The 121,896-nt window shown below is 41.4% G+C and overlaps 6 protein-coding genes across 8 annotated transcripts; 3 read left to right on the top strand and 3 right to left on the bottom strand.

Moving 5' to 3' along the window:
* Positions 1-279: 279 nt before the first annotated feature.
* lonrf4 (LON peptidase N-terminal domain and ring finger 4) lies at positions 280-13,909 on the bottom strand. The gene is made up of 12 exons (XM_020112690.2): positions 13,115-13,909; positions 9,336-9,454; positions 8,340-8,462; positions 6,975-7,163; positions 6,770-6,881; positions 5,862-5,937; positions 5,610-5,724; positions 5,012-5,133; positions 4,744-4,902; positions 4,217-4,379; positions 3,967-4,116; positions 280-2,892 (listed from the first exon to the last, which is right to left on the bottom strand). Exons 1-12 carry the CDS (start codon positions 13,413-13,415, stop codon positions 2,743-2,745), a joined length of 1,779 nt encoding a protein of 592 aa, XP_019968249.2. The 5' UTR covers positions 13,416-13,909; the 3' UTR covers positions 280-2,742.
* A 1,752-nt stretch (positions 13,910-15,661) lies between these two features.
* Positions 15,662-17,723, bottom strand: med7 (mediator complex subunit 7). The gene is made up of 2 exons (XM_020086050.2): positions 17,578-17,723; positions 15,662-16,665 (listed from the first exon to the last, which is right to left on the bottom strand). The coding sequence occupies exon 2, from the start codon at positions 16,654-16,656 to the stop codon at positions 15,892-15,894; it is 765 nt and encodes a 254-aa protein (XP_019941609.1). The 5' UTR covers positions 16,657-16,665; positions 17,578-17,723; the 3' UTR covers positions 15,662-15,891.
* On the top strand, positions 17,431-25,108 carry itk (IL2 inducible T cell kinase). Of its 2 annotated transcripts, XM_069531110.1 has the most exons (18): positions 17,431-17,542; positions 18,754-18,880; positions 19,007-19,111; positions 19,243-19,324; positions 19,426-19,551; positions 19,761-19,798; positions 20,715-20,866; positions 20,942-21,004; positions 21,107-21,161; positions 22,106-22,185; positions 22,354-22,496; positions 22,651-22,725; positions 22,932-23,100; positions 23,198-23,414; positions 23,501-23,565; positions 23,676-23,794; positions 24,476-24,633; positions 24,718-25,108. In XM_069531110.1, exons 2-18 carry the CDS (start codon positions 18,773-18,775, stop codon positions 24,781-24,783), a joined length of 1,821 nt encoding a protein of 606 aa, XP_069387211.1. In that variant the 5' UTR covers positions 17,431-17,542; positions 18,754-18,772; the 3' UTR covers positions 24,784-25,108. The 2 variants fall into 2 exon arrangements, with proteins under 2 accessions (XP_069387211.1, XP_019941595.2); XM_020086036.2 differs by lacking the exon at positions 17,431-17,542 and having other exon boundaries at positions 18,536-18,880.
* A 1,609-nt stretch (positions 25,109-26,717) lies between these two features.
* Positions 26,718-52,383, top strand: cyfip2 (cytoplasmic FMR1 interacting protein 2). 2 transcript variants are annotated; one of them, XM_069531108.1, is made up of 30 exons: positions 26,718-26,960; positions 34,597-34,746; positions 34,848-34,937; positions 35,637-35,714; positions 36,559-36,660; positions 36,789-36,970; positions 37,050-37,146; positions 38,427-38,555; positions 38,662-38,766; positions 38,847-38,935; positions 39,053-39,290; positions 39,447-39,599; positions 40,893-41,032; positions 41,122-41,269; positions 42,548-42,701; positions 42,812-42,968; positions 43,056-43,152; positions 43,239-43,315; positions 43,800-43,908; positions 44,051-44,170; positions 44,294-44,493; positions 44,575-44,662; positions 45,045-45,188; positions 45,303-45,393; positions 46,670-46,800; positions 48,987-49,059; positions 49,165-49,259; positions 49,376-49,614; positions 50,118-50,265; positions 50,369-52,383. In XM_069531108.1, the coding sequence occupies exons 2-30, from the start codon at positions 34,630-34,632 to the stop codon at positions 50,534-50,536; spliced, it is 3,759 nt and encodes a 1,252-aa protein (XP_069387209.1). In that variant the 5' UTR covers positions 26,718-26,960; positions 34,597-34,629; the 3' UTR covers positions 50,537-52,383. The 2 variants fall into 2 exon arrangements, with proteins under 2 accessions (XP_069387209.1, XP_069387210.1); XM_069531109.1 differs by lacking the exons at positions 48,987-49,059; positions 49,165-49,259; positions 49,376-49,614; positions 50,118-50,265; positions 50,369-52,383 and adding an exon at positions 47,422-47,567.
* A 948-nt stretch (positions 52,384-53,331) lies between these two features.
* hmmr (hyaluronan-mediated motility receptor (RHAMM)) lies at positions 53,332-62,149 on the top strand. The gene is made up of 20 exons (XM_020085608.2): positions 53,332-53,489; positions 53,728-53,826; positions 53,937-54,022; positions 54,127-54,204; positions 54,362-54,550; positions 54,664-54,750; positions 54,877-54,988; positions 55,082-55,147; positions 55,937-56,010; positions 56,100-56,170; positions 56,258-56,625; positions 56,729-56,877; positions 56,965-57,221; positions 58,542-58,658; positions 58,775-58,975; positions 59,060-59,773; positions 60,202-60,274; positions 61,034-61,210; positions 61,323-61,485; positions 61,620-62,149. Exons 1-20 carry the CDS (start codon positions 53,444-53,446, stop codon positions 61,634-61,636), a joined length of 3,144 nt encoding a protein of 1,047 aa, XP_019941167.2. The 5' UTR covers positions 53,332-53,443; the 3' UTR covers positions 61,637-62,149.
* A 167-nt stretch (positions 62,150-62,316) lies between these two features.
* Positions 62,317-65,231, bottom strand: insb (preproinsulin b). Its single transcript, XM_020079646.2, has 3 exons — positions 64,787-65,231; positions 63,289-63,491; positions 62,317-62,578 (listed from the first exon to the last, which is right to left on the bottom strand). Exons 2-3 carry the CDS (start codon positions 63,476-63,478, stop codon positions 62,433-62,435), a joined length of 336 nt encoding a protein of 111 aa, XP_019935205.2. The 5' UTR covers positions 63,479-63,491; positions 64,787-65,231; the 3' UTR covers positions 62,317-62,432.
* Between the last annotated feature and the right edge of the window lie 56,665 nt (positions 65,232-121,896).

Here is a 121,896-nt window from a genome sequence, read left to right as displayed (position 1 = left end):
TTAACTGGACATTTTCTGATGGATAATTATGCCACAACTGCGACTACAGTGGAAGCCTGCCAGGGTGTAAGAAGGGGCAAAAGCTGTGGGTCTAAATGAGATGAAGAATCATGAGTGCACTGCATTGGCAACACCAAAGCTGAAGCTATTGAATGATAACAGGCAAGTTCGGCTTAAAAATATGGGAGTGAAATATCTGATTTGCCAAATATACTGGCTGTAGCAGAGATTGAGTTCTGTTGTAGACAGTGTAAACAAAGTAAATCACTACTAGACGGATTGCTGTGATCAATAAACAGTAATCCACCATTTTATTCAATGAAAGGTGGTATCTTCAAGTAATAGAAGTAATACACAGAAATATGCATGACAAAAATGTGTGAGAAACTACTTCTGAGCATCAAAACACAAAATAATGTCACTTCGCAAAAATACGATTTTCTGAGGGTGAAGTTCACCTCAGTGGCCGTGGACTCATGTGTTGCTGTCATGTCATGTGTTCACCACAAAGGCTCACGAGGCTGGACATTCAAACATGTATCCCTTTTTGATTCAAGTGAGCTTTATTCGTATCTGGTTGAAGGAAATTCAGCTTTATGGTGCATCCTTTTTTTTCAGTGAAATCAGCAGCTGTGAAGAAAAGGTGTGGTAACTGGCACATTAAAGTCTCGAGGCTCTGATCTTATTCCCAGATTCAGCTTCAGAAACCTTGACGTCATACAACCCCATGTTAAGAAATAGTAAAAAACAGTGTTTGTTCTCCTCAAGTAAATTGTTAGTGCCCAGGTTGTAGTAATTCAGATGGTCACTGCTGCCCCAGTGTCCGTACAGTCCGTCCATTTGTCCTCTAGTATTCTAAGCTACAATATATATACACATAAGGGAGAATCTTACTGTTTAAGTGTGATTGGTGCACTAAGTCTGATTCTGTTTAAAAGTGATATGTTGGCCACGAAAACACGGTCATTCACTGTCCACCATACAAACGGCATGAGGGCCAGAGCCTAAATCAGGCTGTGATGTAGACATACAAAGATTTAATTCCACAAACTGTCCTTATAAGGCCTCAGTTAAATTCACTTTTGGACACATAGTTTTATGTAAATCTTTTATCGTTTGGCTCGGAGGAGTGCATGCACTGTTGCTTCTCTTGTCAAGTTGCGACACAACAAATCAGAGGGTAAACATTGCAGATGTCCACAAGAAGCCTTGCATGCACACTTTGATGGTGAAATCGATGTCAGTGTCCGTGTACGCACAGAAAGTTACACACTAGCTTTTAAACACATTACACAGAAAAATAGAAAATAAACCACATCAACTCTCGTTTCACCCAGTTACGCCCGTACTTGTTAGTGATTGTGAAATAACTCCACGTAACATTGTAGATTTAACATTCTATGGAATGTAACACTAAAAATATGACAATGACAAAAATCACATGTATGTCCTTATAATGTTATGACTAAGACTTGCAGGTCTCCAGTTTGTCTGGCCCAGGCACTCGGGGGCACCATGGTGGGTTGTTAGAAGGGCCAAGCACACGCTGAGCAAGAGTTAGGGGCCAGAGGTACAGTAGGTGTGGTGGCCCACCCACACAGAGCCACCACAGGGGGGCTCAGTCCAAGTCTGACCACCAGGCAAATCTACACCAGTCCCTGCACAGGAGATGTATCACGCTCTGTCTCTGCATTTAAAGGCAGCGGACGTGACACCAGCTGGTATCAGTGCTCGCACAATATCATGTCGACTGACATTGACACTCAAACATATAGTGCTGCATCCACATCAGCCAAATCAACACACATCATCACACTGGTTCATACGTAAAAAACAAAGCTGGTACGCCTGAATCACCCAAATCAATCTCCTTTTCTTTTTTCACCAGAAGATGACAACAGCAGCAGAGTTCATTCATAAAAAGAAATTCCTCCAGCTGCTGCTATTCCAAGTGACACTTCAAATTATTATTGCAATATTTACTAATAGGAAATAGGGATCTTTTGGGATTACTGAATGGCATTAAAACGAGTCACAGTCAATTGCTGTCAAGGCCAATAGATGCAACTAAAAAGCAAATAAAGCCCTCCAGCAAACGGTAATCACTCAAAACAATCACCTGCAAAGCATGAAGTTTAATCCTCGTATGTGCATATAGTCCTGAAAACCTTTCCACTAATTGTGTTGTGCTATTGATGTTTATTCTCACTTCAAACTTAACTTTACTAATGCAAAGAGTTTAAATTGAACTGAGTCAATGCAGGACACTAATATCACTATACTGTAGTAGCTCAGGTGATGCTGTTTGTAATAACTGGTGAAAAAACAGTGACACCTAGTGTCGACCTTCCATATTATTATTTAGAAAACGACTTATTTTATCCACAAATAATAACACTATAATAATTAACCACTTTTTGATGACCATAAATAAGAAGCATCTTTGGTCAACCCTGCAATTAAGAATTCCCAGGGTAGAAGATGGTGTAAGAAAGAAAACATATGCAATTTCAAACAGCAAAAATCCAACACCTGCACAACTGCTCTGTTTTGTAAGAGAACAACCCTTGCACCTTTAGACTAGGTGATTTGGCCTCAAGCTGCTTTTATAACAGTCCATCTATGATTCAGAGTAGTAAAAAAAAAAAACACAAAATAAAGTCCCAAAACTCTGTGGTGTGAGTGCATTCAACGGTTTCACTCCATTTATCTGTGCGTAAGTAAAACGCTGTGCTGCGGAGTCTAGCTCTGGGAGAAGTACTCAAGAACGAGGCGGAGGTGTCCCAAGCGGTCTTTGAGCGAGGTCAGGGACAGGACAGTGGTCTGATAGGCTGGGTCCAGCTGCAGGACAGACAGCAGCCACCAGCACCAGGCTGGGCCGTTGGATGAGGACTACAAGAGATAGAAAAAAAAAGGATTAGAACAAAAACATGAACCTGATTTATTAGGAAAAAGCTTGGCGCACTATCCAAGCCCATTAGACCTTTTAGCGGAAATCACTTGAACATTAACTTTTTATCTCTTAATTGTTTTTTCCCCCACAACTTCCAACTACTTCATCATTTTTTATTATTTCACTGAAAGCTTGCGGCATGCATAGATCCTATCTCAGTGAACATGGTGTCTGTTTTTATTAGTGTCGTGGGATGTTACCACTGTACCATAATGTAGCTTTGAATGCAGTTTGATCAATCAAAAACAAGTTTGAAGTCTCTGCAAATAAACAAATCAGTGTCTACCAGGAGCATGAGTAAACAAAAAATATAAATACATGAAAAAAACAATGGCAGGCTTTGGTGACATGAATTCTACTAAATGAACTAAACCAATCCGCTACTTTTGTTTGATGACTGTTGAAACCTTTAAATGGAAAACGTCTAGACACATTAGGAAACTATAGACCTGATTTCTGTTGTTTACTCTCATCAGTAAGGAAACAAGGTCCACATCATATCAGCAGTAGACAACATGACTGGCTGTTGACATTCAAAACAGGAGGTAAACTAAGGCCCAATGGCTCAAAGATAAGCCGTTTTCAGACGTGAACTCCAGAAATGGGGAAAATTGGGTCATAACATTTTCCAAACTTTGCCTTTCACATAAGAAGGACGAAGCAGAAGATTGTCAAAGTCAGACGCGTTCACAACAACAAGAAAATGTCTGGAGGCGAGGGGTGGTGTCAGGGCAGAGCAGCAGGAGACACAATATAAATTGTGCTGCAAAAAGCACTGAGTCTGATTTTTCAGTTTTGCGTCTGTGGCGTGTTACCAACATCACTGACACACCCACTCATGCAATTTGGACATTTTCCTGCTATATTCTCACACGGGATCTTTTTGACATTTTTTGGACATTTTACAGAGAATGTCCAGAGTTCAGTGCATGTTTTAAAGCAGCTGCAGTATCATGGACAATGAGATGTTTTAATGGTTACAACTGCTGCCACTATTATGTTAAGGCCCCAACCTGAATGTTTTCCTCCTTTTCTGGCATGGTGCCGTACTGTCTGTCGATCTGCTCACGAATGCGGCTGCCCATGCGCAGGTACCATTCCTGAGCCTGCTGGTACACACTGTCATGGAGATGCTGCAAAAGCTCTAACTCACTATCATCAACCTGAGAGAGGGGGGGGACAGAGACGGGAGAGGAGAGTGATTGTGTTGTCGAGCAGTAACATTTTATAGTATAGTATAGATTGTGATTTTTACGTGCTGACCTTGAGGTCCTCCAGGTACTCTATGTCAGCAGTGTGGTAACCGTCTCTCTGACCTCTCTTAAGCACCCTGAATCTGCTGCCACCCACAGCGTCCACATAAGACCGTCCATCAGGCAGCAACTCAAGACTGTGGATCTCCAGAATACAGCCATAGTCAGCAAACCTGTGGTGCATTAGATAAAACCAGAAATCTCATCAATGTCCAAGCGAAAACTTTCTGAATGCAATATTTGCCACATAAGATACAGAAAAGCATCGTAGGTCACAGAAAGTTCCACAAAATCTGGTTCATTTTGAGCTACAAATATATTCTGTTGTTGTTTTCACCCCTGTTTGTTTGTTGGTTTGAATGTTTGTAAGCAAGATTAGGCAAAAGAAACAGTTTACCATGAAACTTGGTGGAAGGATGTGTTTTGGATCAGGAAGAGCCAATTAAATTTTGGTGCAAATCTGGATTAGGGGTTGGATCCAGGATTTTTTTTTCAATTTCTTTAACGTTGCTGAAAAGGTTTTTGTGTGCTTCATACCCTTTGCCATGCTCATAGCTGCACATGCCAAATCTCTTGGTGCCTGTCTCCATGCAGCGTCGCATCATCAGCCGATACCGAGGCTCGAAAATGTGCAGGGGGCAGGGGACTCCAGGGTAAGCCACCGTGCAAACAAATATAGGGATGTCCTTATTGAGACTGCAAAGACAAGGCGTAGGAGAAATCAGGGAGACAGTCCACAGAGCAGCTACAGTAAATCCTAAATCTAAATTATATTTTATTGTATGTTCCATAGAGAGGTTCCTACTTGGACAGTTCAGCCATCTCAGCATCGTGAACCTGCTTCCTCTCAGCCAACTGTGATGGGAAACGCTGGTTCATGATGTCCTGAAGCAAAATCGTGGGGTTGTACTTCCTGTTTTTTAGGTACTGGGTAGAAAAAATTGAGAGTAGGTTATCAGCAATAGTATAAATACTATTATATTCAAACAGGAACAAACAAAATAAGGGATTAAAACTTGTAGTTAAAACTTTGGTTTATTTTTGAATAACTAATAGTTTTATTGATCTTCTTAAATTCAAATGTAGTGTTGTCCATGGAGATACAAGCATACAGATAACTACAGCAGTATTTTTAACAATAGATGTTTGATTCTGTCACAAGCAATGAAAAACCAGGGGAGTCCTCGTGCAGCTGAGACATTAATGAGAAATCAGTTATAAATCATTTTTACAAAGCTGTCAGCAAAGCAAAGGAGTGAGTTTTGTCTCACCCTGCCAGAGCTAACTTTGGTATCTGAAGACCACAATGTGGTGCCAAGTAAAAAAAAAAGTGGAGCTAAAACAGGTTCTTCTGCCTTCATGTTGAAAACAGATCTATGACTGCATGTGTCTGTGCTGGTCACCTCTTGCAGCGGCTGTTTGCAGAGTGGACAGCGGAGGTTGTGGTCCAGACTCCTCTCTATGCAGTTTTTACAAAAGGTGTGACCACAGGGAGTCGTGACCGGCTCAAAGAACAACCTGCGGAGAGGAGGAATGTTTAGTACAGTGGACGTTAGTGGTGATTATTTGTGAGTAGAGAGAGATTGAGAACAGATTCAGTCTGATTAATGACTCCACAGGAGACAGTGATATACCATTGATTTGAGGACACTGACCTAATGCAGAGAGGGCACTCAAAATCTGACACAGTGAGAACACCCAGAGTTTTCACTCTGCGCTGACTACTTTCACCTGAAACACAGAGAGAGAGGAGATGAAACACAGTCACACTGAAGCTCTGTGATGAGTTTGCTCTGCTGAACAAGAAGAAGAAGAGAACGAAACAATGATTATTATGTCATTTGAGTGTATTAGTAAAACTGTTTATAGTGACAATAACAAATGCCCTGTTCAGACCAGGTACTAACATTCAGCCTAAGAGATCTAACCACAAGAGGGCAGCGTCCTGTTCACACCTGTTAAAAAAATGTCTGTGAACACTTGTGATCAGATTTCACTTCCCTGCTCTATTTACAAATACACATAGAGAGAGAGAGAGTGAGAGAGAGATGCTGTATGCAGCTCTGCCATGGAAAAGATTTTACCCATTTGAAAAAAGAATCAGTCATTATGTGTTGGTCAGGGTTGAGTTGAGAGATGACCTACGAGGATGAAGAGGATTTGGTGTTAAAAGATAATTAAAACGTTGAGTATTTTGCGACAGACAGGTCAGTGTATTAAAGAGAGAGAGCGGCTCAGGCTGCATTTTTCTGTCTGAACCCATCAGAGCCCGAGAGTCAACGAACCGAGGCCAACCGGAACTCGACAGCCATTCTGTGTTCTTTGTCTGAACCTGACCCGAGCCCGATGCTTGTTTTCCCTGATACAGACATATGCGAGAGTGTGTGTCCCAGACCAGCGATCAGATCTCAGGACGGGTGTGTTCAGACCTGAACTTGTGACCACTTGTGATTGGATCACTCAGGACAGATGTTAAAACCAGGTCTTAACGGGGTCAAAGATGATGAAGGTATCAGTCAAATTATATTAAGTATGTATATGGAGTGTTTCTGTGTACACCTGCCATGTTCATCTTCTTTCCTCATCATCATTTCCTCGTCCTCTTCAGCTGCAGGGAGGAAGGACACCGCCTGGCAGAGGCTGAGGCAGCACTCTGTACCTGTGTCGTGTTTCATCTTGAAGCACAAAAGACAAACGATTTGATCAGTTAGGGTGATATTTACATTCACCTTGAAAACCAACCACTCACACATTCCTAACCAGCTTACCTGGTGTGTCTCTCTCCTCCCTTTACCTTCTCCCTCTTCTCCGAGTGGATGTTTGAGGGCCTCAGGATGCACCGGCCCCTGAGAGCCACTGAGGCTGGTGATGGGGCAAGGCTCTTTCAGGTACTCTGATACAATCTGCAGGATGCAGGATACCTCCTCCGGCACCGCCATGCCCTCTGCCTCCAGGATCTGCCGTTTAAATGGAAACAAATGTATTAAAAGAAATGTGTTTGTTTTCACCAGTGCTGTAAACTAAGGTGAAAGGTTGCAAGTAAAATGTGATTGAAAACGAATTATTGTGAAGGGGAATACATTTAAAATGTGTAAACGTAATATTACTGCTGTCATTTTCATGCACCTCTATCTCTAATAAGCCTGGATATAAACCACATGTGGCCTCACAGTTTGTAACTGGTGCAACTGCTCCTTCAAGCCATGGTAAATTATATGAAATGGTTTAAAGGACATCAGTGTTGCCTTGAAGGAAAACTTTTCTGTCTGTCTATTTGTCTGTCTGTCTGCCTGACTGTCTGTCTGTCTGTCTGTCTGTCTGCCTGCCTGCCTGCCTGCCTGCCTGCCTGCCTGCCTGACTGTCTGTCTGTCTGTCTGTCTGCCTGCCTGTCTGCCTGCCTGCCTGCCTGACTGCCTGCCTGCCTGACTGCCTGCCTGCCTGCCTGACTGCCTGCCTGCCTGCCTGCCTGCCTGCCTGCCTGCCTGCCTGCCTGCCTGCCTGCCCGCCTGCCTGCCTGCCTGCCTGCCTGCCTGCCCGCCTGCCCGCCTGCCTGCCTGACTGTCTGTCTGCCTGCCTGCCTGGGACATGGGCCACAAAAGAGCCCATTCAATTTCTGTGCAGATCCATAAAATGGGGCAGAGAATTCCCAGAAAATGTTTCCTGGAACTAAATAAAAAAATCAGGCACATTAAATGAACTGATATCTATGAATGTGTGCAATTTGGTGCAGCTTGATTTGATTTAAAGGGATTGTAGGGCATTGAGGGAGGTACGCTTTCTACTGAGTACCATTCTGTTACTACTGAGTGTTACTTATCTGGTCTGTTAATTCATTACAGCAGCCACAAAATTATCTTTCTGGTCCCAGCTTGTGTTTACATGCACATGCTTGGAATGAGCTGTATGATTTCCCATATGTTAGTGTGTCTGTTCTGTGCTTTAGTCTGATTGCTGTGATTAAGTATGTCTTTATGCTGTCTCTGTCCATTCTTGAACCTTTTTTTTTTATTTGCTGGCCCATCTTGACTGGGACTCCCTGACAAATAGACATATATCTAAATAACATTCCTGGTTAAATAAAGGATAAGTAAAAGATCAATAAAATTAACAGCCCTCCGGTAATGTTAACAAACCTTCTTGATTTGACTCTTTGCAGGAACAAAGTCGGTTTGCAGTTTGAGGCAGTGGTGGAACTGGATGAGAGCGTCTGTCTGCTGACCCATCTCCAGCAGTACATTCCCTTTACGAAAGAAGCCCTGCACACAGAGAGAGAGAAAAGCAACCAGCACATCACTGCCTGTTAAAGTGAATTACACATTCAAACCCGGTCACTGCAGAGAACATCAACCTCACTGAAAGGTTTACACAAATGCATTGATTGTCGTTTGCATCACTTAACTGCTTGAATGTAATGTGACAGTTAAAAGTGATGTAACAGATCTCTGGAAATAAAATGAAATGACTGCATTAGCAGTGGGCCACCCACTGGCACTGAGCGATTATGACATAAGTAGTTGTTTGCATAACTTTGTGAATGACATAACGTCAATAAAAGCAGATAAAATCATCTTTAGTGGGTCAGCTTTCTACAAGTACACTGACACAAATCTAAATAAATGAAAGAGGCAGCACCTTTCTTGGTTACATGTGTGCTATTAAATGCACATTACAAAACCAGATGATTAAGTCCTTCTGCGGTTGAAGTCCGCAGACTTGCAGAGAGATCAACTGAAGTAAAAAGACAGCAGTGAATTTGGTTTAATCTATGGACGTACGGTGAATTTGTTCTGTTCTGCTGTGTAGACACTGCAGTTACTGACTCGTTGAACTCCTTCATCAGTCTGTCAAGTTGCAGTTACATCCATGTCTGTCCAGGCTAATAAAACATTGACTTTAAGGAATTAAAGAAAAGGCATTAAGATAAGATTTTTTGTGCTAATTAGCACATGAAATCTAGAGTAATTGCCAAAAACTTGTTGAGTGAGATAACATTTGACCCTTTGACCACCAAATTCTAATCACGTCATCCTTGAGGCCAAGTGACAAAGACATTTCCTGAAGTTGTCCCTGAGACCCGGACAGACAGACAGAAATGGGATGAAAAGGACATGAGACGTCCCATCACTCACCTCGGTCCAGTTGGGTCGAAGGCAGCAGAGGTAGTCGAGGTCTGTCAGAGCATCAGAGAAACGCATCAGGCCACAGTTAGCTTCTGCTCTGTACAACTTCAAACTCAGGTCATCTGGGGCTGAGGGTGGAAAAACAGAGAGAGGTTAAGTAACTGAGAAAAAGTAGTTACACATGTTCCTAACAACAAACTTAACACATGCAATGACACGTATAAAGCAGCCTGCATAACAAGTTGGTTTAGAACATGACTTAAATAAATAAACTTTTAAACCACACACCTCATGTACCACACATCACTGATGCAGAGCTTATTAAACAGATCATGACTCCACAGGATGGCTCAGATCCCCATTTAAATACCCCTTGAAAGCCTCTGCCATCAGTTTCAATTCATCAGTTACATCACTCATACAGTCGCTTTTGCATAAAGCTGCTGCTCCAGTTAAATAATGTTTGTTTATTGTATGTAAAGGTTATAATCAAAAACACACCCTCTGCACTTGACAATGCCCATACAAAGAAATTATAAAATGAAAAAGACCAAGCCCAACCTTAAATGGCTGAATGACTGAATATTTGTTTAATTGGACTGACAGAGATGGCGACCTTGTTACATCTGTAGATTCACTGTAGCAGTAAACACTCCTGGAAGCCTACACACTTCATAAACTGGGGCAGTAGTTGTCCCTTTTTTTACTTTCTTGCTGCTGAATGGAGAAAATAAGGTCAATTGCAGGAGATAAGTAACTCCACTGATAAAATAGACGAAAATATCTGATTGCTTCTAGGAATCCAGCGCTCTGAGCTATGAAAATATATCACAATGTTCCCTTTGCAACCCATTCTTTTCTGTGCAGGGCTTCTTAACGGCAGACATGTGCTAAAACCGCTCAATAAACAGAAATTGAGTCCAACATTGTTCTCTGACAACAGCTGTTATAGCTTCTATTACTGCTTCTTCTACTGTATGTGATTATAGGACATTTTATATCAAACCGATGCAGGTAAACCTCTGTACCATATTTCTCATTCTTACATATACAATAAACCTGCTACACGATATACTATTTACTGTGAATACCACTATCATTACAGCTGTCATTGGTGCTCACTTCATCTATGTTTCATATTTTCTTTTGTGTAACTACTTTTAAAATGGATTTGCCTCTCCATGTATATTAGGCATTGTCTTTTCATTGTCTATCTATTGCACCTCTCTCTGTCCTGGGAGAAGGATCCCTCACTCCCTCCTTTTTCTCCCCAGTTAAAACCTTTCTTTTGTGGTAGTATTTCCTCACTCTTGGTGATATGTAAATATGGGCTACACAAATGAAGTTTGATTGATTGGTTGATTGATTGATTATTCTGAAACATATTACATATTTGCTGTTTTGCCTAAGTGGATTAACAGAGAGGAAAACAAGACTTCTAATAAACTTACCAAGGAGGAAGCAGCGTCTGGAGACTGATCACTGACCCAGTTATACATTTAGGTCATTCGAACACAATCAATCCAATCTCAATGTGAGTTCCCTGTCATTGCATTATCGTTCTGTGAAATAGATGCACTGCCACTCACAATCACTGGGCAACAGACTGTGCGCACTAAATGAAAAGTGGGACTCTAAACTAGTTCATCTTCTTGTTATCTTGCAATGCAATCCAAGGTATCCATGTTCCTTTTTTCCTATACAAGCAGTCCTTTCATCAACACTGCCTTTTAAAACATTTGGAACACACCCATTTTTAGTATTATTAACAGTTCAGGTTATATAAGGGGGTCAGTTAACTGCTCAAAAAAATAAGGTTGCGGTCAACAAAGACTGATGTTAAAGGTTCAGTGTGTAAGATTTAGGTGAAAGGGAACTATTGGCAAGAATTTAATGTAGAATAATTGAAATAATGATGTTTTCACTCGTTTGTTTCATCTAAATTGTATGAATTGTAGTTTTCTTTACCCCAGTAAAGGTCCTTTATGTTCAAATATTTTATATTTACACCAAGGGGGTCCTCTCTACGGGGACCGCCATGTTTTTTACATTAGACTGGATAAACTAAAAACTTTTGAGTTTTTATGACAACTGAAGCTACCACAGGTTATTTTTCATGTTTGTAAGGAGAGGGTGAGGTGAGGGGTGTTCAGCTGCAGTGTTTATTTTTCTTATATTGCATTTTTTGCATACGCAGTCGCAGCATAGAAAACTGGCTGGAGCATTGTTGTTGTGGAAGGAATATAATGGGGAACCTGGTGATGGGAATCAGGGGTGGGTTTGATTTGGGAGAATCAACAGTTTTTGACCGTGTAGCTATTTCAGTTTTGTTTTGTGCTTTGGAATTCAAAAGGTTAAATTTCTTTCTGCTGATAATCATCTTTTATGGAAAGTGTTAATAAATCTAGTCCATGAATGCAAGACAGGCTGCACACCGGACATATCATTTGTTAGCTGCTGATTCAGAGCATCGTTGGACCGAGATCCCCCCATTCAAACCTTAGTGGCTTATTTGTTAGTTTTTTTTGAAAGTCACTACTACAATGGGCCCTTGGCTAGCTGTGGTTCAGGAAGTAGAGCGAGTGCTCCCTCCAGTCACCATGTCCAAAGTGTCCTTGGGCAGGACACTGGACCCCACTTTGTCCCTGATGGCTTTGTGAATGGTGTGGGATAGAAAAAGTGCAGTATATCGAAGTGCTGGAATAGTGTGAATGGCTGAATGTGACTTGTACTGTAGACCAGAAGGGCGTTATATAAATACAGTCCATTTATGTGTCAGGGATTAAAGGTCCAGTGTGTAAGATTAAGGTGAAAGGGATCTATTGGCAGAAATTAAATATAAAATAATCTAGTGTTGTTTTTACTAGTGTGTTTGATCTAAACTTTGCGAATAGTTGTTTTCTTTACCCTCGAATAGGCGCTTTATATTGAAATGTTTAATATTTACATCGGGAGCGGGTCGTACGATCGCTGCCATGTTATTTACAGTTGTCCAGACTGGAAAAAACACCTTTTGAGTTTTAAGAAAACTGAAGGCTACCATAGGTTCTCTTTCGTGTTTGGAAGGGGAGGGTGAGGTGAGGGGTATTCAGCTGCAACATGAAACAAAAATTAATGTTAATACAAAATTAACAAGTTCTACAAGTGACCTTTGTTTGTTGATGACTCACAAACCCTCTGTCTGCACAGAGAGAGTGTTGGAACAAAGTGTGTTACTATTACACCCTCTTATGCATCATTAGGTCAATGCTGTGCTGCAGGAAGTAGTAGGCGGCTGTGTGTTGTTGTCTGAATGGTGAGAATAAAACAATGTAACAGAGGAAGACAGACCGGATGGTCAGAGATTGATTGTACTGTACAATACAAAACAATACAATAATATACACATTGTCAGACTATAATATATATATATATATATTGGAGTTTGCTTTTGCATATAATTGCCTGTGACACATTAATGGGAACTAATGTAGAGTTTGGACAAACGATATGAACAATATTTAATATCCAGCATTAAAAAAAACATCATGGGTGTGTTCCGCTTCAGAATAAACACATATTCTAGATTCACTTTAATTCAGCATTAAATTCCATGAGTCTTTGTTATCACCATGTAGAGATTATTGTGTGTTTCAAATCAAAAAACACTGACACAGTTGATTGTGTGGATTTAAATGACACTTTGAAAAAACAAATATTGAGGTGTTATAAAACTTTTTACCGGAAGTGCAGGTTTACACGTCAGACAAACATCTGTAAGCAGCTGGAATGGTGCTTGTGTCTCTTACCCGTGTCCAGCCCCTCGCTGGCGATGCGTAAAGCCTCGGGGAATGCGCTGGCTCTCAGCTTCTCCTGGATGTGGCACATGGTCCGGGTCGGGTCCGGGCAGCACTTCTCCGCGACGCCGATGAGCAGGACGTTGTTCTTGGTGGCCCTCACCTCCCTTTGTTTTAGCCTCGCTTTGCACGCCGGGCACTTGGACGGGAGGAATCCTCCGACCGCGCACCTCCGGCAGAACGAGTGGCCGCACGACACGGTCACCGGCTCGGTCATGAGGAAGAGGCACAGGGGACACTCCAGGAGATCCATGGGGAAGGGGCTGGCTGCGGTTATGTCGGTCAGAAGAAGGGAAGAGACGCAGCTTTGGGGAGATGTGGACGGTTTCTAAGAAGTAGTAACAGTGGTGGTCGTGCACGGACCATTTAAATAACACGCTGACAGCCAGACACGGTCAGTGAGTCCCCCTCCTCTGTGATCACCCACCGGCTCGGGTCCAGCTCGATTAATGCTCGCTCCTGCTGTCACACGCTCACCTCAGTAATGTCCTTTACGCATAAAACTGGCATGATCCATTTCCAGCGCTAACGTGGTGGTTTTACCGTGAGACGCACGGCAGCTCCCCTCTCAGAGCAGCTGGAGTAAAACGAGCGAAGAAGCAGAAGTCCGCTGCAGACTCCACACACGACCCGCAGAAGAAGAAGAGGTGCACATGGATATTTCTTATATCCAGGTCCGTGTCCGATCTTAACCCGACGTACACGCTCAGCCTCGGCGCTGTTACTGTGTTACACCATTACATTACATAAATAAAAGACCACGTGACGCAGCGACGCGCCCTCCCATTGGCTGAGCGCACGCCTTTTAGCCCTGTTGTGAAACCAAAGGATGCAGAGTTTCATAACATAAGTCCTGCGACAAAGATGCTCCTCTTTTCTTTTTTTACCCGGTTTAATTTGTACTGAATCAGTGGCTTCGTGCGACAGGTTAGCGTGCTAATGCTGACGCGGTTGCATGGAGACTGAAGGGAATCCCAACTGCAGCAGCAGCAGCAGCAGAGGAGATCAGACAGGGGCGAGGTGGTGATAGTGACATAAGCCCAGTGGTGGTGATCCTCACTTGTTTTGCATTAACATACCCTGACATAGAAACCACGTGCACCTGATGTAAGGCTGTTAATGGGGTTGACATGTTTGTCTGGAGGTGCTGTATCTTGTGCTTTTTAAGGAAGGACAAGACGAACTGCAGAGCCGAGCTGTGTTATAACCATAAACAACCAGTGTTCATGTGTTACACAAGTCAGTGCAAGTCAGGTGGAACCTGTCTCATGGAGTGTCATTGAAATGAGGCCAGAGGCGGCGGCTGGCCAAACACACTTTTAAACATTATTATTGCAGCAAGTTGCTTTAAGAGGACTATTAGGCAACCACACCACCTTTGAGAAATATGTACTTTAAAGATGAGGTAAAGCATTTGCTTTATGCGCACCCCAAACAGCAATTCCTCAGCAGATGCTAGAAAAGGCTGTAGTGAAAAATAGTTGTTAAATTCACAACAAAATGCCGTTTCTACCTCTTTTAATGAAGCTCTGGACTGAAGACCAAAGGTGACAGGGCCTTGGCTGTCAGGCCCCCAACCGTATGGAGTAGTTTACCTGAGAAACTCTTAAAACATGCTTTTACCAAATAGCTTTTACCTTATTATTTTAGCTGCTATTTATTTGTTTATGCATTTATTTTGTCATTACTTTAAAATGATGTATTAATGTATTAATGTATTTGCTTTTAGATTTTGTATTATATGTAATTAGCTGTCTCTGATTTTGAAAGGCTTGTTGTTTTGATTGTATTTTTCATTTTCACAATTTAATTTGTCCCCTTAGTGAGGCATGTTTTAATGGCTGTTGCTACATTGATGGCTGTTTTTTAAAAACTGCAGAAACTTCCTGCTCGAACCAGACTTAGCTTAGTTTCGCCCTAAAATCAATTCAGGTTATTCACTGGACTTTAGCTGCTTCCGTCTTAATAAAAACAGTAAAATGGGGTGTTTCTGAACTTTTCATCGGTAGTCTGAGGTGCTGTGTGTTAAGTTTTCACTATTGTGGTTTCAACTTCTGTAGATGCAGAGAAGGGTCAGAGCAAAACAATGCTTCCCACAGCTTCTGGTGAGTAGAGGAGTGAAGTTTGATGCTGAACTTGCAACATACTAGACTGGTAAATGAACAGCTATTAGCTGTGTTGCAACTACAAAACTTCATAACTCCTTTCAACATTTCATATTAGAGTAAACTTGAAGAAGCTTAACAGGCAGCCTGGGGTGACTTGAATTTCTTTCTGACAATCGTCTACATAGAACCTGGGAAAACACAACACCGGTTATATTGCAACTATAGTACATGCTGACCTCTCTGTGACCACTCTCACGAGATTAGACAGCGTGCAAGTTACATTGACAGCACTTAAAGCACATACAATTTTAAAACATTTGACAAGAGTTCCCCTACAAACACACATTTACTACTACTGTGTGATTGTGAAAACATTGTACCCTTCTGCAAATAGATTTTAATTGTTTTTTATTACAAAAACTGAAAGTTGGCTCCCCAGTTGATCTGAGTGACATCTAAATTCTTTGAAAATGTTCACAGGAAGAGGTAATAATATGCGATTGCTTTTAAATAAAACACCAGTCCAGTCAGGATTTCAGACCCAGCAAACTTCTCTTACACTAATAAGCTCACAAAAACAGTTAAGATGCACAAAAGAAACACAAATACTCAATACAAAACTTAAGCAATTTCATCAATAATACTGCACATAGCAGCATCTTTGTCCCATATTTTCTCTCTCCTTGAAGGAGGGATGCTTTTGTCCTGTTGAGCCACTGCCATACAGCTGGCACCTGCTTCCTCTACATCCATAGGTTCACTTTTCAGCCTGGGAGCCAGGCCAGAAGAACTACCAACACTAGCTGCTGCAGACGCATTTCTTGTCCCATCACCAGCACCATCTGGACCCTCCATCTGTGGTAAGTCATCAGGGAGTGAGGTGAGGCACCCCTGAATCATCTCCACCACTCTCTCCAAGTGTTTCTGGAACCTCTCAGCTGTCTCAAGCCTCTGCCTCTTCTGCACCTCCATCATTACCCTCAGCGTCTCCCTTGCCTGATGTGGCCTGTACTCATTTATCAAGTGGTGCAAGTGAACAAACAGAAGCTTTAGGTCCTCCAGTTTTTCTTCACGCTTTATGCTACCCGGGCTCTTAATGAGGATGTCCAGCAGGTCCAGAAAGTTCACGAGGATGGACATGTTGAGCTTCTTCAGCTCCCGTTTGTGGTCAAACTGCACAGGGTGGAGCCGCTCGATGCCCTGGCTCTCCAGAGGCCGGATGATGAGGTCATCACACTGGAACTGGTTGCCAAACATCATGTAGCTGTCTCTGATGGGTGGAGGTGGCTTGGGAGCCAGACCTTTACGGATGTTTTCATCTGTGTACTCTTTGATGTACTGCATAGGCGGAGGGGGCAGAGCACTGACCTGCTGCGGTTCACCCATGATGTTGAACTGAAACAGAGACACCGTCTGTGAGTTTCACAAGAACACTGAGTTGTTAATTTTTAACTGTTACACACTTGGTGGTATGGTTGTGTATATTAACAGTAAGTAAGTGTTCAATTAATCCTTCAAATAAACCGAGCAGTGCAGCCATACAACAGTACTGTATCGCATATATTGAAGATGTTACATGAGTGTTAAACAAGTGGGTCCTTTAGGTAAGGAAGCAACCGACATCAAAATATAAGTATCAGAAGTACGTGTACTCATTACAAAGAACGGCCACGATCAGATTACAGAAAATGTGTTAATGCAGCATAACTGTTATTTGATTAAATTCATATTCATGTGTTTCACGTGTAAAATAACGTACAGCTGCCACAAACACATGATAGAGTTAAACGCACCATATCTCCACTTGAACGTTGTGGACCTGTAATTTCCTACTGAAGTAACGTGCCTGTAGTAATTATATAAAACTGTAGAAACACCATTATTATATTACTGTGTCCACCTTTATAACAAGTCATAGAATGACTGTGTTGTTTTTGTGAAGGATCAGAGCCACACATGGCTCATCCCCGCACATTACAGCGTTAGTCTGCCAGTTTACTACGTTTGAGACACACAACCAGCGGGTGGTCGGTTGTTTGCGTTAGCTGCTGCTGCCGGATGACCGAGGAGCAGACACTCTCACCCGCACAGCTTGTTTCCATCGTTGGATGTGTTACGTGCTCAGTCTAAAAGCCAGTTACGCGACACTGACAACGTTGTTAATGCAAACACGGAGTTAGCTAACTAGCAATGGCGGCTACTGGGCTAGCGGTATCGATGCTAGCACTTGCTAACTAGTAACCTCGTTGCTCGAAGCACACCAACAGCACAGGTACACACAGAGGAACAGACGAGATTCGTACACACCTGTTACACGACTCCCCGGTGGGAGAATACAGATGTTAGAGGTGAAGTAAACAGAGGTACAACACCGGGCTGTTAGCTCTTAGCTTAGCTGCTTAACTACCCTGAACATTGGTCTCTGTCCCATTCCCATTGGCTGAAATGTGCTCGTGACGAATAAACGAAACGCTGATTGGTCGAGATTTTGAAACCGTGTAGTAATACTTTTCTATATCAAGTATATTTGTGGTATTTGACGAAAAGTTGAATTTCTGTTTGCAGCTTAATTCCTGGTTATGTAATAAAAATATATATTTATGCTCCCGATTATATAAAAATGTGAATTTAAGTGATGATTTTAAAAGGAGCTTCTAATGTTTTACATGTCAACTGGACATCATCGCTTCAACACATGGTTTCACTGTTAGACAATCAGAGAAGGTCAACCTTTTTATTGTGTTAAACTGTCTTTCTGTGACCTAAAACCTGAAGTACTCAAAACCACAACACGAATACTACTACAAGTCTAGTACAACCACCACCACTACTATTATGAGCAACAACAACTTTCGTGTATCTTGAGATAACAATCATAAAATGCTTTCTGCTTATCCTGACAAAGTTAAAGACTGTGTCAGTAACACAACCAATGAGGTTAAACACACGTTACACAACATTTTATGAATTTAAAAGAAGTAAACATTTCAAAAGAAATGTTGGAAAAATCATCAGTCCTGTGTTAGTATGTTAAGATCTGATACTGCTTTAAACTTTTCCCAACACCAAGTAAAACCTTTGGTTTGTTGCCATTATACTTATTTTTTCAGCTTGATTACATTTTTTTTGTGGAAACATCCTTCACCATCAATTCTAGGATACAGTCAGTACCTTCAAGGTGCAGTTTTACATGGAAAATTTTCAAAAATCACTCTTCTGTGATCGCACATGTGGGCTTATCGCAACAACTTCAGTGGAAGTACCTGTCAGTGTATGTCATCAGTGTCGATCATTTGTTGCAGCAAGGATGTGGTTTACAGAATGCCGTATCTCTATTCCGGAAGCTCCAAAGCTTCTGTTACACTGAGCAACCCACTTTGCTCTTACTTTTTTTTCTGTTACATGCAGTGAAGTTCTCAGTCTCTCCTGATAAAATTCAGTGTTTCTCACGGTGTTGTTCATCGCTCTTACCATGTTCCCCAGGGTGATTTTAAAGGGGACTATGATCAAAAAATCTCAACAAAAGAAAAGAACATCACCTTGTAACTACAAGGAGCGATTCTTTGTATTGGATACACAAGACTTGAAGTACTCTGAGCGACGACCGGGGGTAAGTACATGAACATATTCAGTAAACACACTAGTTAATCAAGGCGGCCTCCTTGGAACTTAATGTAGTTTGAATTATATCTACACTGTGCACAGGAAACATAAAGTAAAGATCATGTTGTTTCAGAAAAAGCCGATGATGAAAGGTTGCATCGAGCTCTCCAGTATCAAGTGTGTGGAGATTGTGTGTTGTGATGTTCCTATACCATGCAACTATAAGTACCCTTTTCAGGTGAGGTTCACCAAAATACAAAATACACACTAATTCAATATAATTCAGTGTACAGCAAATATGATGCAGGTTTGGGAATGTAATATTACAAAAACAAAATGAAACTTACTAAAATACAATTATTTACACAGATTTTACATGACAACCATTACCTCTACATTTTCGCCCCAGACAATGATTGTCGGCAGAGATGGGTCAGAGCTCTCAAAGAAGGTGAGAAATATTTAGAGCATCGAAAGCACTGCAATAACTTAAGGTGAATTATGGATTTTAGGTTAATTTCATTCTGTTTTTTTTTATCTTGTCTGAGTTAGAGACAAAACACAACAATTTGGTCACAAAATACCACCCAAACATCTTGATGTATGGAAAATGGAGATGCTGCCAACAAACAGAGAAACTGGCGCCAGGGTGTCAAGTATATGATCCACTGGGTTATGGTTTGTATTATTTCATCACTTGTTTTGTCCAGTTCCTAATTTGTGTATTTTTATATATCTTGACATTGTTAAGTAATGAGAGTAAAGTAATGGGATGTTTTTGTCATGTGAATATGACGACAAAATGTATTAATGTAGAAAACTATTTTGTAAAAAATGTATATTTATAAGAAACATTCTCTAATTTAAATTTTCTGATTTCTCCACAGCTTCCAAAAAACCACTCCCTCAACTCCCGGATCCAGAGGTAGCTCTTTCTAAAGCAAAAATATTACGTGCTGTTGAAATTTTATTCATGTGCATGTCAACACTGATGTAATTCGAGCAGATCCGAAGAAACGGATGGATCCAGGATTGTCTTTTTGTTTCCCATGAATTAATTCAATCAATGCCGGTAGAGTTGAAATGCACGTACAAGATGGTTGCTCTCATGTGCAACATATTCTGAGTGACAGGCACACAGATTAAACAGCTCTAGTTTGAGAGAGAACACTTGTGGATGCCACTTGGATGTGCATTTTCTACTGCAGCTGAAATGATGAGGTCTGACTGTCTGCATGGGCGATAACTTTATGGATGATAGTGCGAGGGAGCATGTGGCAAAAAAACACTGCAAATGTGCTGAACACAGACATGCAATGCAACAGCGCAAAGCACCATGTCAGAGTTTTCTTATGTTACTATGAGTGAAGTTTGAAAAATGTCATAATGAAACTGTGGCAGGACAAATTAGAAATGGAGCGGCACTACATTCTAGGTACTTAATGAGAAACGCTGCTTTCATGAGATAGAGCAGTAGCCTTGGTGGAGGTCAGAGCTTCCTTCTAGTTCGATATTTAATAATTTGCTTCTTTGGATTTTCAAATTGCAAATGCTCCTGTGGTTTGTGGACAGATAAGCAGCTCAGTTTCGTTATCATGTATTTGTCATATCAGATTATAATTTAGCGTCTTCTTCTGCTTACATTTGTTTCTTGCTGTAAACATATCATACTTATTATGAAGTGTGATATAACCCAAATATTGTGATTTTAAGAACTTTTCTATGGGGTGTTGTGACTGAACATGTTAATGTATACTTATTTTCATGTACATTTGAGCTGTTATTGCTATTTTTATCAGGTTCAAATACCTTTTATACATTTTTCTTCTTATCTTTGGTAGATGGAACTGCAAAATGGAGGACAGAGGCTTGTCATCGCTCTGCAAGACTACACACCAGTGGAAGATAAAAACCTGCCTCTTCAGAAAGATCATGAGTATGTCCTGATCAAAAGCTCCCACCCTGACTGGTGGGCTGTGCAGGACAACCAGGGGTAAGGCACCGAAATGTCTGTCCATTCTCGCTTCTGGCTCACACCGCTCACACCTCTTTTCTGAATTGTTTCCAGGAATATAGGATTTGTGCCCAGTGCGTACGTAGCTGAAAAGTCTGACACCTTTGAGAGATTTGAGTGAGTTTTATTTTCTCTTTCTCTTTTCTATTTAACTGTGAACATGTGGATACCTGTCCGCTGCAGGATTGTCTTAATTGTGGTTCATTTGTCATTTCACAGATGGTACAATAAAAACATCACCAGAGGGGAAGCAGAGAGTTTGCTAATGAAAGAGGTAAAAAGAATGCCAATATTTAAGGATCTGATGATTATTACATTTTCATTTGTTTATGTCTCCAGCTGTGTTTTGACTTTTAATCCTAATAATTCTTCTGATAATTATCAGGATGTTGTATGTTGTATGATGCAGGGCAGTTTAAATGCACCTGCAAATTAACAACGTAGAAACAGCTGCGAATGTTTCACAACCACAACGTTTCCTCCAATGTAGAATTTCCTGCTGTGAAGAGCTCTTGCTACGTTTTGCAAGAAGGAGCTAAAACAGCTATCCATCATTGTCTTTTAGTCAAAGTGACCCTCGTGCCTGTGCTAGTTTTAGCTAAAGATTAAAGAAATGATTTGAAAAGCTGTTTGAAGATGTTAACAGTTCTTGTGCCTTTTATAATAAAACAGAAATATTTTTTGGCAACTGTGTTTAGCGATTAAGGAGGTAGAGCAGGTTGTCCACTAACCAGAAGGTTGGTGGTTCAATGCCTCGCTCTTTAGTCTGCGTGCTGAAGTGCATGCCTGAATCGGAAATTGCCCCTCACGGCTCTGCTGGCAGTGTGTGATAGAAAGGTTCATGATAGAAGGGCTCATGATCCCTCCCCTCTTCTCTCCCCTCATTTCCACCCACCTCTCGTCTCTCCCCCATTTATCACCACTCACCCAAAGCAGTCGTGGCAGATGATCGCCCAGATAGATTTTTTTTACTCTCCACAGTCGCCAAGTACTTACTTGTTGGGAACTGTTGAGTTTCTCCATAATTTTGCAAGGGCTCAACCTTACTGTGCAAAGTGCCTTGAGATAATATGTGTTGTGATTTGGTGCTATACAAAAACTACTGAATTAATGTGTATTTCGATGAATGTAGTTACATGGGGCATAATGAAGTGGGACTTTAAAACGAATGTATAATTACATTTTGATGGTTATGTGGTTTCAACACTTTATTTTCAGGGAAAGGAAGGTGCATTCATGGTGCGTGACTCCAGGCAGGCAGGCGTATACACAGTGTCGGTCTTCACAAAAGCACCAGGGTAACTTTACTTATATTATACTTGAAATTGTTAATGTGATTTACTTTCACAGATTATATATAACTAGATGCAATTCTGATATGTGTATCTACATCTGATTTGCCTGATATGTCACTGACTCATGTTTAAATACTTAGATTGCTTATAATGGTGTGATTTGACCTCCAGGTCAAATGGGGAGAAGAATCCGAGAGTGAAACATTACCAGATCAGGCAGACAGAGACAGACGAGAGCGCCTTTTACTTGGCGGAGAAGTACCTGTTCAGCACCATTCCTGAGCTCATCCTTTACCACCAACACAATGCTGCCGGTTGAGTGTGGTTTTCTGCATACAAGTATTAGTAACATGAGCCCGAAAGAAGTTGATAAAACAGCTCATGCTCTACAAAACAAGTGTTCTGCTCTGAGATCATGAATGAATATGTATTAATGTACCTCTGTATGTCTATTTATTTTCTTGTCAGGCTTGATAACGCGTCTGAGACACCCGGTCCCTCAGGATGGAGTCAGCTCCCGGGACGCTGCTGACCCCGCAGAAGGTTAGAGCATGTACAGTTGCATATATGGCTCAGCTGGTTGAACTGGAGCTCAAAACGTTGAGAACCCAATGCTGGAAATCTTGTTCTTGCTGACCTCTAGTGGTTTCCAGTGCACACCCAAAATTCACATTTGTTATCTTTCCTCTGTCGTTATTACATCTTAATTTAACACTGTAATGGGTGTTGCTCACTACATTATTCAACAGGTCAGTGGGAGGTGGACCCAGAGGAGCTGATCTTGGGTCAGGAGCTGGGCAGTGGTCAGTTTGGGCTGGTGCTGGAGGGGAGATGGAGGGAGAGGAGGGTTGCAGTGAAGATGATAAGAGATAAGTCCATGTCAGATGAGGACTTTAAAGAAGAGGCAAGAGTCATGATGTAAGACAAGTGTAATTTATGGTGATGTTTCATATCCAGGACAAAAGAACTGAAAACCAGGGGACCTATGCATGTGTATTTGTGTGTGTTTTAACAGGAGGTTCTCCCACTGTAGGCTGGTGCAGCTCTATGGTGTGTGCACCCAGCATTCTCCCATGTGTCTTGTGTTTGAGTTCATGGAAAACGGCTGCCTGTCAGACTACCTGAGAGACAGAAAGGGAGGTTTGTCTCAGGACTTGTTGCTTGGGATGTGTCTGGATGTCAGTGAGGGGATGGCTTACCTGGAGAGTTCCAATTTCATCCACAGAGATCTGGTAAAATATCAGAAATTTTAAAATCCACTTTTGTGTCTCTGTTGTTTGAGCAGTGAATCCATCGTCTGCTTCTCTTTCTTCCGCAGGCTGCCAGGAACTGTCTTGTGTCAAAGAACAATGAGGTGAAGGTATCAGATTTTGGGATGACCAGGTACGACTTTTACCATCATCATGTTTTTCATCACAGTATTTGTTATGTTTTGACTATAGTTATCAGCTCACATGTACTGCTCTATAATGTTGTATATCTCCGGGCCGTAGATTTGTTCTGGACGATCAGTACACAAGTTCCCAGTGCTCCAAGTTCCCTGTCAAGTGGTCGGCCCCAGAGGTCATCAAATACTGCAAGTTCAGCAGCAAGTCAGACGTCTGGTCATTCGGTGTGTTTACATGTTTCACTTGTATGTATGTCTGTTTCGCTGTCTTTTCAACCCTTTATATTCTGATTTTAAAGTTTCTGAAAGCATGTTCTTTAGTTTGGCAGAGGAGTTGATGTCTGCTCTTGTAATGATGTTGAATAATAAGAAACACTGTTGCACCAAATTAATGTCCTGTTTTTAAATACCATCATATATAGCTTCTTTCTTAACTAAGTGCTTAACATAAGGGAGGAAATGGAAGTTAAATAACAGCAATACAAATTACCAGTTTATAAAACAGAGCAATTAGAAAACAATAATAAAACAACATTCATAGAAACTTAACGATGAAAGATGTTTTACGAGGATATTTGAAATATTTTAAGGATGTTGATTGTCTGAACTCAGAAGGTAAACAGTTCCACAGTTCTTAGTCACCAATCTAGATCTGAGAATAACTCGCAGAGCTCCATTCCCAGATCCAAGTTATCTCACATACAGGGTCAATAGATTCTTGATGTGGTTTGGAGACATTTATTGCTTTAAAAGTGAGAATTTTGAAATCAATGTGAAATGTAACACAATAACCAGTAATATGTTTATGTTGCTTGTTGCCTGTTAGCATCTGAGCAGAAGTATAATACGTTAACTATGTTTACATGTTCTATATAAACTCTGTGTCTCCCTGTTCCCCCCGCTCAGGTGTAATCATGTGGGAGATTTTCAACGAGGGCCGTCTTCCCTATGAGAACCGCTCCAACACTGAGGTGGTGGAGTCCCTGAATGCAGGCCTGAGGCTCCTGAAGCCCCGCCTGGCTCCAGATGCAGTTTACATGCTCATGGAGTGGTGCTGGAAAGAGGTGAGCACAAGACTTTGACATAGTTGAAGCAGAGGAAGTCCCAAATCATAATACTAATGTATTTTTTTCTGTTTTACTATGCAGAAGCCAGACGATCGTCCATCCTTCGCTCATGTCCTTCACGAGCTGGCCACCCTCTCAAACCTGTGAATGGGGATAATATCTGGGAATGATGATTTAAAAAAAACTTAATTTATTTAATTTATATTGATTTAAACACCAATTCCCCTTCAGAAGCAACGTGGGTGAAGTTATTTCATCTGATGATAACAAAACATAAGACAATTTTCAATCCCTGGACATTGCACTTTATCTGTTTTACAGTTTTGAATTTCATACCTGAGAATCCTCATAACGTCCACTCACATAGCTACAGCTGCTCACTGCAGATTTATTCTAAGGGATCCTTGTTTATTTGGTGAGGTGGTTCTGTTATTTGACTGGCTGTCAATTAAAGGAAACCCTGCTCATTAAATGTTCTTTATGTTTTTCAATGTTCTCAGTAGTAAAATTATGGCACTTAGCCATAGCCAGCTTGACTTCAGGTTATTGGCAGTGAATTCAAATGCGGATAATGCTGTTAACCTGCTCATTGTGCCTGTTTCAAATGGTCATAGTTTCGCCAAAGTGAGACCAAATACAGTAACACAAGTGGAAATAGAAAAAAATGTATAATTGCAATTAGCCCTGGGGGCTAATGAGCAAATTAGCCAATGTTTAAAAAAGGAAAAAAAGCTAATTTTACGTTGTCCCTTTCAGACCTTTATGACAAATAAATGTAATTGAGGATTTATATTTTACAAATACAATTTAAATTAAAGGAAGACACTACACATATTTTTAGGGAAATACAAATAAAATGCACATCTTTTCTGCATTGTTTTATTCTGTGTTTTCATATTGGCACATGTTGGCAAGATTAAATGCTGATACTGATATGTCCGTCACAAGTAGACGATAAATCAGTCATAAATCCTGGGACCATGTTGTGAGAATGTGGGATTAAAATGTAACAGGAAATTCATCAGTTTCTGTTTTCAGGCAGTTGCAGGTGACAGGTGATGCTGTAGCCCAAATAAGCCTTTTTGAGAATCTGCATCCTTGTTAATCGCAACACAATGACAAGACACAACGGAAAATAAGAGAACATGGTGACAAATAAGAAAACACAATGGAAAAAAACAAAACACGACAACGAATCACAAAACTTGTGTTGTCAGCTTTTCTGCCTTCCAGTGCATCCGTCCAATCAGCAGTCATCCATGTTGATAGCAGGTACCGAGTTTACCTTTTCTGTTTTAACTTTATGTCATTGTGTTCTCTTATCTGCAGTTGTGTTTAGTGATTAGTTGGGATTTGATGTTGTTATTTGCACTTCAGGGCCACCGTATTTAAATGGCTCTTTATCTTCATCCTAATTGGATGCATTAGGCCCAACAAAAGCCGTGATGGTGCTTTCATGTGGCTCAGCTGTGGTGGGAAAATAGAGAGAGAACTGGGTTAAACACTGCGTGAGCAAATCTTATAGTTTGTGAATTATAAAAGAATGAGCTGAAATACAGGCCTACTATATATGGCTGGTTGATATGGCCAAAAATTATACCAAGATAAATATTTTCAGTCAGTTATCAGTCAGTATCGATAATGATCACAATAAACATCACAATATAATTTCTGTTAGGATTAAATACTGAATTTTGCTGCTGATTGAAGGTGATTTTAAAGGAATAGTTCACCAAAAAAATGTACTCATCTATTCACCACTGTGCCGATGGAGGGGTGGGTGAAGTTAATTCAATTGTGTTGGATTTGGCTGCAAAGCTTTTTATCCCTGAGACTGTTTTGTGGACTCAAACACTTCACCCACACCTCCATCCATATATAGTGAGCAGATAATGAGTGAATTTTCATTTTTCGGTGAAGCTCCCCTTGAAACTGTGCAATATATATATATATATATTTGTTGCATTGCTATCTATTGATGAAAATAAAGAGTGATAATTACATATATACTGCACAGAACTATAAAAGCAGATCACGTCGGGGGCCTAGAATAACCTCCCCTCCCCTGCCTCCATCCCTCCGCTGTGCCTGTGCCTTTAAGAAAATGCACTTGCAGCCATTTTCTGCTCTTTGTGTGGGGTGGATTAGCAGCACTGGGTCGGTCCTGGGCGAAACTGGAGCATCAATCGGCGCAGAAGACGAGCGGAGGAAAGGAGAAAACAGAAAAACGGCTCAAACCCAGGAATCGTCGGACCAGCAGCTCCAGACACCGCGACACCGTCCGGCCGCCCTCGCGTCTCTGCGGACGGACATGAAATTTACAGGTACGTGCTGCATGTAGCGGCGGATGCAGCCGCAGCGCTAAAGATGTGCGCTGGGTAGTGATGATGGCTGGAGACCAGAGCGAGAGAGAAGGAGAGAGATGCCTGTTTCGCCTCCTTTCCACCTCCTCTCTTTCCTTTCTTGTTCCCCTCCTCACATCGTATCACAGCGAACACACAGACACCGGGTCTGGTCGTGCTCTGGCACCCGGCGGCGGATAGAGCGTCTCCCGGAACCCCGTTAGCTTCCAGCGGCAGCGTAGCTTAGATGGGTGGGGTGAGGAGAGGAGAGGGTCTCTGCTGGAGCAAGTGCACCGGGGGATGGATGGATGGATCACCGACAGATGGACGGTGTTTGTAGCCAGGGAGGAGGTGGTGGTGTGTGAGGGGATGAATGTGATGCTGCTGCTGCTGCTTTCACTCCCATTCAGCATTTATTTTACTCCAACGTAACACACACACACACACACACACACACACATACATACATACATACACACACACACACACACAGACACACACACACACACACACACACACACACACACACACACACGGTTTGTGCAGCTATCCTTATTATGACTTTACATTCACCCTAATCACAGTTCACATATTATCACTAACCGTAACGAGGACCTCAGACATGATGTTTTGCCTCATTACGACCAGGACATGAGGTCCACTGGTCCTGACTAGGATAGTGTTGAATGCTGGAAAAGGTCCTTAGAGCCTAAGCCCCTGACCCTAATGATAGGCATCCAAATTAAATTCAAACCGTTACTAAAAGTGAGCACCGATTAAAATGTCCTCACTCCATATGCTATTAATGGTCCTCATAAAGATACAAGTACACACACACACACACTCTTCGACAGGCCTGCGGATGATGCACAGATGACAGGTTCACCTACTTCCGCTTCACACCAGTCTGATCATTGTTGTGTCTCTTTCTGTTTCTGTCGTTAAAGACTCATTATATCTCCACCGTCTCACTCCATCCTGTCACGCAGCAGCACAGACGTGAAGCTGCCACTGTTGCAGACCCACTGGAGTTGTAAATGTGTACGCCAACCCCTCAGCAGCCAGCAGTGACGTAATGATGAGGCTGTAGATGATGCTGCTACTGACCCAGGCACAAAAATTATTTAATAATATATAATAATTTTAATATTCATGTGATATTTTTACTCAAGCACTCAGTCAGGGTTATTGATCAAAATTAGGGCTGGACAATATGTCCAAATATGATTTCAAGATAAAACTGTTCTTACCAGTCGACTATGATGACTATCACAATAAATGTCACTTTATTATTTACTGTAACTGATTTTTGCTATTTGCAATTATGTGTTATATGCCTCCTCACTGCGCTCACCCAATGCATAAGCAATAATATCAGTAAATACTGAAGCTTGGTCAAATTGCTATTGATAAAAATGATATTGCAATAATTATTTGTTATGTTTGTTGTTGCCAAGCCCGAATCAAAAGAATACTTTTAGTTGAAGAAACGTCAAGGAGTGTGGATGTGGTATGGAAGAGATCCTAGATGAGAATATAATTTATTGGTATTGAGTTATCTTGGATTTAAATATACAGTAAGTCAATCAGCTCATTAGCAGGGAATGAAGCATCATCATCAGATTATTGATTTGAATAATAAACGAAGCAAAAACGCCAAACACTTCCTCATTAAAACTTTTTCAATGGTCAGTTCTCTGTTCTACACCATTGTAAATATAATATCTTCAGAATTGGGATGTTTGGTTGGACATAGGACGACATGTGAAGACGACATCTTGGGCTCTGAGAAACTGCAAAGCACATTTTTTGACAATTTAGAGGCCAAATGTGTAAAATAATATCTGTAGAAGCTTATCAACAATAGAGCTGTAGTTCCAGCCCCTGTAGTATCTAATATAACATATATAATATGGCTATTGTGAGATCTGTATTATTATCATTATAGTCTTTTTAGACAACTTGATCAGATGACAGCTGAGTTTAGTTTACAGTTGAATAAATCAAGAGACAAAGGCCTGTAGATGTATATATAACCAACCAGCTGAAGAGGAAGGGAAGTCAAGTAAAACAAAACTTATACACTGATATATTTCTGTTATGTGAAGTATTTAAATCTATAAAGTAAATTTAAATAGTTGTAAAAATAGTAGTTTTGGTGCTGTTACTTTAGGTTCGTTTGTTAACCCTCCTCTACTTGCGTGTGTCATGTGAGCCACGCTTATGTGATTGTTGTTGGGTCTAAAAGGTGAGCGTGACATCATGGGTGACCGATCATGGGACGACAACAGTTTTGCACTGCCGGGTCTTTGAAATGACAATCAGCCTGTCACATACCTCAGCCTGCCGGCATCCTGCACATGATGACACGCTGCAGACTGCACTGATGCTGCTGGAACACGTGTGTGTGTGTGTGTGTTTGTGTCATGTGTGTATGTATTTAAATGCTAGAGATTCCTGTTTCTTCCACGCTGAGCGGATCTCGTCTTATTGTGTGTATGAATATATATTACAAAGCTGGCCTTCAGGGCGGGGGGGATCCCATTGAGCAGTGTGACCCTGCAGTTGACACACTTTCTCTCCCTGTGTGTATCTCAGGCAGGATGTTTTACACAAAGCCCCAGCAGCACATACCTACAAATGATGCATCAACTGTGTTCGTGATGCTTATTCCCACTCTGTCTCATTCTAGTTGGATTATTTGGAGAACCTCCTCAACAACCTTGGATTCTTACAGTTGAGTGTTGTCATGAGGAGGACTGACCCCAGTGTGTGATGAGTAGAGGCCTTAGTTTTAATGTCAGACGGACCCGAGGGGGTTTTGCTGTGCAAAGCATTGATGTTCTGTGTTTAGTTCCTCTGATAGTCCTACTACTGTATGGGACTTCTGAGAGGAGTTGTTGTCTCTGTTGTTCCGCTGTAACACAGGCCTGCAGCTACTTTACCAAGTGTCCAGAAGGGAATGAAGGGGCCCTTTGCTTTGTAAAGAATCACACACACACACACACACACACACACACACACACACACACACACACACACACACACACACCAACTGTTGAACAGAGTCTCGTATAGGGTGGGAAAGTTTGTTCAGCCAAACCAGGCTTCTGTCTGCGCCCGTGTTTCCCAAGCACAGATGGGAGTTTAGCAATACTGTGCATGTTTGTATGCCTGACAGAACCGCTTTAGCGGGCTGTATGTTTTGCATTCTACAAACTCAACAGTTAAAAATAACTGAGCCTAGAAAGATTTGGGGGGTGCAGCAGTCACAGCAGTTCAGAGAATACAGGAAACACATTCTTCTAGATGACAAAATCCTCCTTTTTAGTATTCTGTCCTCAAACACACCGCAGCACACGCGGGTAAAGGTGGTGCTGACATTTCATAACTAAGCTCTCGTTGGAATGCACCACCATCTCTGAGGAGCTGCAGGCCTTTACTCATTTTGTTTGAAAATCAAAATAAATATTTCAAAAATCTAATTGCTGTTTGGCAAAAGTAATCTGCAAGGACTAAAACTCCCAGTATGTCACTGGCACTAAACACTACAATGGAAAATAATGTCACTCATCTTGCTTCTAGCATTAATAACATCTTTACATCCATAATTATCACTCCTATCATTTTATTATAACAACTAGTCTGTCAGAGCTGAAACCTGATGGTACACAACTCTTCCTGGTCTCTCTCTCTCCTCTCTCTTCCCCTCCCCTATCTCTCTCTTCTCTTACCTCCTTTCCACCCATCTTCCCACTCCTCCCTCATTTTTCTCTGCTCACCTCAGTCAGGTTCTGCTTGTGGTCTCTTCCAGTAAGTGAAGTTTTTTCTCTCCACAGTTGCCTAAGTGCTTGCTCATTATGGGCACTGTTGGGTTTCTCTATCATTTGTCAAGTCTTGCCTTGAAATAATGTATATTATATATATTATTATATATTATATTATACAAATAAATGAATTGAATCATCAGCTATAATGACGAGAAGGATCCGCCCATTTATCCAGATCTGCTCCAAAATTTAAATGGATCTTTCTCGGGTCGTATTCCACCCTTTCAACCAAGTTTTAATAAAATCGATTCAGTAGATTTTGTGTAATCCTGCTAAATAATCAACACACTCAGAGTTGCATATGTATTGAGATCTGATGCATATACAATATGTACTCAGAAGTTTTTTGTTAACTATTTTCATTAAACACAGGAAAATATCCCTTGTCTGATAGAGCTGAAAGGGATATTTATTACTGTACAGTAACTGAATCACCCCCTAAAATGCTTATTTTGATTAATTCTGGACCATTATCTAGATCCACACAAAACTTCCCCTGTTCATAGATATTAGCACTTTACAGATGTCTGATTTTGTCTCAATAAGATCTCTACATTATTTCTTGAAACATAACAATAAAATGTGGAAAAACCAATGTTAAATAAAATGGAAACCCTGGATTGCACCATTTATCCGGATGGGCACCAAAATTGACTTGGTTCTTTCTTGATCCACACCACATCCTTTCATCAAGTTTTGTAGCAATCGTTCCAGTAGTTTTGTGTATTGCAAACTAACAAACAAACAAACAAACAAAAACAGATGAAAACATAACCTCCATGGTGGAGGTAATGATAGAGTATGCATGGAGCACAACTGTAGAGGTCTGATTATGTAATGCACACAAATTGAGACTATAAACTAAAGCATAATGCATTAAACATAAGCTATTAAAATATTGAAATACAATAGAAAATATAAATAAAGTTTAAAACAATAGGTATAAGGAACACAAAAAGGAGAAACAGTGTAGACAGTACTCAAATAAAGTGATAAATCTAAATAAAGTGACATCTGGAGGTTTAATGCATAGAGGGAAGTGTCATCATAAGTTTTGCAAGACAGCTTGTGGTTAACCTCACCCAGCTGCAGTCTTCACATACATCGTGTTCACATAGACAGTTTGTTGTGACCGGAAACCCCACCCGCCACCTTTTTCACATAATTTATGATGTCACATGACATCGGCATCTGTCAGCATATGTGTGTCTCTGCTGGCCACAGAAAGTCACTGTGATCACTTTTTACCCTTTGTATGATGTCATCAGATAGAAAATCTGAATGGTAATTTTGGTTGTTTTGACATTTAGATGTGCTGAGTGCCATAACTGTCATTGTGTGGCTGAGTGCCTGGACAAATGATGAGCTGTATAAGGAAGAGATGTTCTGAAACCATTGTTCTCTTGCTAATACTGATTCTGATGCTTGGACTTTGAGTATCGGCCGATGTACTGACCCGCATTGAAAAAAAGTAACAACATTTTAACAGCTGTATGCTAATAACCCACCATGGAAGTGATGATTGCTATTGTTTTTGTTTGGCCCATTGGTTGTATTGTAATTGTTAACACTAGCACCACCCCTCGTCTTTTGTACAGTCTTAAATCTGCAGAACTTCCCGATGTGATATGTTGCCAAATTGCTGACATTTTAGCTAGTTCTGTCTAATGCTAACCCACCGACAATAAATGTGCCAGAAACAACCAAAAATAGGGTTTTCCAACGTTTGGTTAGCGCTGCTAGATCTAACTATATTATATATACACATACAGTATATACATTACCGGAATTTACAGACTACTACCTCTTCTAATATTAACTGGACCTCAGCTTTCTTCTCTTGTATTTGACAGATTAATGCTGTCAACTTTATTGCAACCTACTGGGCCGGCATGCTTGTTTGAGTGTATGTGTGTATGTATGTATATAAATAAATGTTGAATCGGATTGTACATTTACATACATCGTGAATGGTCAACATGGTATTTCTGATGCTGATATCTGCATCGGAACATCTAGGTTCCATAACACAACTTAATCCATATGACAAGCTTTACAGGTTGATGCAACATTTTACCTTCTGTTGCTCGAAGTTCTTTGTCTGCCTTTAACAAGGGGAAGAGAAACTGCCATGTTTGATGTTTTTCTGCCTCTTCTCACGCTGTTTGGCCTCTGGCACCTCTCAGCTCGAGTCGTGCTCTCTCTGGCTGTGAATATTAAGCTTATTATCGCTGCTGTCTGCCAGGTCAGACGTGAACAACGCTCGTTTCTGAGAGGCACATGATATACAGGCGAGCGCATACACACTGCTTTGCTGCTTTTTTATGAGGAGGAGAGGGCACGGCTGGGACTGTACAGTTTCAAGAGGAGCTGGTCTTATTCTAAAGACAAATCAGGCAGAGAGCTGCCTTAATGATAGCCATGCGCATGAATAGTATATGCACCTGTGTGCTCATATATAGCATTTTAATCTATATAAAAGCTACTCGGACTTGGACTTTTCTCTTTTGATTTTTGTCGTTGCCAGTGGATCCACTATCTAAGATAGCCCTTTTCTTTTCTTTTTTTAAATGTCATTCATTGCCAGACTTCTGTCTCGCCTTCCAAACATTAGTGAGATTTCCAGGTCTCTGCATTTCAAGAATTAGACGCCTTATCTGTTCCTCCAGTCGAATACGAAAATGAAAAGGAAACAGTTGGGGGGCCTCAGCAGGGATACAGGTGCAGGGTGAACACAGAGAAATTCTGCACTGCTCAGCGCATAACGGCTTTCACAAGAGGAAATGAGGTTGTCTAGACATGTCAAGACAATATCTGTTACATGTCTCTGACTGAGAAGCATTCTCTGACTGTGGAATATATATAAGTCATTCACCTATAGCTACAGCACTGGTTCCCCACTTTTCTATCAGTTGGCCCCCACAACCCTGTCAGATCAACTCAAAAATCCTTTCATCCGCAATACCCATTATGTCTTATATGTGTTTATTTTAATTGATTAATTATATCATGATTAGTACCAATGAGTTTGCAGTTGTATTATTGTTTTACCTTAAATTAACTCTATTTCTGCTGTTTCCCCTTAATTATGAGCTATAGTATTCAATATTTTAAGCTTTTCTGCTTTGTCATTATATTAACAAAACGTCATATTGGCAAAGTTTGAAGTTCTGTAAAACTGTAATGTCATAATAATAATAATAATAATGATGTTAATGTTATAATTATTTTAACAATAGTAATTATTATTATTATTATTATTATTATAAATCTTCATGTCAAATTCAAGTGTGTCCAGGTTTAGAAAAGACTTATTTGATATTCAGATGAGGGTGGTTGCGTCCCTTTTATCTCTGCCCTATAGGTCCTATAGGTCTTGAAAGGTGCAGTAGATTGTCAGGATGAGGATGTCATTGGCTCCTCAGTGTCCCACATCCAATCAGATTCGAGTGTGAAAACGGGGTCATTAGTGTGGGATTTTTGAGCGCTGAGTTTTACACATTTTTCTGCCTTGTATCTGTAAACAAGAATTATTTGTGAACATCTCTTTAAAAACTTTTTGACCATAATTTGTTCCCATATCTGTGATGTTCAGATGTTGTTGTCAACTAAAAATATTTATTTATTTATTAAAATCTACTCAGCAGTCTTCCCACATACTCTGGCAAATGCAGCTGATGTACAAGTAATTGGGAATCACACATCCAATCCCATCATGCATCTTGCTTTCTGCATGGGCGCTTCTTCTGCTTCCTTATCTTACATCACTTCCTCTCTCTCCCTGTCAGACTGCGTTGTTGTGTGAGTGACGGTTTGTTACCATGACGACCCATGTGACCCTGGAGGATGCTCTGTCCAACGTGGACCTGCTGGAGGAGCTGCCCCTCCCGGACCAGCAGCCATGCATCGAACCCCCTCCCTCCTCCATTATGTACCAGGTACGTTCTCACAAACTCTGCCACTGCTATTTGCCATCATCCCCATTTGTTCAGACATTTTCAGTTTACCCCTTTCACTCTCTTCTCCCCCTCTTCTGCAGGCTAATTTCGACACCAACTTCGAAGACAGGAACGCATTCGTCACTGGCATCGCTCGTTATATAGAGCAAGCAACGGTCCACTCCAGCATGGTGAGATTTGTGTTCCAGTTTTCCCACAATCACAGGTCACGGCCTGTCATTATATTGGTTTTTACATGTAATTGGTAAAAACAAGTTTGTCGTTGTCTGTCTTCAGTCGCTGCTGTTACTCTTTCAGTGAACACAAAGGAGACGGAGGGAAGCAGCCTCACACCCTAAAGAGAGCCTTGTATTTTTGTGAATTGATTATCATTTGGCTCCTTTGTTCAGACTTGGCTAGGCCTATAGCACCACACACACACACTTGCATAATTACACATTGCCCTCACACAGGATGGTAGTGAATCAGGCAGCCGATGGATCACTAAAGCTCTTTCCCCTGATGGTGAATGAATGGAGAGTGTGATTCGACTGGTAAAGAGGGGAAGTGGAGCTTTATTTAACCCTATTCAATGGGGAAGTCCCATTGAGGTGGAAGCTGGTCTATTTGAGGACTCTCCTTGTTTAAAGCGAGTCATGGCGAAATCTGTCTTACCTACTTCTGAATGGAGGAAATCGTTCCCTGCTCAAATATTTATCAAGCCCCATTCACCCTGGAATATGTGGCTCTTCTGAAATGTTTGGTATTTTCTGTGCTGCTAAGTGCCTTTGCAACAATTTCAGTAGTAACATTCAAAAAATAAGACATGCACTAACAAAGATCAATTTTGCCACAATGGTGCATTGATAATTAATTATGTGTTTGTGCAGAATGAGATGCTGGAGGAAGGACATGAGTACGCTGTGATGCTTTACACCTGGAGAAGCTGCTCCAGAGCTATTCCTCAGGTAACGCGCACACACACACACACACACACACACACACACACTCACAGCCACTCACAGCCACGCACAGCCACGCACAGCCACGCACATCATGTGACATGCCTCATTCTCCACAATCATCTATTATACACACCCACCTTATTAGGCAGCCTATTTAAGCAGAGAGAAATTTCCCATCAACCCCTATGCTTACACTGCTACCAGTTGCTTCAGCCCCTCCACCACCCCAGCATCCACCTGCAGGTGGGGGGGGTTACAAGTATTTGCTCGTCACTCCCATCATATCTGTGTAATCATATCAGGGGAGCGATTGAGTCGGAGCCTAGACGCCAAACACAAACTATGCTCTACTACCGCAATAAACTGTTGAACGTGAGTTGTCTGACTGAAATTTATTTATTCCTTCTATCCATCTTCTTTTTTTTTACTTTCACAGCCCCACTTGCAAGTGCCCCTAGCAGCAGTCAAAGCATTCAGAGTGTTGCATTTAAACCCCAACCTAAGCCTTACTGAGAGCCAATTCTAACCCTTACCCTAAACAAAATGAAAAAGATAGGAATGTCCTTAATCTTAAAGGTTTATGCTTAAAATGGTCCCAACACAGACATAAGTACACTCTCGCTTTAAAAAATATTTGAATCTAGTCTAGTTGGACAAAGCTGTACCTGAACTTAGTATTTTACACTATATCATTTTCAGTAACTGGACAGGCACAGTTTTTACATACATCCCAAAAAATTCTTAGTGACACAACGTCTCATATCATCAGTCATGATAATTACGAAGAAACAAAATATTGAACTGTGCTCAATCAAGTTGTGTGATGGCACCCTCTTGTGTCCGCTAGGTGAAATGCAACGAGCAGCCCAACAGAGTGGAAATCTATGAGAAAACAGTGGAAGTGCTAGAACCTGAGGTGACCAAGCTCATGAAGTTTATGTACTTCCAGGTAAGACTCAGCTGTCTGATATTTTAGTAGTTTAACATTTTCATAATCAATAGATATAGTTATAGTTTGTTGTTGGGTGAAATGGTCACTGGTCTGTTTCATGTATACTGGTTTCTCTGTGTTTACAGCGGAAAGCCATAGAGCGTTTCTGTAGTGAAGTGAAGCGTCTGTGCCACGCTGAGAGAAGGAAGGACTTTGTGTCCGAGGCTTACCTGCTCACACTGGGCAAGTTCATCAACATGTTTGCGGTGCTGGATGAACTGAAGAACATGAAGTGTAGCGTCAAGAATGATCACTCTGCCTACAAAAGGTGGTGTATCACAATCCGAAGAAAATCCAGTTCCTTCCTCTGAGAAGCCAGATGAACATTTCTCTCCTCTTGTCTGCAGGGCTGCTCAGTTCCTGAGGAAGATGGCTGACCCTCAGTCCATCCAGGAGTCCCAGAATCTCTCCATGTTTTTAGCCAACCACAACAGGATCACTCAGGTTGGTTGTCAGACCCTGTGCGTCATATTTACGTTGCAGTTTGAATAAGGGCTGTTTCTCCTTTGAGTCTTTGTCAAAATGGCACAGGATCAAAAACCTTTTGATCAAAAGGTTGCTGCAAATGCAAATCTATAATACATTATAGAAGATGAGCTCCCAGGTGTCAAAATGAATAGCTCAGAAAAGGATATGCTAGACAAACTGAGGAGGATGAACGTCTGAGCTATATCCAAGCTGCCGTGTGACAGGTTAGGCTGCATGATAACATTTTGCAGTATGAATTAAAGAGAACCTAGACTGGCACTCAAGAGAGCACAGGGCCAACAGTCCTCTCAAATTTCACACACTCATAGATCTCATTCCTCTAAATATGAATGATTTTCTTTCATCACGATTCATGAATTATTTCCTGGGAAATTTATGAAAATGTCAAAAAATCTCCCAATGTTAGAGCAAGTGATAAAAATTCCTGGATCCACATCGTTATCTGGATCCGGTTTCTCTCTTCATCCATGTCACATCCTTCCACCAAGGTTGTACATATCTGTCCTGTAGTATTTTCTGAATCTTGGAGGTAATAAAGCAGTGATCTGCCTAACCTTAACTAATATTTATCCTAAAGAATATGCTGAATGAGATCGTCAGGAAAATCTCCAGGATCAGATTTGAGATAGTCACAGCTGTGGTTTGTCACCCATGTTGCAATGACTTGACTGTTTAAGGCTCCTCTGCTTTAATCTCATTTCTATTCATGCCCGTATTCTGAAAGGTTTCAGAAACAGACAAAACAGAGCAGTACCACCATAAATTGTGGGGGGGCAGTGTAGCCAATGGTCCAAGCAAGAGGATCATAGGACAAGAGGAAGAAATTTATTTTAGGAGAGACTTTTCAAGTTGGAAAGTTGGACCAGTGCGGACGCTTTTATCAACACATCCGCCACTAGGGCCATGTTTGTTGTTGTCAGAAACTCTCTGACACTGCCCTCTAGTGGATGTATTACAACCATACTGAAGTAAAGGAGGCATTAGAAGTATGTGGGCAGTGACAATTACATCATTTGAAACAAAAATCTCTCTCTTCATACAGAGGCAGAAGAAATTAGCCTTAATTCTTGAGAATGTTCTAAACACTTGAAGATTCCAAGGTCCATTCACGGGCCATTTACATTTGGCTTGATTTGTGAGGTCTTCACAAAGCCAACAGACACTTTCTGGCAAATATTCACAAATGAATGATTGTTAAATCATACGTGACCTGTTCTGTCTCCGTCTCTGTGCAGTGCCTGCACCAACAGCTGGAGGTGATTCCTGGCTACGAGGAACTTTTGGCCGACATTGTCAACATCTGTGTGGACTACTATGAGAACAAAATGTATCTGACACCAAGTGAGAAACACATGCTGCTAAAGGTACAGACATTAAATTCACATTTAAAATACCAACTGTCAATATGTGTGATCTCCTGCTGGCTCAATGTCATTTATCATTGTAAAAACAAATATCTCTGTGTGTCAGGTGATGGGCTTTGGTCTGTACCTGATGGATGGAAACGTGAGTAACATCTACAAACTAGACGCCAAGAAGAGGATCAACCTGAGCAAGATTGACAAGTTCTTCAAAGTAAGGCTAATCTCTTTTATCCAGGAATATACCCGTGGTTGTGATCTGTTGGTGAGACAATCGTTACTTTTGTTTTTCAGCTTCAAGTGGTGCCGCTGTTCGGAGACATGCAGATAGAGCTGTCACGTTACATTGAGACAAGTGCCCACTATGAAGAAAACAAGTCCAAGTAAGATAAATCTACTTGTATACCCACTTTGAAATCTGAAATCCTTGACCATCGTGCCATCTGCTCCTGCCCACCCCCCCCACTCTTAACCCTCCATTTTCTCCATTCTGTGCCCAGGTGGACGTGCACCCAAAGCAGCATCTCGCCGCAGTACAACCTGTGCGAGCAGATGGTGCAGATCAGGGAGGACCACATCCGTTTCATCTCGGAGCTGGCGCGCTACAGCAACAGCGAAGTGGTGACGGGCTCGGGCCTGGACAGCCAGAAGTCGGACGAGGAGTACAGGGAGCTGTTCGACCTGGCTCTTAGAGGCCTGCAGCTGCTGTCCAAGTGGAGCACACACGTCATGGAAGTTGTGAGTGAAGCGAGGGATTGATTTGGTTCGTACGTGGGAGGGGAAAATGCTTATAGTGTGTGTGTGTATGTGTGGCTGTAGGTATGACAGGTTTGTGGTTTTGGAATTGATCGGCTCAGAGGTGGTCTATTTATAGCCCTCTGTTGTTTCTTTCAGTACTCGTGGAAACTGGTCCATCCCACAGATAAATTCTGTAACAAGGACTGCCCTGGCACAGCGGAGGAGTACGAGCGCGCCACACGTTACAATTACACCAGTGAAGAAAAGTTTGCCCTGGTGGAAGTCATCGCCATGATCAAAGGGCTGCAGGTAAAACACATGGTGACCAGGACAGGTGTTGAAGTGCGTGTTCTGAAAAAGGAGATCTGTATGTGGTGTTCTCATCAAATGGTTATAACATGATAGACTGGAAATAAAGTTGGATGATGGTTCTCCATCTTCCTAAATGAGGCCAAGATATCCTGGATACAGGTTCTGCCATTTTGAGCTGGCTACATCTTTCAGAGCCGGAGTCTGCACGTAGTGATCGTGGGGTATCAAGGTCCTGCCGATTCATGCATTTAACCAATCAGGAGTCAGTCTCAGCTGTCAATCATGATGTTTCACCATGTTTTTATAGCCTTATATAGCATGTCCCACTCACTAACATAGAGGAGGTGGGGTTTATGACCTATACTGCGACAAGCCAACTGGTCAATCTGTATCTTTTGGCTTCATCTTTGTCCTCCATCTTCATATACAGTCTATGGCCTGTGCATACTGTATACAGATATAAAACTAGTCACTAAAATGCTTTGATGTTATATATTTTGAACTTTATTGGAATATGAATATGTTTGAGAAATCTGTTTATTTGCTGAGAGTTTGACGAGAAGATTGATGCAACGCTGCTGGGTTCGCTAATGCAAACGCTACAGCACCAGCTGACGAGCTAAGCAGAGACTGGGAACAGGGGGAATATGTTAGCCTGACTGTATCTGAAGAGTTATTTTTAAAAGGGTCGTTACTTTCAGACAGAACCAGGCTAATTGTTTCCCTGTGTCACCTCCCTTTATGCTAAGCTAAACTGTTTGCAGGCTTTAGCATTTTTATTTTCAGCCCCACTGTGCAAGCATTTGTTTTCGTTTTAAAATTACTTCAGTTGATGTTTGACTTTCACTGAGCAGAATGACACATATGCAGAGTTTAATACTAGGAGAAGAAGAGGGAAGGTTTCTCTGTTCTACCTTTAATCTTATTTTAATTTCTGCATGTACAAGCATGAATCTGGAAGCCAATCATAGTCAAGTGTCCATCCTGCACATTTGTGTTGTGAAACTTGAAACCTCCTGTGCACATGAGAGAGGACGTTTCAGTTAAGTAGAAGACGTTTTCTCTTAAGCAGTTAAACTTAATAATAATAATAGCATATTCATATATTCTGATTTTTTCCAATGAAGGGGAAGTTTTAGATTTAGAGTCAGACAAGTTATGTGGAGCTAATTTTTTTTATTGTCTTCAGATTTGTCTGGAGGGATTTTTTTTTATGGATACAATAATGTATATGATAACGATATAGATTTTTTTTTTCAACAAGTATATCTTGTGTAATGAACTGTGTAGGTTCTGATGGGCAGAATGGAGTCAGTGTTTAACCAGGCCATCAGGAATACCATCTACGCAGCGCTGCAGGACTTTGCTCAGATGACCCTGAGAGAGCCTCTACGCCAGGCTGTTCGCAAGAAGAAGAACGTCCTCATCAGGTACACGCACATGAAGATAATCTAATTAAATGCACATTAAAGTTAAATCTTATGGCTCTTGCACTTTTATAATCCTGCTTTGTATGCAGTGTTCTCCAGGCCATTCGAAAGACTGTCTGTGACTGGGAGGGGGCGAGGGAGCCTCCGAACGACCCCTGTCTGAGAGGAGAGAAGGATCCCAAAGGTGGATTTGACATTAAAGTGCCCCGCAGGGCTGTGGGACCCTCCAGCACACAGGTAAGTTATTCTTAAGAAGCGGGGCCCATTCAGTATATATGGCATACCACGAGTAACACCTCAAAGTACAAATACATGGAGAAATTCTTCATTAAAAATGTACATCGGGAAAAATACAGATACAATTTAGTAACATTTATTTGAAGTATCCAACTTAAAAAATACAAATTTTACAAAATGGCCCTTTTCAGATGGTTTATTTTTCTGGTCTCATGCAACCAGATTAATTATAATTTCCTGTATTGTAACAACTTTATCATTTGTGTAAGTAAATGGTGTTTTGTAACTTTTGCATAGCTCAAATCAGCCTCTGGTAAACAAAGAGCTTCAAAGACAAGATTCTCATCTGTGCAGGGATTTTCTGAACCGGCTAAAATTTCACTTGTTTTTCATGAATGAGACAAATCTTTCTGTTCCAACACACGTTAATAAGATTGTTGTTACTTTATTGGAAAATAGGTTTTGACAGTCTCATTCACGCTGCCTTTGTGTATGAAAACAGATGTGTCCGTTTCAAACAATGTATCCCACTGCCCACGTACTTCCATTCGTCCTTTATGCTGGCATGGTTGTTAAGCAATACAGCCACTAGAGGGCAGCGCAGAGTTGATAGTTTCTGAGAATTTCTGGAGGAGGTTGTTATGATGTAAGAACAATGCAAAAGCAGCTGTTTGTCTCTTTGCCTGGGTGAAGTAACATAATATAGATAGCCTGTAGTTAGCCTGTAGTTAGCCTGTAGATAGCCTGTAGTTTCTCACCAACTCTTAAAGTATTTCCTCTTAAATTTCTCTCATTGTTGAAATGTCTTCCTTGTGTCTTATGGTTGTCTCGCCTGAACTACTGTCCTCACTTCCCCGCACTAATTCCTGTGATACTGCTCCATTTCCTTTGTTTGGTCCATATCTGTAAGCGTACACATGTATGGATGAAATGAAAGCAGAGCACATGCAGAAGGCTCCATCTGCTTGTGTGTACGTATCTAACATTGAGCACAAATGTGCCATTAGTTGGATTTTAGAGATACAAGATAAGTTTGAAAGATTAAGAAACATGAGAATAGATCGAACTGTTACATGGTTTGTGTGACAGACAAATAGTTTTTTCTGAACTCTCTGCACTAAATCTAGATTATTCCCCATGTTTCGATCGTCTTTGACTTCAGAAAATTACAGCCAAAGAAAATTATTAATATTGTTTTATTGCTGTGGTCTGTGAACATCTGCCTCCTAAACCCTGAGTATGAGTTTTCATCTTTTCACCTTTGTCCTCCCCCTGCAGCTGTACATGGTGCGCACCATGCTGGAGTCCCTGATCGCAGATAAGAGTGGCTCTAAGAAGACTCTCCGCAGCAGTCTGGATGGACCCATAGTGGTGGCCATAGAGGACTTCCACAAACATTCCTTCTTCTTCACACACCTGCTGAACTTCAGCGGTGAGAATGGTGTCACTAAAACGATCCGGTGTGTTGTCATGTGAATGTAAAATCCTTGTAGAGATTTGATTGAATCCCCTTCTCTCTTTTCTGCTCTGTCTTGGCTGCAGAGGCCTTGCAGCAGTGCTGTGATCTGTCCCAGCTGTGGTTCAGAGAGTTCTTCCTGGAGCTGACCATGGGCCGCAGAATCCAGTTCCCCATCGAGATGTCCATGCCCTGGATCCTAACCGACCACATCCTGGAGACCAAGGAGCCCTCCATGATGGAGTAAGACAAACACTTCCCTGTGAAACTGAATGTGTTTGCACTTTGAGTAGACAAACTGTAATGTAACTGCTACTCTTCCTCCCCCAGGTATGTGCTGTATCCTCTGGACTTGTATAACGATAGCGGATACTACGCTCTCACCAAGTTCAAGAAGCAGTTCCTTTACGATGAAATTGAAGCTGAGGTAACGCCACTTGGACACGTTCTTAGAAATAAAATGCATCCATCTTTGTCTCTCTAACACCCTCACAATGTGCTTCTGGTTTTCAGGTGAACCTCTGCTTTGACCAGTTTGTCTACAAGTTAGCGGATCAGATATTTGCCTACTACAAAGCAATGGCTGGGAGGTAGGAAGTGTCCATATGAAGTCATTTTCAGACATTAACAGCTTCATGTGAGGAACGCAGCAGGTCATTGTCTGGGTCAGACTTGTTCACAACAGGAGAATGTCAGGAACATTCAGACGAGGGGTGGGGCCTAGGTAGAACATGCAGGACATGACATACACATTTGGAAATCACTGTACTGTGACCCTTATTGCCAAAATATCTCAAATCTTGTTGTCTTTCCAAGTTTACATCTTCATCCGTGACTTCGTACATGTATGGCTCCTCTTTTTCACCTTGAGCTATTTCTATTCTTTTAGTTTCTTCAGTTTTGCCCACCGTGTGGTTGGATAAATTGATAAATTGTCCTGTTGTATTCTCTCGTCTCACTCGCACATTTTCCACATTTTACCGGGGCGCTGTCTGAAAGCAGCATTAGCAGCATTTTGCACTGTTTGTCTTGATCGACTGAATTTGTACCAAACATATGATTTGTGTTCCACAGTGTCCTCCTTGACAAGCGCTTCAGAGCAGAGTGTAAAAACTATGGCGTGATCATCCCTTACCCTCCATCAAACCGCTACGAGACGCTGCTCAAACAGAGACACGTGCAGGTAATGGAATAGTGAAAGGCTTTTATTTTCTCATCTACTTCTCAAATGTAAGGACGGACAGCCATCATGTTAGCCTTTATTTACTGCACATTTTTTTGTAGAATATTTACAAGATTTTCTATGTTCCTCCTGAATCTTGCAGCTGCTCGGTCGCTCCATCGACCTGAACCGCCTGATCACCCAGAGGATCTCTGCAGCGATGTACAAGTCTCTGGACCATGCAATCAGCCGCTTTGAGAGTGAGGACCTCACTTCCATAGTGGTAAGATCAACCACCAATGATACACTCTGTTAATTCTGAGCTTCATTCTTTTGAAGCCCGACCAATCCAACTTTGTGTTCAAATCAAACTTCTTCACAATTCTTCTGTATGTCTCCGGTGCAGGAGCTGGAGTGGCTGCTGGAGATCAACAGACTAACCCACCGGCTCTTGTCCAAGCACATGACCCTGGACAGTTTTGACGCCATGTTCCGCGAGGCCAACCACAATGTCTCGGCTCCCTACGGGCGAATCACGCTGCACGTCTTCTGGGAGCTGAACTTCGATTTCCTCCCGAACTACTGCTACAATGGATCCACAAACCGGTTAGTTAAGTTTGATACGCTCTATTTGTGAAGACACTGCGCCTGTTTCCTCTTTGGGTTTTAACATTTCTTTGGTGTCAGCTTTGTACGTACAGCCATCCCCTTCACCCAGGAGCCACAGAGGGACAAGCCAGCTAATGTGCAGCCTTACTACCTGTATGGGTCCAAGGTATGGTGTCACTGATGATTTATTTTTCATACATAACATTACATTTACTCATTCAGCTGACACTTTAATCTAAAGCGACTCATGGCTGAGGGACTGCGCTAAATCTTAACAAGAGTAGGAGACCATGAATAAAGTAGTAAGTAATAAATCTGTTCTGTGATTTATTTATACAGCTCATTATAAACAATAGGATTTGAGCCAAAGGGATTTACAATCACGGCAAAGGAAAAGCAATACAAGTATGGATGTAAAATAGAAGTGTGTTAGCTGGAGTAGACGGGTGCAGCCAGTGGAGGTCAATGAGCAGCGGACTGACTGACTGTCTTAGACTTTGTCATAGACCAGATTAACACTGTCTCTGTGTTTCTTCCTCTCTCCTCAGCCTCTCAACATTGCCTACTCCCACATATACAGCTCCTACAGAAACTTTGTTGGCCCGCCTCACTTCAAGACCATCTGCCGTCTCCTTGGTTACCAGGGCATCGCTGTAGTGATGGAGGAGCTCCTTAAGATTGTCAAAAGCCTGGTATTTATCTCCATATGGCTATAAAACATGTTTCCATCCCTCCCAGTTTGCAGGATTCTCATTTTTCTCCCCTTTATTTTCCCATTGCTTTCTATCTTCCCTTCCACTTCACAGTTACAGGGCACCATCCTGCAGTACGTAAAAACACTGATAGAGGTCATGCCCAAGATCTGCCGCCTTCCACGCCACGAGTACGGCTCCCCAGGTGAGCTTATCGTCATGGCTGTTACAGGACATAGTGCATGTGGAGTTATAGCTGCAGTATTGACAACACCAGTTTACAACCATTAAAGCTGTAAATTGTAATTAAGTTCTAATAATTGTTGCCTAGAGAAGGAGGGGAAAAACTGAAAATGATACATTTGCCTCTGATATTTGCAGAGTGGATTTGTTGTAGTCATATTCACATTTACAAATTAGTTTGTCATTTCTGCATTACACAAAACAGTTCAAAAGTCAATAATCATTTTACAAAATTGTTTCGTTAAAATAGCAATAAACATGTATCCTGGCCCCAACTTCAGAAATAATGCAATGCAATGCAAATTTATAGCCCACGGTCTCACTCAAACTGCAGCAACTCCATCGTACACGTCCATCATGATTTCTACTTGATTTTTCCTTCTGAACAGTTCTGGCTTATTTTTTTCATTTCAAGATATTTAATCGACAGTATAGTAAATGAAATGGGAAGAGAGACAATGGAGGAAGACAAACAGCAAAGGGTCAAAGGTTAACCCTTGCCTCCGTCTCCATGCTGCGTGCTAGCTCACCTGGTAGCGCAGTTCATGTCTTATTTTAAGTTCTCTTAATAAAGACTATGTCAGAGTAAGCGAGCAGGGTGTCAGCAACATGAGGGATGGCGTTATTGGTCTGTCGGTCAGTCCCTTTTTTGTGTTTAACCACTCCTCTCTGACAACACAACTTTTTTTTCTGGAGTTTCTCATCACATGTTGTGCTACATGTATCTAAATGCTAAGGTTGACATATTGGAACATACCCAGAGATGAAAAATACTTGAAACTAACTGCAAAACATCCATAGGGGGCAGTGCAGAGCCAGTTTTTGACAGCAACACACATAATGATTACACTCCTCCGGCTACTTCCGTATCATCTTTGTTGATTCCCTGACCTTCCACTGTGCATTTTGGCTGGAGCAGTGTGTGCAGATTAGAGGGCTGTCAGATGGTATATCCTATGAGGAGGGTTTAGTAATCTGTAGATCACTGATGTTCTGTACCTGGCTTACAGCCTCTGATCTTGCCTTCAGCAGTTAACGCCCAGCTGTGACCAAATGTGGGTCAGAGTGGCTGGGCAGACCCGCTGACACCTGATTCAGTCATAGATAATCAATGACATAAAGAGGTTCTATCAGGAACTGTCTGTTGGGTTTAAATAATAGATTTTATGTGTTTCTTAATTAAAAACCTGGATTTTTCAGGGTTTCATTGCTGTATTTTTTCTTTTCTGTCACCCCAGGAATCCTGGAGTTCTTTCACCATCAGCTGAAGGACATCATTGAGTATGCTGAGCTGAAGACAGACGTCTTCCAGAGCTTAAGGGAAGTCGGGAACGCCATCCTCTTCTGTCTGCTCATCGAACAAGCTCTGGTAAGATTTTTTTCCTCTGCAAGCTCAATTCCCTATCTGACAGTTATGTCACTGTTATACTCCTGTTGGCTTCTTCTTCTCCTCTTCCTTTTCTTCATTCTTCATCCTTTCCATGTTCCTCCTTATTACTCCCTTTCTCCTTCCCCTTCTCCCTTTCCTTTTCCTTCTCATCCTTCTTTTCCTTTCCCCCCCTTTCCTTCCCATTCTCCCTCTCCTTTTTCTTCTCCTCCCTTCCCTTCACCTCCTTCCCCCTTGATTTCTTCCTTCTCCCCCCCTTCTCTCTTTGTTGTCTTTATTTCTGTACTTTTTCCCTCATGAATTGTCTCCCCTTACTCCTCTTTCTTTCTGACCTCTCCACTTTCTTTTCCCTCTGTTGTCACTGAGCATGATCAGTGGGGGGGGGTATTGATTGCCCTGATGTTATGTGGGAAAGCTGCAACCAGGGCGCTGTAACCAGGGCGCCTGAAGGTTTCTGGTTAATTTATAGCGTTGATTCACATCCTAAATCAATACCGAAACTGTCAGGCGCCTGGTCCGAGTGCCCCCAAGTGTGTTGGATGTTTTGATGTTTTTTTCTGAAATACAACTCTATTTTTCATTTCACGCTGGCAACTACCTCAGGTGGTAAGGACTTAGGTCTTGTCGTTAGTATCACAATGACGCCGAGACCGAATTTATCTTCCTCTCTTCTATTTCTTGGTGGTTTGGGCTGCTGTGTTTCTGTTTTTTTTCTCTCTTTTCTCACCATGTTAGTTTGGCACACACAGTTTCACCTCCAATCAGCCATGGAAGCAAAAGGACGAGAATTGCAGTGAAATTAAAATGTTTGACCAAAAAGGTCACTCAAGTAAATAAATGAAGACTGATGGTTGATCAAGTCTTAAAAAAGTACAGAATCATCTGTCCTTGTCTTCCATGGACGAGGTGATAAAACATTTCTGGTTGGTTGTTGGTTCAGTCTTGTGCTTAACTCTTCTACCTCCATTTCTCTCCTCTGATTCTGGGAGCATGTAATGCCTGTCAACACAACATTACCTCACTCTGTCTACCATTTCTGTCTGACTACACTGACCTCTGTGTACATAGGCTGTTTGTGTGTATGTGGGTTTGGTCTGCCTGTGTGTGTGTGTGTGTGTCTTTCTTTGATCATTGCATGGCTCTCTTTTCTCACACATCCCCCTTTAGCTGAAGTTTCATGATGCTGCATCTCGGCATTCATTTTGTTTTGTAGCTTGTTGTCTTAACTAACAATCGCCATGACAACTGTTATGGACAAGCATTTCATGTAGCCAAAATACATTTTGACAATTTACTAACCAATAACTAACGTTCGTTAGATTATCAACCATTAAACCAAGACATTTTTTGAACAAGGGGTTTATTGCAAACAACAGCACAAACAGTAGAACATGAGGATTTTACTTATCATCACACACCTGCAGCACTCTCGCTAATTCATACACACACAGACAACCCACACACACAACACACACAACTGTCACAGTCAAGATAAATCTATTTGCTTCAATGGACCTTAAAAACATCCATAGTTTTAAAGTTTTTAGCATCTTAGTCAGACAGACGTCTCCATAACTTTCCGCTTTATGTCCGTGTTCTCGCAGCCAGGACAAGCAGTCACTCAGATGCGCATGAGAGTGAACTGCATACACGTTCAGTGGGCAGTAACGATAAGGAACCCACATTAACAGGCCAGGTCTACACAGTCCTCAGCAGAAAGCTTTTTACTGGTTTTCATTCAGAGGTAGCAACATGTTCATGCGGTGTGGTCAGTCTGGTGCACAGTCTGTAACTGTGAGACCCTCAGGGGAGAAAACCTGCTCAGATGGTCCAGAGGATTATTTTAAAGGATTCAACTAAAGAGAGCTGGGTACACTTGAAAAAAATCTCATTTATCTCCTTCTCTGTGTAAACTGGAGATAGTGTTGACTAATCTAACAACATACTCCTACACTCATTTTCTCAACGCTTTAGTCATTTAAGAGTAGTGTTAGGTCTTAGTTGTTCACCACTCACAACTAACCCTGACTGATTTTGAGACTGAAGTTAAAGAATTCAGCGAAATCATCATCACCTCATGGCTTCCTGCATGCTCGGTAAGGGTGTTCATGAAGTATAGGGGGTGAGGTTCTTGATGAAAATACTCTGTTTTTGTGCTTGAATCTCAGTCCCAGGAGGAAGTGTGTGATCTGCTCCACGCTGCCCCCTTCCAGAATATTCTGCCTCGAGTCTACATCAAAGGTATAGGAAAGAGGAAAATTATAAAAAGCTGAATCAACTGACTCACATCGGCTTCATTTTTGTACAATAAATACATCCTGTTACTTGTGTTTGTGTGTTACACAGAGGGAGAGCGTCTGGAGGTGAGGATGAAGCGGCTGGAAGCCAAGTACGCCCCTCTCCACCTTGTGCCTCTAATTGAGAGGTTGGGAACCCCACAAGTAAGTTTAACACCATACTGACTTCAGGAGGTCTGGCAAAGAGGAAAAATACATTAAATGGTTATTTATTAATATTGTTGTTTTATGTTATTGTGGTTTTTGTATTTTTTCACCAGCAAATTGCCATCGCCCGCGAGGGAGACCTGCTGACCAAAGAACGCCTGTGCTGTGGCCTTTCCATGTTCGAGGTCATCCTGACACGCATCCGTAGCTTCCTGCAGGACGGCGTGTGGCGTGGACCTCCACCCACCAACGGCGTGATGCACGTTGACGAGTGTATGGAGTTCCACCGCCTGTGGAGCGCCATGCAGTTCGTCTATTGCATTCCTGTGGGCACACACGAGTTCACAGCAGAGTGAGTAACGCCCAGCTGGCGTATGTGCAGTTCAGTCATCCAACACACGTGTGGTGAAACATGATCATGTAGAACAACCTATGATAAAGCAAGTTGTAAGGTGAAGGTAAACAGCTGATTTCAGTAAACTTCTATATTCTTGTACATGCTTCTGGTCGTTCTCACATGACACCACACTTTGGTTTACGACAGGAGCCGTTTTTGCACATTCCTCCTTTCTCTGGCACCGTAGCAACTCTAAAAAACCTTCAGGGTATGACTAAGACTTGCCACATTTACTCACAAGAATGCCTACTTCCACTAAAGCTAACACTTGCCATGTTACAGAAAGGGAAACAAAATATCTGCTCTAGAATATAATGGGTTCTTCTCTATATGTTTGCATAATTGTATTAATGGGAATATGTACTGAATTTAATATGTTATTTTGCAGAAATGTCTTAAATATGTGCGTCACATTAATGGAAAAATAAGTGCTGTGTTTTATATGCTTTACCTTGCAGGCAGTGCTTTGGTGATGGGCTGAACTGGGCCGGCTGTGCCATCATTGTGCTGTTGGGACAGCAGCGTCGTTTTGACCTCTTTGACTTCTGCTACCACCTGCTCAAAGTCCAAAGACAGGACGGCAAGGACGAGATCATCAAAAATGTGGTGGGTGTATCAGAGCGTCTACATTGACTCACACAGTATTTACTTCCTTTTCTTGCAGCTGTATGATTTAAATACACCCGTTATTGCATTTTGCCCTTGACAGCCCCTGAAGAAAATGGCGGACCGCATCAGGAAGTACCAGATCCTCAACAATGAGATTTTTGCCATCCTCAACAAGTACATGAAGGCGGTGGAGACGGATAGCTCCACTGTGGAGCATGTCCGCTGTTTCCAGCCTCCTATACACCAATCCCTGGCTACCACCTGTTGAAAAAGACCCTCACATAGTGCGCACACACACACACACACACACAAACACACACACTTCCCATAGCTGTGATACTTATTAGAGGTCTAGGTTACTGCGATGACTCCCCATGGGCTGAGAGAATCCAAAGACAAATCCTCTCAAACTGTTCCTGTGTCTACACGATGACTGTCTTTGGATTCTTTAAACCCTCAGGCGTGGTTCCAGACCAGAGGTGGACGTGTATATTCACACCTTTTTCTTTTACGATCTGTGTGGCTCTCACTCAGACTCATGCATGCCTTCTCTTATTCCCTCTGCTGAACACCTGTGGATTGGACCACTGTCACAAATGACAACTAGAGTATGTCTGTCCTTACAATCTGAAGTTCTTTGGCTCCACGTTTGAAATAACAGTCTTTCTGGGTCAGAAACCCGTTGCAGATTTCGCTCTCAAGAGCTGAGACAAAATGAAATCTAACATTGTTTAAATATAAAACTAAATAATACAACAGATAACTAATTTTCTAAGTTATATAAAGTTATTTTAAGTGCAACATGGTGCTCTTATGCTACTAACATTGCTTGCACAGGCACTAGTATGCCTGTGCTATCATTATACAGTATGTGCCCCTCTATATGACCCCCACTCATTTGTTTAGTAGCTTGATCTGCCAGGTTCATGATACATAGTGTCTGTCATGATGCATTTGAGTACTTCTTCTACACCTGCTTGGTTTCATAGGAATGAAGGTCCACTGCATTTTTCATTTGCTTTTACTCACCCTCAAGTTTGTTTTATTTTGTTTTTTCGCTTGTTTCTGTCGCATTTTAATTTAGTACCAGTTCCACTGTAAATTTCAGTGTTGAGCAAAGTGAAGTGTTGAAGTGTCGTAATTGTCCTTGTTTTTAATTATGAATATTTTTTACTTTACAAATCCTCGGTATACTTGCCTCTCTACTACTGACTGGAAACCTCATCCTGTGTTTATTTTATTTGGTTTTTCTCTCTTTTTGTCTGTTGGAAAGATTTTTATATTCTGTACATGAATACAGTGATATTATTTACAGTTTGGGGAAAGGTCATCTGGGTTAAATGTGTTTGCTTTTTCATAGAGTTGAAGAAAAAAGACTAAAGAAACAAGACTAGAAAATACCTCTAGTTTGTATAAAGACATTGCTGTTATAGATTAACCTGTTTTGAGTGTGAATGGATGACGTTGGTCTATGAAACATAAACTGCACATAAAGGAAAACAAAAAAAATCATACTAAAATGTCAGTTATAATTAAAGGGCAGTTTCCTACATATAGTCAGTATTTACTATAGATGGATTTTTGCTTTAGATTTAGCAATGTTATTAAAATATGCAAAAATATCCCTATTTGCTTTTTCATATGAAGGAAAACCCGAATTATGAATAACCTTCCCCCAAAACAACCCTGTGATCTTTTTCTGCCACGTTTTGAATGAAGGAAGTTTCTTTTGTATCTCCAGTGTCTTTTTATCATATTTATTCAATTACAAGTTCTTTTTCATTTAAGGTTAATCTAGTAATAACAAAGGTACCAATGTATCATCTCAAAAACCTTAGCATGGCAAGTGTAATTTATTGTCATCAATGGCTCCATTTGTGACATGAGGCTTTGTTTATGATATTGTTGTACAAGTGACCATGTTTTCAAGTACAAAAAAATGACAGAGAAATAAGTATAACATGTACAACAATCGTCCTGCAAAGGACTTGAAATTATGTTGTATTTCCAAGAAATAAAAAAAAAATGTTTAACTGAAAAAAATGAAGTTGTATTTACAGTATTGGTTTTCAGTGGGTTTGACCTTTAAGTGCAGTATTAAAGTTGTCAACAGACTTGTCTCTTCAGGTTCTTCTAATAATTGAATTAGTGGAAACGATTTGTGGACTAGCTGTCACTTACACACAGGGCCACTGAGGACACCAGGGACATGTAGTTGGTGATATTTCAGCAGCATGACAGACTTTTAAAAGGATATATCACACACACGTACGGAAGAGTGTTAGAGCCAGGCATAAAAAACATAGTTAGAGGAAGATATTTTTTGCATTTGAATAAAAAATAAATGTCAAGAGTACAGATGTTAAGGATGCTTTCGTCTACACAAGACATTTTTTAGAGGTAGCACATGCACATGTTTATGACATCACATGTTTGATATATTCTCTCAAAGTTTGACTCAAATCCTGAGTCTCAACAATTTTAACTTTTATTCTTGAGTGCAAAATTGACAATAATTTCTCTGAAGTTTAGTTAAAATGTTCTTGAATTGTTATGACTTTGTTCTCCCAATGCAAAATAGAAAACAAAAATCTAATGTTTTTTTAGAGAAGATTAAAATTAAAAACCTACAAGTCAAATGATAACAATGATAATAAGAATATAAGGGAAATAATATTGAGTTCTATAGCTGGAACTGTAGAGACAGTCCCTTATGTTCAGATTCCTACGAAATTATTAACTAATAAACTCAGACACATTTAAATGTATTATAAATAATACATATATAAATTATTAACTCAGAAACATTTTAATATTGTATTAATATAATATAAATATTTAAATCTACGATAAATATAATATCTATAAATGATTAACTGAAAAAAATGAGAAACATTTGAATATATTATTCATATAATATATATAAATTATCAACGAATAAACTCAGGTACATTTTATGTCCTTGTTTTGAAGTCAGGTCTGTGTACGAGATGACGTAGGTGGAGGCGGGACAGCGTCACCGGAGACAGAATCCGTGGACGCCTATTGGCCACACGCACGTCAACGTACGTAGGACGTTATTTTGAAATTTCAGCGGTGAGGCGTCTGTTGTGGGTGACAGACGAGGATCTGTCCGTTCATTTCAAACCAGCATCAAACTCACACGGGCTTTACAATGTCGTTCTCCAGAGCCCCTTTGAAAAGGTTCAACGAGCACGTAGGTGAGTACCGTGAGGAAACCAGCAGCTAGTAGCATGTTGGCTAACTATCCCCCCTCAGGATAAGTAGCTCGTGTTAGCTGCTGGTACAACAGCTGCTAACGTTACGGACGGATATTCTTATCGTTACTCGGTTAAATAAAACAAGCTTACGTAGGTTAGATATGTCAAAGAGCCAGGAAGTGACATTGGTGTTTGTTTGATGCTAACTCGGCTAACATTGTGCTTGTTTTGGCCGAAGGTTGTGCTCCTCCGCCCGGTGCCTATGAGATTAAACCCGGGGACATGAAGGGAGCTGCGTCTTTCGAGAAATCTGATCGGTTCAGACCTCTCAAGGCGGGTGGGTAAATCTAACAAGCACAATTCAACAAGTGGAGAAAGCTAAATGAACACAGTATCATCTGACACACAGTGCTCTGCGCCTCATGTTTGCATTGTTCTTGGCTGCAGTCCCTGGGGATCTCCTGCCACCGCCATCGCCATCCAGGAATTCCCTGGTGTCACCTGTCCGCAGGACTATGTCGGTGGATGGTCTTGTAAGTTTTCTGTAACTTCCACGTGGAATAACACCACTCACATATCTCACATGCTGGGGCCTCTGTCATGAAATCATCTCTCTTTACGTCTTGTCAAATCTCAGGCTGAAGGGTCAAGTGTAAAGAAAGAGAAGAATGGCTTCTCCATGGAACGGAAACAGCAGAAACTCTTGGAGAAAGAGGTGCCTTTCATCCTCCTGTGTTTTTCGGTTACTATTATTGACATGTGTATATGAATTATGACTTCTTTCCTGTTGATCTGAAGAACTGCCAGATCAGCAGATGTTTACATTGTCCTTATTTCTGTTATGTCAAACCCTTTGCTTTGCATCCTCACAGATAAGGTCCCTGGTTCAGCAGCGAGGGGAGCAGGACCGCAAGCTGCTGACCCTTGAGGAGGAGTTTAAGAAGGTGGAGGCCAAGCTGCTGGCCATGGTCAGGGAGAAGACGGGCCTCTCTGCCAGTGTTGCTACGCTTGAAAGACAGCGAGTTGAGCTCAAGAAAATCAATGAGTTTCTTAAGAACAAGGTTCGGTTTTTGTAATTGAATGTGTTCAGAAATCCCGTCTTGGGTTCTAAAATAATTTTTGATATTTCTCAACAGTGTCCCACAACAAGTGTGACCAAGTATGTGTTTTTTAGGTTTCTGCTGACACTACAAAAAAAAGAATAAATTCACTGACAATGGAGTTGATGGAGGCCAGGAACACTCTGGATGTTAAAACTGAGGTATGACTTGTGTTCATGTTCCACCTTCATTACTCAATAAAATACTGAATTCATTATTTATTCATGGGTAAATATGAATCTGCTTTACTCGGAGCTGATCTAGACTGTATCTGTATGTGTTTCCAGGAGCTAAGTGTCCTGCAGATTAACACTGAAGGCCAATTGATGGTTCTAGAAACTGACCTGTCAGCTGTCAGGGCTACTGTTACAGCTCTAAAGGACAGAAACAAAGACCTGGGTAAGAATCTTGTACACATAGAGCTACCAGAGAGACAAATGTGTTTAACAGAATGTGTAGATTTACTAATCCAGGCTTCTTTTTTTTTAATAGAGGACCTCCATCAAGTAACAAAAGTCCAGAATAAAGAGCTAGAGACTGAGAATGCTAGGTTACATGGTAAGTTCTTCCTATGGTTTGTTTTTCCTTTGACACGATTCAAATCGACCACTCACTGTAAAAGAAATACATCCTTCAATTTATTTTGCTTAGCTGCCAGATTTTTCTTCCAGTATCCTGCATATAAAGTTGCATGTAAGTCCATAGTAATGTCCTTGATGTACAAAGCGCAAATGCCATTGTCGGACATGAACTCCAGAGAATGTCTGCAGAATTAGGTCCGGACTTTCTCTGGAGTTTTTTTTTTCAACATGAACAACACAGCGGCAGATTCTCCGCTCAGGCGTGTTCACAGGAACACAAGTCTCTGGAGTGGTTCATGTGAGGGGTGGTGCAGCAAACAGGCAGGACGTAATGTAGACATTTCACTGCAGAGATCATGTGTTTTGTAGCACATCAACACTGGCTTCAACATCAAAGCTCTCTTGACATCTTTGTCTAATGAAGACAATGTGAATGTCACTGCTTTTTCATCCTGAGGTATTTCTATTTTTATTTGGTGTCCACTCGCTTGCAATGAATCTCCTGCTGTATTCTCATATAGGGTCTTTCTGACTTTCTTGGGGTTTTTAATTTGGGGGCTGGACAGAAGAACTCCAGAGATAGTCTGTAGCCTCTCACTTGGACATTTGCGTTCTCACATACAGCCCCTCAGGAGAATGTCCAGAGGTTATCTGGAGTTCAGTGCATGTCTGAAAGGAGCTATGAAGGTTACAGTAAACATAATTCTTGCTTGTGTTTTGGGGTTTGCTTGCTTATTACCACCCACAATTCTCTGTTGTTTTCCAGCTGTGATACGGGAGTTGAAGGAGGAGATCCGAGTCTTGCAGGGATACCTGGATGTGGCAAATGACCAGATTCAGGTTTTTTTTTTTAAAGCCTATATGAGCAAATCATCCCAAAGTGGATATTCATTGTGAATTACAAAGTTTCTCTGTTTGTGTGTTTGTAGGATCTCCGCTTGACGCTTAAAGAAAAGACACAGGAGAACGCTGTCGCAGGTTCTCATCTGGAGGAAGTAAAGTAAGCAAATACTTAATGGTTTCTCCAAGAAAGTCAGATCTCAACTGTGCATCATCATCATGACACTTATTTGTTACTTCTCCACAGGCAACTCCAAACCAAACTGGAGCAGAGCGCAACTGAGCTTGGAACCACTCAAGATATGCTGAGACATAAAGAGGAGGAGGCATGTATATTCCAGCAAGAGCTGCAGGCGTCAAAGGACGCTTTATGGGAGGTGGAGAAGAGGCTGGAGAACCAGGAGCAGGAGCTCAAGTCTGCGCAAAAGTCAGTGGGCGACATGGAGGAGCAAATGAAACTGGCCAACCAAGAAGTTCACGACTCTCAAGCAACAGTTCGGCAGCAGGAGGCAGAGCTCGCCAGACTGAGGGAGGTGCTCAGACGGACGGAGAAGGAGCTGGACGAGAGAGTGGCTCATCTTGAACAGCGGTGTCTCTACTCGGAGGAAGAGAGAAGTGCGTTCACCAAGATCCCATTACTGTGTTGATTTAAATCGCCTAAATTAATTTACATGCATGTGATGTATTTTTTTGTATGAATTTTGTTGTTTGATTTTAGGCAAGACTCAGGAGGAGGGGCTGAGGAGGGTGCAGGAGTTAAAGACGGAGCTCAGCTTGCTACAGGAGGTTAAACGAGATGAGAAAAAGAAACAAATTCAGTTCCAGCAGGAACACAATGCTCTAACTGAGGAACTGGCAAAAGAAAAGGTTGTACAAACATTTTCTCTTCTGTGGCAAATTGATTTTAGATAAGTGCTGTGACACTAAAGCTTTAACTTACCTGTTTTCCCACAGGCACTTGTAGACTCGCTGTCTGTGCTGGTGGAGCAAGAGCGAGAGGAGTCGGAAGAGCGGTTGAGACAGTTGAAGGAGGAGATGGAGGAGGTGCTGGGAGAGCTTGCTATCTTGGAGGAGCAGGAGCAGAGTAGGCAAGAGGTAGCGGAGAAAGGTCAGGAGGCGGCGGAGAAAAGTCAGGAGGCCCTCCAGAGGCTTCAGAATGAAAACAGTGAGCTGGAGAGACAACTGAGTGATACTAGGGCACTGCTGGAGAGGTGAGCACCTAAAGGACAAGTGCACTGATAACTGTTCACAGAAAAGAAACAATGAAGGTGAAACTTTGTCCTCCAAATAGTTTAAGCTCAAGAATCCATATATACTTTATGTAAAGACGTCTTGCTCACTCCACCTACAATACAACACTTTTGTTGTGACTGCCTATGTTTCTATTTGGAGTCCTGAGCAGCTGGGAAACTGTCCCAGTATACACAAAGTTTAATGTGGAGAAAATATAATTGACAGGTTGGCAGTCCATCATAGGTTTGACACAGTCTGTCTATTTCTGTGTCTGAGCAATTTAAAGTTTGCAAGTCACCTCACTACCTCGTCTTTGGAATAAGGGGAACCAGGTTATATGGAGGGGAACATCTTCTCAGGGGTTTTATTAGAGAGCAAAGTAGAGACTGGTGGAGAGAAAAAAATAGGCTTGACACTCAACACATCTCTTGTGTCGAATTTGAACCGAGGTTGGCAGTCTTATGATGGGCAGCTGCAACTAACTGATTTCACAACAGAATATGTCAGTTTATTTGACAAGAGGTTCCCAGGCCTTTTTTGTCTGTCAAACCCACACAGCCCCGTCGTCTGACGGGGCTGTGTGAGCTCAGATATCTCTTCACTGATCATCATGCTGCATACCTGTTGCTGAAAATTTATTATTAACACTACTAAGTATAAATGCCAATAGATTCTGGTAAAGTTTGGAATTGTTTTACAACCATCTGCAGTGGCTGGAGCTGCCAGTATCAACTCTTTAACCATTACTGTGAACTAACTTCAACTGTTAATCCATTAGTTTTGGCTCAGTATGTCATTTCTTGTTTTGTTTTCTATATTTAGTTTTTATTTTTGTAATAATACTTTTTTTAAACTTTCATCTGTTTGTTTGTACCTTTTTAGCTTTCTATTTAAGCCATTTATCCAATACTTAAAACTATTTCTTCTGCTTGCTTGCTTAATTACTTATTGCGACATGTGATGATGACAGGTTCAAGTTTATGTGTAATCATATTTTGGCTGCATATTTTCATCCTTAACGAAAATATTTGGAAATATGTATTTAATTTTTAAACCAAATTTAGTTTGGTTTATTAGTGAGCTTCCCAGCCCAAAGGAGCTGCAGGAGTACTCTATGTGGTACAAGTACCTCTGGTTCTGGTAACTAATGTAGTAAATTTGTGAAAAATGCCAGTCACAATTTCTCAGTGTTCAAGATGATGCTAGAATCCTGTTTAGCTTTTAGAGAAGCAAAAAAACTGGGTCTTAAAATCACAAACCTACTTTTAACACATCAAATATGTGTTTGCCAATTTTAGTAAGAGCTGTGATTTGGCAGCTTTGAAAGAGGAGCATTTAGCTGCAATGCGACAACTCAAGGAAGCACACACAAACTCGCTGAACAAGATGGGAGACATTGTCACAGAGCTTGAAAGGTGAGCGCTGGAGTTCAGTTTCAGTATTTGTGGAACATCAGTGTGATTTGTGTTGGCATTTAGCTTAAGATTCTGTCAGTATGTATGTTTCTCAAAGCACTTGTCTGACTTTTCAGCACCAAAGATGCTCTGAGGGGAAAAGAGGAGAGACAGAAAGAACAAGAAGAGGAGGTGCAGAGAGTGACCCAGAAGATGAAGGAGGAGATGGACAAAGTGGTTAAAGGGAAGGAAGAGGAGATCAAGCGAGTGAAGGAGGGGCTGGAGGAATGCCAGGAGAGACAGTTAGCTGAAGAAACAGCCAGGGTGGAGAGTGCAAGGTAAGCTTTAAATTCACTTTTAGCCTGGGTTGGAATAACTGAACTTTTCCACCTTTTAAGTTTCTTTTTGCCTTGACTCGATAGAATGTTGCTGGAGGTGCAGACTCACCTGGCACAGAAAGCTGAGGAGATAAAGGCCATGGAGGCGAACCATGCAGACCTGATCAGTCAGCTGCAGCAGGAGCTACAGCTGCAGACAAAGAAGAGAGAAGAAGCTCTGGGGCAGCTCGAGGAACAGAGAGGTCAGAGTGTTACTCGGCTCCAAAATGAGAAGGGAAAGGCACAGAAACTACTAGAGGAGGTCAGCCTGGCAAAAGAGGAAATAATGGAACAGCTCCAACGAGAGAGAGAAGAGAGAGCTAAAACTCAGACAGCCCTTCAGGAGAATATGGGAGCAATGGAGGTTGAAAGGAAAGACCACCAGCAGGTCAGGTCAGAAGTGCTCAGACTACAGGCAGAGCTTGAGAGAGCAGACAAGGAAAAGAGGAGTCTTCTATCTCAAGTTCAGCTCAAAGAGCAGTCCAGGCTCGTTCTTGAAAATCAACTAAACATGGCAGAGCAGGACAGAAATCAGCTTCAATCTCGCCTAGATGATGTCAAACAAGAGTATGTGAGTTCCCAGACCCAATTAGATCTTACGGAGGCCCTGCAGCGCGAGCTGGAAGAACAGCGACAAGACAAATGGGCTCTGCAGGAGCAGGTGGAATTACTGTCTCAGGAGAAGGTTACACTGCAGTGGGACATGGAGGAGCAGCGACAGGAACTACAAAGAAAAATAACTGAAGTGCAGGAGAATAGGTATGTGTGTGTATTACCTCTTTAACTCCTGGCATTAAAAAGCTTTTGAGTGATTGGGTTGAGCTTGACCACGTGAAGGAACAGGTCTAAATGCACCCAAGACACATTGTGGACATATTTTCAATCTGATTGGCCCAACCACCTCTGGAGCTGGTTAGAGACGCCATGTGATCACATTGAACACATGTCTTCCATGCATCTGTGTAGTAAATTTGCATACAATAACTATGAGGGTGGATATAAGTTGATCTCATTGTGGACACTGGAGACCCTTATTGATACAAGTTGTAAATATAATAGTTTAAATTCAAAAATTGTATCCAGATATAATGCGGATACGAAAAACATTTTAATGCCAGGTATAAATGGAGTGTTTCATCTTTATTTGTTGATGTATTATTTGCTAATTTAAACTCTTCATTCCTAAGCTCCCCGAGTTCAGAGACAGAACACTGGAAGAACCAATATGAAGAGCTCTTTGCAAAAGTCAGGCCTTTCCAGGTCAGTAATTTCCACATCAATTAAATATCATGTCAAATCTCTACAAAAATAATGTGAATTGTGAAAGGTTAGAGATGATCCATTCCACTTACCTACGTATAAGGAACCTTTGGTGTCTTTCAGCTCATGTTTTTCATTTGACGAGACACAATTTCACTGTGTCTTATCTCACGTCTCTCCGGCTCCAGCACAGCACAGTTCACATAAAGCAAACTGATTAAATGCACTGTGCAATATAATATAAGCTCAGCACCAAACAGCAGACAAAATTAGCACTAAGCTGGTGACAAGGTGAAAAGGAATTACTGATAATAAAGATGGAAGACGTCTCCCAATAATGTCCTGGATTCTGGGGCTGTCATCTTGTGCTGGTGAGGTCATTTTGGAAGCATTTGGAATCCACGCAGTAGTGATTATGGAGAAAGTATCTGGGTCCTGGTGATACACCCGCCCAACCAATGGCAATCTCAGCTACCAATCATGACATCTTACCCCGTTTCTGTAGCATCATATAACTTATTGAAAACAAACTTATAAAAGTGGAAACTAGAACAAACGGTGTGATAAGAGCTACATGAAATACAGGCGCTGGTGAAGAGCTGTATTTTTTTCTCCTCAGATATGTTGGGTCTTGTATTTGTAGCCAGTGTTGTGTTTACAGGCTGTTGCACCGCCCCCAAGTGGTCAAAACAATGAATTCATGCAAGTTTAACCCAAATTTCTGACAAAGTTAAAACCATGATGTTGGTGTGCCCTCAGGAGCAGCTCAACGCATTCGCAGCAGAGCGAAATGCACTGCTCAATGAGAATGGGGTAAACCAGGAGGAGTTGAACAAATTGTCTGACGCATACGCTCGCCTGCTAGGCCACCAGAACCAGAAGCAGAAGATCAAACATGTGATGAAGCTGAAAGATGAGAATATCTCCCTTAAACAGGTAAAACACGAGATATGGGAGCAGCAATATCACACACTCACAGCTAAAGCACATGTACTTCATCCCCCTTCCACCTGACTGTGTGTACATGTATATGTGTGTGTATACTTAGGAGGTGTCTAAGCTTCGCTCCCAGGTGAGCCGGCAGAAGAGTGATCTGGAGCAGCTGAAGTCAAAGCTGCCCAGTGCTCCTCGACGCAGGTTTGATCCCTGCAAAGCTTTCCAACATGACAAGGAGAACAGGCACACTGAAGCCAATGAACCTCTTAAAGAAGGTAAGCAGTATGCTGACCTCTCATTGCAACTCCCTGAACCTTTGGCCATATGACAAGTAGCAGACAAAACTGTTCAGGAGCATTTTTAATTCATGATCATGTTATTTCACCTAATTCTGTGTTTGTTTTGTCAGGGAATCATTTTGCATAATGGAGCGCTTCTACAAAACAAGAACTGGGAACTAATTGGCTGACAAATTATGATTACTAAGGTTTGGACTTTTGAATACTTAACCAACCTCCTAACAAGTGTTATCTGCGTTCCCAAATGTCGATGCATTACAGCCTTTTGTACTCAGTTTGTTACATAATGAGCCTGAGGATTTATCTGTTTAGATTATGAAAAGAAATGTTAGTATGGGAGCAGTGTGTGAAAATAATGAGGACATAGATGAAGTCTGTAGTGCTTAGAAAAGCACTGTTGGCATAGAATTGTAATATGCATTTGCAAATTTTATCTTTGTAACTTTTTTAGAAATCTTATAGCAACAGAACTAATAACTACTTCAAGTGGAATAGCTCTTTATAAACCTTTCTTGTTTGTAAATAAAGACAGATTTTAATACTCTTCTTAAACAAAAGTGTTTCTGAGGTTTTTTTTACTTCCCATATATATATATATATATATATATATATATATAAATAAATAAAGCGGTACAAAGCCTTTGTTGCTGGTGTCTTCTTGGCCATGACTGTCCTCAGCCAGTAGAGTGCACTCTAGGACTGCAGCCGCAGGTTGTGGCACAGCAAAGGGCTATGGCAGCCCATCTTTCACCCACACTATATACCAGCTACAAAGAACACCAATTCACATCTTTGCAGATGCCTTGGGTTATGGGTCATGATGCTTTATTTCCTTCATTTGATAAGACATAGCCAGCAAGTATTTGGCCAGAAATTGAATTCAGGACATTTTCTATGAATGTTGCTCATCGTGGAGTTGCGAGTCAGTCGCAGTAGCCTTCAAGGTGGTAAATGCTGCATGGCTTATGGCAGCATTGCTCCACAATGCCTCGCTTCACCTTGGGCTCATTGCGACCAGCCAGAGCCCTCCACGGCCGCTTCTCTTGTCTGGCTCTTCTTGACAGGAACCCTTTGAAACGGAGAAAGTCTGCAGTTAGCTGTGTGTTAAATCGTGCTGCTGCTTCACAAACCCCTCTGATTCCTCAAACTACTATTTAGACTGTTCACACTTTAATGGAGACTTAATGACTATGTAATCTGATATCCACAATCCGTTTAGTCCTGTTAGTTTCCATTTCAAGAGGAGATATGACGGAGCGCCAACAGAGACATGTCATAGCTTACACCTTGGAAGTTAACTTCAAAACATCTAAGGAGTGTTTGAGGCAAACGATCAAAATAATGCATTTTGGGAATAACTTTCACTAAGGATTTCACAGGATTTGTGTTTATTGGATTTGTCACATTGTAGACGATGAAAGCAACAACGAGAAACCAAAAGTCTGGCTACACCACTGAATCAAAAGAGGCCGCAGAGAGGCTTTGCTCACTAATGATGGTTCGTACAAATACATAGTTTTAGTTCAGTAAAGTTTCCAGCATGCTGTCCCTCAACATTTTCCTCCAGCTAGCATCCAAATTGGCGTTCTTATTAGACAGTCTGAACTCTGAGCATGGTGCGCAGTGACCGCGGAGACAAAGCCAGCCTGAGGTCTTGGGGTGGGTGGTGTGCTGTTCCTTTCTAAACACCAACCATCAAGGGGACAATTACAACTTTTTTCTCAGAAGCCAAACAAAAAAAGACACGACTGTCTGTTACCAGAGAAAACACAGGCTTACCGAGCAGATGTTCCAGATCCCGTTTGTAAAGTCGGTTTGGACTGAAGAAAAATCCCCGTTCCCCACACACAAAGTAGAGGGCATCCACCAGGTGGGAGCCACACAGGTGCTGGGCGGGGGCTGATGACATCCCCCGAGAGTAGAGCACAAGCAGCAGCATCAAGGACACCGCACATGGTACCCTGGCCATAGGACAGAGACCTCTAGGGCAGAGCACAAAAAAGTAAAGTTCACATAAAATGGCACATTCAGTAATTTTTATTTAGTTTCAAAGGCAGAGTAGGATCAAATCCATCTATTAATAGTAAATCCCTCAGGGCCTGGTGGTTGAGGGGTAAAGGGTGAAGTGATGTTTTAATTTGATCTGATCTTTCTTGATGACACTCAAGCATTACAAGATCCCTATATTTCCGGATATAGATGTTTGCCGGTGTTCGCTATGATATTCCACCACAAAGCTCCAGGCCTTGAGAGTATAATAGCACAAAGACAACACTGAAGGCACGCAGCAATTCCCCAACTCAAAATAAGGGCTTTGAAGTGAGCTGAAAACTGAATAATTTATTCTTTCATTGAAAATCAAAGGCCAGGATGAAAAACTGCAGTTGAAACAAGGTCTGTAGAAAAGTCACAGGATGGTATCTGACTCAAATTCTCTAAATCTTGTGAAGCTGTGCGAGTCTGAGCAGGTAAAAAAAAAAGTGCCATTTAGAACAGGGATGAGTTCAGAAATGCTTCTTAATGACCTATGTGGTCATCAAGCCAGGCTTTGATGGGGCGATGTGGTAATTATACCTCTTCATTGTTCGGGTGACCCCCAAAACTCTGTTATCTGAGATGCCGGCCTCTTATAGCTGTATATCTACAAACAGCATTTTAAGGATCGGCAAGGTGCTACTTCACATTGATCTACTTCTGCTTCAGTTCTATCTCCTGGTGACCTTATTTTATCTCAACACCATCAGCTAAAAACTAGAAAACCTGCCTGTGTGTTAAAAAAGCATTGTGGGTACACTGTCAGTGGCTCCTCAAGGACAGCCCCCACCTCACTGTCCCACTTAGCAGCTAGCTCTCAAGAGTGGGAATGATGTGTCCAAGATTTGAGAATTATTATTTATGAAATCCTGTTTCTGATGGACATTCTGCTGGATTTGAAGTTCAGACCCAGTTTCAAGGTGAAAAATATATTTAGCAGTCATTTAGAAGCTATATAGACCTTTAGTAGACATCTTATAGTGTTCTACAGATTATTGGATTGAAAATGAATCATTTTAACAGTGTCTTTAACAATGCACCTGTGCCAGGCATTAGAACATTGGCAGAGCGCTCTATCTGGCCCGCCACTCCTCTATCCCTCTTGGGCGCATGCCAGGCTTCTTGGCACAGTCGATTGGTTGAATTAAAGAGCCCCGCTTGTGCTACTCTTTACTTTCACCCAGGTTATTGTACATAAATGTAAAAAAGTTGAAATCTTGAGGCAATGGAGAAACTTGCTTACCTGGGTTTGAGACCTTGGTGCAGCAGAGCAGCTTGTAGCCACAAATGTAGGCCTACAGGACTACACCGGTACAGAGAACATCTCCACTTGGCTACCTTTGCCCTTTATAACTCCCCACGTCCACCTGGCCTTTGTCACTCTCAGCGGAAAAAGCTGTGGTCCTCTCATTAACACACCGACCTGTAAGCACCCTGATCTGCTCTTGAGTGGCACTAAGTCATTTAACTGAGTGTATACCTAAAGCAGAGTTGGGATGAAGTTGAGAAGGCACCCTCAGTGATACCCATTTCAACCCCTGCTGGTTAGTGTCCTGACTGGCACCGATGACAGGCTAACAGACAAACACCATATGCCACGTCCTGATCAGATAGCGTAGCTTAGAGGCTTATTAGTGACCACTAGTGGTGCGTTTTAAGATGGAGCTTTGAGCACAAGTAATGCTCATTAAATCATTGGCCTGTCTGTCTATCCCTTCCCCTCTTCAAATGAGAAAGAAGCAGGTTTTGTTAGAAATTTTGCAAAATACTATAATAAATAAAACATGCACTTTAATATGGAAATACCTTTTTTTTTCATTATTTAGTGAAATGCCTTTAGTAGTGTAAAGACACAACAAAAAGTGTTATTGCGTGAGTCATCATGTGGTTATATTTCAGTTATGTTCTAAAATTGAAAGGATTTGTCATGTGATCAAATCATCTGTGTTGCCCTGAAATATGGCTATTTTCACTATAGCATTATTATTTACTTTAAACTAAACTAATATGTGATGAGTCAGTAGTGTTGTGTGCAAATCATTGTTATTTTTGTGAAGGAAGGTTGGTCTTCAGTCCTCACAGCCTTGCTTTATTACATAGGTTTTGACTTGCACATCATGAGCAGCAGCAGATGTCCTTCTGTAATGAGGGTGGGACAAATTTAGATGAGAGGTGACACACTATAATTTTATATCAACTGATGACTCAGTTGTCAAACTCTGAGGATGCTGCACAGCTGTGTGTAACCACCTCTTTGTCTCTGGGGTTTCATTTAACCTTTAGTGAATCCAGTAAAACTTCATCGTTTTTCCGATATTTTTTTACTGATTTCAAATTTGCACCGGCTGCATCATCGTGGTTACACAACCATAACTTGCAACTTTGGGGGGAGATAAACCAATTTTTCTTAAATGAACATGGAGCTTTAAATTTAATCGCTCTCAAGAGTTTGTTCTTAGAATTTAAGAGGCAGGAAATAAAGTTCCGTGTACACGAGTATCACAAGTGATGTCTAAAAATGTTTCACATCCTCCTTTTTACTGTCGAATGCAACATTGGATTTCCGGAGCTACATTTTCACCTTGGATACGATCCAGCGGACAATAAACACATTTTTAAATGACACATATTTCTGTTATTTGATATTTCTGTTAATTCCTCAGATTGGCAGAGCTGTCACATCCTATCAACTCCTGAAGCTCTCGCATCATGTTACCTTTACTCATGTCCTCGAAATATCACGTATGTAGATTTGCATTTACAAGCTGCTTTATCTTTCCTTTCTTATCACTGGAAATGCTGTGTGCACCTTTTGATATGTATATAGTGCTTTAAATCAAAGCATGCAATCTCTTGGTTTCATATGCAGCTCAATCAACCTTGTGTTGCTTGTTGTGTCTGTTCCATCTATTTTTCATAGGAAACTACACTAACAACAAAAAATGTCCTACTAATGAAAAATGCTCTTTGAAAGAAATGCCAACAAGGCTATTCATGAGAGGAATGTTTCAAAATCTAATTTCTGGCCTGTTTGGTACAGTGCTGTGATGTTACACACTGTTTGAAAGAGGAAAATGCTATAAGCTTGCATTCTGACCCCTTCCTGAGATGGATATGGAGTCCTATCTAAACATTACAGATATGAAAATGCAGTATGCATACCTATTGAAATATCAAACAGCACCCATCAAGTCATCTCAAATGTTGCATTGGAGAAAATTTAAGCTCACATCAGTATTAGTATACAGGATAAGGACACATGTAGCATACTGTATGTACTAATCTGATTGTGTTCACTTTTTATCCAGAGCAAAGCCTCCTTGTGGAAATAATAAATAAAAACATGAATGCTGTTCTAAAGAAAAGTTACATTTCAATAATAAGGCAAATCAAAGGTAAAAAAAATATAATAAATGAAAGGCATCACGAGAAATTCTAAAAGCAACAAAACACAATACAAAAAAAGCTTTTACAAAATTAGAAAACAAATTGAGAATAAATTAAATAAAATAAGTAATAAAAGAGAAGTAACAGAGCAGCTGCAGCTTGTAATTTAGACCTGGAATTTACTGATATAGTTCGACTTTTGAGATTTGGCAGGATGGAAAACTCTCCCCATGCAAACATTATATCATGAATCATATCAGTCTATTTCGATAATTGTCATGTTACATTTCATATTACTATTTATTTAAAAACAGATTTTTGCACCTGACTGAAGGTTGTGGTTTTAAACTCTTCTTTAAGAGCAAAGAATGACATATTTGTTTAACCTTTTTTATATTGCTATTAATAAAAATTATATTGCAGTAATAATTGAAATTGGTTTAATGCCCAGCCCTGTTTTTATCCATGAAGCAGATGAAGCCAGCAATCCACACCAAGGGATGTTCTTGTGAAAATTTTATCCAGATCTGTCAGAGACTAATCAACTCAAAGTTTAACTTGTTAATTTATTTTCCCTCAAGCTAATGAGTAGAGTGAAAAAAACTTTTTTTGATGTATAGAATTTGATGTTTGATGTATTGTATAAGATTTCATCACGCTGACATGATTCAATATTTTTTAAAGAATGGCACTCAGAGAGTGCATCCCTCAAGGTCCAACTGTCTCCTTATGAAACCGCATTTAAACTCACTCACTCACAAAATTCCACACACGCTTAAATATCAATCCCCTCAACATGTTTGTTTTTTATCATCAAGATCTATGAGAAAGATCTGGGAAAATAAAATATTCAATCCGCCCCCTGATCCAAATCTGACTAAAGTTAAATGGGTTCATTCCTGACCCATATTCCACCCTTCCACAAAGTTTAGTGGAAATCCATCAAGTAGTTTGTTCATAATCCTGCTGACGAACCAACAAATGAACAACTGTGGATTCTGTTCATTTGCTTTTGTGTTATCTTGCTCACAAACAAACCAACAACCAAATGGATAGAACTCCTTGGTAGAGCTAGTAAGTAAAACAAAGAGTTAGTATCCATTTGCATTAAAGTGGCTTTTAGCGACTGCGAAAAAGAAATCTGGCAACAGATGATAATTTCTTTTTGAGGACAAAGTCTGGCTAAATGAGTTGTACCAGGGCGGGTCAGTTAATGAAAGGACGGTCTTTGGAAATATGATAAAAGAGGAAGGTGGGAAGAAAGCTACCCAGCACAGTGGCACTCCGATTTGAAAAGGTGTTAAATGTAGAACCAGGAAAGGTCTAACTTTGCCATGCTTTGAAACTTGTTCCTCGAGGGAGCGAAGCAAAGCGGCAAGAGCTGTGAACAACATCCTCTTTGCCCCACTTGCATGGCTGCTTCAAACACGCACATCAAATAGCAGAGGACTCGCAGCGCCCTAGACATGCAGAGACAGACAGAAGTCGGGTGGAAAGTCGGCTGGGTCCCCAAGGTGGGAGTTGCGTAACTCGTCTACTCTTCTACTGCGTTTGAGGAGATAAAAGGGAGTGCAGAGTTCAGCCAAGTGAGATGTTGTTAATCTGCTCTGATAGTGAGTCTTTTCACTCCCATAATTATCCCAGACTTTCTGAGGATGGAAGCCGAAGAGACTTAAAACATTAAAAAAAAGAATCTTTGACTGACGCAGCAGACAACAGAAACAGCTTGGATCATTATGTTTTTACGTGAGAGTTTTGAACCGTAAGAAAGCAGAAGCGATGAAACAGATTTCTATGAGTCAAGTCTGAGAACTGGATCCTGATAAGAGGGCTCCACAAAGACTCATCTGTGCTTAAAGGAACAAATCTTTGAATATTGAGCGAACGCGGGAAAAGAAAAAATCTAAAGTCACTTCGGGCTAAAAAGAGAGAGCATCGGGAAAAGAAATACAGAGTGAAAAAAAAAAGTTGAGAGCTTCCTGATCTTTAGCAAGGGCAAACAGTTTGGACTCCGGCAGGTCAAGTGTCCCTGTCATATTGCAAGCATTGTCTCTTGCATGTCTGCGCCTACATGCAAGAGACAGACTGGACACGTCCGCCTGTTCCAGACACTGACCTCTATGTGTGTCACGGCCTGCTGGCTCAGATCCCTGACAGAACGCTACGTTTCACAAAACGCTCGTGTGTTTGCGCGAGGCTGTGATTGAGAGGGAGAAGACTGCCCTGGTGACTGCACCCTCCTGTCCTGTCACTGACAGTCACTAATGCAGTACTAACCTCTGTCATGACCTACTTTGCTATGCCACCTCTCTGTCTGGACCCTTGCAGAACACACACACACACACATTCATAATGAATAAAAGGAAAGAGATCTATTAATTCAAAGACATTAAAAAAAAAACATTCTCCATTCATCACACACACACACAGAAAGGGGCATTTGAGCAGATTAGAATTAGAGGTTGACAGGACGGGTGGGGAAACAGAGCTCAGCAAGACCAGGGTCTGACAGCTGGGAAAATGACTACATGTTATAAATGTGACACGTCCCCAAGAGAGAGGTGAGGCAGGACAGAATGATGGCCAGTTTGATTTTCAGGCCAGAAAATAGATTTCTATTCAAACCCTCATGTGACTGCTGGCTTTTGCAAGTTGTGCTCAGCGTGAGACAAGAGACTTCTATTTAGAATTGGCATTTTCTAGTTTGCGTCCTTTAGTTTGACGGATTGACAAGGAATAGCCTCACTTTCTCTCTGAAGGGAATTCTTTTTTTCACGCCACATCAGAAGAGAGCAGGATGTTGTGTCTCTTCATAGAGTGACCTCCCCAACTGGGTATTATAACCTTTCTATGCACCAATGAGCAGAAGTAGCAGCTCGAAATGTACCGGATCTTTTACATTTCTCACTGAAAGAGGGTGTTGATTCATTTTGACTTGGGACTGATGTGACGCAGTCGTTGGTTTGTTGAAGTTGACAGAGTTGGAAATCAGTTTTATGATTGCATCCATCTCGAGATGTTGGTGCCTGTGATAGACTGTACATTGGCTCAGGGAGCCAACGTGAAAATCTCATTCAAAATCTGTCATAGTGATAATAACTTAAATTAAAAAGAGCCTTTCTCGGCTGTATGTTGTAGTTTATTTAACCATTTAATATAATTTTGTTTATTGATATTTCAGTTTTTAGCTGCCTTTGACAAATGCCAGTTTTAGGCAGAGTACACAAATGGTAAGGGAAAATAAAGCTTTGTTAAAAAACTTGAACGTGTGAATTAGACCAGACGATAACATGACAAGAAAAGGTATCATAACCGTGATCCCAGTCTCCACCAGTTCATCCAATGTGGAGCATGAATGTCATCAGCAAATTTCATTACAATTCACTGGTTGTTGATTCATATTACTCGAAATGACACAAGCCAACCTCATGGTAGCCCAAGAGGAAAAGTCAGGGGATCGCCAAAGTCATTAGGGATCATCTGCAGGCAGCCATATTTACATATCTACTAAATTCAATGGAAATCCAGAAAGAAGTTGTTGATACTTAATTTCTGACCCAAGTGGTGGAAGAAGCAAGCCCCCAAACATGTGTGTTTGTGTTTGTGTGTATTTGTGAGTGCGTGTGCGCATGTTTGCACAAATCGATATGGCCGGTATCATCCCCCTGAGTCTCTCCCCCCCTGCTCTAGAGATAAGGAGAGAAAGCAGACCTGCAGCCAGACGTATGAGTGGGATTAACAACAGGCGCTTATTTGGGAGAAGAAAAGAGCTAAAGATGGAGGGATTTCAACACTTTTCATTATTTCGTTGAGAATGTGTAGCAGGTACTGTCAGGGAAAGGTCAAAATCAATCAATCCAATGTTCTCTGCCAACCAGCCTCAAATTGCATATTGACTGGGTGTAAGGCTCTCCAAACTAGTGCATTCGATGCATGTTGACAACTGTAATGCTATAGTGGAGCTTTTCTGGAGCTGTATCTATATGATGTTATTGGGTATCTCCGAGAGTTTGGCTTGATGTTGCGAAGCTCAGGTTCTTCTTCATAGTCCTTCCATGTGTTTTATCTTCCTGCAAAACTTTCTCTCATACATTGTGCGGGCATGAGTGCGAGTGAGGGAGGGAGGGAGAGGTGCTGTGGTTGTGGAGCGGAATGCCAAGCATGTCCACGTTTGTGTGTAGGCGCATGTACACCTGACACCTGAGAGTTATCTCGATCTGTAACTGTCTGGTATCTGCAGGAGCTGTCAGTGCGATACATATAAGTGTTGTGTTGTTCCAGGGGTGGGCTGTACATTGCCTTGTTGGCTTCCACAGGGTTCGCATATAGCATGTTGAACAGCAGGTAGTACAGCTTTGATATGTTGATGAGAACCTTTCATGTTTTTGTGCGCATGTCTGTGGGAGATTGTGTGTGTGTGTGTGTGTGTGTGTGTGTCTGCATGTTTCAATCCTTTGCTCAAGAGCAGAAGGGAGATGCTTCAGATGTGTCGTCCTTTCATTCCACGGTCCTACCTTGAGCTAAGAGGATCCCATGCCAACTTAACATTTCATTGTGACTTGCCACAGATAAAGATTGAATTATCTGTGTTCTCCTTAAATCCCCATTCAATTTTTTTTAACAGGGATGAAAGATTTTGTCTGAGGCGTCTTGGGAGCTGTGTACCCTGCTGTTTGGTAATATCTGAAATTAATTCCTCCACCCATCCCGAGTGAGCCTAAGCAATTCAAGAGCAGTGTCAGATCCTTGAATTGAGAGTTTACTGAAAGGCCTTTGTACCACAGTCGGTGATAGTGTTTTTTGTTAGACATAATTCCATTTATCATCACTTTGTCCTATAGCACAAACAACAAATTATCCAGTTGGAGGATAATTCTTTGAACTAAAAGCAGAGGACTTCCTTCTGAGTCACCACAGAGAAGAATTTCAAGGAACAGAAGGCAGGGTGGGAATGGAGAGAGGTGAAAACAGAGGACTGAGTTTTTTTTGGGGGGGGGAAACTGCTCAAGAATACTTAATGCTTTCCAGCTAAGGGTTGCTCCATAATTCAACAGAATGTGGTCCTGAGCTTTCCATTGTACACACACACACACACACACACACACACACACATGCACTCACACACACACACAATCACACTAAAACATACTATACGATTGGCCTTTGCCCTCGCTCAGTTTGGTTGCCTTGGGATGTCATTCATCTTGGATGCAGAATCTGAGTCTTATTCTTTATTCCATCTGCCATTACAATATTCTTTTGTTCTTTTGTTCTTTCTTTCATATAGTGAACATGTTTGGGAACAATCTACATCATACAAATGCAAGCAACATTAATGATAATTCAAAGTTGTCCAACATGTCTATAATCACAAGCTAGGTGCCAAGGTGAGCAGGTGGTGTACAGATGGTTTATCAGAGCTTTTTCTTGGAGAAAAGGTGAAATGCTGCCGGCTGCCATTGAAAGGTTGGTAGACGAGAGCCATAAGACTGAAACAAGTTACAAGATGCTAATCTTGCTAAACTTTAACGACTAACAAGAACTGCAGAGTCAGAGTACAATTCTTTGTCAATATGACTGACATGTTTGTCGCTTTATATGTATTAATTAACCATATTCACACGACGGCCACTTTCTTCTGATGTCACTCTCAGAGTCCATCCATCCATCCATTCATCCATCCTCTTATCTGAGATCAGGTTGTGCGGGCAGCTCGGTGTTTCCAGACATCCCTCTCCCAAGCCAAACTTTCCAGCTCATCCTGTGGGATGGTGAGGCGTTCCCAGGCCAGATGGGATACGTTCGGCTATGTATAGCCTCCGGCGAGTTTTGGGTCTCCTCCCAGTTTGGTGTGCAGGATAATCCTCCAAAGCTATGCGCTCAGGAGTTATCCTGAAATGAAGCATGAACCACCTTAAAGGGATAGTCACCAAAAAATGAAAATTAAGTCATTATCCACTCACCACTATGCCGATGGAGGGGTGGGGAAAGACATCATTGTATCATTTAACGGTATCAAAAGGTGATATTAGCTTTTGTCTAATTGTAGCTAATATGTAGCTAATATGTATCAAATATGTTGTTTTACCTTGAAACATGGTCCGTTTCTTTAGTTGCTGATCAATGGGAAGCAGTGAAATACAACTTGCAGCATGGATCAAAGCAGTATGGAAAGAGCTTCCAACCCTGATTGTGATGTCAGAGCAAAATGGCAGATTTTTTAATGTTGAATTTGATCCATTTTAGTTATTAGAGCAGCTCAAATGCAACACAATGCAAGTTTTGCTCTTGACTATACTCAGGCTCCCCCTACAGGTGGAATGCATAACTTACTGATGTAAGTATAAATTGGGATCTTTGTAACAACACCAGGTCAGCATTTTTCTTGCATGATGCATCCTTTGGCCTCTTTTAGCTCTCACCAGTGAAATGTGCTCAGATATTCTTGCTTATTCTGTTTCTTACTCTTGTCACTTTCTTTTCTCTTCTTTTTTGTTTCTTCTCACAATGTCCTCTTTACTTTCTTCGGTGGCTCTACCATGATGTCATTCATGTGAATGGCAAGCGAGTTGTCTCCTATTGCTGCTAGCTCCGGTTCTGGTTGTTGCTGTGTGACGTATGCCATAAAGCAGGTCATCATTTTCCAGCATGGTACACTAGAGTTACATAGTGCAGTTACGGGTGTCCAGGGAGTGCTGTGGCAATGACAGACATATTCTCCCTATTATACGTTTGTGAACCATTAAAATTATATTGAAGCAGTTATTTTAAGGTATAGAAACTACCTAGTGTTGCTGTATGATTTTAGTTCAAATGTGATAGTTTCATCTGTATGTTGGTTTTTTTCTGGACTGGCACACTCACCATGTTGAGAGAAATGGTGGATGGTTTAATGGTTGTTCAAACTTGAGACTATTAAATTGCCTGCCAATTTTTCAGTTTCGCACAGAGGGCAGAAAACAATACACTTTGAAGGATTCTGGGTATTTCAACATTTGCAAAACCTGCAGGAGTTAACACATGACACTCCAGCAGATGTAGACAAGAAGAAACATCTGTCAGAGGCAAGCCAGGCCTCACAATAGTAACAGAGGCAGAGCTCACTCAGAGGCGAGGAAGAAATATTAGCTCTGAAGCCTTCACACTAACTGCTGGCTAAAGGACAGCAGAGGATTGAAATACGACCCAGAACGTGTGTTAAGTTAAAGATTCCACCTTTAAGCATTGTAACGGGTAAAAAAAGATCTTTAATAAAGCAAACAGAGCGATGATTTAGTGCAACCAACCTGACTTGTCAAAGAGGCAATCCTTCTAATAGAACCACTCTGATTTATCGCCGAGACTCTCCACAATAGAGACTGTAATGGGCTTTATTCATATTTTTATTTTATTAAACACGATGAAAGGGGTCATGGTGGCCATTAAGTTGATTAACGGTATGTGTTGGGTAAAGAAGATGCCGTAAAGCCTAAAAGTTAATGCTGTCATCTGTGGGCTGCCTTCCTGATGGAGTGGGAGTACCCACACGCAGCTAATAGACATAATTCAGCCAGGTAATACCGGATCACTGGGGGACAAGATGGATATCACTTGGGAATGTTATGGGGTGTGTCGTGGTGCGGCGGCACATTTACGCAGGTTATTTATGCTCCATAATGAAGAGCATAATGAAAATTGGACACAACTATAAATATGAGCAGGGAAAGTGTAATGCTGAGGGGTAATCATTGACGCAATTAAGGTGTCGTACACATGAAGTGTGAGCCTGGCCTCCCCTGACTCTCTCTTCTTCCGTTCGCCAAGGCTGTATTTTATCCCGAAACACCACATTTAATCAGCTGGGGGATGTCGGCATAAATCCTCTGCTCTTGCACGAGGAGGCTGACATTTTAAATATGTTAATGTAAAAGCAATAAAGTCTTTGGCTAAATGATCTCTGATGTTATCGACAACTATTGTTCGTGGTGTTTCTGTGTCTTAATTGGTGTGTGGATGTGTCTCTGTGGACACTGTTCTCGCTGTGTGCATATCTGAGAGCATGGAGGGAGAAAAAAGAGCCTTGCCTTCAAATCTTGGTGCTTTGTCAGAACTGTCAGTCTATGAGCCACAGAGCGGAGGGAGGAGTGTGAGAGCGAGAGAGTCGGGTCAGGAGATATGGGAGGGAGAGATAGAGACGGATGAGAAAGAGAGTCTGGGAGCTGAAGTGATCCTGCGGACCAGATGCTGATAAACTGCCATCACTCTGTCAGCTCTCGCACTCATCTGTCACTGTCATCCTGCTGTTCTTCACCTGCTCCTCCTCCTCCTCTTCTTATTTCTCTAACAACACCTCTTCTGCATTATCTTTTTATCCACCTGTGTGTTGCTGTGTTTGTTTCGTGATACTCTCACACATCTACATGTCATCATTTGTCTCTTCATAATTCATGTTCACCCAACTTTTGATGTCTTCACTTACCTGTGCTTCTGTTTGTAAAAACTTATCTTAATAGTGAATGTTTCATTCTTTTGTAGATGCAGTCATTGTTTTACAGACAGGGCAGCAGAGAGGGAAGCAGGCTGTTTACTTGTGAGGAAAAACTTCCCCTTCTATGCTGGAACAAAGTCACATTTGCTTTGTATCAAACAATACTTGTCTTTGTATTCATATGAGAAACAGTGCAACACGGTTGCCACTCTCTCTCCTAGGATTTTGTACTGAATGGATTTCAGTATGAATCTGGAAAAGATCCATCACTTTTTTAATAATATCACAGCGTTTTCTTTTCAACATTTCCCTCTGAATATGGCATGGAAAATGTGACCACGGGTACCCCCAGTAAATTAATCTTGGTGGAAAAATCATTTAGCATATTTAGGGACTGACAAAGTGTGTGCAGTTTGGTGCTGCATGACTGAAATTAAAGGTACTGACTCTAGTTCTGACACGTAGTTACATCTGCAGCTCCATCTGCCTATCAAACACTCAAATATCAGAGTAATTCAGGCATAAGCTAGTATTAGAAACTGGCTCTGAAGCTTGTACTGGGTTGCCTACAGGTCGATGTATTTGAAAGGTAATGCATTTTGACATCAGCCTTTGGCTCAGCGAATAATATGTTGTGAACGAAAGATATTCTTAAAGCCCACTCCAGCTACCTTATGCAGCTTCCTTGGCTAACTTAGCTTTCACTGAGGACGCGTCCACATTAACTTTGAAAGTGATCGATTTTTCCCATGACAGCCTTGTGTGTAACCCGGGTGATGTGTGATGTAGTTCATGTTATGACAGCAACAGATGAGTGAGTGAATTCAGATTAGCTCAGTTTGTTGCATGATAGTGTTAGAAGGTATTGTATTGTGTTCACTGCTGTAGAGGAAACTTCCTGTTTGTTACTTCCACTTTGTGTGTCTCAAGGGAACTGGAGACAATAACACAAATATTCCAAATAAGGGACACAAGCAATTGTGAAAATAAAAGTTATTTATTGTTGACTTTTAACACAAATTAAACAAAGGTTTTCAAAATGTGGGGGAGGATTGTACAAGGTGGTCGTGCCAAATAAATGAAATCAAGAAAACAAAACTGGGCCTAGAATATCAAACGAACACACTTTACGAAGACACATCACCAAATCATTTCAGCTAAGTAAAGCACTGTTTTTACAAAGTGTTCCCTGAGTGAAAATGTTTAAGGTATCTTAACCCCCCACAAACCTTTTATTTCCAATAAGTCAGGTAACAAGAAGGGGGATCATAAGAAGAGAGTCTTTGTTGGATGGTGAGCTTGGTCAGCTCAGTCAGGAGAGAATCCAATGAGCAGTTATGACTCGACGGCTCAGGTGTAAGCCAATCAGCCAGTTAACACGTAATGAGAACACAGGTGGAGAGAAAGAAAATCAGAAGAAGAGACTGGCACTGGCCCTGCCTGGCATGTACCTCTCTTTTAGAAGCAGACCACAGCGTCTTACTACCTTACTTTAACAACAGAGCAGTCTGGATCGCTAAAATCTGCTTACTGCTACAATCTGAGCTAAATTTATCCTAAAGAAACGACTGCGCCAACTGCAGTTCAGGGTCAAAAAGCTGGAAAAGGTAATGACATTTTCTCATGTAATATTTAAACTTTTGTGATTGGTTGAACTTGACTCATGAACACTTGTGAGCTGTTTCTCTGACTTACTGCAGCTTTGAAAAAACAAGGCAGTTTAAGTGAACCTCTAAAGTGAAGTTTGATTCATTATCTTTAACTTGGCTGACAACTCAGGGAACAAGTTGTTCCCTGAGTTGTTTGTGTTTTGTCTTATTATAGGACACTTGTATAGGACATTGTTATTGCTGGTCTGACTGTCAGTGCTTGATGTGGTATTGTGTAATTGATGGGATGGAGTTGAAGCTGTGAATGTGAATACATATACTGTATATTTATATATATATATGAGTGTTTGGTGTGCAGTCGATGTGCGTTTCATGCGACTGACTATTGTGATAGTCTCCGTCCTTTTGAAGTACCATTATGATTTTGTTCCCCTGCCGATCTCATACTGACCCCCACTGACTAACCCCCCGCATATGTTGAAGACTGCAAACAAAAGTGTTTCATCTCAACCCTGATGTCCCCTCCACCTTTTTCCAAACAATGTGACTATCTGTCAGACTTTTATTTTGGAGACTGTTATTGGTACACTGAGGTTTATAGGTGGAAATACTCAGCTGTTGCTCTGCCTGCCTATTTTGCTCATTATACATCTGGTATGATATAAAAGACACCGTATGATAACCTGAACAGGCTTGATTTTCATTGGAGGTGTGTGTGTGTGTGTGTGTGTGTGTGTGTGGGGGGGGGGGGGGTCTTTAAACATCTCATTTATAAAGCATAGTTTATATTGATGAAACAACATGTAATTGCTTGAAGCCCCTGAGTGAATAGAATTTGAAAGTTGATGTCTTTAAAGATTAGTGGTGGAAGTGGAAATGTTAAATGCTGTTGACTGGTGTGAGTGTGGACTCAATAATTGGTATGTATTCACTTGCTAGCTGTAATTTTAATAATGGTGGTATTATACTGCTTTTTCTTTGGCCATGATACATAATTCAAGCATACAGTCAACCAAAGCCTTTTCAGGATGTATTTCGAAATTCCATCGGAACTGCTGCAACATCTTGAACCAAGATCATAGTTTTTTCTTGAATATTTAAATAAACGAGGGTCCTGTTTGTTTGTGTGTAACCAGTCCCAGATGTGCAAATTAGATTCATTCATTGACTCATTTATAGTGTTCCTTGATCTGAGATTCAAGTATAGGCAACATCATGTCCTTTTAGAGACAAAAATAACTGTGAACAATGGCTGAAGACCAATATATGAAAAACATGCATTCCAATTGTACGTGACAAAAGTAAAATCTTGGCTAAAATCATTCCAAATTCAGAAAAATAAAAGCTGCAATATCGCTCTGCAAAGTTCTATTCTGTTAAACGATGATAATAATAATAATAATGGTCCATTGTGCAAAGGCCTTGTGGATGGTTCCTGTGTGGGCTTCTGTGTTTACTGGGCACTCCAGAAAAGTATCTTTTATATACACTCGTCTTTCCTATACAACACTTATCTTGTAAAGAGTCTTGTTGGATCCAGCCCTGTTCAAAATGAAAACACACAAAAGCAACACAAGGACAATATATATATGCAACTCCCCTAATATTCCTTAGAGTCACAGGAACAAGATTCCACATACATGCAGTGGAGAATGACATGTGCGAGATGCAGGAGAGATAAGTTAAAACACCAGGCATTAAGTTGAGTCCCACCTAGCCTTTAAAAATGCATACTGGAGCAGGTAGGCCAAGTGCTCACATCCTCCATCCCGAGCTAAGTGGCACTCTGCAGCCCTAAAAGAAGAGAGAATGTTATTACGACTTGACACCTCTCTCAATCAGAGTTTATTAGGACTCTGCCATCTCAACTAAAAACCTGTTATATCCCAAAAGGTTTCAAAAACATATGTGCCTAAATGCAAGTCATTTGTTACGGTTATTCAGATGCAGGGAATTTTCTTTTTTGTGTTGGTTGGGCAGTTTACATGTGCACCTACAGTATATAGGAAATGTCTCACCTGCATTTGACACTAACACACTAACCCTTGTACACACATACACGCAGACACACAAAGTACACTTACCTTCTCACAGAGGCTAAATGGTCAAATTAATGCAAGAGAACATAATGGAAGACAGGATGCAACTATTTACAAAACCATCAAGACACAGGCTTTGCTGGTCGTATGAGTTTCAGCTCAGTGCCGGGGCGGACATGATATGATAAGATATGAGACATGACATTTGTACCCCACTTACACACCAGTGCCCCGAGCCAGAAGAATAGCCTGTTTGTCCATCCAACGTGGGAGTGAAGGATATTAAGCAGGTGTTGTCTAAAATGAAGTCATATTTAGTTAATTTACAGTTGTCACATTGCATAATTAGAACTTGGATTGCCACTGCACAGTTTACATGCAGGACACATTTTAATTGACAATTGCGATGCTTAAATCTCAATTAAATTATTTTTATGGACCCAACAAATTGCAAATGCTGATATTTCATCAGCTTATAATATTGTTGTTGCAAATGTGTTGGTAACAGTTTCTTATTTTCAACACTCCCAATAAATGTTAATCCAATACTCATTTCCTTTTTAGCTCTGTTTTTGGTCTCACCATCTGTTGAGGAAAATGGCTGATGCTTAAACTGCAAAATGCTCCATCACAACTGGTTGTTACCCATATGTTCTTTGGTCCTTTTCAAATGTTGACCTTAACCTGTTCTCAAACCTGAAATCAAATGAAATAACCAAACCTATATAACTTCAAATATCTCTGGATAATAAATGTGCAATATAGTGCATACCATCCAAACTAACTGTGCAGCAAACCAATGATTAAATAAGCACGCAAACAAGAGAACCTAGAAGCAAAGGAAAACCCACCATCGGAAAGGTCAGTTGAGTTATTTCATCAATTGTTAGTTTGAAAATACTGAGCAGCTTTCAGGTTTGGCTAAATGTAGAAAAACCTTGAATAAAAGAGGAGTGGATGAAAAATGAAAGAATATCAGTATGTCAGAGTGAATTGCAAGAAAGTTTCCAGAGCGGAATTAACAAATATAAATAAGTATATACTATACACTTATATATAAGTCTTTAAGTTAAACTGACCTGGATTAATGAATTGTAAGTGACTTGCCACTTAGTCACTGCTACAGCTGTAGGACTCAAACTCTTTCTGTTGGCCTGTGTTGTGAAAGCAGAATATGAAGTAATGCCAGGACTGGGGATAAAACCAAACATATTTTTGTGGTTTGTAAGCATTATGATGACACATGGCTGTAAACAGCAACAAATGCTTTGAGGATTTAAAGGTAATCATATCAGTATTGTTGATAGCGATGCATGACATTTGCAGAAGTCCCCTCCAGCCTGGAGAAGTAGGCGACATAAAGTACACACAAAGTTCACACAGATCTTTAATCAATTTATTCTGCAATAAGCTGCAGAAACGTAGGTGGGGGATGGCACGGCATTAAAATGCAGTTTCATGTCACTTCAAAAGAGCCTTTAAGTGTCTGACGTGTGTTTACCTTTGCAATTGGACCTCTTTGAATGATTCCTTTTTTGGAATTTCCTGCTGCATAGGTCCTGCAAATGTGAAGAGAATACTGAGTAAACCCTGATAGAGGCAGAGGTGAACTTATCTTTCTTTTTACTCTTCTGTTTGAGGTGCTGGAGACCCACCAACCCACTTTAACATTTAGCGTCGTGCAATCTGCCTCATACTTAATAGCTTTCCAAAATTTGATGAGAGTTGGTTTTTAAATATGATTTTGAACAGATGACAGATGACACAGCTGCGAAACTCCAGCTGTAAACACGCATAATGACAACAGATTTTCATCTGCAATTTATCTCTGTGATTTGTATTGACAGTAGGTTTTTACACAACACTACCCCTTCTAAATCCCAAATTAATATAAGTGAAATTCTCTTTGTGGATTTATAATAATTAATTCATTACAGGTCTTCTACAGTCTTCTACTCTAGAAGACCTCTAATGACATCACTTTGTAAAATACCACATTGCATTTCTTTCATATTTTTTCATCGAATGTGCAGGGTCTGTTTGTGGCAAAGAGAAGGGTTAGCCCATCAATCATTTTCTACTTATTGGATTTTTATTAGAAATAATAAAAACAAAATACAAACAGAAGACCTTAAACTGGATGATTTTGTAATTATTTTTATTATTACTGTTATTAGATAGATAGATGAATGAATGGATGGATGGATGGATATATTACCCTATTGATCCCCTGAGGGAAATTCAAGCAGCAGCTATGTATGTCAAAATAAAATAGAAACAAGGTCAAATACACAAAGGAAAAGAAAATACTTTCCTTCTTATTGTTATTCATTTTCAACAAAAAAGATGTCAAACCAATGAGAGTAATACACAGGGGTTCATCTTGAATTCAGGCTTAATTTACTCAAAATTAGAAACTGTCCAGAATGGTAGATCTGATTCTTCACTTCATCATAATACTTGTTTTCAGTTTTGTAAATTTAGCAATGAGCAGCCCAGGAAAGCATTAATGTACCAATATATTCAAACCCTGTGTTGTATACATATGGAAACTAATGACTACTGAGAGCTGTTTATTGTTTAAGTCTTAAACATGTTAAGAATTACTTTGGTTTTGATTTCTTTTCCTGGGAAAAAGAATATAACATCCTTTTTAATTCCAATAATAGATTACTATAAAGGTTATCAATCGACTCCAGCATATTCCAACAACCAGATTAAATCCTGCATAAATCACACACTAACCTTGAATGTTGCTCGGTTCAAACTTCTCCATCCCCATTAAATCTGCAAGTTATAATTAACATTGTCAGAGTGTTCTGTATTAGTTACTGAGGCCATATGCTCATCTCCCTCAGCTTCACAACAGCTGAATCAGTGGTTGTCTCTTTTAACCAGAAAACACAATATGACAGCGTTTGGCAGGGCCTGTTTTCTCATCTTGATGCCACTGTGGGCGCCAAAGCCACTCCCACTCTCAGATGAACTGGGGCCGAGTGGCAGCAGGTGGCAGTGTTGCACTTCTGCAGTTCTCTGGCAGCTTTCTTGGCTTCTGCTGAGGCCCAGCATTGATTAATTAGTTTATAAAATGTTATGTAGACTTTGGTGTATTGGCTCCCGTTCGCATTGGCTCTCCACCTCTGGTCTGCAGACAGATTAACAGATAAATGGATCGCCATCGAGTATTCCAATGTGTGGTGCAGCCGGAATCAATATCTATTGTCCAGTAATGGCTTTCGGAAAAGACACAAGAATCTCTCTTTTTCTTTATTTCAGTCCCTATTTTTACACTCTTACACACCAAGATTTGGATATTTTTTTGAAAAAAAAAATTTATATGTGGAATATTTGTCATTGTGAATTAGAACAATAAAGTAAAGGCTTCATCTCAGTTGACAATAATCCATGACTGTACACTTTTGTGTGGAAACATCTACAATTATGTCCTCAGAATATCCAGACAAGATGTGATGGAAAACCTCTCAAGCTTTACTAAATTGCGATTGGTTGTTAAGCATATTGTTCATTTCAATGAAAATTAATTTCCTTTCATTTCAATTTTGTAAGGTCAACTAACTTTGAATAGCCGACTGAGACTCCACCATTATTAAATGTGTCCTGATTGGGATTGGCCTCGACTGAATAGTTTATATGCTTGAAATAGAACAGGAAATTGTGGGTGCAAACCTTCTGGGGAAAGATAAGGAGAATCCTCTCTTTTTTTTTTTAATGAATCAATTGTGTTTCCAGCTAAAGAAATTAATTACATAGCTAAATATTGTCCATTTAAATAGACAAAGAAGTTAAACACTTGGCAATCAGTCGAGATAGAATGCCACTTAATTTGTCACGTAAATGAAATGCTGTATCAAACGTCATTAATGGGCGAGAACAATAAGAGTGGTTGTTTGAAGGATAGAGTGAAGGGTAAAGTCATATGTTGGCGATCAAAGCTATTGAGTAGAATTACACTTTGTGTCAGATCAAGGAAAAACACTTAATTTACAGCACTGTCAATTATGGACAAACAGTTATTCCCACTCGCATGTAGTCGTGCTGTTTTCAGGAAGACGTGGCTGCACTGATAGGTGTCAGTCAAGTCATTTAAATCGTGTTGACTTGTAAAGACTGCATAAATCCTTTTTTTGTCATTTTAATGGATGTTTTATTCAATGAATTTGTAAATGTGTTTCTTTCCATCCCTGCAAATATGGAATGATGTGAAGATGTTAAGATTTTGCATTGACTGTTGGGTTTATTCCTCCTCTGAGGAGATAAACAACTAATCTTTGGACGGATATTATGAATGAGTTTTCCTCTACCCTGACATGTTATGCATTTTAAAAGTGCAGAAAGCAGGTGTGGAGACTCCACAAATCTGGCTCTTCAGCTGGATTGCTGAGTAATTGCTGACGCACCACATCAGCGGAGAGTATACGCTCTGACTTCTTTTAAAAGAGTCGCAGCATGAAGGTCATCACTAATTCAACACTCTACATCCTGACCAGGCAACAAAAATGTCAGAAGAAAGACTGTGTTTAACATATTTAATACCAACAGTGTCTGGATCTGATCACACCAGTTTCTTTTGAAACCCCAGAAAATGGTAATTAATTTTTCATAGTTTGAATTAGAATCCCAATTTGGCAACGTGAGATCAAAAGAAACAATTTCAATAGCTGGCTAGTGGAAGTAATCCTTAGTGGCCAAGGACAAAAGGCATTTGGTGTTCGAGATATTCCCAGTGGCAGCTTCACCCCAGAATGCATAGAGGGATTTACTGTTTTTGCTAAATCGCATTAATAAACCATGTACCAATTAAACCATTGCCACATACCATAGCATCATTTTCATTTGTTTCCTCAGAACAGCGTTGTCTTTTTAATAAATAATATCATTTTGCATTCCTACACTGGTCCATACACATCCCCATAGGTTGTACAGGACGTGTTTGACAAGCAGCTAAATGAGCGGCGAACACATTCAGTACATTGCAATGGGAGAAATTGCATTAGGTCGGGATGGGTTCTGCAGACTGGATGGAAAGGTCGTCGGGGTTGTGAATCCCAGAGGAATCCTAATCAGGCCTTGTTGCAACTCTAATTAATTACAGCCCAGAGGGCAAGAGATCATACAGAGATGTACAAGCTAGCACATTTGCAAACACTGACTCACATGCACAAAAAGGGAGATCATATCCTGGGATTATCTTGTCCTGCCATACACATCAGTCTGTGATTTATTTGACGAGCTGCCTCAGAAATTCTCTATACTTCCAAATAATTAATCTCTAATACGGAAAATGTTAAACTTTTGCTTCAAGAGTGGGCGGTTTATGATGTTTCTGTCCTTAAAAAGATCAATGTACTTAATGGTGAAGCACACGTAGTAGCCATAGATAATAGACTTATTCATGCAATATAAAAGAACAACTATGACCACATAAAATCTTTTACAGAAAGGTTATTGTCTCGTTTAATGTTGGATGTTTTTACTTGTGTTTGTGGCAGGCAGCATTAGAAAGGCCAGTGTGTGGGAGCTCATTAGCATTGGAGAGACCAGTCAGAGGCTTCCAGGGCAGCTCTGTTTGCAAACAGTGAGAAGAGCAAGGGCAAGCAAAAGCAGCAGATCACAAGGGTGTGTGTGTGTATGTGTGTGTGTATGTGTGTGAGAATGAGTACGTGCGCATGCATAATGACTTCTCTCTAAATTAGACAGTGATGAGTAAAGCTCTGCTTACTCAAATTCTGGAAGTCGCTTCCACATCATCACTTTCTGTAAAATATGGTGATCTTTGACAGGCTGGAGATCAAAATAGATGGATCAAAAAAAATTACGCTGATGTATCATTGACTAACAAAAAGGATGCCCAATACGAATATGTTAACCTTGAGTTTAACATTTTTGCTAATGTGCTGAGTAGGTGAAAAACAGTGACTTAACTTCAATAATGCCAAGTTCTCAATCTCATACCGATGCAGAGTACATATTTTCCTAATCGATTTGGGTGCAAATCCTCCGCTAGAAGCAAACCGGACGTTAGTATTCATGGGGGCATGTGTACCTCTCGCTATGTTAATAATGCTGTCTTCCGACAGGCTCGGGCTGTAATGAGGATACGCAAATTCAAATCACAGGCAGCTTCATATGTCAATGCCATCAATATAGCATAGCTCGAACATCACCGTTCCCTCTCCATTTCTGACACAGGCCGACTTCTTGACACTCCCCACTTCAACAAGGAGGCAGTAAGGAAGTTATCATTGCTCCCATCAGATAATGACAAGATGATGACTGGCCTCTGGCCCCGGCTTCATGGTTTACAGAAGAGCTGTTGGCAAGCAAAGGGCATAAAGTAGGAAAAAAGATCGAGGGGAAAATGGAGAGGTCTAAGCACTTGTGCTATTTACAACTCGTCAACGTATCAGTGGGGGTGATGCAAAGGATTGGGTGGAATTTAATTCCCTCCACTTTTTAAAATAGACTCACAATCCCAATTTTTTTGTGTCCATTCCAGTTGGTCTGAATGGGTTTTTAACTGTGTTCTCCCACAATGACGCCGCATTTCTACTTTAACTATCTTTAATAAATGTTTAATAGGAAGGGTGCATGAGAGTCAATCTGCTTTAGTCTGCACACTCGCTCTGTGTTGAACAGTAAGTGTTTATGTAAATGAGAGATGGTGAGCAACTCTGTTCTGCTCTCAGTGGATGCTTTCTATTCACATGAAAAAGAAGGAATTGAATTAAAGGATTTTTGTAACATCTTATTATAAACTCACATAAGTTGGGACTTTTGAAGCTACAATATAAGCATGGGCACCTGGGTAGCTTCAAGAGATACCGCACTTATGACTGTTCTTTGATGAAATTAATTAATGCTGGTTTTAATATCACATTTATTGCCAAATGTATATACAAAAAAACATCTACATTTATGGGCTGAACATGGCTCATCACGCCACCTAGTGATTCAAACCATCTTGGACCTTGAGGGACCAATGCTTATGTAGAGTCAACTATTTGGGACATCTCTACGTCATTATATTTATATATATATTTGAAATGTGGTACCAGCGACTGCTCATGAGTGTGAATCTGGAAAGCTGCGCTCGTTTTGAATCTACGTTGAAATGAAACCCCCTAAACCACCACATTGTCTACCATTTAGAAACATGTCCCATCCTGTCCTGTTTGAACCGCTGGCTGAGACACGTGCCTGTGCTGGACCACAAGAAAACTTGGTCTTCGGAAAACTCTGAAGGCGAGAATCCCTCTACCTAACACAACGTTTCTGTCGCCAAAGTGTGTGCTGCTACTGGAGCCATCGCAAATAGCTAGACAACATAGATACTTGCTTGATATTTTAGCTAACTAATTGATATGTTTGTGCGTGTTTACATTGTCTGTGTGTCTGGGAGGTAAGAGTGAGGGTAGGTAAGTGTGTCTTAGCCCCGCCTCCCTGCACTGCATTTATTTAATTTCGAGGACACTTATTTCCTCCTATTATCATAATAAGAAAGATTACTACAGCGCACTGTGTATTTATCACAATATCTTTGTCTCTCTTTAAGCTTCCCAGGCTACTCCTCTCTTTTACACTTTCACTTCTTAACAGTTACTCTGAAGAATGAACTTCAGGTCCTTATGGCCAAACTATAGCCTACTATATTAATTAAACAGTTGAAAGCACAGAGCAGTGGTTTGCTGCCTTTTGGTTCTTTGCTTGTTTGCTGCTGCTTCTTGAGAAAAGAATCCTCTAGGTGGAGAGACCTCGTAGATGGGGTTAGCGCTTTGTGTCATGGCTCTGAGCACGCGTGTGTTTAAATGTTGGGATAGAACAGCACCTGGGGTGTGTTTACCTGAGGAGGCTCTATCCCCCATCCTATCCTTCTTTTCTCCCTTCCACCGTCCGTTGCCCCTCTCCTCGTCTCTAATCGGTCTGATAAAGGATATCCTCTGCAGTCCCACAGCAATAGCTCTGCAGGAACAGATTAGACAGTCTGCATATATGCAAACACACAGTCTGCGGTGTGGCTGCTGGAAACAGGCAGACAGAGACAGAATTAGAGATGGACAAAGATACACAGATTGCTGATTTTTCATGTATAATAAAATACACATTTACAGGCACAACATGCATGCACATACAATACCTCCACATTCTTCCACACACATGAAGCAAGCCGTCTACTGCACTAGACAGATGTGAAGTAGTCCGCTAACAAGTGGAAGTGAGTTGCTCTGACAAATTGGTGTGCGCTGATGAATTGGAGGGTGTGTACTTTGGCTAACAACACTGGGAGTAATGAGCAGGTTGCCCCTCATGTAACCCCTGCGTGCTGAGCTACAGAGATGAATGCTGCCTCGGACGGCTGCAAAGGAGCAAGAGTTAATTACGCGTGTCTTCTGAAAGTTTTGCGAGAGAACAATCGGGGGAGGTACGGGGCTTTGTATTTGAAAGCATCACCAGAATCCTCTCGAGGGGGGTCTCCACAAATGTCCCGCACTTTTATGTGATAGCTCCAGCAACCAGACTATTTGTGTGTGGCTATAAACACAGAGTAGAGCAGAAGAGCTCGCTCGATGGCTTTTACTATTCCAGGGATGGTGCGTGGAGACTGTTTGCTCATCTGCGAATGGCGAGCGAGATGCCAAGTCAGAAACATTAGCGGAGGGTGTTGCTGATTTCAGACACATTTTTTATTTACTCCGAGCATGAAATTACACCACTCAAGCTGTTTGTGGCACTAGAAAGCTTCTGATTTTGTAACCTCCCGGTGCCACTTGGAGGTCTCCAAAAAACCATTGTTCCTAAATTACATGTGCCAACATCTCTGCCTCTGTGACAAACCTGCCATGCTTTACTTGCTGCGGCTTTTATAACCTCGTGGAACAGGGCAGCAGAGAGTAGTTTACAACAGCGTCTGTCTAAAGGGCTGCGTGTTCACTAAATGTGCCAGCTTGCCGGTTTATGTGATTCTTTATCAAAACTATGAATGCAGGCGTATTCTTTGTGAGGTATTTAATGAATGTCTGAACACACTCTCCATGTTGCCTCCCGAGTGAGACCAGACTCGCTGTGTGAGTTAGCTCGGGCCCCTGTTTAGTCTTCTCTGTTGCTGACCCGAAGCTGAGATTCACACAACCTTGATAGCTGCTCGGCTTAAATCACACACTTTTACGACTTAGCTTCCCACCCAAGACACACAAGATTGAATACGATGGCAGGCTTTATAATTGGAGAAATGCTGCCTCTGAACCACCTCTCAGTGCAGTGTTGTTACCGTATAGGTGGCTTTAGATTTACAGGTGAGGGACTTCTTTAAACCCAAGCCAGTGGAGCCTTTTATGCATATGGCTGTTTGTTTCACACAAGGCTGCTATTACAACAAGACAAGGACTAAACACACTGATTCACAGTGTTGGCACCGCGATGGTCACGGCTCTCCTTGACCGCAGGTTTATTTAAGTAATAAAAAACACACCGCAACGGTTAAAGCTTTGAGGTTGTCATATTTGGAAAGTTACCTTGAATCAAAGGTACGGTTTATATGAGCTCAACAAAACAACCAGGGACAGAGAGTGAAAACAAAGCAGAGGAGGAAAGATTCTGTTGTTGATTCTGGCAGAACTATATAAATGTACAATTATAGAACCATATGGAAAACCTTGCATTGTCAACCGCTGTGTTTTTTCCTCATGTAAGTACACTTGCATTTATGTGTGCATGTGAATTCTCTTTGATGAGGTCCTGAAATTCATCAAGACTCGCAGCATGGCACTATTATCTGCACCCCGAGAGCCATGTGCGACCCTGGTGGCTGATTGGGCTGAGGAACAAAGAGAATCATGGGATTAGTTGGGTAGCGGTAGAGGGACTGGAGTCTGCAAGGCAACCATTTTGTTTACCTTTGTCTTTATTCTTTTATTCCATTTCCTCTATGTTATGTTTTGACTCCCAGTCAGGGGGCGGGCGGAGAGTGATATCTTGTTTGGCTCCTGACAGCACCACTCGGAGAGGAAAATGAAAAGAGATGGTGATAACACAGAGACTCACGCATTCACACACACCTCCTGCCGGCCTGTCCACCCCACGCTGTTCATAGGGCAATTCAAAACTGGCAATTTAGGGCCGAGTTAAAGTAGAGGGAAAAGCCTAAAATAGTGAGGCAAGGCAAAAGAGAGGGGAGAAAAAAACAGGAGACCTAGGGAGTGATTGGTGGAGTGGTGGGGGACAGATGTAATTTTCAGACAACAGTGGGGAAGTGATGTAATTTTCTGCATGCAATTTGTCTGTGTGAGTGTGTGCATGCATGCGTTTGTCTGCGTGGTGTGTAAGTTGGGGCAATGCAGATGCTAAAGTAGCACTTGGATGAAGGAGTCATCAACTGAAAGGAACAAAACATCTTATTTTGGGAAGTTTTTATGATATAATGGCCAGTCTCTGAATAAAAGGAAAGTTCACATCATTTTATAGGCTCTATTTGTTTGTTTGCAGAAATATTTGTCCTTGTACGACTCCTCATAGCTTTCACTGTAAGGGTTAGAGGTTCGGGACTTGCCAATGTTATCGTGACAGAGCAACACTGTTTGATGCATCGTGCTTCCGGCTGTCTTGGTAGACAATTAGTCTGACAGATGAATTAAATAATATGAGGCAATTTCCCACAGGAGATAGATCCATCCTGCCTGAGCATATATCCATTTATGGCGGGGGCCTATTTTCATACCACCGGAAGGAGAAACATTAAAACTTTAGAGTTTGCAATTGAACGCTTTAATGGCAGCACTCGCAACGTGAACCAAGGACATCTTCATTTTTGAATTTGAACTTTGAATGCAATGACACTGGACAAAAAGTCTGTTTTAAAGTATAAGGAAGGTTACAAATCTCTTATTCTTAAAGAAATAGTTCACCCAAAAAATTAATATTCACTCATTATCTACTCACCACTATCCCGATGGAGGGGTGGGTTTGAGTCCAAAAAACACTTAAGGAGTTTCAGGGGAAAACTTTGTTGTTTGGTAAACAATTGAAGTTAATGGTGACTAAGTCTTCAAATGTTAAAAAAATGTCTATACTGCTCCTGTGGTGTCATCCAAGTGTCCTTAAGCCCCGATATTCAAATTCGACTCAAAACGGCGTCATTTACACTGTGTTTTTAGCCTTAATATCCTCTACCAGAAGTACTGAGGCTACTGTGCACCCCGCGCTGACCCTTGGGCGAGAGCTTTAGTGCGTGATGTGCGAATGAACATGAACATGAGGATATCAGAGGACATTTAGGATAAAAACATGTCGTAAATGATGAGTCGAAGTTGAATGTCAGAGCTTATGGGCACTTGGATGACACCTCAGGAGCAGTATGTTGCCCAACAAATGTATACAGTTAACAGGACTTTCACTTGGTCTTCACTTTACGCGGTGATCCCCATGGTGACCAAAGCTACCTATGTTGAAACGACTATTTAGCCATTTAATTAAGTTCTTTAGTTTTAGATTTAAAGAGCTTTTATTTAACATGAGAATTTCTGTCCACAGATTCGTTATGAAAAGTTTGAAAATACATTTTATAAACCATTTAATTAAAAACTTATTTAATAGGAGCTAGTTAAATGGTCACACAATTCTACTGTGAATTCTACTGAAACCTGACATACAGACAGTGGGTCACCATGAACAAGAATGAGGTGGAAATTATTTGTCACCTCTGAAGGATTTTTTAAAATAAAATTTAATAAGAGCAAGATATAAATGCCATAATGAAAATTGAGGGTTAGGGTGAGTTGCAGAGCTGCGATTACAGGAAGTCGGACACCATTGAGATCGCATTGTGTGTGAGACAGCCAGAGGAGGGGGGGGGGGGGGTCGAGCAGTGGACTAAACCACTGTGAGGCAAGGAGAGGGGGGATGCAAGTTGTCGAGCTTAAGAATACTTTATTTTGCATCTATGATTAGCGAACATGCATTGAGTGCATATTGTATTACTATTTAAAATCATGAAGGCAGTATCATTGCTGATGTTTGCAATGATATTGAGGGGGAAAATTCTCTGAATGGGCAGGTCTGGACCCCCCTTTCCCCCCTCCCGAGAAGCCCGCCCTGATTTGTCACTGGATAATGTGAATAAATGACCTGTAATCAAAGTGTGTCACATTTAAATATTTTCTATACACCTGTGAGTTATGGTGATGGATTTATATTGCTGAAGCTGGTGATGTCACCATAAACATGGCGGGGGGGCAGCTCCTGTTGTTAAGCTGTCTTCTTACCTCATTCTTCTCTTCCGACAGCAGGACAGACACAAGGTTAGAGGGTCTTCAAAGGCACAGACACAGGCTGCTGGTTACGTCCTGCTGGTGGTCCGGGCATTAAATAGGCTTGATAATTATCATGTGCCTGAATAGCTGATTTAGTAATTCCAGTAGCCAGAGGTTACAGTGAGAGGCAGATATATTACAAAGTCTCTCACAATCTCAGATAATTGGATCGTTGAAAGTAAGACCATATAACCAATCAGGGATATGAAACAATTTTCAGAGGTGTAAACACACAGGTCGTGACCTCATGAATCACAAAATCTGCGCGGCCAAGTAGATTTTATTTGAGCGTTCACCTGAAGATAAGACAGTGTTTATTGGCTCCTCGTGTGACCTCCTCGTCCTTGTGAATCTCAGCGGGACTGTTAGTGTCGTGATGGAGGGTTACCTCCCGGTATAAAACACTCTGCCTCTGCAACAACAACTTTATAGAACACCTGTGGGAGCGGGGCTTTACGAGCTCATCGGCTGCATGATTTTACATTTTCCAGTTGGCAAAGTGACATATGCTGCAGGAAACAAACACTGAGTCCTCAAGACACCCCGTCCAAACCCGATGAGTTGCGCGCACAGTTGGTGACAAGCCGGAGTCAATCATGACGGTCAATACCAAAATGCCCTGACCTTTATTGTTTCACTGACTTGCCTAAGATTTTTAAAAAGAACATACATCGCGATAGTAAATCTGAACCATGGGGGTAATTCTTATGAAGAGCACTTGATGATCATGCACAAACCACAAATGCATCATTACATTTTCATAGTCAAAGTCAATTCGATGAGTCAACCACAAAATTACGAGGTTAATACAAGATTAGCACTCTTTTTCTTTAAGAGCCTTCAATAAATATGGTCATTTGCATGCATTTTGCATAACCCCACTGACGGGGGCTGCCTAAGAAGAGCAGTATATATTTCCTCACTGCAGACCACCTCAATTCTTTTGGGGGCAGTTGAAATTCTGCAGAAGCTCAGTTTTCATTTTCATGGCTGCATTTACATGCTGTCCAACTGTCGGCCCTTGAGTTATATCAGGAGCCTTTATCACCTGAAATAAAGCAGAGATAAATGTTGCTGAGAAAGTGTAAAACACAGGCCCATCAACACATGAGCATGTGTGTGTGTGAGAGAGTATACGTGTATTTTGTGTGTGAGGGTGTGTGTGTGTTATTAAATGCTCTAAACCTTGAGCCTGTGTGTGTGTGTGTTAACTCACATTTTGCAGACTCGGCTCTCACGCCGTTCTTGCGGTTTCTGCCGACGATGCACTTTAAGCCCGAGGCTGCAGGAAGTCACTGTCTGACACACGAACACACACATGCAAACACGTACACAGTGATCCGCATGTGCACGGATGTATCTTTCCTGACATTTGACACAGATATGAATCCAGCTGTCACTAAAAGAAATCCATTCCCCTGGTGACATTTACGTGGGGCTACCAGAAATCATTAGTTAAGGTCATTTTCATAACTTGTGAATGGGGAGGGGATAACAGACTTGACTCTACCTATAGTTTTCCACTGAGCCGTGTAGCTTGATATACAGTTCAGCCATGTGGGTGGTTGCACTGAGCAAATATGCCCTCTGAACAAATGATCCAGCACATTTGGATGAAAACTGTGTAAGGAAAATATCTATAGAAACTCAGCTCTTATCCTCGAACAGAACTGTGCTTAAACAGAAATTTGAAAACCCTTTTTCGCTAAATTCCCTCTATTAAGGCTCTAGACCCTGTTTGCTCGCACCTCTGGTGCCTCTGTTATCTTGTTTGTACTTAAACAGTTTTCCCAGACTTTAGCTCCTTTATTTGGGGATATTTTGGTGAACCTCTGAGCTCTCCTGAGAGACTGACTCCACTCCCACTGAAAACACAACTCCAGAGAATAACAGGAGAAAATCAAAGCGTTGCTCTCAGAAATATATGGTAAATACAAACACAGGGGTTCACTGAATGTGTAGTGTGTGTATGTGTGTCTGTAGAGTATGTTTTGCAGCTGAGAGGTAATGAATATAGCAGTGAAGGGATTTAGAAGACTCTGATGTATGGAGGCCTTGCTGAATAATTATTTTTCACTCTAACTTGCTATATTCCTCATAGATAGGATAAAACACTTTCTATTCCCAATTTCCCCCTTTTCCTTCTGTATACACAAGCTTGATTTCTCACAATATGTCTGCTTCCAGCATCCGCCGAGGTTGCTGTGGTGCACAGTAATAAGGGAGTCCGCTGACAAAAGAAAGCTCAACCTTTTCAGCTCGCAGATGCAAATGGATTCATTAGAAAGCCGCCTCATTGGCTCACTCCGAATCAGTTGACAGGAAGGAACACAAATATTCTGATCATGTACCACTGGCGTAGGTTATTTCTTTCTTTCTCGCCCTCACTCTCTCTCCCTGTGTTTTCCAGTCATCCGCGTCTCGACTGACCGGGCTCGAGTACCCGTGCAGACTCATAAGTGGTTAACTGAGGATTTCGCAGGGTCACCAATCATTCACAACGTGAAGCAACACTAGGACATAATGTAATATCACACCGTGATCCAATTTAAACATACCTGGAAGGTAATTGATGGTGCACAGGCAGAGGAGTGGTGAAATCCAACAACAGAAAAAAACAAGTGACAGATTTTGCAAGTAATGATATAATATAAGACAAACTACTATTCCTGACAGACTTATTCACTCCACTGTACTTTCTGACCACACACACTCTGATGTCTTCACCTGCATGTAGCGACATCTGAGAGGAGCAAACAGCCACAATGTAAAACCATTTTTTTGGAAACTACAAATAACTTTAACTCAATTTCTTTGATGCAAACATTTTGCATTCTAACCCATTGCTCTAGAGACGGCTTTGTTTGTTTGCAAACTTTCCAGAGCTGAGCAGAGGCACCGACAGAGCACGCATGCATACTGTATGTGCACGCAAGGCAGGACTACATGGACTCTTGACTGGAGTGGTTTCCCCTTGTCGTGTCGCTGTGACTCCACGTGCAGTGTTCAGGCAAGGGGAGAAAAGGATACAGGCAGGTAGGATGCTGGCTTCTTATGCTTCAGGCTGTGTCGAGAGGCTTCTTCTGTACTCAGCAGTTTCAGAGGCTCATGGAAAAACAAACTCTGTTCCAGTCCAACACAGAAGACATTTTCTTTCTGTCGACTCAGTTCTCTGTTTTTATTTGGGTCTGAAATAGCCTTTCAGTGGATACACGCATCCGATAGTGGAATTCTGTTATCTTTCATGCTACCATATAATGTACATGTCATCAGAAGTGTACACGTACAGAGTGATGTGAAGGTGTGTTCCATAAATTGGAATTGCACCTTTCATTGAGGAACGAGCAGTGAGACTCAGAGCATCCGGCTCAGTGGGCAGAAGGCTCAGGGAGGGTGATGGAGAGGATGAGTGGGGAAATTTAAGCAATTTCTCAGTGTGCAGCCTCCCTGTGGTGAGTGGAATAAAATATTATTCCAAATGGTAAGTTTAAATGATTAGATATCTGTACAGTCAGACTCCTAATTATGGTAACAAACCATGAATGTTAATGTCAGATTTTAACTTCACATTGATGTGCACATTAAATGCTGTAATGTACTGTGACTCCATCTTTCAATATATTATGATAAAACACTGCTTCCTGCCTATAGCGAGTTCAGAAATAATCTGCCCCATTCTATGTTCCTGGAATCTTTAGTTAATATTACTTAAGCATAGGGATATTAGATTCTATTGGATAATGTAACAGCCCTATAGGTTTATGTTATGACTACCAGATATAACTATTTAACGTTTGTGTCTGAGAAATGACATTTTCTCCATAGTTTTGGAAGATGGGTCTTAATACTCCAACATCCATGCGTCATGGACACTGTTGCCACTGAGAAAAGGCCAGAAGCGAATGGCTAATTCAAAATTGTTTTTGAATTAGCCATTCGAACTGTTTGCAGTTGAAATTGAATAATGGCACCAGACATTCTGAAATCACCCACAAATTACCCAGAATTTGAATATACATTTAAGATGCAGATTGTAGTTTTAGTTTTTCTGCACCATTACCTTTTTGCTTAGATTTGTATGATTGAACTTTACTGAGATATTTCATGTTCATCTACATCACAGAAATGCTTCAAACAGTATGTCACAGAACAAAGTCTAAGGAACGATTCATTGGGACTTGTACTTGTAGCAACAGGGTGATGTCCTGGGGCCCTGAGGTGAGAGGGGGCCCCCAATTATGGCTAATTGCATTAGTCCACAGCAACATCAGATTTTGTGAGAACACCCTAAAATTCTATGCACGACGTACAGGAGACCCCACTCCACTAACTTCCTGTCAGAATCTTCACAATTTTAGAGGTTTGGTTGAAGACTGGAACATCTTAATGTGTGTGATGTGCCTGGCAAGGTAGTGGGGGCTTGCACTTACCCATACTATGAATGTGTATACACAATATGCACTTTAATTTTCATACAAAATAATTTAAAGATTGGAAAGACATGGTTTGGTGTATGTGTTACTTTGGGGGACCCCAAAATTAGTTAAAAACACCTCTGAGAGGCTCCTAAATAGCTTCTCCTGCTTTGAGGCAGTGGGTTATTTGTCGCTTTGAGCTTAATGCTAAAACATCAGAATGCTAACATGCTCACATGAGAATTTATTTTAGCAGACATAATGTTTACCACTACAAACTGAAGTCTGAGAAATGTCAGACTACTTAAAATTTTGATCCGATGGTGGCGCTCAATGAAAGGATAAGGAGTCCCAGTAATTCATATACTCTGCAGAGGTTGAGATTATTTACTGAGCCGCCAACTGACAAGAACTTTCCTATACAGCCAGCTGCCAGCGAGGCTTAGAGTACCAAGTGGCTCATATATTTTCGGATAGTTGTTTTGTTTTGCCTGTTTACCTCTCTGTTCTATTCTATATGTGTTTATCAACAGGACTTTGTCAAAAGTGATTATCATCCCGCTGTAAACATTTTGAAAGCAGGGGGAGATGTTCGTCATAACACAGAAACAGCGTGAACATGAACTTTTGGAAAACAACAACTCTCCTGAAATCGATTAAAATAAAAAGAAGTTGCAGTGAGGTTATTTTGAGGACAATCCGATGAATTTGTTGTTTTTGGGGTCAACTGTTTTGTTCAAGTAGTTTGTCCAGGGGAGTTCTCATCTTTTATTCACAGCATATAGCTGTTTACACCTCCCTGCAATGATGGAATGAAGTGTTACAAACTATCTGTTACGATATCCGGAGAATCGGAGTGTCTGCATGCATTTATCAAGTTTGTCAAACTTGCCACATTGCTCCGCGTGGGTAGTTTCCTCTGTGTTCTTGCTGAGCTGGAAAGTCACCCTGATGAATTAATTGTCTGCATTTCTTATGCAGAGAGGGAGCGAAGAAGAGAGAAGGCGATGAGTATGGCGAACAGTAGGGGACAGTAATTGAATCCCAGAGTTATTGATTTAGCCGGAGTGTCGCTGCGGGACACCTACGGCCAAGATTGTCTGTAAAACTCTGATTAGCATTCACTATGCTAATGGCTGGCTTACTGTAATTATGTTTTTGTTTCTCTCACTATCTTTCCATACTTTTATTCCCAGTCTCCTGTTTTCTTTGACTCCCTTCTATCAACATGACGCACAGTATTCATCTCTTGTTTTTTGCCCCCCTCTAGTTTTCATTTTGCCCTTTTGTCTTGCTGCTTACAGTTGAAGCCAACACCCCTCAGAACCTTTCTGTTCTCCCACCCTGTGCATCTAAATCTCATGGTACCACTGAGAACATATATATGCCTGCGAGGGTGCTCCCTTCCAGCAGCTGTAAAGTCACGTTTCTCTCCCTGGGCCTGAAGCCAGAGGCCAGGGCTGTTGTTTTACAACAAACCGCTGCGGAGGCACAGGAGGAACTGCAGCGACGGCACTTTCCCACCTCGGTCCCTGGCCTTCTCACCACTCCCTTCCAGCCCATCAGCCCCTGGGGACCCATGGAGATAAGGATTGAACATCTCCGGATGCCACTTTGCATAAATGTTTAATAGCAGGGAAAACATTAGCATCAGTAATTAAAGCAGTAATTTAAGCCTAGATGCCATCAACAGGCGAACTAGTTCCACGCTGGAATAACACCACTGAAACACAGTAATTAGCTTTGCTTTGATTGGACGGGAGACTGGGTTCAGAGAACGTGTGTTTTTGTGTGGATGCATGTGTGTGTGTGTGTGCCCTTTGCACATGACAAAGGAGGCTACACTTGTTGTGTTTGCCTCCCTTCCATGAATTACAGAGTTTGCAAATAGCTCGATTGATCTGCTTCTCTCTGCATGCCTGTATTCGAGATTGATTACGCGAGAGAGTGTGTACATACACCCAACGCGTGCATGTGTGTCAAATGGCATTTGACATTACATTGGACAGTGTTAAACATTGGCCTGAGGAGGTCAAATATTGTGTTGGACTTCCCTAAGGAAGCTGGTCTTGTCCTATGTCATCATCCGTGTCCTGTGAGCCTCTCTTCGCCTCTAATTCCCCCTAAACTCTCGACTCTAACCTTTGTGTCTGCCTGGGACCGCTGGGACAGGACCCTGCATTCTTTTTCATTAAAGTGCTATGATAGCAATATGGCTGTAAGGGGGGATGATATGTTTTGCTTCTTTCCACTGGCATCAAAAATCGTTAAGAGTGCAAGGAGGTCAGGCTGGCTCGTATCTGGCTTTTAATGGCTCCTTAAAGCTAGGCCCCAGGGATGGGTGTAGCGCATGCTCACGCGCGCGCACATGCACACGCACACAAACAAAAGAGTGTCTGAAAACAAGCCAAGACCTTGCTCTCATCACCCCTCTCCCTCTTTATTTCACTCTTTTTGCTCATTCTCCCTCTCTCCAGCCAAAAAGCTGCAGCCTTTGATATATCACTAAAGACTACAACTGGAGCATCAGCGCTATTCTATGATTGTGACTCATCCTTGGCTCCAACTGAATCTGTACTCAGGATAGTTTCTTTCTTTATTCCACTCAGGCATTTTTACTGGTCATTACAAAGCCGGCATTCCTCCTATTCAACGTGCAGTTCTATCTATCTCTATTCATATCAGACATTCTTACTTGTGTATCAACACGTTAAATTCAAATGACCTTTGACCTTCCCAGAAAAAAAAAAACACTTTTCACTTTTCACTGCACCCTGCTGCTTCTTCTCAGTATACTGATAGAGTTTCTGTTCAGTTTAATTAAGCCTATTGAGTTTGCATCAGCAGTGGGGTGTTATATGGCCAGCTGGATACACACACACACACACATTCACACACTCGCAAACGCACACTCCCGCGCTGCCATGCGCACTCCTATCCATCCCAGCTGACAGCTTGTTAATTGCCAGGGGGTTAACTGGAAGTGGTGGTGTAATTGCATCAGAGTTTTAATTTACCCTGCCCTCTTATTTATTTACCTAGCTGTAGATTTTAAAGCAGCATTAATCATCTGGGTGAGTCGGGACAAAGTGGGGATCGACAGGCTGGATGTCAGCGATGACTCGGTGCGGGCAGCACCTGTGGATCGTACAGGGAGACCGTGGGAGGAGAAATGAACAGCACTGCGGTGAACTCTAATAAATCGCTGCAATCTCTCTTTGAAGCAGAATATTTAAAGCTTATTGGATAAGAACATAATAATTGAGTCACTGTGATGTTCCTAAAGGCTTAAGGGTCTTTCTTTACTTTACTGCTACTGTGTTCTATAACGTATGGCAGTGATGAATGAATGGCCTCTGTATGCTGTCTTATTATCAATGCATTGTGCAGCTATTCTGAAAAATACTGAATATTGCAGCTCACGAGGCCTTGATGCTTGAATTGTGGCATTTTATGACTGCACTGACGTTTTTTCTTTTCTTTTTCCACTTCTGACCTCGGGGAAACGGCAAAGCACAAAGGCCTTGGCAATCACATTGATTTGACAGGGAAGCAACTTAAAAGCTCAGCCGCGGACCGGCCTTCAGTTAAAGGCTTTGAGAGAGGAAGAGAGGGAGATACTCGAATACATCTGAAACGCACACAAAAATGTCATCTCTTTCATCTATGCACCTGGCCAAGCTAGTTTTGAAGAAAAAAAGACTTGTGATTGAAAAATTATGAAATCTGTTTTAGTTATTGCTTGGATTTAATCTTGAAGTTTGTCTTTGTTGCTGTGTGTGAGCTCTTGTGTTTGTTCACATTCTACGACAGAATGACACTGGAAATGGGATAAATTACCAGAAGCAGACCGAATCTGCAGCTTGATGCCCCTGTGTCTTTATCCACCCCCCCCACCCACACACAGATACTCTCTCTCTTTCTCTCTCCTATGAGCCCATCCATCCATCTCTTTGACATGATTGTTCCTCTCTTGTTACTTTATGTTCTAATCCATCAGCTATGAGTAAAACAGCAATTACACCCGGCCACTGATGCAGTCAGCAGACAGTCAGAATTATGGCATGGTGCATTACTGCAAATTGCTCCTAAAGTTCCTTTTTTCTTCTCCAGAGCATGGGGGAGCAACTGGAAAGTAATGGGCACTCGTAATAAGGCACATCATTTGGATGGATTTAGTCATCTCACAGTTTTAATTGCAGACATTTTCCCATATATGCACGAGAACCCTGTAGAGTTTGACTTGTGGTTTTCCTCCTACTGCCCGCTTTGCTCCTGAGGTCAGAGCTCCCACTTTGTCTTAACTGTGTTTGCTGCTTCTGACATCTTTTATCACTGCTTCCTGTTTTTCTTTTTCATTTTTTACCACATGTTATTTGCAGTCCATCAGCACCGGCTGGGATGTGTTGTTGCCGATTTACAAGCTTTACAAGACTTTTTAAGATCTCTTCTGGGATAATGCACACTAAAATGTAAAAAAATGAAATGGCTTGACTATGTGACTGACATGCAACTCTGCGAGAACAGCGCAGAACAAAATAACCTACTAGCATCGTGCGTAGATGGGGAAGGAAGCGGCCTGCCTTAGACTGATGGAGGATAGACAGAGAGAAAGGTGAAGTGATGAGCGGTGTCCTATTCGCCAGTGCTCGAGAAGATAGATGGAGGTTGTGTGTGTGGGTGGGTGGAGTTGTCCTTGGTGTGGAGCTGATTGTGTATGAGGTGGTGCTCAGCAGGACAGATGGTGCTAGTGGGCAGATGAGTGAATAATGATGTTTCACCACAGTGCAGTAATTACCTGCTCCTAGGCCCTCTCTGCAATCCGCTCAGCTGCATGCATGCATGCATATGGACACACAAGCATGACCTCATGAATCTTCACATACTGTTCATACACATACAGCAATATACAACATACACTATATAACCCTGTGGTTCCGCTCCTGGGATTGATAAAGAGGCACGTCTGGTGCAACGCTCTTCGATATACTTAGTCTGCGAGAGTGTGAAAGATTCCAACAAACATTTTACATCCGGCTAAATCAATGCACCTGCATGTGGAAACACCTCAGTGAAATTCAAGGATACATCGTTTTTTTATGGCTCCAGCACTATAAATCACTGATACAATGAATCCCACAGTTGGAATTCAGCATCTGAAAAAGTAATCTTTTTTAATACCATCATGTAAATCACAGTCATATTGTACAGCACAATCTTTACACCTCTGAGGGTCATACAGTATAACATCAGCCAAACAGACAAAAACACCACCTGACATCAATGTGGGCCTCATTAGATCTAGGATTCACTAACAACAGTTTCAATGGAATTGATCCATATTTTAATTTGAATTAATTATTCTGCTTGGGATAATACCCAAGAGAAAAATTTAAATGCTCATTCAAATTGTAAAATTGCATTTCAAAATCATGCTTAATACTTCATATGGGCCTGTGTGCTTTGTAATAAGTCATGTAAAATCAATGTATTCATTTTTAAACCCTGCAGAAACTACATGAATTGTTCATATTAAAAAATCGGAATACAAAATATAGACTCTGTGATGCGCGGAACAATCTGTGCCATCAATTATGCACTCACCAACCAAAGTGTCACTGGACAGCAACATTTTTCCTTCAATATTTTTCCTTTTATTTTAAATAAAGAGCTGCTCTGATGTTTTTACCTCTAACAGGGAGGTTTTGTTTGTTTGTCTGTAATCTAAGAAACTACTGAACCAATTTCCATACAATCTTGTGGATGTTTGGGGCATGACCCAATAGCCCGTTTGATTTGGATAAACAGAAGGATCCAGGATTAGGCGTCTTGTAGTTATTTTCCGTCTCATGACTTGTAGTTTTGGTCTTACAACCCACCCTCAACCCACATCTGATCTGTGTCATTTCCACCAACAGCAGGCTGGTTTTGTTTACGCATCAGGGGTTAGTGGAACATTGTGGTATAGTTTACTGCAGAAAAAAGTTAACATTGTTTTCTTAACATGAAGCCAAGACCAACTGTGCATCTGTCGATATACAGCACAGTTGAAGGCAGCAGCGTTGTATGAGTTTATGTGCCAAACAGTATTCAGTGTTTGAGAGAGAGAGAGGGGACGACTGCAGAGAAGTTAGGTGGAGGCTGAAAGATGGACTTGTGCTATGTGATGAATTTATGATCCTTCCACACACACGCACACACACACACTCACACACACACACACACACACATTAGAGCTGGCAGGAGAGACTACTAAACAGACAGTTTTGCTCTCCTGGACTTATTGGGAAAACTCCCGGTGTTCCGCATGTCCAGTCGTGCTCCATACTGCCCATGTGCTCTCTCTACCCTGTGTCCTGTCCTGGGTACAGATGAGTAATATATTTTTCCATTATAGACTTGTATTTTGTTTTTTATAAATCTATATACTTGTTTACTTACTTACTGGCGCACAACCAAATATCGCCGTTGCTCCGATAAATGAGGTCTAACGGCACCCTGGGCAAAGACGCAGACACAGAGGAAGGGGGGGATATTTCCCTAAATGATTAATGCTCAACTATGTGAGCTTCACATAACACTTTGTAAGAGGCGCCAAAGTGTGTCAGACCACCACGGGTCACGCAGAATACCAACATCATGGTGACCGGTTGCAATACATCAGGCATCTTATCAGCTGCAGACTCTTTGTGCTATTGAGCGGCAGAACTACTGGGAAATGTTTGTCGAATACGTCGAATCATGAATTGAAAAAACTCTGACACAAACTGAAAAAAGTCTTAAAAGTTTTGTTTGATTTCAATCTCACATGTTCCTTCCTATGATCAATCCTCTGTGTTCAGTGGACAAACAAGTAGAGCCAGCGCACACGTTTCCCGACAGCAGCTGACTGATCTTCAGTTGATAAAATATTTAAGGTAGTTGCTGCAGCACTGACGACTCCCAAGTGCTATTATGTGGAATTTCTAATAAATCTCATGGTTGAGTTGGATTTAAGAGTCGCCCCTTAATCCAGCTCTGTTCTCATTCTGTCTGATTCACAAGCCTATGTTCAAGTGGAATACTGTTCCAGTTGTTAAATATCACTTTTCTCTGCACTTTAAAGAGAACTATTTCTAACTTTTTATTTTTTTAAAGAAAAACTTTTAATCAGCTGTGGAGCCTGCTGTGGCACGACTGCTTCCTCTGCTGTTCTGAACCTGAAGGCATACACGTTGTGAATTCAAACTAAATTCTTGCCACTCCTTTGATTTCAGGTGTAATTTGAGGATGCATGCTCAAAGTTACACCTGCACTAATTAATATTTTTACGTGAGAGAATTATCACACAGTGGCATTTCTCTCTCTTTTAGAGCACTGATTTGGTTTTATGGCCTGAAACGTTTTGGTGTAGTTGCACCACTCTAACAAAGCTATGATAAACCCAATATATGTGACCTGATGAGCACCGACCGATGATAACACAAAGTTAGCGTTCAGAAAAACCACATAATGAAGCATTTAGGTGCTAAAAAATAAGATCATTTCCCTCAGGAGTTACTGGAGACCAAAATAGCACATTTGTCAAATTGAGACACGACTCAAATGCTGTTCGCTCCACAACTAAAAGCATACAAATGTAACTACATCAAAAACTTTATAAGGTGATAACATGACAATGCTGCGTTTACAGCTGGCCAAATATGCCAAAAACCAATTAAAACAGATTCACACTTAAATTTAATGAGTTCGGTCCATAGACTAAGTGCAAAGATGGACGACACATCAGCTACCTAAGAGTGAAGCTGATGTGTCTTGATTGCCACCTTGTGTCTGGCTGCAGTATAGGTCATAAATCTCGCCTTCTCCATGTTAGTGGATGGGACAATGACCAAAAACGAGTTGAAACTTTATGATTGACAGCTGATACTGACTCAAAATTGGTTGTGTGATATTAGGACCGCACAAATGTGGCTCCATATTTTTGTTTCATTTCTGGATAGTGGGAAGAAGTAGAGACATCTTGTCCATTTAAACAGTCTATGGTTCTTCCCAGTCCCCTCCCAGTAAACGTGCGAACAAATAAACCAACAAACCAACATGGGTGAAAAGATACAGTGACCTCCTTGACCAAAGTAAGATTATATTATTCAATTTTTGTATCTAAAAAACAATACTTACCTCCCGATTGCCTGTCCACGTTTGTGTCGCCTTTTGAATAGGATGATTCCATCCCTTTAAATCCATAAACAATGCCGCCAAATCCTAGGACCGCTTAGTCTTAGATGCTCCACGCATCATTTAGGAGCTGGTTTCCAAAGCTGTATGTGTCATACCTCATTAAACAAAGGCTCACATCTACAGTATATATGCAAGGCAGTGTATCTCTTGCAGGTCACCAGTTAGAGCTACTCTACATTCTGCAGCTGTCGTCCCCTGGTCCAGACAGCAACCACTTTATCAAAATCAGCTGCTGGAAAGTCACACAAATTACCCACAGGAACCCACTACCGAGCTTGAAATAGCAATCAATTTCACCGGTATCACAGCTGATGTCATAAGCGGTAAACACTGCTGTGCATAGCTTATGCTAATGACCGAGAAGGAGGAGGGGGCGGGAGAGAGGAAGATGGTCCTTAGATGATAACGTCCTTTATTGTGGTTGGTTAAGTGATGGTGGGACATGCCATATACATTTGCCCTTGGGAAACAATAGTAGATCGCTTGTAATAGTGATCTACACAACTGAATATAGAGCATGGGATGGTGGTTTCCTGTTGCAATGCATAGAAAAGGCCTCAGGGATGATCTCATCTTCAAAACACCCTATAGACAACAATGGGGATCATGTTAACACTTTGTAGATTTCTAACAGTAGCTGTAATTACCATCATGTTTTTATATGTGTGATTTGCATCCCAAGAAAACCTTTTTTCTTGTTTTAATCTTTCATCATTATGATTAAACACCGCTGCAATCTCACATCATTAACTGGGTCTATTGCGTTCGCAGCTCTAAGTTTTTACAGGATTTTCAATCTCTGATTATTCAGGCTCGGGACATGAAAAGAGGGAATGGGTGGGGGTAAATCAGGCTTCCTTTCTTTTGCAAGATTTTTTTGGGGAAATGAGAAAATGAAAAAGGATTTTTGTGATTAGCCGAAGTTTGGATGAAACAATCAGCAACTCCCAGCCTGCCGAGGCAACAACCTGTCGATAAGCTAGAACACAGAGAACAAGCATATTCTCTTCTGATCCTCTCCCACCTCCTTCCCTGTCTCCTCTCACTCTCAGGGGTACTGTATCCTCATCTCAAAGGCCACTGCGTCACTCACTAGACATGAGCTATCTTCAGGAGAGAAAAAAAAAAGTTGCAAGTCTGTTCCTCCATCTGATTTCCACCTCGTTTCATCTTTGCTCTCTCGTTCCCTATAGACTATGTAGTGTTGGTGGACTTTTTCGCAGATATACCATACACTCCCGCGAACACAACAGGCCCTGCTTATATCTCAGAGGAGCGTCACATAGAGCAGCTGGAAAATACATCACATCTGTAGCTGCTGAGTTGTCATGAGCTGCTTGACTGAAGTGGTGTGTTGGATTAAGTGAGTGAAGCTCCTGCATTTATGTCAAAATCAGGCAAAAACAACGCAAGTTAACCACTTTTGACAACAACTGCAGTGCACATGTACAAACACAATATTTTGATGTGTTGGATTTGCTTCCGACAGTAAGTGTGCACAATGTTTGCCTTCCCTGTTTAGCAGTGACTGTAATGAACCAATCAGGATGCTAAAGCAGGTGATGGCATCATGGTTTTGAAATGGCTCAGTTTCTCCCCATCCAGACCACAGACTTTATAAAAATGGATGACATGACTGCTCCCCGAAATTTAAGCAAAAGCATCTTGATCGCAATCTGGAGGATGGCTAGGTCATAAATCCAGCCTCCTCTGTTAGTGGATGGGACGTGTACAAAATCAAAATTATAGGAAGCTTATCACACTGATGTGTTCAGTGAAGTGTTAATTTTTCTAGTAAATTTGGTTTTAATTGGTTATTTGATGCTAGGGGTGAAACATCATGATCGACAGCTGAGACTGACTCACGATCGGTTGAGCATGTGTATCAACCAGACCTCAGTACCTTGGCTCCATCCCCTCAACACTAGTGTGCAGACTCTGGCTCCAAATGGCAGTTTTCATACCCAATATATTTTAGCTTCATTTCCAGATAGTGGGAGGAAGTGGATGCGTGTCGTCGTCTTTATATACAGTCTGCAGTCCAGATTAAAACACGCTAGCAGCATTTCCATACCTCTTGGTTTTGGGTGCTTGAAAACCCCAGAGTAGTCTAAGATCTATAGTCCCTATGCGTCGCAAAAGTGTGTTTTTAAAACACTGTGGCCTAAGAGTTCTAACATTCTTATTTTACAGTTACCCGACAGAAGATCATAAAACCTGGATAAAAACTGGAGTTGTACTACATCTCCCTTTTACATGTCAAAAGTTACTCAGACTATTTTTGCTCCAAAACAAACACATATATGAACATATACACACACTAACAGGTGGGAAGTGTGGGTAAATAGAGGATGGTGGGTTTTTGGTAAAGGGTATGTGTGTGAGGGTGTGTGTGTGTCCGTGCCTCTTCCTGGACTGATCTGTAACTAAAGTGGCAGGTCTGATCTTCTAAAGGTCATCCATGACATCAGGACTGGGCTTCTTTAGGCTTGATGCGTATTGGTGCTGATAGCTGCACCACTGGTGAAAACTCCGTCCTTTCGCTCACGGTCTCTCTCTCTTTCTCTCTGTCTCTCTCTCTCCTTTACTTTTATTCTCCGACTCACATGCACACACAAATAAGGACATGAGTGTGTGCGTAAGCAAGCCTCAGGTATTTAGTGTGTCTGAAAAGGTCAGTCCCACTCATTCACTCTCTTTAATGCTGACCAGTGGGAGTGTACGATAAAAGCTTTCGTGATGTCCTGCCATGCAGCGGAATCTGTGTGTGTGTGTGTGCTATTCAGACTCCTTTCACTGGAACAAGAGTTAGGACAGGGATAAGTCAGGTCAAAGTCAACACAAGAAGCACTCTTACGCTAATGCACCTTTTATCAGGCACATCTTTTTTGTGGCTGACACTTTAGCTGTCATACAGTCCTAAAAGAATAGTTGCAGATTTGGGAAAATGCTCTTATTTGCCTCCTTGCAGAGAGTTAGACAAGATGACTTATACCACCATCATCACATGAATTCTAAAATAGTGGCCGTTATTTACCTCAGTGCCAGAGAAAAACAGATTTTTATTTCGAACAGGCTACATTCTCACACTCCCTGTTCCATCACAAGAGTCATGGTATAGTCATCACTCAGGAATACTGTCTATTCAACTCACCACATCCTGCAGAGTTTTCAAATTAAAAGTCAGAGAGCCCCCTGGTGAGCTGGGAAGAATATTATGGCCACAAGATACAAATCTCCTATTATTGATGGCAATTGAGGAAACTGAAGTGAAAAAGCTTCTTCTATGAAACTTTTCACTTAATCCCATGATGAAGCCTCCTTAGGGGCTTGACACACTGAATGTGTGTAGTGTGTTTCTTTAATAATAATATTTCATATATTAGTGTTGAGATTCAATTACGGCATCTAAATACTGACTAGGAAATGCATGAATGTGGAAACACTGGAGTGAACAGGTGATTAAACAAGTATATGTTCGAATAAACTCAGGGCAGCAAAGTGGTGAGTATAAGATGACTCCATTGTACTGATGGAGGCTGTGGAAATGGTCATTGTGCTTAACTGACCATGTGAGAGTGTGGATAGATTACTGAATGGGCCCTGGGGGTCAGGACATTCCTGCACCAGAGCCAATTCAATATCAAGCTAGAGCTGGTTAATTTATCTTAGAACAGAGAGTAAAAACAAGGGAGTCAGTTTGTGTGGCTCTGCCAGAAATTAACACAATCTGCAATTTGTTGCCTTTGACCACAAAACTTGTTTTTAGTCTTGTCATCAGGAAGGACTTGGCCTGGCTGTTTCTAAACACAAGCTTTGTGTTTAATCATTAATCTGTCAGTCTGCATGTGGAACATATATCGCAAACCATTCTTCTCATCGGCTTCACACCTGCCAACTGTTTGGTAAGTGGCCCAGTGCAGAGCTGAGTTTGATGTAATTCAGACGTGATAAGTTTAATATTTATCAAATTTGAATAAACTGGTGACCAGCGCTCAGTGGCAGTCAGTGGAGGTGGAGGGGGGTGCAGTGTGCCCTAAGTCTATGGACTGAGTTTAACATGTCTTCATTTACATCCTCGGATAAACAGCAGCGGCCGACAACTGGGTCAAACAATAGGTCAAAAACGCCACCAAATAATTTTGATAATCTGATTCTTTTTAATACAGCACATAAGAAGGACACAGTGACACTAATGTATGGGAGTAGAGAGTACTGATCTCCGTCATGGAAAGACATTCATAGAATCATTTCCTGGTTGGCAATTGTTTTTCAAAGTAAAAGCACAATGTTCATTTTGTTGCTTTAATGCTTTGAGTCAAGCTGAAATACAAAGCTTTTATTTTGAAAAGTTGTGAATTTGGGTCTAAAGATTGTGTCAACTGTTTAACAGACCTTTGAAATAGCCAACATTCAATGTATGAAAAAAAACAGCAGTTAAGTAAATCCTTCAAACTTACAAATAAGCCACAAACGTGAACACTAATAACACAAAAATCTGTTTAATTTATGCGAAACATCGACTGTTAAATCTTTATTGCAGATAAACCAGGTAGGATGAACATAAAGTGCAGCATAAACTGTTTATAAAAAGCTCTGCACACAATGTCCAATAAAAAGTGACAGTATATAATATGTAGAACTTTTTTCAGGAGGACTCACTTATGCACTCACTTGCAGCCCATTCCACACAGGCAGTTTTAGAGCAGGCATTATTGCACTAGTTTTGAGTATTACTTCGATACCGAGACTACATCTGTATAATTCAGTAAAGATGTATCTTGTGAGAACATGGTATACAGTCTTAGTCATGCCCGCTCATACTCTTAAAAAATAAACGGAATGAGAACTACTGTCCCTGCTGGGTTTGCTCATTTTCCAGGAGACCTTTGGAGGGGACATGAAAACACACGGATGTCTTTGTCCTTTGCTGGCCTCAAGTACCCTCATGCTTAGTCCCCCTGTCAGCCTGATCCGTGCACACCATATTTGTTCTGTGTATTGCAACAAACAGCAGAGCATTACTCAGTCAAATTAAGCTGAAAAGCAGAGTGGCGGTGTCGTGGGTCTTCTGCTAATGTTAAGTAGCTTTTTCCCCACCGGGCCCCCCGAAAAGCTCAGAGTGCTGTAATGTCAGACTCTGATAGAAAAGGACTGGCTGAAGTTCACCATGACAACCATACTCATCAGGAATCACCCAGGATGCTTGTTACTCCGGCGGCATGACTCTCTCCCCAAACCTCAGAAGTTTCCTGCCGCTGAGAGGTTTATTTCTCTTTGTTTTAGTCGACCCCGTGCTTTTGCAGAGAATGATGAAATTTAGCAACATCTTTCAGTTTAAGCTTCGTAAACTATGATGTAGAGACTGATGCAGCAGCATACCCCCCCCCCCCCCCCCCCCCCCCCCACAAAAAAACACAAGCACCACACACACACAGTCTATCTCCCTTTCCCTCACTGTCAGCTTGTGTCATGATGAAGGCTTTGTCACTCCATCCTTATTACCAGAGGAGAGGTCAGTGCAAGTTCACCCATTACATCACTCAGACTGTGACAGCAGCAGCACTCTCTGCTAAGAGAGAAGAAGAGAGTGAGAGAGGGAAAGAGAGAAATGATTCTAGTTTATGAGGGAGAGAGAGAGAGAGGGGAGGAGGGTGCTGGTGCTCTATCCATCGAAGAAGCCTCTGTCTCCCTGTGCCAGCCATTGTTGGTGCGAACAGAAAGAGCCAGTCAACCAGCTGCGTCTTGTCTGGTGTTTTTCTGCCATTTACAGAGAAGTGGAGGGGCGGAGGAAAAAGAGCGGTACAGCACATACAGTATCACAGGCTCGAGTTTGAGTGCTTCATGTGTCCAGGATTCAAAAAGAAAAACACACACACACTCAAGAAAAGCAGCAGAGAACAGGGAGAGAGAAAAATCTTCTGTATGCTCTTAGAAGAGACTGTCTTCTATCCATTGTTCCCCCAAACATCAGAGGACATTGATTTCTGAGGAACTGGAGCCATATCTTTCCACCTCACTTTTTCAAGCGTTTGTCTGACGAGCGGGTATTGAAATCCTTCCTCTGCTGCACTATTTTCATCACACCTGGAGGGCGTCGTGCTCTGCTGTTCAACATATGTAAGCTGCTAACCATTCTTTCCCATGCCTCCAGTTTTTACATCTTCCATTTGATCCATTGCTGCTTTATTCAACACAACCTCTATTTTGGGCGCATTTCACTCCTCTCTCCAGGACCTGCCCTCCACCCCTATTTACTTTTGACTTCTCCCCCCTCCCTAGGTTACTTTACCTCGCTGCCACTCTTTCACGCTCTGTTGTTGTTATCGAGTAAGTAAGCTCCGTTGAGATACTTGCGCCTTGGTTTCTTTCAAAATTCTTTAATCTCCCCAGGTAACCACACCTTTCTCCTCCTTTGCTTCTCCTCTGTCTTTCACCTACTTTTGCTCTCTTGAAAGATATAAGTCACAAAGAGAGCCATAGTGCAACACAGCGCTTGCCTGAAGAGAAACGCCAGATAGAGAAAGGCCAAACTTTGTTTTATTATTGACATAATCCTAAAAGCTTGTGCCTGTGAAAGCAGATCAATTTTCAGCACCTTATCCTATTATTAAAAGCTGGCCCGAGGGCTAAGGAGACCAGATATTTCAAGGAGAAACAGAGGCAGAGCAGAACACGCAGCGAGACAGATGGAAACACAAAAACACGCCCTCCCCTCTGCAGTCAGCTCGAGCTGATAAAACATGTATCTAGTATGAATTTGATTTCCCAATACTGTCATTAATAGATGAGCTGGCGGTGGCTGTGCTTGAGGCCTGTGGAGCAGGCACGCTTGCTGTAATAGTCATGGACAAGAGTAAGATAGAGACAATCACGCCTGCTATGAACAACACTTCATCACTGTCACGTTTGGGCAGAATTCAATTTGCAGATGTCGACCTTGCCCCCCCTCTTCTGTCTCTGTCCCACGTCTGGGCTGTGAGGAAGACGCAGGCGCACACACACACACACACACACACACACACACACACACACACACACACACACACACACACACACACACAATCGTGCATGTTTGCTTATTATGTGCTTCTTACTGTACAGAACCATATCAGGTGGATAACTGGTGTTGCTGAGAATAGTCCAGGAACAGAGGGGTGGGGAGTTGAAGAGGAAAAGAGATGTACTCTAAACCCTTTATGGTCTATACATATGATCAATGTGCACCCAATGTGCTCCAAGCTTTCACAGCACAGTAAAGTGTAAGTGTTGCATCAACCCACAGTGCAGAGAAGAGAATTCAAAATCAAAAATATGTCCATCTGTGTCCCAAAAGTATTAAACGAAAGTAATAAATATAACACTTTGATACCGGGGGGAAACTTGCTTCTTTAAACTGCTCGATGCACAATGTGTAATCAGTAATCAGAGGGATCTTTCACTGCATGCTGCAGAACACGAAAGCTGTTTAGTGGGCATTTTCTCAACAATAAAAGATATGATTTTCCTAATAGTTAGATTTTGCAGACTTCAGAAAATTGCCAGCCAGGGTATAAAAAGAAATCACTCGTTCAGCAATTAACATAAATGATGGAAAGTTTAACCAACTGACTGCAAATTACATTGTGACACTGGACGAGCGTCAGATAAAAATTGTGTTGTAGCATGTTCCACTCCATGTTAATAATTCAGAGCCTGTCAGCTGGACGCTGTAGTGTTCTGATGTTAATAGATTATTCCAGAAAACTGACATGGCTTCTCTGCCCCTCATTATTTGTGCTTTTAACAATGACAGTAGCAGAATCTGATATTGATATGCTCATATGCTAATTGATGAGCTCTCAGACAAACAATTTTGAGTGAGTGAAATATGAGATATGACACAGTGTCAACTTTAAATGTGCAACTTCTGTTGGCAGGGGCCACTAATAAATGCAGTGGGCCGCTTTAAATTACAGCCCTCAGATGACAGTGTAATTATTTTGCACATGTGCGGCAACAATGAAATCCTCACCAGGCACCTACAGGTGCAAGGAAATAAATTGGCATCTAGTTTGTGTTTAGTAGAGACATGGAACTAAATTACACTTTTTTAATAACCTGATATACATATTAGATAACAACAAGGTGCAGAGGAGACTACATTATTATTTCATACCAGATGCCCTGTAACCATACTGTCACAAGAGCACTTTCTCTCACATGTATAATGCTGCACTGCTCCCAAAAAGCACTGTTCATTACCCCGGCTGGAATTCTACGTAGATTGATAAAAACACGAGGAAAAGTGACATTAAACTTGCTGAATTTATGAATAGCGCACAATATTTTATGTTCACTGTGCTGTTTGGTAAAACACAGTTAAATCTGAAGCTATAGCCGTGTCTCAATTCACGGGCTGCATCCTTCAGAGGCTGCATTTGAAGACTGATTGCGTCGCAGTGTCATGACTAGTTTGTCCCATTTCAAAAGGGCCAACACACCCATCCTTCTATCCCCGAGTAATGAAAGCTCCAACAGCTGGATCCTTCCTGGCCCAACCTATCCCAAGATGAAATGCGCTTCAGTGACAAACCGTTTCTCAAAGAGGTAATGGCGCCTTCAAGGGACGAGACGTCCAATGCTTGAGTATCACGCTTCAATTCAACCAAACAGCTAACAGTATGTTAAAAAACTAAACAAAGGGGCATTCAAACTTTCTTGGACTGGCTGGTGATGCCGATCACGGAAAACCTCTGTGGGTGGTCTTTGTGCGTCTTTGTATTCCTGAATTGTTATAATCAGATGATATTACAGGACATAAATGATCATCTTCTTCACTTGCATTATGTTTAATTGTAAGATGGATCCTAAATTGGAAAATTACATTAGTATTTTATTATAATAAAAAAATATAAATATAAACAACCTCTTTTATAGCTAAAAAAGGTTGTGATATATTCATGCACATAAAGCCTCTACACGAGGAGCTTATCGACCAAGGTTTTAGAAGTTTTTTTATGTCAACAAAAATATTTAAATTATGAATGTGAAGCTTCAAATTCATATTCACGCTGCTTGGAATCCATTTGCATTGTTTCCTTCTCATAACACAAACATTAAAAATGGCAAGGCTGTCAAACTTAACTGGAAAAAAAAAAGAATTATTGTAAATCACCCTCTCACCTGTCTTTTACTACACCTCAGTTTGAAGAGTGGACAGGAAAACTGTAGGTTGTAATTCTGACAGTGTTCAACCCTGTTCAACCAAAAACACATTTCCTCTTCCCTCTCCCCCTGGGTGTGTAAAGTCTGCACGCTGAGAGATGCTGCTTTGCACATTGTTTATAATTTATTGCATGCAATGGATTGTTTTTCTGTCCGCGAATCAACACAGTAATGGCCGTCTGTGATGCATCTGACCACTTTACTTCTTACTTTCAAATCAACATGCATAATGGGCAGTGATGCCAGCCTGAGCTGCACCGCCGCGTCAAATGTTTCCTCTAAAGAATGAGAGTGTTTGAACCTCTCTCAGCCCAACACAAACAGAATCGATTAATAATTGCCTCTTTCTTCTCCTGCAATGATTAGTTATTTCATGTTGCCATTTGTGTAGCGTTTGATTTGTGGGACTGGTGAGGCAAAGTTTATGTGGGTGTATGTGTGCATGTGTGTGTGTGTATCCAGGGACTCAAGCCTGTGATTTGTTGGGCTGATACCTGGGAAATGTATTCTTAATTGCGTCGAAACCTTGTTACACCCGCAGACTGGCAGGTCACAAATAACAAGCCAGCTGCTCTGTGGCTGTGGGCACGTGGGGAGCAAGGCATATAAAACGGACGGATGAGAGAATGTGAGTGGGTATGGTCGGGGAGGGGTATTTCATCCCCTCATCATCGAGGATGCAGGTGTCCTGCTGTCAGGTCTGGGTGGGCAGTGGGATGTGATATGAATGTCTGATCTACAACCCCCACTTTCCACGGTGGAGTTCAGAGCTTGGTCTGAACAATACAGTGGATTATGGTGCAGTAAAATGATGTTAAACAAAGTTCAAGTCACTGCATTTGTTTTTGTGTCAGACTGATGTAGTCTGCATTGATTTATTAATGCATCTGTGCGTGTTTGGATGAATAAAAGCTTCCCCTCAATCAGGCGGATCAAAAACCACAGAGGACGCTCTGTTAAAATGTTCAAATGTACCATTGATTTTCAGCTCTGCTCATGTCCTGGTGATTATGAACAACATTGGAGTGTTAGCTTAAATGGAAATGACTGATGTTTATTGGCTGCTAATAAGCTATTACCTCAACCTTGCTGCAAGCTAGGAGTCAATCCACGCTCATTTCACTTGTGAGGAAATGGGAGGGGCGGCAGGAAGACGGATAGGAAGGTGTGTGTGTGTGTTTGTGTGTATTACAGAGACAGAGGGCAGAGTGAGATAAAAAGGAGAGAACATCCGTGTTTGTATTTCAATGTGCTGAGAGTAAGCTGCAGCTTAAAGCAATTTATATACCTGTGAAAAATGTGCCAACCATTTAATGGCTGTGGAATTAGCTGGGAATGGAACAGCACCTATTTCAAGGGCAGTGCTGCTTGCAGATAAGCATCACCATTTACTGTAATATTGGAGCCAGAGGATAGAGTCCTGTTACAGAGAAGATTAATGAGGCCCCTGTGTGTGTGTGTGTGTGTGTCTGTGTCTGTGTGGATATTGTATTTATATCTTTCCTGGAAATGTTAAGGTTTCCAGGAGCAAAGGAATTAATATTTCCTCATTTTTGACACTGTACACCACACATGAATTGATTGTTGTTACAGCTTTGAAAAGAAAGAAGAAAAAAAGAGAAACTCATAATAGTGCCATCCAGTGGACGGAGCTCTCCTGTGCATCTGTGTGTGGCAGCACTCATGACTGAGGTAGCAGTTTTTGACCTGCCCTACTTTGGCTTGTTTGCAATATTAATGTTATTAGAGTCACACACACACACACACACACACACACAGTTCTCCCTGGTTACCCCCCTCCCACCTCATTCTTTTCTTTTTTATCAAAAATGATAAATGAGAGTACAGTTTCTGGTGTATTGATTGCACGCTTTTATGGAATTACATCTTTGGAGCAGGTTGGGCTTTAGAGGGAAGACAAATAGGTCTAAGGAAATGAGAGTAAGCGTAATCCACCTAGAGCTGGCCCAGAGAGATTGGGCAAGGGGGCACAGAAGGGCCAGAGCCAGCTCCAACTCCGCAGACAGATATCCATCCTCCCTCGCCCTCGTGCACGTCATCACTCAGGAGAGACCCACAGTGGTCCCCGAGTGGAGTGGAGAGTTTTAAAATGGAATCCACTCCACTCCTCCTCCTCCTCCCCCTCTCCATGCTACACTCGCTGATATGGTAACACACTGAAAGCACCGGTTCAGCTTGATGGGTTTCTCCCATTGCCACAACATTTAAACAGGACGCTCTCTTTCCTTTATTGATTATTATGAGAGCATTTCATTATACAGGAAGTTATATGGCCGACAAGCAATTATGAATTCAATACCGCAAATGTAAACTGAAATGTGTCTTCGAGGCATGTGTGAGAGGTGAAAAAGTCATTAAGCCCCAGGCACTAAACACACACACGCGCACACACACACATTAAGTGCAGATGGAGTGGGGAAACACAGCCATTTTTGGACATTAACTAATTCACTCACTTGGCTGGCATTGTGGTGTCGGGTAATTTGGTGATGGCAAGGTGGTCCATTATCAGAATCAGAAATATGGAAATGGTGCTTACTTAAGCTGTTTCACATGGAGGGGCTGGAAAACAAGCACTGAAACCCCCCTGTACCTCCTGCAGCAGTGGAGAAGTAGAAGAAGGTAAAAGCTGCATCTTCCATTAAAGGTATTAGATAATTACACTGTTGTTGTCTATAACCAAGAGTATAGACCCGTGTAAACATCTAAGTCCAAAACCATCTGCAGGGATCGTTGGTGAGGTCAGCCATGACGTCGGCCTGAAGGTCTGACTCCCAGTCGGTGTGTTTATCCCAAAGCTGTCGGATGGGGTGGAGGTCAGAGCTTTGTGCGGTCCAGTTAAATTTGTCCACATCAAACATCAAAATGGCTTTGTGCACATGGGTTTTTTTTGTGTTATAACAGAAGTGAGCGCTGTCAGGGTTGCGAAAGGTTTGTGGTTAAAAGAATCAGTGGCTGTTGCTTTATAACAGGAACTTCTTGTGCTTCATCCATCCACTCCCTACCGTCTGCTGCGGTGGACTTTGCAGCTCTATGTACGAGGTCACCTGTCTTCCTCCTCTGCCTCCGCCATAATAATGGCAATAGTAGTCTCCTAACTGTAAAATGTAACTGTGGATGGCACTATGCTGCTCACACAGACAACCTATGGGTGTGGACACCTCAGTCCTCTTGGCTATATGGTGCACTTGCTTTCTCTTTTTCAGCTTCTTCTCCTTCAGTTCTTGTATCAACCAAAATTACTTTCAACTGGTATGAACTGGTATGAACAAAGCCGAGGTAAAGTTAGCCTTCATATTAATGTGGATATTCTGAGGTTTCACTGATTTCTAGAGTTAGAGGTCAAAAACAGAAATATGAATTTAGTGCAACTTCTCTTCAGGGAGGAAAGTGCAATTAGCATCTATCACTGCACTCTAACACCCAAGTGTGGATAATGACAACAATCCATCCTTCATTTGCCTCTCTCAGCATGAGATGTAACATTTCTGGTGGCTGCTTCACGGACCACTGAGGCTGCCATCAGTTGGAGAAACTGGAATCTCTAGCTCTTTATCTGCCTCTTTCATGCGGCCAATTATCCACATGAAAAAAACAAAATACATCATTAAACAAGTTTGGCTTGTGAATGCAATTCAGATTCCCAGGAGCGGTTTTCACGGCCCGACGTTGTAAAATGTTTTGGGTGTCCTTTTCATCGCACTTTTAGGTAAATTTAGATTAAGGCTGCAACCCATGCCATCTTCACATGTTATCTGTAAATCCAGTGCAGTCGTAAATGAGATGAGGGAGTGGGGGCACGTTGCGGGGAGGATATTTAAACTTTGAGCTATTTCAGACATGGATTATGCAAAAGCTGAAGTAACTAATGCTGGATCATACAATAAAAAATGTAGTCAGTTGAATATAAAAATAGAATGGCATCAGCATTGCTGCTTTAAATGCATCAAATGGGTTAAGAAAAGTTTTACATTTACTCAAAACTTTTCTTAAGGCACAAGGAAAAATGAGTGGTAGATGCAAGGCAACGAAGGAAGTGAGAGATGTGTGCTGTGCTCTTAGCCCTCCAATCCCCCTGAGTGATACTGGTGAGCGAGAGCAGAGAGAAAAGGGAGAGATGTTCCTGCTGCAATTTCTCCACCTAAATTGTAACCAACTGATAAGCATCCCTGCAGGACAACTGACCAATGGCGGGTCATATCTCAAGCTGAGAAAGGACAGGGAGGAGGAGAAAAAAAATCACAGGCAGCATTTGCCATCTCTCAGAGACCATGATTGTCATACATGAGCCGCCTCCAAGGACATTAAATTTTCACGTGCGCTCTGCTGACTTGATTTGTTTGCTTTGATTTGATATTTTTCCATATGAAAGCCAGTCACAGAGCATCTCTGCAAGCAACATGGGGTTATCACATGCATTGCATAAACAAAAACAAAAGGAAAAACAGGAAAATAATAGCTTGTGCATGTTTCTTTTTCCTCCAATGTAAACACCACAGTCGGTGGATGTTAACTCACTGGCTAAATATGTGCATCTCAATGATCCCTGCAGATAATATGTGTAAAGGAAAAATTGGTGTAAATTGTGACTATTGGAGTGCAAAACAGAATTCACCACCGCTGTGCTGGAAATTGTGCACGAGGCAGAAGCCCCATAGCTCTGCACATAATTGGACTGTATTTACCAGTTATCACTGCCAATCCCTGCAGGCCACTCCTGGAAAGAATTTCTATTGGACGATAATATTGATATTCAATTTTCTTTACCGATGTTGCTCTTCTTAAATAACATCCGTTATACACTGCCTTGAACTCACCATGTGAGTGTGTGAGCGTGTGCGTATAAGAACTAAAAGAATCATTTGAAAGGTTGGCTCTTTATCAGATATATCACCAGGAGCAAATTAAACCACGTGGAGTCAAATAGCCTCAATAAGAGGTCTGAAACGACTCGACACAATATTCTCCTTCCACAGGAATCTATAAATGGCCCATTCAGCATCTGTGACCCCTATGCCTGCCACTGGAGGAGAGTTATGGCCTTTCAAAAGGAAACTATCATAGATTTTAGTGAAGTAAGAAAATGTCCCCAGGTACCGCTAGAGCAAATGAAATTATGCATGACCCCCTCATTACTTGGTTTAATAAGTGATCTATGGACTGGGAACAATAAAGATCCAGATGTCATGGAGACATATGAACAGGGAAGATCAGAAAAAAATGAGAAGAAATTAAAAAGCTACATATCCACTACTGGAGTAAAGCATGGAAGTGTGAAGGTAGTTCACCTCCTGTCGTTTTGTGTCACTCACACACACAGTCTCATACCATGGACTGATATCTGTCTCTCATTGGTATTCATTGACCCAAGGATGGAGGAATGGGCATCACAGTTTTCATTTAATCAGTTTTCACAGTTTTCATTTAATCAGACTGTGTGTGTGTGTGTGTGTGTGTGTGTGTGTGTGTGTGTGTGTGTGTGTGTGTGTGTGTGTGTGTGGACATAGGCTGTCAGCAGATATTAGTGCAGAGTTGTCAAGGTGGAGGAGCAAAGAGGGTACGGAACCTGAAGCTGGGTTAAGTAATTGGATTCTTGTTCAATAAAAGTTGAGCAGACAGTGAGTTTGTGTGTGTGTGTGTGTGTGGTTGTGAGTCTATGTGAGGTTGATGCATGAGGGATTTTGTTACTTCTGTGAGTCTTAAAACGTATATACTATGTATATGTGTGCCATCATACCTGGGGGATGTGGGAGTGTTGCAGGGCAGTGGGGTGGGGGACCTAAGGCAAAGGTAGTGCATGAGATGAATGGACCAGTGAATGCCAACCCACTGGTTTTGCCCAACAACACTGTCAACAATTGGAGTTGTGATTACATCACTTTACATTAAAACTTCTAACAGCCTAATAACCTTTCTTAATAACCACTCACTGACTTGTTGGATGCATTGCTAAAATACATGTATGCTAAAAACCTTTGAAAACCAAATTGGAACTCAAGGGATTCGGGTGAGAGGTTGTCAAGAAAATTAAAAATACAAATATTGAATAATTAATATAACCCTATACCACCATCCAATTAATAGAGGTTTCTATATTTTTCTACAGTGCTTTACACCAGAAATCACATTCACGCATTCACACACACATTCATACAGCGCTCCTATATATAGCCTCGAGCTTCTCACTCACACATTTTCACTCTCACACTGGCACTTTGATATGCAGAATGGAGGAGCTGGGGATCAAACCACCGACTCTCTGATTGGTGGACGACCAGCTCCAACTCCAGAGGCACATACTTTTTATCTTCGCTGACGTCACAGACTGTTGCTTTGGGACCTAACAGGCAAGGCTGCAGTGATACACATTTTAGACACAGTGTGATATACACTTCGAAGGGATGTGATTGTCTATTTGTAAGCATATCATTGTCCAACGTGGTGATGAATCATAGGAAAAAAAGATGCTTGTTATAACTTGCATCAGGGACCATCAGCATTTAAAAAATTCCCTAAGCATAATACAATATTAGTTAGTCTTTGAGTCCAGTGATACTGTCGTTTTTCTTTGTGAGCAGCCTATTATGAGCCACAGTTACATTTTACTCGGGCAACATCTAGTTGCCATAGTAATTATGATGGAATCAAGGGAGGAGGTCAGGTGCCATTGTATAAAAAGGTGTTAAAGTTCATGTTTGGAACAAAGACAGGACTTTCTCACCGGAGACCATTATTTTTTTTTTTCAGCCATTGTTTCACAACCTCGACTGTGTTTATTAGCATAACCGTAAACACGAAGGTTCTTTAACATTAAGGAAGAATTGAACCTCAATCTATACCGATATGACAAACATATCTGTGTTTATTATGTAACCATGGTAAAGAAGGTCTGGTTTGGCTGCTGCTGGTACTTTCCTACTGGTTATGCTATTGTTACTATGACAACAGATGTCTGGCCGGCCTGATGCTGGTATGCTCCTGTTGGTTTCGGAGCCGAGGTTCTGTACTAACAACCGACATGGTCTTTTATGTTAGACACTTGTTGCTTATAACAAAGGTAACAAACAATTTATAGTAATATTAACTTTATGTATTCAAACTGCACGAATATTGTATGTCCAAGCTATTTGAGCCTCTTCACCTGAACTGCCTGGATTTAGATAAAGAGTCTCCCATGTGCTGGCAAATGGTGGACAAAGCAGATAGATAAGTGTTACTGAGGCACCAGTCAAGCATGAACCTCCCTCCCTCTCTCTCTCTCTCTCTCCCTCACACAGAACCACACACAACCACATTGTAATGTGAAAAAATAGGCTTAGAAATCAGTGTTGGATGGCTCCATGTTCTTCATATCTTCATGTTGTTCGGTTGAGTACCAGTGAAATCCTCCACTGATCCATCTACAGTCTCATCCTCATTAGTGTCCAGCAGAGAGAGCACAGGGCTCTTTCAGCAGCTCTCTGGGACTCCCCACGCTCTCCTCTACCAGCTGAAGGTTGTACTCCCCTCAGCATGTCCTGGTTCTGCCCAGGAGGTCGCCTCCCAAAGCAATGGTCCCAGGAGGTGTCTTTACCAAGTCCCTGATCCACCTCACCTGATCCCATTAGTGGTTTGGCCCGACCCTGAGGCCCCCTCTGAGATTGTACACTGTCACGCAGGGTGAGGCCAATCACGCTGAGGAGAAATCTCATTTTCACTCCCTGTGTCCAGGATCTTATTCTTTCAGTTACTGTCCAAAACTTTTGACCAGAGGTGAAGGTCACAACAAATAATTGAGAGGGAAAATGAGAGTTTGGCTTTGTGGCTCTGCTCCCTCTTCACTGTGGCCTGATACAGCAGATGCATTACGGTAGCACTTGCACCAGAGTGACAGTCGATTTCATCATCTGTTTCAAGGAAAGAGTTGCAGTGTCGGATATCAAAGCGCAGGACATCATCTCCCTCATAGACGGAGACATTGCTTTTCAATTGTTCAAAGGCTTGGGTTTGGTTTCAGTGAAGTTAGCTGAGGCTGACAGGATCGTTGGGCTTTGTCTTACATTAGTGGCAGGATTTCATGATGTCACAGACTTTCAAAAAAGTTGGATTTGCAGAGGGTTAGAAGTAAAAGATGAGTTAAGTCGCTGCTGCAGCCACTGAAAATGCTAAAGTGAGACTGAGTCACATCTGCTTCATTATAATATCTCACTGACGGTAACTGGTCCATGTCCAACAGATAACAGATGAGACACTGGCTGTACTGGGAAGCTTCCAGTTTTCATGTGTGCGTGAGCATTCACAAAAAAAGAGTTGAGAGCAGTGTCCGCCTGAGACCTGCCCTGAAAAATAGAGGTCAAATGCTTGGATATGTGACTCAACAGTCACAAAATGTTGGCTAATGTAAATGTGCCAGAAAAACCTCACCACAAGGTCCACAGCTTTTGATCTTCCATAGCAGATGGAGTTATTGTGATGGGATTGCACACATTCAAATTTCCAACTCGCTGTGGAGGATATTTTTGAACTTTGAAACAGGATTTGATTAAACAAATTTTCATGTGGCTGGAAATCCAATCAGTGGAAGGATGGTTTTATACGATCAAAAGCTCAAGAGCAGCAGCTCAATGGACTTTGTGCTGAAATATGTTTACTGTTTCCAAGGTCAAGAATGAGTTTTCACTCCAC

Source organism: Paralichthys olivaceus, chromosome 9, assembly GCF_024713975.1.
Source record: "Paralichthys olivaceus isolate ysfri-2021 chromosome 9, ASM2471397v2, whole genome shotgun sequence".
NCBI classification, from domain to species: domain Eukaryota; kingdom Metazoa; phylum Chordata; class Actinopteri; order Pleuronectiformes; family Paralichthyidae; genus Paralichthys; species Paralichthys olivaceus.
This window is presented reverse-complemented; position numbering and strand designations above follow the sequence as displayed.

Bases quoted from the DNA above. Each gene is read 5' to 3' on its own strand.
- lonrf4 (XM_020112690.2), bottom strand. From the start codon at position 13,415: ATGGATCTCCTGGAGTGTCCCCTGTGCCTCTTCCTCATGACCGAGCCG. The intron at 8,463-9,335 runs GTGAGTGATGGG...CTCTGTGTGCAG, and splicing joins TTCGACCCAACTGGACCGAG to GGCTTCTTTCGTAAAGGGAA. The intron at 5,938-6,769 runs GCAGGTGTACAC...TCTGTGTTTCAG, and splicing joins GAGGAAAGAAGATGAACATG to GTGAAAGTAGTCAGCGCAGA.
- med7 (XM_020086050.2), bottom strand. From the start codon at position 16,656: ATGGGTGAACCGCAGCAGGTCAGTGCTCTGCCCCCTCCGCCTATGCAG.
- itk (XM_020086036.2), top strand. From the start codon at position 18,743: ATGTTCCCCAGGGTGATTTTAAAGGGGACTATGATCAAAAAATCTCAA. The intron at 23,101-23,197 runs GTAAGACAAGTG...GTGTTTTAACAG, and splicing joins GAAGAGGCAAGAGTCATGAT to GAGGTTCTCCCACTGTAGGC. The intron at 23,415-23,500 runs GTAAAATATCAG...TTTCTTCCGCAG, and splicing joins ATTTCATCCACAGAGATCTG to GCTGCCAGGAACTGTCTTGT.
- cyfip2 (XM_069531108.1), top strand. From the start codon at position 34,630: ATGACGACCCATGTGACCCTGGAGGATGCTCTGTCCAACGTGGACCTG. The intron at 46,801-48,986 runs GTAAGATTTTTT...CTTGAATCTCAG, and splicing joins TGCTCATCGAACAAGCTCTG to TCCCAGGAGGAAGTGTGTGA. The intron at 49,615-50,117 runs GTGAGTAACGCC...TTTACCTTGCAG, and splicing joins ACACACGAGTTCACAGCAGA to GCAGTGCTTTGGTGATGGGC.
- hmmr (XM_020085608.2), top strand. From the start codon at position 53,444: ATGTCGTTCTCCAGAGCCCCTTTGAAAAGGTTCAACGAGCACGTAG. The intron at 56,011-56,099 runs GTTTTTTTTTTT...GTGTGTTTGTAG, and splicing joins TGGCAAATGACCAGATTCAG to GATCTCCGCTTGACGCTTAA. The intron at 60,275-61,033 runs GTCAGTAATTTC...GTGTGCCCTCAG, and splicing joins CAAAAGTCAGGCCTTTCCAG to GAGCAGCTCAACGCATTCGC.
- insb (XM_020079646.2), bottom strand. From the start codon at position 63,478: ATGGCCAGGGTACCATGTGCGGTGTCCTTGATGCTGCTGCTTGTGCTC. The intron at 62,579-63,288 runs GTAAGCCTGTGT...TCCGTTTCAAAG, and splicing joins GGATCTGGAACATCTGCTCG to GGTTCCTGTCAAGAAGAGCC.